The sequence below is a fragment of the Aegilops tauschii genome, chromosome 2 (assembly GCF_002575655.3).
Source record: "Aegilops tauschii subsp. strangulata cultivar AL8/78 chromosome 2, Aet v6.0, whole genome shotgun sequence".
Taxonomy (NCBI): domain Eukaryota; kingdom Viridiplantae; phylum Streptophyta; class Magnoliopsida; order Poales; family Poaceae; genus Aegilops; species Aegilops tauschii.
Genome location: NC_053036.3, coordinates 607,670,299 through 607,814,477, shown reverse-complemented (window position 1 = coordinate 607,814,477; position 144,179 = coordinate 607,670,299). Strand labels below are relative to the sequence as shown.

General features: G+C 46.5%; 5 protein-coding genes, 1 long non-coding RNA gene, 1 other non-coding gene and 2 pseudogenes across 7 annotated transcripts; 6 read left to right on the top strand and 3 right to left on the bottom strand.

Annotated features, from left to right (window-relative positions):
* The first annotated feature begins 31,619 nt into the window (after window positions 1-31,619).
* On the top strand, window positions 31,620-32,940 carry LOC109786008 (uncharacterized). Its single transcript, XM_020344594.4, has one exon. It carries the CDS (start codon window positions 31,990-31,992, stop codon window positions 32,788-32,790), a length of 801 nt encoding a protein of 266 aa, XP_020200183.1. The 5' UTR covers window positions 31,620-31,989; the 3' UTR covers window positions 32,791-32,940.
* A 4,158-nt stretch (window positions 32,941-37,098) lies between these two features.
* On the top strand, window positions 37,099-38,388 carry LOC141041337 (uncharacterized; annotated as a pseudogene).
* A 22,233-nt stretch (window positions 38,389-60,621) lies between these two features.
* Window positions 60,622-68,204, top strand: LOC109786011 (crossover junction endonuclease EME1). The gene is made up of 11 exons (XM_020344595.4): window positions 60,622-61,640; window positions 62,647-62,795; window positions 62,894-62,959; window positions 63,050-63,203; window positions 63,325-63,431; window positions 64,344-64,519; window positions 65,111-65,174; window positions 65,248-65,366; window positions 66,765-66,854; window positions 67,572-67,686; window positions 67,785-68,204. Exons 1-11 carry the CDS (start codon window positions 60,716-60,718, stop codon window positions 67,935-67,937), a joined length of 2,118 nt encoding a protein of 705 aa, XP_020200184.2. The 5' UTR covers window positions 60,622-60,715; the 3' UTR covers window positions 67,938-68,204.
* A 3,867-nt stretch (window positions 68,205-72,071) lies between these two features.
* On the bottom strand, window positions 72,072-73,322 carry LOC109786018 (uncharacterized). The gene is made up of 2 exons (XM_020344603.4): window positions 72,710-73,322; window positions 72,072-72,609 (listed from the first exon to the last, which is right to left on the bottom strand). Exons 1-2 carry the CDS (start codon window positions 73,215-73,217, stop codon window positions 72,194-72,196), a joined length of 924 nt encoding a protein of 307 aa, XP_020200192.1. The 5' UTR covers window positions 73,218-73,322; the 3' UTR covers window positions 72,072-72,193.
* Window positions 73,323-79,213: 5,891 nt separating this feature from the next.
* On the top strand, window positions 79,214-85,309 carry LOC109786012 (crossover junction endonuclease EME1). The gene is made up of 11 exons (XM_020344597.4): window positions 79,214-79,920; window positions 80,730-80,890; window positions 80,985-81,050; window positions 81,143-81,296; window positions 81,413-81,516; window positions 82,466-82,632; window positions 83,074-83,137; window positions 83,210-83,328; window positions 84,099-84,188; window positions 84,762-84,876; window positions 84,974-85,309. The coding sequence occupies exons 1-11, from the start codon at window positions 79,323-79,325 to the stop codon at window positions 85,127-85,129; spliced, it is 1,794 nt and encodes a 597-aa protein (XP_020200186.1). The 5' UTR covers window positions 79,214-79,322; the 3' UTR covers window positions 85,130-85,309.
* A 2,360-nt stretch (window positions 85,310-87,669) lies between these two features.
* On the top strand, window positions 87,670-92,807 carry LOC109786019 (ras-related protein Rab-2-A-like; annotated as a pseudogene).
* A 2,411-nt stretch (window positions 92,808-95,218) lies between these two features.
* Window positions 95,219-95,378, bottom strand: LOC120975187 (U1 spliceosomal RNA). Its single transcript, XR_005771014.2, has one exon. It is a non-coding gene; the product is annotated as a U1 spliceosomal RNA (small nuclear RNA).
* Window positions 95,379-95,593: 215 nt separating this feature from the next.
* Window positions 95,594-98,111, top strand: LOC109786015 (uncharacterized). Its single transcript, XR_012203463.1, has 2 exons — window positions 95,594-96,279; window positions 96,782-98,111. It is a non-coding gene; the product is annotated as an uncharacterized lncRNA (long non-coding RNA).
* LOC109786014 (uncharacterized protein At2g39795, mitochondrial) lies at window positions 97,988-99,949 on the bottom strand. The gene is made up of 2 exons (XM_020344599.4): window positions 99,336-99,949; window positions 97,988-98,345 (listed from the first exon to the last, which is right to left on the bottom strand). The coding sequence occupies exons 1-2, from the start codon at window positions 99,848-99,850 to the stop codon at window positions 98,186-98,188; spliced, it is 675 nt and encodes a 224-aa protein (XP_020200188.1). The 5' UTR covers window positions 99,851-99,949; the 3' UTR covers window positions 97,988-98,185.
* Window positions 99,950-144,179: the final 44,230 nt, after the last annotated feature.

Sequence of the window (144,179 nt, the reverse complement as noted above, 5' to 3'; positions counted from 1 at the left end):
TGAAATTAATACTGCTTTGTTGAATCTTGTCATGAAAGATCAATTCGCCGGCCTTCCTAGTGAAGATGTCGCTACCCATCTAAATAGCTTTGTTGATTTGTGTGATATGCAAAGGAAGAAAGATGTGGACAATGATATTGTTAAATTGAAGCTATTTCCTTTTTCGCTTAGAGATCGTGCTAAAGCTTGGTTTTCGTCTTTGCCTAAAAATAGTATTGATTCATGGAATAAGTGCAAATATGCTTTTATCTCTAAGTATTTTCCTCCCGCTGAGATCATCTCTCTTAGAAACGATATTATGAATTTTAAGCAACTTGATCATGAACATGTTGCACAATCTTGGGAGAGAATGAAATTAATGATACGTAATTGCCCTACTCATGGTTTGAATTTGTGGATGATTATACAAAAATTTTATGCCGGATTGAATTTTGCTTCTAGAAATCTTTTAGATTCGGCCGCGGGAGGCACTTTTATGAAAATCACTTTAGGAGAATCTACTAAACTCCTAGATAATATTATGGTTAATTATTCTCAATGGCACACCGAAAGATCTACTAATAAAAAAGTGCATGCTATAGAAGAAATTAATGTTTTGAGTGGAAAGATGGATGAACTTATGAAATTATTTGCTACTAATAGTGTTTCTTCTGATCCTAATGATATGCCTTTGTCTACTTTGATTGAGAATAATAATGAATCTATGGATGTGAATTTTGTTGGTAGGAATAATTTTGGTAACAACGCGTATAGAGGAAACTTTAATCCTAGGCCGTTCCCTAGTAATTCCTCTAATAATTATGGTAATTCCTACAACAATTCTTACGGAAATTTTAATAAGATGCCTTTTGAATTTGAGACTAGTGTTAAGGAGTTTATGAATCCGCAAAAGAATTTTAATGCTTTGCTTGAAGAAAAATTGCTTAAAGTTGATGAATTGGCTAGGAACGTTGATAGAATTTCGCTTGATGTTGATTCTTTGAAACTTAGATCTATTCCACCTAAGCATGATATCAATGAGTCTCTCAAAGCCATGAGAATTTCCATTGATAAGTGCAAAGAAAGAACCGCTAGGATGCGTGCTAAGAAAGATTGCTTTGTGAAAGCGTGTTCTTCTAATTTTTAAGAGAATAAAGATGAAGATCTAAAAGTTATTGATGTGTCTCCTATCAAATCTTTGTTTTGCAATATGAATCTTGATAATGATGGGACTGAATATGAGCCACCTTTACCTAGAAGGCATTCCAAAAATTCGGAGTTTTTAGATCTTGATGCTAAAATTGGTAAAAGTGGGATTGAAGAGGTCAAAACTTTAGAAATCAATGAACCCACTATTTTGGATTTCAAGGAATTTAATTATGATAATTGCTCTTTGATAGATTGTATTTCCTTGTTGCAATCCGTGCTAAATTCTTCTCATGCTTATAGTCAACATAAAGCTTTTACTAAACATATCGTTGATGCTTTAATACAATCTTATGAAGAAAAACTTGAGTTGGAAGTTTCTATCCCTAGAAAACTTTGTGATGAGTGGGAACCTACTATTAAAATTAAAATTAAAGATCATGAATGCTATGCTTTGTGTGATTTGGGTGCTAGTGTTTCCACGATTCCAAAAACTTTGTGTGATTTGTTAGGTTTCCGCGAATTTGATGATTGCTCTTTAAACTTACACCTTGAGGATTCCACTATCAAGAAACCTATGGGAAGAATTAATGATGTTCTTATTGTTGCAAATAGGAATTATGTGCCCGTAGATTTTATTGTTCTTAATATAGATTGCAATCCTTCATGTCCTATTATTCTTGGTAGACCTTTCCTTAGAACGATTGGTGCAATCATTGATATGAAGGAAGGAAATATGAGATTCCAATTTCCGTCAAGAAAGGCATGGAACACTTCCCTAGAAAGAAAATAAAATTGCCTTATGAATCTATTATGAGAGCTACTTATGGATTGCCTACCAAAGATGGCAATACCTAGATCTACCCTTGCTTTTATGCCTAGCTAGGGGCGTTAAACGATAGCGCTTGTTGGGAGGCAACCCAATTTTATTTTTAGTTTTTTGCTTTTTGCTTCTGTTTAGGAATAAATCTTTGATCTAGCCTCTGGTTAGATTTTTTATATGTTTTAATTAGTGTTTGTGGGAAGTTAAACCTATAGGAACTTCTTGGATGATAGTTATTTGATCTTGCTGAAAATTCCAGAAACTTTCTGTTCACGAAAACAATTGTTAAAAATTACCATAACGTGATCTAATATTGATTCCAATTGCAGCAGATCAATAAAAAAAATTTTAGGTAGTCCTATTTTGTCTGGATTGTTAGAGTTCCAGAAGTTCGCGTTAGTTACAGATTACTACAGACTGTTCTGTTTTTGACAGATTCTGTTTTTCGTGTGTTGTTTGCTTATTTTGATGAATCTATGGCTAGTAAAAGAGTTTATAAACCATAGAGAAGTTGGAATACAGTAGGTTTAACACCAATATAAATAAAGAATGAGTTCATTACAGTACCTTGAAGTGGTGTTTTGTTTTCTTTCGCTAACGGAGCTCATGAGATTTTCTGTTAAGTTTTGTGTTGTGAAGTTTTCAAGTTTTGGGTAAAAGATTTGATGGATTATGGAACAAGGAGTGGCAAGATCCTAAGCTTTGGGATGCCCATGGCACCCCAAGATAATCTAAGGACACCCAAAAGCCAAAGCTTGGGGATGCCCCGGAAGGCATCCCCTCTTTTGTCTTCATCCATCGGTAACTTTACTTGGAGCTATATTTTTATTCACCACATGATATGTGTTTTGCTTGGAACGTCTTGTATGATTTGAGTCTTTATTTTTTAGTTTGCCACAATCATCCTTGCTGTACACACATTTTGAGAGAGACACACTTGATTCGGAATTTATTAGAATACTCTATGTGCTTCACTTATATCTTTTGAGCAATATAGTTTTTGCTCTAGTGCTTCACTTATATCTTTTAGAGCACGGTGGTGGATTTGTTTTATAGAAACTATTGTTCTCTAATGCTTCACTTATATTATTTTGAGAGTCCTACAAAACAGCGTGGTAATTTGCTTTAATTATGATAGGCATTCAAGATTAGTAAAAAAAAATCTTATGAGTGTGTTGAATACTATGAGAAGTTTGATGCTTGATAATTGTTTTGAGATATGAAGATGGTAATATTAGAGTCATGCTAGTTGAGTAGTTGTGCATTTGAGAAATACTTGTGTTAAAGTTTGTGATTCCCGTAGCATGCACGTATGGTGAACCGTTATGTGATGAAGTCGGAGCATGATTTATTTATTGATTGTCTTCCTTATGAGTGGCGGTCAGGGACGAGCGATGGTCTTTTCCTACCAATCTATCCCCTAGCATGCGTGTAATACTTCGCTTTGATAACTTGTAGATTTTTGTAACAAGTATATGAGTTTTATGACTAATATTGAGTCCATGGATTATACGCACTCTCATCCTTCCACCATTGCTAGCCTCTCTATTACCGCGCACTTTTCGCCGGTATCATACACCCACCATATACCTTCCTCAAAACAGCCACCATACCTAGCTATCATGGCATTTCCATAGCCATTCCGAGATATATTGCCATGCAACTTACCACCGTTCCGTTTACTATGACACGCTCCATCATTGTCATATTGCTTTGCATGATCATGTAGTTGACATCGTACTTGTGGCAAAGCCACCATTCATAATTCTTTCATACATGTCACTCTTGATTCATTGCATATCCCGGTACTCTGCCGGAGGCATCCACATAGAGTTATATTTTGTTCTAAGTATTGAGTTGTAATTCTTGAGTTGTAAAGAAAATAAAAGTGTGATGATCATCATTATTAGAGCATTGTCCCAAGTGAGGAAAGGATGATGGAGACTATGATTCCCCCATAAGTCGGGATGAGACTCCGGACTAATAAAAAAAGGCCTAAAAATAGAGAGAAAAGGCCAATGAAAAAAACATGAGAGAAAAAGAGAGAAGGGACAATGCTACTATCGTTTTACCACACTTGTGCTTCAAAGTAGCACCATGATCTTCATGATAGAGAGTCTCTTATGTTGTCACTTTCATATACTAGTGGGAAATTTTCATTATAGAACTTGGCTTGTATATTCCAATGATGGGCTTCCTCAAAATGCCCTAGGTCTTCGTGAGCAAGCGAGTTGGATGCACACCCACTTAGTTTCTTTTATTGAGCTTTCATATACTTATAGCTCTAGTGCATCCGTTGCATGGCAATCCCTACTCACTCACATTGATATCTATTGATGGGCATCTTCATAGCCCGTTGATACGCCTAGTTGATGTGAGACTATCTTCTCCTTTTTTGTCTTCTCCACAACCACCATTCTATTCCACATATAGTGCTATATCCATGGCTCACGCTCATGCATTGCGTGAAGATTGAAAAGTTTGAGAACACCAAAAGTATGAAACAATTGCTTGGCTTGTCATCGGGGTTGTGCATGATTAAATACTTTGTGTGATGAAGATAGAGCATAGCCATACTATATGATTTTGTAGGGATAACTTTCTTTGGCCATGTTCTTTTGAGAAGACATAATTGCTTAGTTAGTATGCTTGAAGTATTATTATTTTTATGTCAATATTAAACTTTTGTCTTGAATCTTTCAGATCTGAACATTCATACCACAATTAAGAGAATTACATTGAAAATTATCCCAAGTAGCATTCCACATAAAAAATTCTGTTTTTATCATTTACCTACTCGAGGACGAGCAGGAATTAAGCTTGGGGATGCTTGATACGTCTCCAACGTTTCTATAATTTTTTTTATTCCATGCTATATTATATTCTGTTTTGGATGTTTAATGGGCTTTATTATACACTTTTATATTATTTTTGGGACTAACCTATTAACCGGAGGCCCGGCCCAAATTGTTGTTTTTTGCCTATTTCAGTGTTTTGCGGAAAAAGAATATCAAACGGAGTCCAAACGGAATGAAACCTTTGGGAACGTGATTTTCAGAACAAACGTGATCCAGAGGACTTGGAGTCTACGTCAAGCAATCAACGAGGAGAGCACGAGGCAGGGGGCGCGCCTACCCCCCCTCCCCAGGCGCGCCCTCCACCCTCGTGGGGACCATGTTGCTCCACCAACGTAATTCTTCCTCCTATATATACCTACGTACCCCCAAACCATCAGAGGCATCCACGAAAACCTAATTCCACCGCCACAACCTTCTGTACCCGTGAGATCCCATCTTGGGGCCTTTTCCGGCGTTCTGCCGGAGGGGGCATTGATCACGGAGGGCTTCTACATCAACACCATAGCCTCTCCGATGATGTGTGAGTAGTTTACCTCAGACCTTCGGGTCCATAGTTATTAGCTAGATGGCTTCTTCTCTCTCTTTGGATCTCAATACAAAGTTCTCCTCGATTCTCTTGGAGATCTATTCGATGTAATCTTCTTTTGCGGTGTGTTTGTCGGGACCGATGAATTGTGGGTTTATGGTCAAGTTTATCTATGAACAATATTTGAATCTTCTCTGAATTATTTTATGTATGATTGGTTATCTTTGCAAGTCTCCTCGAATTATCAGTTTGGTTTGGCCTACTAGATTGATCTTTCTTGCAATGGGATAAGTGCTTAGCTTTGGGTTCAATCTTGCGGTGTCCTTTCCCAGTGACAGCAGGGGCAGCAAGGCACGTATTGTATTGTTGCCATCGAGGATAACAAGATGGGGTTTATATCATATTGCATGAGTTTATCCCTCTACATCATGTCATCTTGCTTAAAGCGTTACTCCGTTCTTATGAACTTAATACTCTAGATGCATGCTGGATAGCGGTCGATGTGTGGAGTAATAGTAGTATGTGCAGGCAGGAGTCGGTCTACTTGTCACGGACGTGATGCCTATATACATGATCATACCTAGATATTCTCATAACTATGCTCAATTCTATCAATTGCTCGACAGTAATTTGTTCACCCATCGTAATACTTATGGTCTTGAGAGAAGCCACTAGTGAAACCTATGGCCCCGGGGTCTATTCTCCATCATATTAATCTTCCAATACTCAGTTATTTTTATTGCCTTTTATTTTACTTTGCATCTTTATCATAAAAATACCAAAAATATTATCTTATCATATCTATCAGATCTCACTCTCGTAAGTGACAGTGAAGGGATTGACAACCCCTTTATCGCGTTGGTTGCGAGGTTCTTATTTGTGTGTGTAGGTGCGAGGGACTTGAGCGTGGTCTCCTACTGGATTGATACCTTGGTTCTCAAAAACTGAGGGAAATACTTACGCTACTTTACTGCATCACCCTTTCCTCTTCAAGGGAAAACCAACGCAGTGCTCAAGAGGTAGCAAGAAGGATTTCAGGCGCCGTTGCCGGGGAGTCTACGCAAAAGTCAACATACCAAGTACCCAACACAAACTCTTATCCCTCGCATTACATTATTTGCCATTTGCCTCTCGTTTTCCTCTCCCCCACTTCACCCTTGTCGTTTTATTCGCCCTCTCTTTTCCGTTCGCTCTCTTTTTCGCTCGCTTCTTGTTTGCTCGTGTGTTGGATTGCTTGCTTGTCACTATGGCTCAAGACAATACTAAATTGTGTGCCTTTACCAATACCAACAACAATGATTTTCTTAGCACTCCGATTGCTCCTCTTACCGATACTGAATCTTGTGAAATTAATACTGCTTTGTTGAATCTTGTCATGAAAGATCAATTCGCCGGCCTTCCTAGTGAAGATGTCGCTACCCATCTAAATAGCTTTGTTGATTTGTGTGATATGCAAAGGAAGAAAGATGTGGACAATGATATTGTTAAATTGAAGCTATTTCCTTTTTCGCTTAGAGATCGTGCTAAAGCTTGGTTTTCGTCTTTGCCTAAAAATAGTATTGATTCATGGAATAAGTGCAAATATGCTTTTATCTCTAAGTATTTTCCTCCCGCTGAGATCATCTCTCTTAGAAACGATATTATGAATTTTAAGCAACTTGATCATGAACATGTTGCACAATCTTGGGAGAGAATGAAATTAATGATACGTAATTGCCCTACTCATGGTTTGAATTTGTGGATGATTATACAAAAATTTTATGCCGGATTGAATTTTGCTTCTAGAAATCTTTTAGATTCGGCCGCGGGAGGCACTTTTATGAAAATCACTTTAGGAGAATCTACTAAACTCCTAGATAATATTATGGTTAATTATTCTCAATGGCACACCGAAAGATCTACTAATAAAAAAGTGCATGCTATAGAAGAAATTAATGTTTTGAGTGGAAAGATGGATGAACTTATGAAATTATTTGCTACTAATAGTGTTTCTTCTGATCCTAATGATATGCCTTTGTCTACTTTGATTGAGAATAATAATGAATCTATGGATGTGAATTTTGTTGGTAGGAATAATTTTGGTAACAACGCGTATAGAGGAAACTTTAATCCTAGGCCGTTCCCTAGTAATTCCTCTAATAATTATGGTAATTCCTACAACAATTCTTACGGAAATTTTAATAAGATGCCTTTTGAATTTGAGACTAGTGTTAAGGAGTTTATGAATCCGCAAAAGAATTTTAATGCTTTGCTTGAAGAAAAATTGCTTAAAGTTGATGAATTGGCTAGGAACGTTGATAGAATTTCGCTTGATGTTGATTCTTTGAAACTTAGATCTATTCCACCTAAGCATGATATCAATGAGTCTCTCAAAGCCATGAGAATTTCCATTGATAAGTGCAAAGAAAGAACCGCTAGGATGCGTGCTAAGAAAGATTGCTTTGTGAAAGCGTGTTCTTCTAATTTTTAAGAGAATAAAGATGAAGATCTAAAAGTTATTGATGTGTCTCCTATCAAATCTTTGTTTTGCAATATGAATCTTGATAATGATGGGACTGAATATGAGCCACCTTTACCTAGAAGGCATTCCAAAAATTCGGAGTTTTTAGATCTTGATGCTAAAATTGGTAAAAGTGGGATTGAAGAGGTCAAAACTTTAGAAATCAATGAACCCACTATTTTGGATTTCAAGGAATTTAATTATGATAATTGCTCTTTGATAGATTGTATTTCCTTGTTGCAATCCGTGCTAAATTCTTCTCATGCTTATAGTCAACATAAAGCTTTTACTAAACATATCGTTGATGCTTTAATACAATCTTATGAAGAAAAACTTGAGTTGGAAGTTTCTATCCCTAGAAAACTTTGTGATGAGTGGGAACCTACTATTAAAATTAAAATTAAAGATCATGAATGCTATGCTTTGTGTGATTTGGGTGCTAGTGTTTCCACGATTCCAAAAACTTTGTGTGATTTGTTAGGTTTCCGCGAATTTGATGATTGCTCTTTAAACTTACACCTTGAGGATTCCACTATCAAGAAACCTATGGGAAGAATTAATGATGTTCTTATTGTTGCAAATAGGAATTATGTGCCCGTAGATTTTATTGTTCTTAATATAGATTGCAATCCTTCATGTCCTATTATTCTTGGTAGACCTTTCCTTAGAACGATTGGTGCAATCATTGATATGAAGGAAGGAAATATGAGATTCCAATTTCCGTCAAGAAAGGCATGGAACACTTCCCTAGAAAGAAAATAAAATTGCCTTATGAATCTATTATGAGAGCTACTTATGGATTGCCTACCAAAGATGGCAATACCTAGATCTACCCTTGCTTTTATGCCTAGCTAGGGGCGTTAAACGATAGCGCTTGTTGGGAGGCAACCCAATTTTATTTTTAGTTTTTTGCTTTTTGCTTCTGTTTAGGAATAAATCTTTGATCTAGCCTCTGGTTAGATTTTTTATATGTTTTAATTAGTGTTTGTGGGAAGTTAAACCTATAGGAACTTCTTGGATGATAGTTATTTGATCTTGCTGAAAATTCCAGAAACTTTCTGTTCACGAAAACAATTGTTAAAAATTACCATAACGTGATCTAATATTGATTCCAATTGCAGCAGATCAATAAAAAAATTTTTAGGTAGTCCTATTTTGTCTGGATTGTTAGAGTTCCAGAAGTTCGCGTTAGTTACAGATTACTACAGACTGTTCTGTTTTTGACAGATTCTGTTTTTCGTGTGTTGTTTGCTTATTTTGATGAATCTATGGCTAGTAAAAGAGTTTATAAACCATAGAGAAGTTGGAATACAGTAGGTTTAACACCAATATAAATAAAGAATGAGTTCATTACAGTACCTTGAAGTGGTGTTTTGTTTTCTTTCGCTAACGGAGCTCATGAGATTTTCTGTTAAGTTTTGTGTTGTGAAGTTTTCAAGTTTTGGGTAAAAGATTTGATGGATTATGGAACAAGGAGTGGCAAGATCCTAAGCTTTGGGATGCCCATGGCACCCCAAGATAATCTAAGGACACCCAAAAGCCAAAGCTTGGGGATGCCCCGGAAGGCATCCCCTCTTTTGTCTTCATCCATCGGTAACTTTACTTGGAGCTATATTTTTATTCACCACATGATATGTGTTTTGCTTGGAACGTCTTGTATGATTTGAGTCTTTATTTTTTAGTTTGCCACAATCATCCTTGCTGTACACACATTTTGAGAGAGACACACTTGATTCGGAATTTATTAGAATACTCTATGTGCTTCACTTATATCTTTTGAGCAATATAGTTTTTGCTCTAGTGCTTCACTTATATCTTTTAGAGCACGGTGGTGGATTTGTTTTATAGAAACTATTGTTCTCTAATGCTTCACTTATATTATTTTGAGAGTCCTACAAAACAGCGTGGTAATTTGCTTTAATTATGATAGGCATTCAAGATTAGTAAAAAAAAATCTTATGAGTGTGTTGAATACTATGAGAAGTTTGATGCTTGATAATTGTTTTGAGATATGAAGATGGTAATATTAGAGTCATGCTAGTTGAGTAGTTGTGCATTTGAGAAATACTTGTGTTAAAGTTTGTGATTCCCGTAGCATGCACGTATGGTGAACCGTTATGTGATGAAGTCGGAGCATGATTTATTTATTGATTGTCTTCCTTATGAGTGGCGGTCAGGGACGAGCGATGGTCTTTTCCTACCAATCTATCCCCTAGCATGCGTGTAATACTTCGCTTTGATAACTTGTAGATTTTTGTAACAAGTATATGAGTTTTATGACTAATATTGAGTCCATGGATTATACGCACTCTCATCCTTCCACCATTGCTAGCCTCTCTATTACCGCGCACTTTTCGCCGGTATCATACACCCACCATATACCTTCCTCAAAACAGCCACCATACCTAGCTATCATGGCATTTCCATAGCCATTCCGAGATATATTGCCATGCAACTTACCACCGTTCCGTTTACTATGACACGCTCCATCATTGTCATATTGCTTTGCATGATCATGTAGTTGACATCGTACTTGTGGCAAAGCCACCATTCATAATTCTTTCATACATGTCACTCTTGATTCATTGCATATCCCGGTACTCTGCCGGAGGCATCCACATAGAGTTATATTTTGTTCTAAGTATTGAGTTGTAATTCTTGAGTTGTAAAGAAAATAAAAGTGTGATGATCATCATTATTAGAGCATTGTCCCAAGTGAGGAAAGGATGATGGAGACTATGATTCCCCCATAAGTCGGGATGAGACTCCGGACTAATAAAAAAAGGCCTAAAAATAGAGAGAAAAGGCCAATGAAAAAAACATGAGAGAAAAAGAGAGAAGGGACAATGCTACTATCGTTTTACCACACTTGTGCTTCAAAGTAGCACCATGATCTTCATGATAGAGAGTCTCTTATGTTGTCACTTTCATATACTAGTGGGAAATTTTCATTATAGAACTTGGCTTGTATATTCCAATGATGGGCTTCCTCAAAATGCCCTAGGTCTTCGTGAGCAAGCGAGTTGGATGCACACCCACTTAGTTTCTTTTATTGAGCTTTCATATACTTATAGCTCTAGTGCATCCGTTGCATGGCAATCCCTACTCACTCACATTGATATCTATTGATGGGCATCTTCATAGCCCGTTGATACGCCTAGTTGATGTGAGACTATCTTCTCCTTTTTTGTCTTCTCCACAACCACCATTCTATTCCACATATAGTGCTATATCCATGGCTCACGCTCATGCATTGCGTGAAGATTGAAAAGTTTGAGAACACCAAAAGTATGAAACAATTGCTTGGCTTGTCATCGGGGTTGTGCATGATTAAATACTTTGTGTGATGAAGATAGAGCATAGCCATACTATATGATTTTGTAGGGATAACTTTCTTTGGCCATGTTCTTTTGAGAAGACATAATTGCTTAGTTAGTATGCTTGAAGTATTATTATTTTTATGTCAATATTAAACTTTTGTCTTGAATCTTTCAGATCTGAACATTCATACCACAATTAAGAGAATTACATTGAAAATTATCCCAAGTAGCATTCCACATAAAAAATTCTGTTTTTATCATTTACCTACTCGAGGACGAGCAGGAATTAAGCTTGGGGATGCTTGATACGTCTCCAACGTTTCTATAATTTTTTTATTCCATGCTATATTATATTCTGTTTTGGATGTTTAATGGGCTTTATTATACACTTTTATATTATTTTTGGGACTAACCTATTAACCGGAGGCCCGGCCCAAATTGTTGTTTTTTGCCTATTTCAGTGTTTTGCGGAAAAAGAATATCAAACGGAGTCCAAACGGAATGAAACCTTTGGGAACGTGATTTTCAGAACAAACGTGATCCAGAGGACTTGGAGTCTACGTCAAGCAATCAACAAGGAGAGCACGAGGCAGGGGGCGCGCCTACCCCCCCTCCCCAGGCGTGCCCTCCACCCTCGTGGGGACCATGTTGCTCCACCAACGTAATTCTTCCTCCTATATATACCTACGTACCCCCAAACCATCAGAGGCATCCACGAAAACCTAATTCCACCGCCACAACCTTCTGTACCCGTGAGATCCCATCTTGGGGCCTTTTCCGGCGTTCTGCCGGAGGGGGCATTGATCACGGAGGGCTTCTACATCAACACCATAGCCTCTCCGATGATGTGTGAGTAGTTTACCTCAGACCTTCGGGTCCATAGTTATTAGCTAGATGGCTTCTTCTCTCTCTTTGGATCTCAATACAAAGTTCTCCTCGATTCTCTTGGAGATCTATTCGATGTAATCTTCTTTTGCGGTGTGTTTGTCGGGACCGATGAATTGTGGGTTTATGGTCAAGTTTATCTATGAACAATATTTGAATCTTCTCTGAATTATTTTATGTATGATTGGTTATCTTTGCAAGTCTCCTCGAATTATCAGTTTGGTTTGGCCTACTAGATTGATCTTTCTTGCAATGGGATAAGTGCTTAGCTTTGGGTTCAATCTTGCGGTGTCCTTTCCCAGTGACAGCAGGGGCAGCAAGGCACGTATTGTATTGTTGCCATCGAGGATAACAAGATGGGGTTTATATCATATTGCATGAGTTTATCCCTCTACATCATGTCATCTTGCTTAAAGCGTTACTCCGTTCTTATGAACTTAATACTCTAGATGCATGCTGGATAGCGGTCGATGTGTGGAGTAATAGTAGTATGTGCAGGCAGGAGTCGGTCTACTTGTCACGGACGTGATGCCTATATACATGATCATACCTAGATATTCTCATAACTATGCTCAATTCTATCAATTGCTCGACAGTAATTTGTTCACCCATCGTAATACTTATGGTCTTGAGAGAAGCCACTAGTGAAACCTATGGCCCCGGGGTCTATTCTCCATCATATTAATCTTCCAATACTCAGTTATTTTTATTGCCTTTTATTTTACTTTGCATCTTTATCATAAAAATACCAAAAATATTATCTTATCATATCTATCAGATCTCACTCTCGTAAGTGACAGTGAAGGGATTGACAACCCCTTTATCGCGTTGGTTGCGAGGTTCTTATTTGTGTGTGTAGGTGCGAGGGACTTGAGCGTGGTCTCCTACTGGATTGATACCTTGGTTCTCAAAAACTGAGGGAAATACTTACGCTACTTTACTGCATCACCCTTTCCTCTTCAAGGGAAAACCAACGCAGTGCTCAAGAGGTAGCAAGAAGGATTTCAGGCGCCGTTGCCGGGGAGTCTACGCAAAAGTCAACATACCAAGTACCCAACACAAACTCTTATCCCTCGCATTACATTATTTGCCATTTGCCTCTCGTTTTCCTCTCCCCCACTTCACCCTTGTCGTTTTATTCGCCCTCTCTTTTCCGTTCGCTCTCTTTTTCGCTCGCTTCTTGTTTGCTCGTGTGTTGGATTGCTTGCTTGTCACTATGGCTCAAGACAATACTAAATTGTGTGCCTTTACCAATACCAACAACAATGATTTTCTTAGCACTCCGATTGCTCCTCTTACCGATACTGAATCTTGTGAAATTAATACTGCTTTGTTGAATCTTGTCATGAAAGATCAATTCGCCGGCCTTCCTAGTGAAGATGTCGCTACCCATCTAAATAGCTTTGTTGATTTGTGTGATATGCAAAGGAAGAAAGATGTGGACAATGATATTGTTAAATTGAAGCTATTTCCTTTTTCGCTTAGAGATCGTGCTAAAGCTTGGTTTTCGTCTTTGCCTAAAAATAGTATTGATTCATGGAATAAGTGCAAATATGCTTTTATCTCTAAGTATTTTCCTCCCGCTGAGATCATCTCTCTTAGAAACGATATTATGAATTTTAAGCAACTTGATCATGAACATGTTGCACAATCTTGGGAGAGAATGAAATTAATGATACGTAATTGCCCTACTCATGGTTTGAATTTGTGGATGATTATACAAAAATTTTATGCCGGATTGAATTTTGCTTCTAGAAATCTTTTAGATTCGGCCGCGGGAGGCACTTTTATGAAAATCACTTTAGGAGAATCTACTAAACTCCTAGATAATATTATGGTTAATTATTCTCAATGGCACACCGAAAGATCTACTAATAAAAAAGTGCATGCTATAGAAGAAATTAATGTTTTGAGTGGAAAGATGGATGAACTTATGAAATTATTTGCTACTAATAGTGTTTCTTCTGATCCTAATGATATGCCTTTGTCTACTTTGATTGAGAATAATAATGAATCTATGGATGTGAATTTTGTTGGTAGGAATAATTTTGGTAACAACGCGTATAGAGGAAACTTTAATCCTAGGCCGTTCCCTAGTAATTCCTCTAATAATTATGGTAATTCCTACAACAATTCTTACGGAAATTTTAATAAGATGCCTTTTGAATTTGAGACTAGTGTTAAGGAGTTTATGAATCCGCAAAAGAATTTTAATGCTTTGCTTGAAGAAAAATTGCTTAAAGTTGATGAATTGGCTAGGAACGTTGATAGAATTTCGCTTGATGTTGATTCTTTGAAACTTAGATCTATTCCACCTAAGCATGATATCAATGAGTCTCTCAAAGCCATGAGAATTTCCATTGATAAGTGCAAAGAAAGAACCGCTAGGATGCGTGCTAAGAAAGATTGCTTTGTGAAAGCGTGTTCTTCTAATTTTTAAGAGAATAAAGATGAAGATCTAAAAGTTATTGATGTGTCTCCTATCAAATCTTTGTTTTGCAATATGAATCTTGATAATGATGGGACTGAATATGAGCCACCTTTACCTAGAAGGCATTCCAAAAATTCGGAGTTTTTAGATCTTGATGCTAAAATTGGTAAAAGTGGGATTGAAGAGGTCAAAACTTTAGAAATCAATGAACCCACTATTTTGGATTTCAAGGAATTTAATTATGATAATTGCTCTTTGATAGATTGTATTTCCTTGTTGCAATCCGTGCTAAATTCTTCTCATGCTTATAGTCAACATAAAGCTTTTACTAAACATATCGTTGATGCTTTAATACAATCTTATGAAGAAAAACTTGAGTTGGAAGTTTCTATCCCTAGAAAACTTTGTGATGAGTGGGAACCTACTATTAAAATTAAAATTAAAGATCATGAATGCTATGCTTTGTGTGATTTGGGTGCTAGTGTTTCCACGATTCCAAAAACTTTGTGTGATTTGTTAGGTTTCCGCGAATTTGATGATTGCTCTTTAAACTTACACCTTGAGGATTCCACTATCAAGAAACCTATGGGAAGAATTAATGATGTTCTTATTGTTGCAAATAGGAATTATGTGCCCGTAGATTTTATTGTTCTTAATATAGATTGCAATCCTTCATGTCCTATTATTCTTGGTAGACCTTTCCTTAGAACGATTGGTGCAATCATTGATATGAAGGAAGGAAATATGAGATTCCAATTTCCGTCAAGAAAGGCATGGAACACTTCCCTAGAAAGAAAATAAAATTGCCTTATGAATCTATTATGAGAGCTACTTATGGATTGCCTACCAAAGATGGCAATACCTAGATCTACCCTTGCTTTTATGCCTAGCTAGGGGCGTTAAACGATAGCGCTTGTTGGGAGGCAACCCAATTTTATTTTTAGTTTTTTGCTTTTTGCTTCTGTTTAGGAATAAATCTTTGATCTAGCCTCTGGTTAGATTTTTTATATGTTTTAATTAGTGTTTGTGGGAAGTTAAACCTATAGGAACTTCTTGGATGATAGTTATTTGATCTTGCTGAAAATTCCAGAAACTTTCTGTTCACGAAAACAATTGTTAAAAATTACCATAACGTGATCTAATATTGATTCCAATTGCAGCAGATCAATAAAAAAAATTTTAGGTAGTCCTATTTTGTCTGGATTGTTAGAGTTCCAGAAGTTCGCGTTAGTTACAGATTACTACAGACTGTTCTGTTTTTGACAGATTCTGTTTTTCGTGTGTTGTTTGCTTATTTTGATGAATCTATGGCTAGTAAAAGAGTTTATAAACCATAGAGAAGTTGGAATACAGTAGGTTTAACACCAATATAAATAAAGAATGAGTTCATTACAGTACCTTGAAGTGGTGTTTTGTTTTCTTTCGCTAACGGAGCTCATGAGATTTTCTGTTAAGTTTTGTGTTGTGAAGTTTTCAAGTTTTGGGTAAAAGATTTGATGGATTATGGAACAAGGAGTGGCAAGATCCTAAGCTTTGGGATGCCCATGGCACCCCAAGATAATCTAAGGACACCCAAAAGCCAAAGCTTGGGGATGCCCCGGAAGGCATCCCCTCTTTTGTCTTCATCCATCGGTAACTTTACTTGGAGCTATATTTTTATTCACCACATGATATGTGTTTTGCTTGGAACGTCTTGTATGATTTGAGTCTTTATTTTTTAGTTTGCCACAATCATCCTTGCTGTACACACATTTTGAGAGAGACACACTTGATTCGGAATTTATTAGAATACTCTATGTGCTTCACTTATATCTTTTGAGCAATATAGTTTTTGCTCTAGTGCTTCACTTATATCTTTTAGAGCACGGTGGTGGATTTGTTTTATAGAAACTATTGTTCTCTAATGCTTCACTTATATTATTTTGAGAGTCCTACAAAACAGCGTGGTAATTTGCTTTAATTATGATAGGCATTCAAGATTAGTAAAAAAAATCTTATGAGTGTGTTGAATACTATGAGAAGTTTGATGCTTGATAATTGTTTTGAGATATGAAGATGGTAATATTAGAGTCATGCTAGTTGAGTAGTTGTGCATTTGAGAAATACTTGTGTTAAAGTTTGTGATTCCCGTAGCATGCACGTATGGTGAACCGTTATGTGATGAAGTCGGAGCATGATTTATTTATTGATTGTCTTCCTTATGAGTGGCGGTCAGGGACGAGCGATGGTCTTTTCCTACCAATCTATCCCCTAGCATGCGTGTAATACTTCGCTTTGATAACTTGTAGATTTTTGTAACAAGTATATGAGTTTTATGACTAATATTGAGTCCATGGATTATACGCACTCTCATCCTTCCACCATTGCTAGCCTCTCTATTACCGCGCACTTTTCGCCGGTATCATACACCCACCATATACCTTCCTCAAAACAGCCACCATACCTAGCTATCATGGCATTTCCATAGCCATTCCGAGATATATTGCCATGCAACTTACCACCGTTCCGTTTACTATGACACGCTCCATCATTGTCATATTGCTTTGCATGATCATGTAGTTGACATCGTACTTGTGGCAAAGCCACCATTCATAATTCTTTCATACATGTCACTCTTGATTCATTGCATATCCCGGTACTCTGCCGGAGGCATCCAGATAGAGTTATATTTTGTTCTAAGTATTGAGTTGTAATTCTTGAGTTGTAAAGAAAATAAAAGTGTGATGATCATCATTATTAGAGCATTGTCCCAAGTGAGGAAAGGATGATGGAGACTATGATTCCCCCATAAGTCGGGATGAGACTCCGGACTAATAAAAAAAGGCCTAAAAATAGAGAGAAAAGGCCAATGAAAAAAACATGAGAGAAAAAGAGAGAAGGGACAATGCTACTATCGTTTTACCACACTTGTGCTTCAAAGTAGCACCATGATCTTCATGATAGAGAGTCTCTTATGTTGTCACTTTCATATACTAGTGGGAAATTTTCATTATAGAACTTGGCTTGTATATTCCAATGATGGGCTTCCTCAAAATGCCCTAGGTCTTCGTGAGCAAGCGAGTTGGATGCACACCCACTTAGTTTCTTTTATTGAGCTTTCATATACTTATAGCTCTAGTGCATCCGTTGCATGGCAATCCCTACTCACTCACATTGATATCTATTGATGGGCATCTTCATAGCCCGTTGATACGCCTAGTTGATGTGAGACTATCTTCTCCTTTTTTGTCTTCTCCACAACCACCATTCTATTCCACATATAGTGCTATATCCATGGCTCACGCTCATGCATTGCGTGAAGATTGAAAAGTTTGAGAACACCAAAAGTATGAAACAATTGCTTGGCTTGTCATCGGGGTTGTGCATGATTAAATACTTTGTGTGATGAAGATAGAGCATAGCCATACTATATGATTTTGTAGGGATAACTTTCTTTGGCCATGTTCTTTTGAGAAGACATAATTGCTTAGTTAGTATGCTTGAAGTATTATTATTTTTATGTCAATATTAAACTTTTGTCTTGAATCTTTCAGATCTGAACATTCATACCACAATTAAGAGAATTACATTGAAAATTATCCCAAGTAGCATTCCACATAAAAAATTCTGTTTTTATCATTTACCTACTCGAGGACGAGCAGGAATTAAGCTTGGGGATGCTTGATACGTCTCCAACGTTTCTATAATTTTTTTTATTCCATGCTATATTATATTCTGTTTTGGATGTTTAATGGGCTTTATTATACACTTTTATATTATTTTTGGGACTAACCTATTAACCGGAGGCCCGGCCCAAATTGTTGTTTTTTGCCTATTTCAGTGTTTTGCGGAAAAAGAATATCAAACGGAGTCCAAACGGAATGAAACCTTTGGGAACGTGATTTTCAGAACAAACGTGATCCAGAGGACTTGGAGTCTACGTCAAGCAATCAACGAGGAGAGCACGAGGCAGGGGGCGCGCCTACCCCCCCTCCCCAGGCGCGCCCTCCACCCTCGTGGGGACCATGTTGCTCCACCAACGTAATTCTTCCTCCTATATATACCTACGTACCCCCAAACCATCAGAGGCATCCACGAAAACCTAATTCCACCGCCACAACCTTCTGTACCCGTGAGATCCCATCTTGGGGCCTTTTCCGGCGTTCTGCCGGAGGGGGCATTGATCACGGAGGGCTTCTACATCAACACCATAGCCTCTCCGATGATGTGTGAGTAGTTTACCTCAGACCTTCGGGTCCATAGTTATTAGCTAGATGGCTTCTTCTCTCTCTTTGGATCTCAATACAAAGTTCTCCTCGATTCTCTTGGAGATCTATTCGATGTAATCTTCTTTTGCGGTGTGTTTGTCGGGACCGATGAATTGTGGGTTTATGGTAAAGTTTATCTATGAACAATATTTGAATCTTCTCTGAATTATTTTATGTATGATTGGTTATCTTTGCAAGTCTCCTCGAATTATCAGTTTGGTTTGGCCTACTAGATTGATCTTTCTTGCAATGGGATAAGTGCTTAGCTTTGGGTTCAATCTTGCGGTGTCCTTTCCCAGTGACAGCAGGGGCAGCAAGGCACGTATTGTATTGTTGCCATCGAGGATAACAAGATGGGGTTTATATCATATTGCATGAGTTTATCCCTCTACATCATGTCATCTTGCTTAAAGCGTTACTCCGTTCTTATGAACTTAATACTCTAGATGCATGCTGGATAGCGGTCGATGTGTGGAGTAATAGTAGTATGTGCAGGCAGGAGTCGGTCTACTTGTCACGGACATGATGCCTATATACATGATCATACCTAGATATTCTCATAACTATGCTCAATTCTATCAATTGCTCGACAGTAATTTGTTCACCCAATGTAATACTTATGGTCTTGAGAGAAGCCACTAGTGAAACCTATGGCCCCCGGGTCTATTCTCCATCATATTAATCTTCCAATACTTAGTTATTTTTATTGCCTTTTATTTTACTTTGCATCTTTATCATAAAAATACCAAAATATTATCTTATCATATCTATCAGATCTCACTCTCGTAAGTGACCATGAAGGTATTGACAACCCCTTTATCGCGTTGGTTGCGATGTTCTTATTTGTTTGTGTAGGTGCGAGGGACTTGAGCATGGTCTCCTACTAGATTGATACTTTGGTTCTCAAAAACCGAGGGAAATACTTACGCTACTTTACTGCATCACCCTTTCCTCTTCAAGGGAAAACCAATGCAGTGCTCAAGAGGTAGCAATCTTCTCTGGGTTCGCCTCAATGTCGCGCTCCGAGACGAGGAAGCCGAGTAGCTTTCCGGCCGGGACGCCGAAAACGCATTTCTCCGGGTTGAGCTTGACCTTGTACTCACGCAGGTTGGCGAAGGTTTCCTTTAAATCGTCGAGGAGCGTGAGGTGTTGCTTGGTCTTCACCACGATGTCGTCCACGTAGACGTGAATGTTGCGGCCAAGTTGCGGCAGCAAGCATTTATGCATGCAGCGCTGGAAAGTGGCGCTGGCGTTCTTCAAGCCGAATGACATGGTGATGTAGCAATACGCCCCGAAGGGCGTGATGAAGGACGTCTTTAGGGTGTCGGCCGGGTCCAGCTTGATCTGATGATAGCCGGAGTAAGCATCCAGGAATGACAGGAGCTCGCACCCAGCGGTGGAGTCGATCACTTGGTCGATCCGCGGGAGGGCGAACGGGTCTTTGGGGCAGGCCTTGTTCAGACTGGTGTAGTCGGTACACATGCGCCAGGTCTTGTTCTTCTTCAGGACAAGGACTGGGTTTGCCTGCCACTCGGGGTGAAACACTTACATGATGAAGCCGGCCGCCAAGAGCTTGGCGACATCTTCACCGATGGTCCTTCTCTTCTCTTCGGAAAAACGTCGTAGGGGTTGACGGACAGGCTTGGCGTCCTTGTGGACGTGGAGTTTGTGCTCGGTGTACTTCCTCGGGATACCCGGCATGTCCTTGGGGGTCCATGTAAAAATATCCCGATTCTCACGGAGGAAGTCGACGAGCTCGCCTTCCTATTTGCTGTCGAGGCGGGTGCCCACGACAACGTACTTGCTGCAGCTGGGGTCTTCCGGGTTCAGTTTCACGTTCTTGGTCTCCTTGGAGGGCTTGAACGCGGCCTCATCGGCCGGCTCCTCAGTCGGGATCTGAGTGGCCGACGCCTCCTGGGCCAAGGCGACGATCCGGTCGAGTTGGCGCTGCTCCTCGGCTACGACCAGCGACTCGGCTAGCTTGGCGCCATCTCAGGCGCACTTCAGGGACTTGCGGTAGTCGCCGATGATGATGATGAGGCCCTTCGAACCCGGCAACTTCATCTTCAGGTAGGCGTAGTGGGGGACTGCCATGAACTTGGCGAGCGCGGGCTGGCCCAGCAGCGCGTGGTGCGCGCTGGACAGGTCCATCACCTCGAACCAGATCGGCTCGCGTCGGAAGTGGCTGCTGTCGCCGAACAGGATGTCGATCCGGATCCGGCCGATCGGGGAGCAGGAGAGGCCAGGAACGATGTCGTGGAAGATCGTTCGGGTCGGCTCCAGGTCCATGGCCTCGAGGCCGAGCTTGGTCATGGTGTCGCGGTAGAGGATGTTGATGCTGCTGCCGCCGTCGACGAGAACCCGGGAGAATTTGCACGTGCGCCGGGGTGCGACGATGGTGGGGTCGAGGACGAGGGCGTAACCACCCGGGTTCGGCATGACGGCCGGGTGGTCCTCCCGGGTCCAGGTGACCGGGCGCTCCGACCAATGCATGTACTCCGTCTTGGCCGGGATGACGGTGTTCACCTCCTGCCGAAGGAGGCGCTTGCTGCGCTTGTCGCCGCCGAGGCTGGTGAAGACGACGTAGGTCGCGTTCTGGGCCGGGTAGGGGTCGTCGCGCATCGCGCCGCCGGCTGGAGGTGGTGGCGGAGGCGGAGGCGGCTGCCCTGCTCCCGGAGCCGGAGCCGGAAGCGGTGGGATGTCGCCCCTAGCGATGCGCTTGGTGATGGCGCACTGTCGGAGCGTGTGCGTGGACGGCCTCGCGCCGCTGTGGTGCTTGCAGGGAGCGTCGAGCATCTCCTCGAAACTCATGGCGGGCTGCCATGCCGTTTTGCCGGTGTTCCGGCGCTTGGCGGCCGCGACGAGCCGGTTGTCGTAGCGCTGAGCCGGTTGATCGGCTTTGCGCTTGTTGTTCTGCTAGTTGTGCTGCTGCCGGCTTCCCTCGCCGGCCGGCTTCGGAGGTGGCACCGGCTAGGCATTGCCGGCTTCATCCAGTGCCACCTGGATCTTCATGGCGGAGTCGGCGTTGGCGTATTTGTCCGCCGTCACCATGAGCGCGGCAATGGTGGCCGGCTCGGAGCGCAAGAGCTTGTGCTTGAGGAGGGTGCCGTCTTGGCACCCGTTGATGAAGTACTGGATCGCTTGGACTTCGTGGATGCCCTCGCAGCTGTTCCGGAGCTCGGTCCAGCGTGCGAGGTATTCGCGGCCGGTTTCTGTCGGCCCCTGCACGCACATAGCAAGCTGACTGGGGCGGCCGGTGAAATTGCGCACGAAGGCCTGCTCGAAGTCGACCCACGCGTTGATGCTGCCAGCCGGCAGACTGTTCAACCAGGTGCGGGCCGACCCCTGGAGCATGAGGCGCATAGCGCACGGCGAGGCGGTGGTTGCCACCGACGATGCCGATGGTGGTGGTGTAGTCCGTGAGGCAGTCCTCTGGCTTCACGGTGCCGTTGTACTTGGGGGTGTCGCGGGGGAGCGTAAACCCTTTGGTGAAGGGCTCGCCCCGGATGCGTGGCCCGAAGCATGCCGGTCCGACGGGGCCGGTCTCCTCCAGCTCCTGGGAGAGGGCGAGTCGGTCGAGGCGGTGGCGAGCGTCGGTGTCGTCGATGGCGCGCGGGCCCAGCCGGTCGGCGACCGCGCCGCAGGGGGCCGGGTCGCCTGCAGCTGGACGCCGACCGGGTTGGAGCAGGGGGTCGAGGCGGCGCCGAGCCTCCGAGGCCGGCTCGTCCGCCAGGCCGCCAGCGACCGTCGGGGCCGGGTTGCGCCGGGTCCGGGTGTGGCCGGAGTGTGCCTTGCCGGGTGGAGAAGACGTCGTGTGCTGGTTGTCACCGGGTCCGGCGACTCGGACGGAGCCGGATCCGGCCGACCTGGCGAGCTGGTTGAGGCGGTCCTGCTGTGCGTTCGCCGCGACGAGCAGGTCGTTCACCCTCTTGAGGCGATCCTGCAGCTCCTCGCCCGCGAGCTGATCCAGGCCGACCGCGGCCGCCTGGGCAGCACGCATGTTCTTCACGGGAGTCTCGTAGACGGGAGGGAGGGCGCCGAAAGTGCGCCCGATCGCGCCACCCCGGGCTCGCAGATCGGCGACCCGGCTTGGCTCGGGGACGGTAGGCGTGAAACCGTAGGCGGCGGCGCGCTCCAGCTGGGCGGAGTCGAGGCGACGCTACGTGGCGGCGAGTGTCTCGGTGAGGTCCAGCAGGCGCTGGCGATCCTCATTGAGGCGAGTCCGGGCCTCGGCGATGTTGGAGGCGTCGACGTCGGTGCCGATGGGGACGCGGAGGCTCTGCATCGTGGCGCGCAGCGGGTTGGGCGAGTCAACCCTAACCGTCGCGGCCTTAGCTTCGGCGGCCTTCCTCGCCGCGCTCGACGAGGAGGAGGCGTCGATGTCGGTGACGAAGACTTCCACGCAGAGGTCCATCGCTCTGGCGGGAGCGCCATCGTTGATGGAGAGCGGGGAGTCGGAAAAGCTAAGTACCTCGCGGGGGTACTCGTCGTCCGTAGGCGCGTCGGAGATGCGCAGCGTGGCGAAGGAGGCGGCGAGCGCGTCGATGACGTCGTCCGCCAGCGTGACGGGCTCATCAGAGTCGGAGAAGATCCCCGTCTGAAGCATGCTCCCGGCTAGGACCTCGAGTTGCCCCACGGTGGGCGCCAACTGTCGTGGTGGGCGCACGGCAGATGCCATGGGATGGCTAAAGATAGGAGGAGGCTCGAGGGCACTGGTGGGCTCCAGAGGCGAGGCCAGCATGGTTCGGGGCTCTCCGGAGAGATAACACCCCTAGTCCTGCCGAGCGTGGTTTATATGTAACAGTACAGAGTTGCTCCTAGAGTTGTATGGAGAAAGGAGGAAGGCTGGCCAGGGCTTAGGCAGCTCCCTCTCCTCGGGTGTTGCTTGCTAGGTGTGTGTGTGCGTGTGTGTGATTGCCTGTGCGGATGAAGGAGTTGCCCGTATGCATGAGGGCTCCTAGAGGGTTTTATAGGTCAACCCCCCAGGGGTACAATGGTAATGTTACAAGGCCGTAGGGCCGGGTCGTCAGTGTCCAGGAACCCGGTGCTGGGACCCGCCGGGTGCCAGGGCTCGCCGGGTTCGCCGGGCGCGGGCCCCATGCGCCTAGGGGGCACTATGTGCCGTCTTGTCGATCGTCAGGGCGAGGCCGAGTCGAGTCGGCTACAGTGGCGCTCCGTCAGGTCGCCGCTTTGCCGGCGTCATGGGTGACATCGGGTGCACTGTTGCCACGCCAGCCCTGGTCACCGGGTAGGTGGAGGGCACTGTTGCCTCGCCCGGCTGACCAAAGGCATGGGCGGGGCACTGTGGCTTCGGTCATCAGTTGGTGGAGACTCGTCCCATCGTACGGCTGGGATGGGACGGCCGCTGACCCTTGACCGGGTTTGGAGAACACGCCAAGGGCGGTGCTAGCTTGTTGTAGAAGCCTTGAGCTTGGTTGTTGGGGCCGAGTCGAGGAGGTTGGCCGGGTTGCAGATCCTGGCCGGGTCGCAGGGCCTGGCCGGGTCGAGCGACCCGGCCAAGTGCGGGCCGGATCGAGGGGCGATGCTGGCCCCGTTGTTTTTGAAAAGGATCCGGGTTCCGTTGCCTGCCTGGGGTTCATCCCCCCGACAGGGATGCTGATACGTCTCCAACGTATCTATAATTTTTGATTGTTCCATGCTGTTTTATTATCAATCACGGATGTTTTATAATCATTTTTTGGTACTAACCTATTGACATAGTGCCAAGTGCCAGTTGCTGTTTTTTCCATATTTTTTACATCGCGGAAAATCAATATCAGAAGGAGTCCAAATGCAACGAAACTTCACGGAGATTTTTTTGGACCAAAAGGAAGAAGTTGGGCCCTGGTTGCACCTGGGGGGAATCCCGAGGAAGGGACAACCCACCAGGGCGCGCCAGGAGGCCCAGGCGCCATTGGAACTGAGAGATCCCCGCTGTTCAACCTACTCAAGTAGGCTTTCTATTGAATATCCACCCGTGGTAATTGCTTGACTGGTAGAAGCACCAAGCTTTGGTACTATAGTCGTACTCGAGACCCTATTGAGCTGCTTAGTCTTCTCCTTTCTTTGATGATTTTTCAACACATCTATTTGAATTCCCTGCGAGTGAAGGATTTCTCGTATGGAGAAAAACCTCTTGAGCGCTATCTGATCTTATGCCCTGGTGGGTTGTGCCCACCTCGGGTGCCTCCCGGACCGCCTCTTTGCTCTATAAATACCCCAATATTCCAGAAACCCTAAAAGCATCGATGAAATATTCATCCAGCCGCCGCAGAGTCCAGAACCACAAGATCCAATCTAGACACCATCACGGAGGGGTTCACCACTTTCATTGGTTCCTCTCCGATGATGCGTGAGTAGTTCTTTGTAGACCTTCGAGTCCGTAGTTAGTAGCTAGATGGCTTCCCCTCTCTCTCTTTTGATTCTCAATACAATGGTCTTTTGGAAATCCATATGATGTAAGTCTTTTTGCGATGTGTTTGTTGGGATCTGATGAACTTCGAGTTTATGATCAGTTATATCTATGACATCATTAGTGACTTTCACAATCTCAATGCTTCGCCACTTGTTCCTTCATACGTCTCCCAAAGGGGAGCCGACTTCCATTACATTTCATAACCAAGCAATAACCCAAAGTACAAACAAAAAGGCGAAAAGACAGCCAAAAGGAAGAAACATCAGAGAAACCACTAGACCTTAACTGCCCAAACATGTACCATCAATCAAATGTACCCAAATCCAAGGGAGGCAGGCAACATGGTTTCCAACATCTATTAAACCAAAGAAGAACAAACACATCCCAGTCACTTTTTTCGACATTAAACCATGACCTTGAACCCTGGTTATTCTCCTTTTTAGAGTATAGAAATATCGATCACATTATAAGTACATCGGAGATAAACACATAGCCATATATAAACTAAATAGTACTTTGTCCGTTTCATATTAATTGTTGTTGATTCTATGCAAATTTAGTATAAAATTATATTAAATCAACGACAACTAATATGGAACAGAGAGACTACATCTTGACCATCATAAACAGATGGATAACTGCATAACAGCGAGCTCCATCAGGAGACATGCAGTAACATGAGCAACAGAGTGCCATCACTCGGACTGTCTAACCGTAGTATGAGGAGAAGAGATCGACCAATCTAGGAGCTCGACTGCGGCCCAAACACTAGCCATGACCTTGACTGTCCTGTAAAGTTCCTGCTCAACTCCTGGGATGATCTTCTCGTTGTACTCCCACACACGTGCCAGAACTTCATCGGCTTCCTTAGAGCAACTCTAGCAGACCCCACATTTTGCCGAAACCCGTAAAATATGTTTGCAGGTCGCACGGGTGCGATTATGCAGGCCGAAAATTGCGGCGGCAGACTAGAAACCGCAAACGGACCCCTAAATTTCAAAAAAAGTTGTTTCGCGCGAGAAATTTAAACAACAGCTCGCCGGAGCTCGCTCGCATACATGTTTCTTCTTCGCAAATAAGTTCATACACGCCACATACATACATAGAGGTTAGATATGCTAGACAGGGCCTACGCTACCGCATCACTGCAACAAAATTGAGCTCAGCGGAGCTCCTGCGGTAGCTGCCCACCGGCGGCGATCAGTCGGAGTCGGAGGAGTCGGAGCCGAGGTCGACGAAGAGCTTCATCTGCTCCTCCTTCATCACGCGCAGGTCGGCCTCCTTCGATGCCTGCGCCTGTGATGTCGTGAGGCCCGAATCGAGGAAGAGCTGCTCGTACTCGAGCTCGCGCCGGATGCGCTCTTCCATCTCCTGCAGCTCCCTCGCCGATCGCTCAAGGACGACGCGCTCGAGGAGCTCCTCCTGCCCCGGTGGGAGGTAGTCCTCCGGTCCGATGACGCCTCGGCGCGGCGGCGCATCGGGCACGGCCTCCTCCGGCTCCCTCTTCACCGGAACGAGTCGCGAGCTCGATGCGCCCGCGGATGAGCTCCACGCGGACCAGTGGCCGGATGAGCTCCCCGTGGACCAGTTGCCGAAGGAGGCGCGGCGGCCACGGGCGCGCTCGAGCTCGAACTCGTCGAGCTCGCGCCGGTCGAATGCCGGCGGCGGCCGGGCACCCTGGTTGAGCCACCGACGCGCCCCCCGCTTGCGCGCGGCGTCAGATCTGGCGCGGCGGCGGCGCTCCGCCCCATCCCCCGAGTCGGCCATGGTGGTTCAAGGCTCGCTGGCGGCGAGAAATCGAGCGGCGCGGTGGGGAATTAGAGGGGAACGCGGCGGCGGGAGGATAGGGTTTCGACCCGCATCTGCCCCGCAAACCCGCAGTTATAGTGGCTGGGGGGTTGCGTTTGCGGGCTACGGCAAAAAAAATTACGGGCCGGACACCGATGCGGGCTCTGGTCCGACCAAAAAAATGGACCGAGCCCGTATAATCACCGGAATTATGCGGGTTTGCGCCGGATGCGGGGTCTGCTAGAGTTGCTCTTAGGTAGCAATTCTGACTCGCGGATGAAATCCTCTCTGGTGGCTGATTCAAGATCTAGAATTCTTCTGCCGTGCTGTCGGGCGGGTGCAGAGAAGGGCCGAGAGCGCGCTGCCGGAGACACAACGCCGGGCGCCGGCGGCGAAGTCCGGGGAGCAGCGGCGGCCGCGGGCCGCATCCTCGTAGTCAGGTAACGCAGGGCCATGAGATGAGAAGCCCGAGATCGATCGTTTGGGATTGGTGGCGGCTAGGCAAGGGTTTGGTTTCTTCTCTCTCTCGAAGATTCTTCCTACTGTATTAGTCTTTTTGAAAGTTTTTTATTGGGTAAGGAGAAAAATGGCTATATGATTGTTCTTTTTCTTTAAAGGGAAGCTATATGATTCTTCTAAGTCAAACTTTTTTATGTCTGTCCAAATCTATAGGAAAATCAACTAAGATTTACAATATCAAAATATTTAACGTGGAACAGTGTTTCATAATGAGTCTAATGAAACATTTTTTTGTTGTAGGTGTTGACATTTTTTCATATATAATTGGTCAAACTTAATTAAGTTTGACTTAGAATGAACCTGAAAAATTCAATTATTTCGATGAGACAGTACAAAAGTAACCAACCTGTTTCGTTGGCATTGTAGAAAATCATCCATAACCAAACTTTAATCTTTATATAAGATTTTAGCTTTTCCGAGGGACTTGAATGATATGTAGAAAACGAGTGAATAGCTAAAAAACTATCACAATTGGGATGGTCCTTGAAAAAACTACAAAGCATTTATATAAGTAGTGATGAAATCACTCTTATATCGTATATACCTAAGAGATCCACCCCTACTATCCTATTTATCTAAACATGCAAGCTATCCACATCACCAGTCAAGCCACGTCATCATTTGCTACTACAGAAGGGGCCCACCACTGCCACATTAGCGTTCAGTTACCACTAGGAGGTCTACCATAGGCTGACCAGGCACGTAATTCTCTTTCACATGCCGACCATTGCGTTCGTCTCGCTCGATTCAGCTGCCCGTGCAACCCCCATCATCCAACGCACACTTACGATTTGCCTGCATGTTTCCTTTCCACTGGTCCAAGTGGAGTAGAAAAGGGAAGGCGTAAACGAATAAAAAAGCGGAAAGGCTTAGACTACCCACAGTGGGAGTAATATAGGTAGTAACATCCACATATCTACATTAAATAGATGATGTGGCATACAATAAATGAAGAAAGAGATGAAAGTGGTAACATAGCTAGTTACTACTAGTATGAGTAACAGCACACATATCAAGGCAAGATGTGTCTATAGCCTAATAAATGAAGTGCTCCATGTTACCACACATATGTTACTCCCCACTGTAGAGGTAGTAACATGATTACTACCCATTGTGGCTAGTCTTAGAACTTGCAGATTTTCCTCGGTGATTCCGTTGCTCTGATCTTCTATTTTTTCTATCCCGTGTCCATTCACATCCACTCCCAAACCTATCAGAGAGAGAGAGAGAGATCGGCTTCCTATCCTGTCGTTTGCTGTAACTGACGAGTCAATCTAGCGATTTCCTCTTCCGTCAATATATTACTCCCCTGACTCCCCCCCCCCAGGCCGCACGCTGCGGGCTGCCTCGCGGAGCACCAGGCCTCCGCTCTCTCACATCCTTTTGCCGCCCCCGTGCGCCTTGCCGCAGGTCACCGATTCCATTGATCTACCGCTCAGAAATTGCATGTTGCAGACTTTCCTTTTCTTCACCCTCTCCTTCCTCCCCCCGTTGTCCATCTACCTCCCGCATCTTGGCCTTGCCGCAATCACCGAGCTATCATGAAGCCAATGTCGTCGTGCCCTTCACCCCAATTCTAATGGCACTGGCCTGTCATGAACTTATGATGCATGGATAGAGGCAGCGTGACTAACTATTTTATTTTTGGATTTTATCACTGAATTGATCTTCCCCAGCAGACAATTGGCAGGGTAACCGATGGTGGAGTCGTTCCTCACAACAACAAGGCCTACTGGCGGGCGGCCACCCCACCTCAGGCTTCCCTGGTGCAGGCTCCCCGGCCCTGGAAGCAGAGCGCCTCGTGGAGGATGTCGATGTGCCTACGTCGGCCCTGGCCACTCTGCGATTATCTTGCAGTCGTGCAAGATTTGGTAGACTACAATTTTTCCCTGGGTGTTATCTTTTGGTTTTAGATGTGGACCAAGATTTAACCAAACTTAAATTTGTGATGTATTACCAATCAGTACAACATGTATTCATTTTTTGGACTATATCAACTGATTTTTCCTGGGATATTTTATAGAAGTCTCAACTTTACATGTATTTGTTATTTTCCTTTATTTGATTATTATACAAAGATTATTGATATAAGAATTACAATTTTGTTATTCTAAGTTCTGAAAAATATGGTCCTATATAGTAATGAGATCTCCTTGCATTGTTTGGTTCAATCTAGCTCGCATCTCTCTAATTTGACATATGTAGAATTAATTCTTGATATCCTCCATATGTTCATTCTTTCCATATTCATGCAGATTTCAATAGATGCCCTTTTCTGTTGCAGATTAAGAAGGAAGAAACCATTTTCACAAAGAATATTGTGTACGCTTGAGTGCTGGTAGATCCATTGTAATGGATCTTTGTGCACGTATTTTACCATTGTGTAATGGAATGGCACAAATAAGTTGCTCCCAAGGGTACGATTTTGTTCTTCTTGGTTTATCACTAACGAAAATTCAAGAGCAATATGATCTTCAAATTTCTTCAATTAATTTAGAAGTAAGGCATATGTTGTCAGTAAGCACTTCAGTTATCACATGATGTTTCAATTGGCTTTGCATCAATTGAGAAGCATAAAGTCCCGCTGCAAGCGCGGGTTCAAATTATACATATGCATGTACATAATATCGACAGATGTAACATACTCATTTTGTTGTTATTTAATGGAGAAAACATGTAAATGTGTTGTATTTAAATGTGGTCTAGATTGTAACAACATATGTGAATATCTAAACAAATGATGATATGAAATTGAAACCTCTCAGCCTAATAGCGACATGAAAGTCTAATTGTTTATATTCACACAATCAAATCTTATTAAAACAAATGGTTTACATAGTTTCGCCGCTAATTGTTGTGTGCGTGTGGTATTCTTAGTCTGTGTTGTACGTACAGTACTCCCTCCGATCCATAGTTAGTTTCGTAATGTCCGGAGCATTTTTACCATCCAACCGGAATCTGTGTATATGTCCACTTAGAGCATCTTCAAGGTGGACCCACAATCCGTCCGCATCGTTCGGACTGTGGAAGCCATCCAACGCGGTCCTATATCGGTCCGCGGCGCGGTTTGGATGCGTTTTCTCCCGTAAACCGGAGACAAACGTGGGGAGGTTTGCGGGAGTTTGCATCGATCCCAAGCCCGCTTTCATGCCAATGTAGAGCGCGCCGCTCCACATTGAAGGAGGCTTGGGGCGGACGCGACCTTTCACTGCATTCGCTATTGAAGCGGTGTGCTGACCGAGGAGGCTCGGGACTGGTCCCCCTGTCCGTGGACGGATGAGGGAGGAACTTAGCGGGTTGCCATTGGAGATGCCCTTAGCAGTCCAGACGTATGGATTCCGGTATCCAAGAGACAAATGTGGGGGGAGTTTTGCCAGGCATGCACTTGACCAATCAAATGCATTGTCCCTCTGTTCTCTCTCCTCCCAACCGCACATGAATGGAATCCCTCTCCTCTCTCTCTCCTCCCAACAGTACAATAAACCACAAATATTCTACCACATGCATGGTCCCTACTTGCCTTTTTTCGTCCTGACCGGATACTTTGTGATTAGTATTGGATGACTCATCATGTATCATGTCCGCGGACCACGTCCGGACATAAAATGGGATATATACCAAAGACATTTGCGGGTCAGCATTAGAGATGCTCTAAGCTAGTTCAACCTCGTTCAAAACTGCGAAACTTATTATGATGCATAGTGCTAGTACTAGTATTTGCCCCTTTTTTTTCCTAAAACAAAAACTCTCGTCACTTTATTTGCGCGGGGACTGAATGTACTGGCCCGCCAGAAAGTTTGAAGCAAAGCTGCAAGTTTGAAGAATGAGCACGAGCACGACCAAGGCTACGACTTTCAGACTTTACCAAATGCCAGTCATGCGGTAGGGGCACGTCGACGGTCAATGGCCACGGCCCCTCTAATGATGCACACACGACCCGTGCAGCCTCGTGTGGTCAGAGGGCAGAAAACCGCAGAATCTTTGGATCCGCACCTGCACCAGGCAGACCGGCGACCTCCCTCTCCCGCCAAAACCACCCCCGTCCGTCTCCTCCCTCCTTTTCTCCACACGACCGTCTCCTTTCTCCTTTGCGCTGCTCAGTGCTCACCCCGCAGAACCCCCTCTGCCCTCCATGACAACTCTGCCCTACGCCGCGCACGGGACCCGCCGCCACCGAAAGGCAAAGGGCTCGGCCACGCCGTGGTACCTCGTGGCAGGCCTGTGCAGACCATTAAGAACGCCCTAATCCATGTCGCTAAGCGCACTAGGCCCTAGCTTTTGGAAGGGCTAACCCTCCTCGGCGACGCCGACGGCAGTTGATCGTTACGAGACAAACAGTGCATTAGATTAGGCAACTTTGATTAGACAATGAGATAGCCGCTCTAACCGAGAGACTAGTCCTCTATTTTGTTGCCACCAGAGCTTGACTCGCCAGTGAGCAGAGCACTACACTCGTTGCAAGTACAGCACACTCACTCACACTCGCCGGTCGCCACTCTAGCAGCTGACCACTGAGCGCGGCGGGAGGGCGGGCTGAGAGGCGGAGGCCGGGATGGCGACCGACGGCGTGTCGAGGCTGAGCGTGGGGGTGAGCGTCATGGTGGCGCTCAGCCTGGCCGTCTTCCTCACCATCGTCATCCTCCTCCTCGCCGACCTCTTCTGCTCCCACCTCCGCCGCCGCCGCCTCCGCGAGGACGCGATGGAGGCGCCGCCGCACAAGTGGCCGAAGCACGGCGGCCCGGCGTCGCTGTCCCCGCCGCACGCCGCTGGCACGGCCGACGACGCGTCCGTGGCCACCACGGCGACGACGGCCACCACCACGGCGCGCGAGGCGCTCACCAGCACCCCGCCCTTCTACTACGCGCACGGCGTCATGTGCGCGCCCAGCCGCAAGGACCTGCTCCTCGCCATCCCCAGGCTGGAGGCCGCCGTGTGGCGGTGGTCGCCCGCGCGCCGCTCCTCGCCGTCGCCCTCGCCGCCGCGGTCGGACGAGCCCACCGCGCGCGGCTCCTCCTCCTCCTCCGCGCACAGCGACGGCCTCATGTACATCTCCAACCCGGTGTACGAGCGGGGCGCCCCCGCCGGGCACGAGCACGACACGCCGTTCGAGACGCCGGACGCCTCGCCGTCGCGGTACGGGATCACAGAAGAGGAGCCGGGGGACGGGGCGTTCTCGCCGCCGCTGCCCGTGATGAGGAAGCTGCCGCCGCTGGGCGTGCTGGCGTGCCCCCCGCCGGCGGTGGGCTTCTTCGATGGCCGGCCGCCGGTGACGCTGTGGCCTGGGACGGTCGCCGACGCCAACAGGGCCTCCTCGTCGTCGTCCAACTTCGCCGCGCGCTTCTTCTCTTCGTAGATCTTGATTCGGTTCACTGTTTTTGCTCTGGCTCCTGAGACCTCAGTTGTATGACTCGTTGGATTTGCTAGCTCTTGCACTTAGTTTTTCCGGGACAGTGTAACCCACTTGATCTATGGCTGGATGATGCGTCAGTTTCTGGTTGCAAAACCGAATTCTGTTCCATGTTTGTTTGATCTACACAAAACTGTGTGCTCTCACTCCGGGCCAAAATGCTAAAAAAACAAGCTCTTTCTCTCTCTGTTTCTTGGCAGAGGAGACCAAGTTGTGAATCAGAGCATCGAGTTGCGAAACGAGGCTTTGATGATGCCAATGATCAGTACTACTCATATTTCTTTCTTTTTTCTTGGTTAAAGAAAGATAACAACTCTCCAATGCACTGATATACATGAAGATTAAGCGAGCGTTCTCCGGTTTGCACTGTTCTTCAGAGCTCAATAGTACTGTAGCTTTTGTTCTGAGCTGGTGTCAGAGAGAGTCCGAGGACTGATACAGTAGGAGCCGTTGTGGTGGTCAAACTCGACCAGAGTGGCTGTTGCTTTGTCAGCGGGGTTTGGTATCCAATCCAGCGGAGTAAAACTGTTCCCTGACCGGGGGCAGTGTAAGCTTTCCTCTGTGGAGCAAGGCTCTGAATAATGCCTTGGTGAAAAACAGGACTTACAATTCTCAAAATGTTCAGAGCAACTTCAACGCGCCTACCCAGACGGACGGCGCATTTGTCCGCTTTTTGTCCGTTTGGGTCGGCCGCCCGCCCGGCGCTGCCTAGTTTTACATTTGGGTCGGCAGTGCGCCCAACGCGCCGACCCGCATTCAACTTTTAAATAAAAAGGGCCCGCGGCCGATCATGCCAGCGGTCATGTCTCATGCCGGCACCGTGCCAGCGCCGGCATACAATGCCGACTTCAGACAATATCACCACAGTTCATGCTGGCGCACTCGCCAGCTGGCCGGCACACATGCCAGCACACAAAAAAGGATGGGACTTGAGTTCGACCACGCCATCGCGGTTCCCGTGGTCATGCCGGCATACAAAAAAGATGGCCCTCGCTGACATAGATCACTCGTCGTCGAACTTGAGCATGTCGGCTTGCATCTTCTCGAACCACGGCCTCTTCCTTGGCGACACGGTGTTGAGATCCACCTTCATGATCTCCACCCCGGTCATCATGCTCGCAAGAGCCACTTCTTTCGCCTTGGTCTTGGCGTTAGCAGCCTCGAGCTCGAACATCTTGGCTTGCTTCTCGGCGTCAAGATTAAGTCTCCTCCTTTGGATCTCCATGAAAGCATCCATCTGCTCCGCCTTGAAACGCCGGCGCTCCTCCTCCCTTGAGTCCTTCTTATTCATCATGCCGTCCACGCTTGCGATCAAGGCGTTGGTGGCCGCATCTCGCTTGTCCTCGTTTTTGGAGTTGGTCTTCCCCCGCGGCCGTGCCGGCTCGCCCTCCCCAACATCCTCCACGGCTTTCTTTGCCCCACGTGCCTTGAGTGCGGTATAATGTGCCTTGAACTTCTCTTCGTCCTTGATGACCCGATAGCAATGGGAGAGGTTGAAGCACTTGCCATTGTGTTGAACCTTGAATGCCTCCAAAGCTTGAAATGCCTACAAAATGTTTCCATGCAAGCATATGGGCAAGTGATAGCAAATGAAGACGTAAAAGGATGATCTTGATGACACAAAAGAGGGCGGCTTGCTTGCTATCATATCATGTCTTGCATGCCGATGCCGCTCACGGGGCGGGCCTTGACGCTCTCAAGGGTGGTGCAAAACATGTTGCACTCTTGTTGGATCACCCTCCACCGCTTGGAAATGGAGACCCACCCGTGCGTGCTCACAAATTGGTAAGGTGGAAACTTCTTGCGCTCATGAAACTCTCGGTGCACACGAGTCCAAAAGGTCGAATACTTTTGCTCGGCGCCCGTCTTTGGGCCTTGTCCAATGTCTCGCCAACACTCGCAAAGAAGCTTGTCCTCGGCAGCTGTGTACGCCTTCATGCGCTTGCTCTTGCGCTTCGGCTTAGGACCGGCGGCTTGGTTGGCGAACTCGTCCTCGAACAAAGGCTCCATTTCGATGTCGCACTCGTCCTCTTCCTCTAGCCCATAGTCGTCCGGGAACTTGTGGTCGAGGGGGAAGCCGTCCAGGTCGATGCCGACCTGATCACGCATGAAGGCCGCCTGATCGGGATCATAGCCAGCGGCCGGCGTGAACGCACCGCGGCCGTCCTGGCTTTGTGTCTCATCGGGATCGTAGCCAGCGCCCGGCGCACCACCCTCGAAGTGAGGTTTTGCATGTAGTCCTCGTCGACGGCGGACGACATTTCCTCGAACAGGTTACGGGCGTCCGGGAGCCCGCCGGCCGGCGTCTGCCGCGCGCATTTCCTCGTGCCGCCGGACGACGAGCCACCGACCACCGGGGTGGCGTTGGGGTCGATGGGCGCGGGCGCGGGCGTGGAAGGCGCGACCACGCTCACGTCGGGTGAGCACTGCCCGGAGAGGCGGGAGGCCTGCGGGTAGACGTGGAAGCCGGGGACCGGGTTGCAAGCCGACGCGCGGGGTGAGTCGGGTAGCACCATCCGAGGAAACGCCGACGAGCCGGTGCTGGCCGCGGCGACGGCGGCTTGGACGAGGCTGTGCTGGCTAGGGTTTACCCCTAGCATGTAGAGCGCCTCCCTCGTTGCCGCTGCGACGCGGGCGTTGGTGAACTCCTGCTGCGCGGCGGCGACGGCGGCGGCCTCATCCCTCGCGTCCGCGGCGTGCCTCCGGCCCTTCCTCTTGGCCGACTCCCTTGCCCGTTGTTCGGGCGTCAGCACCTTCTTCGGCTTGGTCGCGGCGGCGGCCTTGCGTGGGGCACGAGGCTTGCCTTTCCCGGATGGGGCGACGGCGTCGGACGAGGCGAGGGAGGCGGCAGCATCGAGGTCGAGGTCGATGGCGTCCTCCATGGCTGGTTGGGGGGGAGGCGCGGGCGGGAGTGTTTTTTGGGGAAAATGGGGGGAAATGATGATGGCTGTCACCGACCGGCGGGCCCGGAGAGAGGAGTAGGCGCGCGCGTCCGTCTATGTCCGCGCTGACGCAAATCCGGCTCAAAATTGCACCGGGAATGGATCGCCCGCGGACGAAAAACGGACGCGCGTCCGTTTAGGTCGGCGCGTTGGGCCGCCTTTTTTGTCCGTGCCGACTCAAACAGACACCGGCGGGCGACTCACCCTCTGTCGATCAAACGACAATGCTCCACTGCACTTATCCCATTGGCCATTGGTCTCCCTGGAGTTTTCCACGGAAACCACGCACTGCGCAGTGCGTGCCCGTCGGCATGGCATATCTCGGGCTCTCGGAAAGGAGGGGTCGATTCAGGCGTAGACCACCATGGTGGCGTCCATCGGCGAGCGAGCGAGAGCTGTGGAAAGCCGTGAGGTACAATTATTTAGCCGCACGAAAAGCCTGGGCGGACGTGCATGCATGCTACACCTACGCCTTTGGCATTTTGGGGTTTGGCTTTCTTCCACTTCCACTGATCCACGTCCACAGGCGCTCGCACGCAGGCGCCACGGGCACGCACGCCCCACGCTTTGGCGAGGCCCGTGGCTCTTGACCCCAAAAGTTGTTGCTGGCGCTTTACTGTGCGTTGCTGCGTAGAGGCAGGTACGTGGCTTGGCACCTTCTCTCTGACCGACTTCTGTTCTGTTGCTTGCCTGCACCGCTTACGTTGTCAGTGGCTCAGTGCCACTGCCTATGTGCTCTTTATAGTATTAAGGCCAACTCCACCGCGCAACCCTATCTTGTCCGGGTGCGTCAATGGACAAATGTTCGGATTCCGTCCATTTTCGACCCATCCCCGTCCCAAACTTGCGCTCGGTTTGGGGTGAAACGGACGCGCGCAGACGGCCTCGACGCACGCCCTTGGTCCCCCGTGGCCTGCCTGTCGGGGACACTAGCAGTCCCTCCGCTCCCAACGCTTCGCCCTCTCTCCCCGCCCCGCCCCGCCGCCGGCGCCGCCGCTATTCTCCGGCCGCCTCCTCACCGCGCAGCCCCCGGCCGTCCATACCAAACCACGTCTCGACATGGCCGCCACCACGCCCGCGCTTTCGCCGTAGTTTTGGCCGTCGATCGGAGGAGGTTTGGCCGTCGCCGTCTTTGCCGGTGGCAGAGGGGACACGACTGCCGGCGACGTACCACGGCGGCCGAGGCAGATTCCGACGAGAGCTCCAGAGCGGCCAATAGCCGGCCGGCAACCACCCCTGCTGCGTTGAGGTGATCATCGTGGCCTCTTCACCACCACGACCGCAAGGTGTTCGACATTTTGCCAACAAAGGTATGGACAGTGGAGACGAGTTTTTCTTCCATCACTTCCTTTGTTCATCGGACGATTCGTCGTCGGATGATGAAGATCTTGTGGTGGCTGCACTGGTCGTTCACGACCATATTCAACGGCAGCTTCCTCGGTACAGGGGGTCACTCCCTGGACGTGCTCCCAACCTGAACCGCAACAGGGAGAGAGGTCACGCCCTGCTCTATGCCGATTACTTTGCCAACACCCTGCTCTTCAAGCCGGATAAATTTCGTCGCCGTTTTCGTATGGCAAGGCATGTGTTCAATCTTATCCGAGAGGGAGTGGTTGCTCATGACCCATACTTCGAGTGCAAGACAGATGCCCTTGGCAAGCTTGGATTCTCCTCTTACCAGAAATGCACCGCGGCCATCCGCATGCTTGCATATGGAATTCCAGGCGATCTGGTGGATGAGTATGTGCGTATGAGTGAGACAACATGTCTGATGTCAATGTACAAGTTTTGCCAGGCTGTGATCGCGGTGTTTGGCCCAGAGTACTTGAGGCAGCCAACTGTCGCTGATACAGAGAGATTGTTGGCGACCAACGCAGCTAGAGGCTTTCCAGGCATGCTAGGAAGCATAGATTGTATGCACTGGGAGTGGAAGAACTGTCCATTTGCTTGGCAGGGCCAGTACAAGGGGCATGTCAACGCGTGCACTGTCATATTAGAAGTGGTGGCTTCGTAGGATCTTTGGATATGGCATTCTTTCTTCGGCATGGCAGGTTCTCACAATGATATCAACGTGCTGCAGCGTTCTCCAGTCTTCGCAAGGCTTGCAGAAGGCCACTCCCCACCTGTCAACTTTGAGATCAACGGCCACCAGTACAACAAGGGATACTATCTAGCTGATGGTATATATCCTCAGTGGTCAACTTTTGTGAAGACAATCTCGAAACCCCAAGGTGAGAAGAGAAAGAAATTTGCCCAAATGCAAGAGAGTGCTAGAAAGGATGTGGAACGTGCTTTCGGTGTGCTTCAATCCCGGTGGGGTATCGTTCGAAACCCTGCACTGTCATGGGATGAAAGGAAGCTTTAGGAGGTGATGACTGCTTGTGTGATCATGCACAACATGATCGTCGAGGACGAGCGTGATGAGAGTATCTTCGACCAAGGATTTGATTATCAAGGTGAAGATATTGAGCCCCTGCACCAAGACCCGGCCACATTTGAACAATTTGTGCAATTCCACCGTGAGATGCGTGATTGGCACAGTCATTTGAATCTTCAAAATGACTTGGTTGAGCACATGTGGGATCACATTGGCAACCAATAGATGTATTGGTTCATTTTATGTTCAGTCAAGACAATTTCGATTTGGTTGTAAAACTATTTTATTAAGGACAATTTCAATTTGGTTGTAAAACTATTTTAATTTTCAGACAAATATTTGGACGTGCAAACTAGTTTTGATGAGAATATGGGCATTTTTGGCCCTGACGGACAGGATAGGGCAAACGGATGCGGCCGCGCGCTGGGCGCACGGCCACCGCATCCCAGGACACGCCCGGACACGACCCCAAATCCCTACCCAAACAAACAGAATCCGGACAAAACGGATGTCCATTTGGGGTCGCGCGGTGGAGATGGCCTAATGGAGCCGTGCGTGCTGACCGCGACGCCGCGCCAGGGGAACTTGGGCGTTGCTGGCACGGTTTGCGTGAGACGACGTGTAGACGACGGTATTTGCAAGAGTAATGCTAGAGATACATAGAGTTACATGGGATTTATAAACTGGTGAGTTTTGATTGGAGATTAAGTGGAGGAGATGTCCACCCCATGAAAACCAGAGGGAAGTGGTTAGTTAGAAAGAAAGAATCCTAGTCAGCGTGTAATTATGTGTACCTCTTTGTACGTTTAGCATTATTGATATTGTCAACCTGCGAGGTGCTCCTCTACGCGTGCCCAGCGACAAAGAAAATTGGAGGGGAAGGGAGGGCGTTTGGTATGGTAGACCTTATATATCTCAGCCAGGTCCATGGATCTAGTTTTAGGCCGTTTGGATGTCTGTTCAGCATGGAGATCTTGACCCGTAAGGAACTTAAAGCACCTCTGGGTCTGACTCTAAAGGAACGTTCTCCGAATGACGTTTTTTCAGAGCCAGACCCGAGCGATGCAACTTGAGGCACGTGGTGGAGGTGGTTGCACGTGCAAGGACACGCGAGAGACGATGTGTTGTTTCCCAAAGCAGTGTCATAGAATCCCTCACCCTCTCTCACCGCTCACTCTCCCCTCCCTCCACTCTCACACCGGCGGCGGCAAGCATGAGATCGGGACAGCGAGCATCAGCGGCGAGCATCGGAGCTAAGATCTGGACGGCGAGCACCGATGTCCAACACCTCCTTCATCACCCCTTAGCCACGCGTTCGTCAATGGCGGTAAGCCCTCTGTCCCCGATGGCATCGATTATACCGTCTGCGCACACAATGTAGGCATCGATTTTAGTTCTAGGCTTCGATCTCGGACCGAACAAAGCATATCCGATTAGAGTTTTCAATGGTTTGAATGGGACTACGTAGGATTTTTCACTAACAGGCCGGGGGGCTAAACTAAGCACAATCCACTTACATCCATTCAGATCCAATGAAACCCAATAAGCAGTAGAGCCTAGACGGGGCGAGCCTTGAGGCGCTTGGAGCGAAGGTAGCCTTAAGCCTTGTAATCGTCAACATTCATGGGCATTGTAGAGCAGTCTGGCTCAGCAACCTTGACCACCATCATGCCAGCAATCCACCATCTCCTCCTGGCCATCGCCCTTTAGAACGATGGTGTCCGAAGCCATCGTGACGCCTGCCTGGTCAACAAGAGTTGCGACAGACCTGTACTTGGCCCATCTAGCTATCTGGCCTGGATCGGCAGACTCGGCCTCCTCCATCACCCACGGCAGTATGTCCACTGACATAAACACCTTTGGCTAGGTCAAGCATCTGTGTCTTTGACTCCGTCTTTATCGCCTTTGACGACACAACCTCTGCCTCTTTCAACATCTCGCCCACGTTCTTGAACCGAGAGCATACCTCCATAGACTTCACGAACTTCACGTGGTCACTGACCAAGCACCCAAGGATGAATGTCGTCCATCCAGGGCCTATGGGAAGGGGTTCATGGCGATGGAGCGGTGGTGAGAAGGAGAGGGAGTTGTGGAAGAGGATACGGTAGAAGATGTTGGGGAACGTAGCAATAATTCAAAATTTTCCTACGTGTCACCAAGATCGATCTAGGAGATGCTAGCAACGAGAGAGAGGGAGTGCATCTTCATACCCTTGAAGATCTCTAAGCGGAAGCGTTACAAGAACGCGGTTGATGGAGTCGTACTCGCGGCGATTCAAATCGCGAAAGATCCGATCTAGCGCCGAACGGACAGCGCCTCCGCGTTCAACACACGTACAGCCCGGGGACGTCTCCCACGCCTTGATCCAGCAAGGAGGAGGGAGAGGTTGAGGAAGAAGGCTCCAACAGCAGCACGACGGCGTGGTGGTGGTGGAGTGACAGTTCTTCGGTAGGGCTTCGCCAAGCACACGCGGAGGAGGAGAGGTGTTGGGGAGGGGAGGGGCTGCGCCTTGGGAAAGGTATGGCTGCCCTCCCACCCCTCCACTATATATAGGGGCAAGGGAGAGGGGGGCCGGCCCCCTCAGATCCCATCTGGTGGGAGGGGCGGCGGCCAGGGGAGGTGGCTTGCCCCCCAAGCAAGGGGGGGCGCCCCCCTTTAGGGTTTCCCCCAAACCCTAGGCGCATAGGCCCTAGGGGGGTTGGCGCCCAGCCCAGTAAGGGCTGGTTCCCTTCCACCTACAGCCCATAAGGCCCTCCGGGGCAGGTGGACCCTCCCGGTGGACCCCCGGAACCCCTCCGGTGGTCCCGGTACAATACCGGTATACCCCCGAATATTTCCGGTGACCGTATGGTGACTTCCCATATATAAATATTTACCTCCGGACCATTCCGGAACTCCTCGTGACGTCCGGGATCTCATCCGGGACTTCAAACAACATTCGGTAATCACATACAAACCTTCCTTATAACCCTAGCGTCATCGAACCTTAAGTGTGTAGACCCTACGGGTTCGGGAATCATGCAGACATGACCGAGACACCTCTCTAGCCAATAACCAACAGCGGGATCTGGATACCCATGTTGGCTCCCACATGTTCCACGATGATCTCATCGGATGAACCACGATGTCGGGGATTCAATCAATCCCGTATACAATTCCCTTTGTCTATCGGTATGTTACTTGCCCGAGATTCAATCGTCGGTATCCCAATACCTCGTTCAATCTCGTTACCGTCAAGTCACTTTACTCGTTCTGTAACGCATGATCCCGTGGCTAACTCATTAGTCACATTGAGCTCATTATGATGATGCATTACCGAGTGGGCCCAGAGATACCTCTCCGTCATACGGAGTGACAAATCCCAGTCTCGATTCGTGCCAACCCAACAGACACTTTCGGAGATACCTGTAGTGCACCTTTATAGCCACCCAGTTACGTTGTGACGTTTGGTACACCCAAAGCATTCCTACGGTATCCGGGAGTTGCACAATCTCATGGTCTAAGGAAATGATACTTGACATTAGAAAAGCTCTTAGCAAACGAACTACAGGATCTTGTGCTATGCTTAGGATTGGGTCTTGTCCATCACATCATTCTCCTAATGATGTGATCCCGTTATCAATGACATCCAATGTCCATGGTCAGGAAACCATAACCATCTATTGATCAACGAGCTAGTCAACTAGAGGCTTACTAGGGACATGTTGTGGTCTATGTATTCACACATGTATTACGGTTTCCAGTTAATACAATTATAGCATGAACAATAGACAATTATCATGAACAAGGAAATACAATAATAACCATTTTATTATTGCCTCTAGGGCATATTTCCAACAGTCTCCCACTTGCACTAGAGTCAATAATCTAGTTCACATCACTATGTGATTGTAATGAATCCAACACCCATGGGGTTTGTTCATATCTCGCTTGTGAGAGAGGTTTTTAGTCAACGGGTCTGAACCTTCCAGATCCGTGTGTGCTTTACAAATCTCTATGTCATCTTGTAGATGCAGCTACCACGCGCTACTTGGAGCTATTCCAAATAACTGCTCTACTATACGAATCCGGTTTACTACTCAGAGTCATCCGGATTAGTGTCAAAGTTTGCATCGACGTAACCCTTTACGACGAACTCTTTACCACCTCCATAATCGAGAAAATTCCTTAGTCCACTAGTTACTAAGGATAAGTTCGATCGTTGTCATGTGATCCATTCCTGGATCACTCTTGTACCCCTTGACTGACTCATGGCAAGGCACACTTCAGGTGCGGTACACAGCATAGCATACTGTAGAGCCTACGTCTAAAGCATAGGGGACGACCTTCGTCCTTTCTCTCTCTTCTGCCGTGGTCAGGCCTTGAGTCTTACTCAATACTCACACCTTGTAACACAGCCAAGAACTCCTTCTTTGCTGATCTAGTTTGAACTCCTTCAAAATCTTGTCACGGTATGTATTCATTTGAAAGTACTATTAAGCTTTTTTATCTATCCTTATAGATCTTGGTGCTCAATGTTCAAGTAGCTTAATCCAGGTTTTCCATTGAAAAACACTTTTCAAATAACCTTGTATGCTTTCCAGAAATTCTACATCATTTTTGATCAACAATATGTTAACAACATATACTCATCAAAAATTCTATAGTGCTCCCACTCACTTCTTTGGAATTACAAGTTTCTCATAAACTTTGTATAAACCCAAAATCTTTGATCATCTCATCAAAGCGTACATTCCAACTCCGAGATGCTTACTCCAGTCCTTAGAAGGATTGCTGGAGCTTTGCATACTTGTTAGCATCTTTCAGGATTGACAAAACCTTCTGGTTGTATCACATACAACCTTTCCTCAAGAAAATCGTCGAGGAAACAATATTTTGACATCCTATCTGCAGATTTCATAAATAATGCAGTACCTACTAATATAATTCCAACAGACTCTTAGCATCGCTACGAGTGAGAAAGTCTCATCGTAGTCAACTCCTTGAACTTGTTGGAAAACATCTTAACGACAAGTCGAGCTTTCTTAATGGTGACACTTACCATCATTGTCCGTCTTCCTTTTAAAATTCATCTGCACCCAACAGCCTTACGACCATCAAGTAGTTCTTCCAAAGTCTATACTTTGTTTTTATACATGGATCCTCTCTCGGATTTTATGGCCTCGAGCCATTCGTCGGAATCTGGGCCTACCATCGTTTCTCCATAGCTCGTAGGTTCATTGTTGTCTAGCAACATGACTTCCAAGACAAGATTACGTACCACTCTGAAGTAGTACGCATCCTTGTCGTCCTACGAGATTTGGTAGTGACTTGATCCGAAGTTTCATGATCACTATCATAAGCTTCCACTTCAATTGGTGTAGGTGCCACAGGAACAACTTCTTGTGCCCTGCTACACACTAGTTGAAGTGACAGTTCAATAACCTCATCAAGTCTCCACCATCCTCCCACTCAATTCTTTCGAGAGAAACTTTTCCTCGAGAAAGGACCCGTTTCTAGAAACAATCACTTTTGCTTCCAGATCTGAAATAGGAGGTATACCCAACTGTTTTGGGTATTCTATGAAGATGCATTTATCCGTTTTGGGTTCGAGCTTATCAGCCTGAAACTTTTCCACATAAGCGTCGCAGCCCCAAACTTTTAAGAAACAACAACTTAGGTTTCTCTAAACCATAGTTCATACGGTGTCGTCTCAACGGAATTGCGTGGTGCCCTATTTAAAGTGAACGCGGTTGTCTCTAATGCCTAACCCATAAACGATAGCGGTAATTCGATAAGAGACATCATGGTATGCACCATATCCAATAGGGTGCAGTTATGATGTTCGGACACACCATCACACTATGGTGTTCCAGGCGGTATTAGTTGTGAACAATTTCCACAATGTCTTAATTGTGTGCCAAACTCGTAAGTCAGATATCTCTATGATCATATCATAGACATTTTATCCTCTTGTCACGACGATCTTCAACTTCACTCTGAAATTACTTGAACCTTTCAATAATTCAGATTTGTGTTTCATCAAGTAAATATACTCAGCATCTACTCAAATCATCTGTGAAGTAAGAACATAACGATATCCACAGCGTGCCTCAGCACTCATTGGACTGCACACATCAAAATGTATTACATCCAACAAGTTGCTTTCTTGTTCCATCTTACTGAAAACGAGGCCTTTCAGTCATCTTGCCCATGTGGTATGATTTGCATGTCCCAAGTGATTCAAAATCAAGTGAGTCCAAATGATCCATCTGTATGGAGTTTCTTCATGCATATCTACCAATAGACATGGTTCACATGTCTCAATCTTTTCAAAAATGAGTGAGTCCAAAGATCCATCAACATGGAGCTTCTTCATGCGTTTTATACCAATATGACTCAAGTGGCAGTGCCAAGTATGTGGTACTATCATTACTATCTTATATCTTTTGGCATGAACATGTATATCACTACGATCGAGATTCAATAAACCATTCATTTTAGGTGCAAGACCATTTGAAGGTATTATTCAAATAGACAGAGTAACCATTATTCTCCTTAAATGAATAACCGTATTGCGATAAACATAATCCAATCATGTCTATGCTGAGACGCCCCCGATTTGACGTACACTAATCATGCACGCAAATGTGTACGATCAAGATCAGGGACTCACGGGAAGATATCACAACACAACTCTAAAACATAAATAAGTCATACAAGCATTATAATACAAGCCAGGGGCCTCGAGGGCTCGAATACAAGTGCTCGATCATAGACGAGTCAGCGGAAGCAGCAATATCTGAGTACAGACATAAGTTAAACAAGTTTGCCTTAAGAAGGCTAGCACAAAAGTAGCAACGATCGAAAAGGCAAGGCCTCCTGCCTGGGACCTCCTAACTACTCCTCGAAGCCGAACTCCATGTAGAATCATCCTCGGGATCTCTAGCTCCTGGAACTCCAGCATCTGGTTGCGACAATCAGGTATAGGAAGGGGAAAATAGGGAGAAAAGCAACCGTGAGTACTCATCCAAAGTACTCGCAAGCAAGGAGCTACACTACATATGCATGGGTATATGTGTAAAGGGGCATATCAGTGGACTGAACTGCAGAAAGCCAGAATAAAAGGGGGATAGCTAGTCCTGTCGAAGACTACGCTTCTGGTCATCTCCATCTTGCAGCATGTAGAAGAGAGTAGATTGAAGTCCTCCAAGTAGCATCGCATAGCATAATCCTACCCGGCGATCCCCTCCTCGTCGCCCTGTTAGAGAGCGATCACCGGGTTGTATCTGGCACTTGGAAGGGTGTATTTTATTCAGTATCCAGTTCTAGTTGTCATAAGGTCAAGGTACAACTCCGGGTCGTCCTTTTACCGAGGGACACGGCTATTCGAATAGATAAACTTCCCTGCAGGGGTGCACCACATAACCCAACACGCTCGATCCCATTTGGCCGGACACACTTTCCTGGGTCATGCCCGGCCTCGTAAGATCAACGCGTCGCAGCCCCACCTAAGCACAACAGAGAGGTCAGCACGCCGGTCTAACCCTATGCGCGCAGGGGTCTGGGCCCATCGCCCTATGCACACCTGCACGTTGCGTATGCGGGCGGAAGCAGACCTAGCCTAGTGGCGTTCCAGTCCAATCCGGCGCGCGCCACTCAGTCGCTGACGTCAAGAAGGCTTCGGCTGATACCACGACGCCGGGATACCCATAACTACTCCCGCGTAGATGGTTAGTGCGTATAGACCAAATGGCCAGACTCAGATCAAATACCAAGATCTCGTTAAGTGTGTTAAGTATCCGCGAACGCCGACCAGGGCCAGGCCCACCTCTCTCCTAGGTGGTCTCAACCTGCCCTGTCGCTCCGCCATAAAGTAACAGTCGGGGGCCGTCGGGAACCCAGGCCCACCTCTACCGGGGTGGAGCCACCTGTCCTTTCAGCCCCCTCATCAGAATCACTTGCGGGTACTCAACGAGCCGACCCGACTTTAGTCACCACATGTGTCATGTATAAAGTATATAAGTATATACCCGTGATCACCTCCCGAAGTGATCACAGCCCGGTAGTATAGCATGGCAGACGGACAAGAATGTAGGGCCTCTGATGGAACACTAGCATCCTATACTAAGCAGTAGGATAGCAGGTAAGGGTAACAACTGTAGCAACAATGACAGGCTATGCATCAGGATAGGATTAACGGAAAGCAGTAACATGCTACACTACTCTAATGCAAGCAGTATAGAGAAGAATAGGCGATATCTGGTGATCAAGGGGGGGGGCTTGCCTGGTTGCTCTGGCAAGTAGGAGGGGTCGTCAACTCCGTAGTCGAACTGGGCAGCAGCAGTGTCGGTCTCGTAGTCTACCGGAGAGAAGAGGGGGGGGGAAGAAACAGTAAATACAATGCAAACATAAGCATGACGATGCGTGACATGACAATGAGCGGTGCTAGGTATGCCCTAACGCGGTAGTAAGCGATACCGGCGAAAGGGGGAAACATCCGGGAAAATATCCCCGGTGTTTCTCGTTTTCGGACAGATGAACCGGAGGTGAAATGTTGCAGGTTCACTATGCTAGGGACGTGTGGCTGACAAACGGACTACGTATTCGGATTCGTCTCGTCGTTCTGAGCAGCTTTCATATACAAAGTTTTTCCATTCGAGCTACGGATTATTTTATATTAATTTTTAAAGATTTAAATCATTTTAGGATTTATTTAATTAATTTATTCAACATTATCCAGAACAGTAAAATATGACGTCAGCATGACATCATACTGACGTTAGCAGTCAACTGTGCATTTGACTGGGTCAACTACGGGTGGGTCCCGCATGTCATACACTTCTTAGCTTAATTAGGGTTTAGCTAAATAATTACTGTTTAATTAACTATCTAATTAATTAGATTAATTTAATTAGGATTAACTAACTTAATTAATTAATTAACTAATTAATAATTTTATTAATTACATTTTTATTAATTAATTTATTATTATTATTATTTATTATTTATTACATTTTTAATTACTTATTATTTATTTATTTTTAATTCTTCTTTTTTTTTAACGTTCAGGGGCGTGGGCCCCTTGTGTCATTGGCCCAAAGGCCATAGCAGGCATGGGCGCTAACGGGCATAGCCCCGAACGGGCACTGGCCCGCGGGGGCGCACCCGACGGGGCGGCTGGCGGGCGCGGGCGCCGGTGTGCCGGCGAGCTGGGCGCGCGGGGCGGCGAATGGCGGGAGCTCCGGTGGAGCAGCGGCAGGGCTCGTCCCCGACCGAGGTGCAGGGAGCGAGCGGAGCGCCGGAGTGCGCGGGGTGAGCGCGTGCTGCCTAGAGCGCGAGCTCCGGCAGGCGGGCGCGTGTGCACGCGGTGGCGCACCGAGGGAGGCGCGGACGGCGCGGGGACAGGGGAAGGAGGAGGGCGGAGGCCGTGGCCTCACCGGAATTTGTAGGGACGGGGGCAGCGGGGGGGCGAGGAGGTAGTCGGGGACGACGGTGACGAAGAGGGGGCAGGCCGGCGAGGTGGAGTCGGCGAGGCGCGACGAGGCGGAGGAGCTCCGGTCGTGGAGGAGGACGAAGACGGGCGGCGAGACGCGGGGAGGTCCGGCGAGGGAGAGGCGTTGGGAGGTCCGACGACGGTGGTGGGTGTCGAGGCGCCGTGGACGGAGTGCGCGCGGAGCTCGGGGAAGACGACGCGGTGAACGAGGGAGAGGAAGGAGGCCGGGAGGTGCGACGCCGGCGAGGTGGCGCCGCGGTGGAGGACCGAGGCGCGGTGGGGCGGCGATGCACGTCGAGGCGATGGGGGTCGGGGCGCCGTTTTCCCGATCCAGATCGGGGACAGAGGGAGGAGTGAGCGGGGTTCGTGGGGGAGGAAGTGGGTGCGGGGAGGGGTTAGGGTTTCGGGGCGTGGGGGGTATGGGGGTGGCCGGCTGGGCCTCGACTTAGTTGGGCCGGTGGCCAGCTGGGCCACTTGGCCCGGGGGGGGTTCTTCCTTCTTCCTTTTTTTTTTGCTTTGTTTTATTTCTACTTTTTCTTTTCTGCTTTCTTTTATCTATTTAGTAAATTACAGTTTTACAAAAGTAAAACCCGTACCTAAAATAGAGTTACAACTCCAACTACTTTCACAGAAAGTTTTACCCCTGATCAAAATAGTTTAGCAATTTATAATATTCAAAAGGTATTTATTTAATAGTTTTACCTACTGTTTTAATCATTTAAGTGTATTTAAACCTTTTATAAACATGTGGTTTCTCCACAATAATTACCTATGCATTATTTGGCAACACCCCAACATTTTAGTTATATTTGAAAATCTTTACCGTTTGACTTTATTTTTAGTTTGCATTTCGAATCGATTTTGAACTAACAAAAGATTAACAACAGTAAACGTGGTGACATGGCATCATTAACGCGGGATTACTGTAGTCTAATTATCCGGGCGTCACATATGCTCAACGCAAAAACCAAATAACAATTATTTAGGTTTAACACCAATCTCGATGGTAGAGGGAGCATGCGATGCTTGATCACATCAACCTTAGAAACACTTCCAACACATATCGTCATCTCACTTTTAGCTAGTCTCCGTTTATTCTGCAGCTTTTATTTCGAGTTACTAACACTTAGCAACCGAACCGGTATCTAATACCCTGGTGCTACTAGGAGTACTAGTAAAGTACACATTAATATAATGTATATCCAATATACTTCTGTCGACCTTACCAGCCTTCTCATCTACGAAGTATCTAGGGTAGTTCTGCTTCAGTGACCGTTCCCCTCATCTCAGAAGCACTTAGTCTCGGGTTTGGGTTCAACCTTGGCTTTCTTCACTAGAGCTGCAACTGATTTGCCGTTTCATGAAGTATCCCTTGTTGCCCGTGCCCTTCTTGAAACTAGTGGTTTTACTAACCATCAACAATTGATGCTCCTACTTGATTTCTACTTTCGCGGTGTCAAACATCACGAGTTGCTCAAAGATCATCATGTCTATCCCTGATATGTTATAGTTCATCACGAAGCTCTAATAGCTTGGTGGCAGTGACTATGGAGAACCATCACTATCTCATCTGGAAGATTAACTCCCACTCGATTCAAGCGATTGTAGTACTTAGACAATCTGAGCACATGCTCAATGATTGAGCTTTTCTCCCTTAGTTTGCAGGCTTAAGAAACTTGTCAGAGGTCTCATACCTCTTGACGTGGGCACTAGTCTGAAATCCCAATTTCAGTCTTTGGAACATCTCACATGTTCTGCGACGCTTCAAAAACGTCTTCGGTGCCTCAATTCTATACCGTTTTAACATTACGCACTGAACTATCACGTAGTCATCAAAACGTGTATGTCAGATGTTCGCAACATCCACAAACGACGCTCGAGGTTCAGCACACCGAGCGGTGCATTAAGGACATAAGCCTTCTGTGCAGCAATGAGGACAATCCTCAGTTTACGGACCCAGTCCGCATAATTGCTACTATCAACTTTCAACTAAATTTTCTCTAGGAACATATCTTAGTAGAACTAAAGCGTAAGCTACGACATAATTTGCAAAGACCTTTTGACTATGTTCATGATAATTAAGTTCATCTAATCAAATTTTTAATGAACTCCCACTCAGATAGACATCCCTCTAGTCATCTAAGTGATACATGATCCGAGTCAACTAGGCCGTGTCCGATCATCACGTGAGACGGACTAGTCATCATCGGTGAACATCTTCATGTTGATCGTATCTGCTATACGACTCATGTTCGACCTTTCGGTCTTCCGTGTTCCGAGGCCATGTCTGTACATGCTAGGCTCGTCAAGTCAACCTAAGTGTTTCGTATGTGTAAATCTGGCTTACACCCGTTGTATGCGAACGTTAGAATCTATCACACCCGATCATCACGTGGTGCTTCGAAACAACGATCCTTCGCAACGGTGCACAGTTAGGGGGAACACATTCTTGAAATTTTAGAGAGGGATCATCTTATTTATGCTACCGTCGTTCTAAGCAAATAAGATGTAAACATGACAGACATCACATGCAAATCATAAAGTGACATGATATGGCCAATATCATCTTGCGCCTTTGATCTCCATCTTCGAGGCGCGGCATGATCACCTTCGTCACCGGCATGTCACCATGATCTCCATCATCGTGTCTTCATGAAGTTGTCTTGCCAACTATTACTTCTACTACTATGGCTAACGGTTAGCAATAAAGTAAAGTAATTACATGGCGTTTTTCATTGACACGCAGGTCATACAATAAATTAAGACAACTCCTATGGCTCCTGCCGGTTGTCATAATCATCGACATGCAAGTCGTGATTCCTATTACAAGAACACGATCAATCTCATACATCACATATATATAATTCATCACATCCTTTTGGCCATATCACATCACATAGCATACCCTGCAAAAACAAGTTAGACGTCCTCTAATTGTTGTTGCATGTTACGTGGCTGCTATGGGTTTCTAGCAAGAACGTTTCTTACCTACGCAAAAGCCACAACGGTGATATGCCAATTGCTATTTACCCTTCATAAGGACCCTCTTCATCGAATCCGATCCGACTAAAGTGGGAGAGACAGACACCCGCTAGCCACCTTATGCATCAAGTGCATGTCAGTCGGTGGAACCTGTCTCACGTAAGAGTACGTGTAAGGTCGGTCCGGGCCGCTTCATCCCACAATGCCGCCGAATCAAGATAAGACTAGTAACGGTAAGCAAATTGAACAAATCATCGCCCACAACCACTTTGTGTTCTACTCGTGCATAGAATCTACGCATAGACCTAGCTCATGATGCCACTGTTGGGGAACGTAGCAATAATTCAAAATTTTCCTACGTGTCACCAAGATCGATCTAGGAGATGCTAGCAACGAGAGAGAGGGAGTGCATCTTCATACCCTTGAAGATCTCTAAGCGGAAGCGTTACAAGAACGCGGTTGATGGAGTCGTACTCGCGGCGATTCAAATCGCGGAAGATCCGATCTAGCGCCGAACGGACAGCGCCTCCGCGTTCAACACACGTACAGCCCGGGGACGTCTCCCACGCCTTGATCCAGCAAGGAGGAGGGAGAGGTTGAGGAAGAAGGCTCCAACATCAGCACGACGGCGTGGTGGTGGTGGAGTGACAGTTCTTCGGTAGGGCTTCGCCAAGCACACGCGGAGGAGGAGAGGTGTTGGGGAGGGGAGGGGCTGCGCCTTGGGAAAGGTATGGCTGCCCTCCCACCCCTCCACTATATATAGGGGCAAGGGAGAGGGGGGCCGGCCCCCTCAGATCCCATCTGGTGGGAGGGGCGGCGGCCAGGGGAGGTGGCTTGCCCCCCAAGCAAGGGGGGCGCCCCCCTTTAGGGTTTCCCCCAAACCCTAGGCGCATAGGCCCTAGGGGGGTTGGCGCCCAGCCCAGTAAGGGCTGGTTCCCTTCCACCTACAGCCCATAAGGCCCTCCGGGGCAGGTGGACCCTCCCGGTGGACCCCCGGAACCCCTCCGGTGGTCCCGGTACAATACCGGTATACCCCCGAATATTTCCGGTGACCGTATGGTGACTTCCCATATATAAATATTTACCTCCGGACCATTCCGGAACTCCTCGTGACGTCCGGGATCTCATCCGGGACTTCAAACAACATTCGGTAATCACATACAAACCTTCCTTATAACCCTAGCGTCATCGAACCTTAAGTGTGTAGACCCTACGGGTTCGGGAATCATGCAGACATGACCGAGACACCTCTCTAGCCAATAACCAACAGCGGGATCTGGATACCCATGTTGGCTCCCACATGTTCCACGATGATCTCATCGGATGAACCACGATGTCGGGGATTCAATCAATCCCGTATACAATTCCCTTTGTCTATCGGTATGTTACTTGCCCGAGATTCGATCGTCGGTATCCCAATACCTCGTTCAATCTCGTTACCATCAAGTCACTTTACTCGTTCTGTAACGCATGATCCCGTGGCTAACTCATTAGTCACATTGAGCTCATTATGATGATGCATTACCGAGTGGGCCCAGAGATACCTCTCCGTCATACGGAGTGACAAATCCCAGTCTCGATTCGTGCCAACCCAACAGACACTTTCGGAGATACCTGTAGTGCACCTTTATAGCCACCCAGTTACGTTGTGACGTTTGGTACACCCAAAGCATTCCTACGGTATCCGGGAGTTGCACAATCTCATGGTCTAAGGAAATGATACTTGACATTAGAAAAGCTCTTAGCAAACGAACTCAGGATCTTGTGCTATGCTTAGGATTGGGTCTTGTCCATCACATCATTCTCCTAATGATGTGATCCCGTTATCAATGACATCCAATGTCCATGGTCAGGAAACCATAACCATCTATTGATCAACGAGCTAGTCAACTAGAGGCTTACTAGGGACATGTTGTGGTCTATGTATTCACACATGTATTACGGTTTCCAGTTAATACAATTATAGCATGAACAATAGACAATTATCATGAACAAGGAAATACAATAATAACCATTTTATTATTGCCTCTAGGGCATATTTCCAACAGAAGATAGAGAGTGAGATGGGTGGAAGATATTAGTGGGGTGTGGTGGTAGATAAATATGAGCTTTGGAGGTTCAAGTGGTAGGTGGGTGGGATGAATGAATGCTGAAGTTTGGTCGGGAGTTGTGATAAGTGTGGTCAAACAATGCATAGCCATGGGGATGAATGAATGCTGAAGTTTGTCTTCAAGCCTCCATTGATCTTGTTCATATGTGTATTAAATTGTGTACCTTCATTGACCCCATGTTCATGTGTTTAATGCAGATCGACAAATGCTACTTCGCGGAACTCCCTCCAAGGGCAAGGAGGTTGTGTTGGACAAGAAAGGGCAAGACAGTGGTGAAGCTCCGCAGTGCCTGGAAGAGGCCTAACAACTACGATCATTTCCATGAGGACGTCAACAGAAATCACTTCCGCAAGGCCTTGCACACGAGTTGGAGTGCCTACCAACACCCCTTGACTTCACCAAGCACTTGACCAACGTCCCACCAGAATTTGTGCGGAAGACGATCACCGGTTGCGCCTGGTGGTTGCGATCCCGATGATGAACAAGGGGCTCACCGTAGATAAGTGTTTGTCCCCCTTCGTTGTTGCTCACCGGATCAAGATCGGGTACCCGTCACCTGCAAGTTGGCGACTCCCGACACCGGATTTTCTTCAACAATACAACGTTGATGTGGTGGCCAAGTGCAAGGAGCATCACGAGGCATTTGCCATGGATCATTTGGGTGTTACCTCTATCTAAGACTTTGCGGTGGATGTTTAGTTTAAGACTTTGTCGCAACTGTTTGTCAGTTTAACTGCAAGCGAGTAAGACTGGTTTATGCCATGCATGTTATTAATTGCCTATGTTGTGCATGTGTGTGTGCTCATAACCTCACCACTCTAAGAAGAGGTTACAAGATCACAAGTCTTGCATGTAACCAAACAAAACTTTGCATCTACTTAGAACAAGCCTGCAACCAGACACCATTATGTGTGTTTCTGCTCAACCAGACCGGAAGGGACGTAGGCAGACAAACTATGTAGAGAACATGATTTTTTGCCAGTTTTCATTCAGCCTGTCTGAGTCGGGCCATAGATGCAAAGGCCCCAAAATCCATATAGTCTACCAAATGCATCCTTAGTCATTGCCTCGTTCCCCCAACATCAGCATGGATCCAGATCCTCTAACTTTGGGAGGGAAGTTAGGGATGCCCTGTCTTCTCTTGGCTTGATTTCCATAACCCGCGTTCTAATACGATGATTTATAAACATAGTTATCTATAGTGATCTATAAATAATAATGAGTCTATAGCTATTCATGTCGCACTGACTTGCCTTCCCCGTTTTATACAGAGAGTTAATTGTAGACTGACTTGCCTCCTCCAAGTCAGAGGATCCGGTTCCCATCTGCTTACGACTTGGTGCTCTCTAGGATGAATGTCAAGTTTTTTTTATGCAAAGAATGTGCATGTGATGGTCTTGTAAATTGATTGTGATTCCTTAAATGAAATTTATGCTGAGCCTCCTTCCGCTCAAGAAAAAAATGGAAGGGACAAAAGTGACAATACATTTTTTATCTTCTTTCTTTCTTTTTTTAGGAGTATATATTTCTATTTTTTATCATTTGGAAATCCTTTTATCTTTTTGAAATATTATGGAAAAAGTTGTGACATTTGGATTTGGAAGACTTCAATGCATCCGTGACCAATGCACAATGTAATATGACAATGGCATTTTTATGCAACCACATTTTTAGATGGATGTCGATTTGCAAGTTCTAGCTTACAATACGATTTATATACAAGAAATTCATAGTTTCAAGAATTCCGAGGTGCCTCAAGATGAAACCTGAGGAGTTGGGGGATACTTTTGTTGTTTTGCATGGTGGCCCCGCGTTGTCCCAGGAGATAGTTCCGATTATTGATGTTTTATTCCAATTCGAAAGGGCCTGACCTAATCCAGTGCTAATAGTTAGCACACCGTGGCCCCGAAACCCGGTTTACTGTATCTTCCCTGGAATCCAATGCCAATAGTGAGCACGCCGTGGCTGAGAAACCTAATTTTAAACACTTTTTTTTGGCGAGAAGATTTTTAAACTCGCAATGACCTACAAACAACCTCATTCACTGAAATGTTTAAGTTGCCACCACCGGGTAAGCGAAGGGCTGCCTAGTTAATTTGAGGTGTCAAAACACCAATGTCTCTATATAAAAAGTATCCATCATATAAAGATTAAAAGAAGATAGAGACAAATATTACAGACTTTAATTCCCATTAATACCGTAACCATTTGAATGCTGACAATCAAAACAAAAAATATGTTGCGAGTGCGCACTGCACAGGAAACAACGGGCTAGAATGGCCAAACTACCATATTGTGCAATGCATCCATTACCCGCTGCGGCAAATAGGAGAGCAACACTTGAAATATTTTTCGGTGGGTTGGCCAAATACGTTTTACATTTATGTCGGTTTCCGGTTTTTGTTTTATATTTATGAATTTCTCCTTTCCTTTTTGTTTTTAAATTTTACATTTTATTATTTCATTCTAATTATTTTCCTTCCCTTTATTCATTCTTAAAATATATGATATATTTTTCAAAATACATAAACAATTAAATGTATGAATATATTTTCTCATATGCTTGAATATTATATCTATTGTACACGCGAACTATATTTATTATCATTAATATTTTTGCTTAGTTATTATTTGCGTTAATAATTTTCATTTTTGTAAATATATGAATATTTTATTAGCATGTCACAATTGTTTTTCAAATATATGAACATAATTTTTGGTTACACGTGGACATTTTCTCCTTTATACATATATTTTTGGGATACGTACATTTTCTATTATTAAACTTTCGTTTATAGGAGATATACTCCTATTAGAAATTCCATTTCCCCTTTTCTTTTTTTAGTCGAAACACACACCCAGAAATTCCATTTTTTCTTAAAAAACAAGTAAAAAGTGTGCCAGTTAAATGAGAAGAAAGAAGAAGTTGGTCCCCTTGATCCAGAAACATATGAGAAAAGGACTTCCTTGTGTGCTGAGCTAAATGAGATCCTTGCAGACGAGGAGCTATTTTGGTTGCAACACTCAAATGAACGATGGCTCCTAAAAGGGGATCAAAATACAGCTTATTTTCATCGCATTGCTAATGGCAGAAAAAGGAAAAACACTATCCACTCCCTAGCTGATGGAGAAACTACTATAGAAGGAACACAAAACCTCCTAGATCATGCCACAGATTTCTACAAAGATCTCTTTGGTCCTGCGAGGGGGAACCTGTTCCATCTGTCTCCTGATACTTGGTCTAGTGATGAGAAGCTCACTGTTGATGATAATATTATCCTTACCGGTGCATTTACGGAGGAGGTGAAAAAAGCACTGTTTAGTATGGAAAGTAATAGAGCCCCTGGGCCGGATAACATACCAGCAGAATTTTATAAGCATTGCTGGGATTTTGTTAAAAAATGACATTATGCGGCTGTTTGAAGCATTCCACAACAATACATTAGATGTTGCTCGTTTGAATTATGAGACAATTACCTTGATCCCAAAAGTAAATGGGGCGAAAAAATACAGCAATATCGCCCCATTTGCCTTCTGAGGTGTCCTTATAAATTGATCACCAAGGTTCTGGATAATAGAGTTGTTGTGTTTGCGGACAAGCTGATTAGTAGATACCAAAATGCTTTCATCAAGCACAAAAACATTATGGATGGGATCCTCACCCTTCATGAGTTGTTGCATCATACTCATCATAATAAGAAAGTTGGGATTGTGCTAAAGTTGGATTTCGAAAAGGCATATGATAAGATAAACTGGGATTTCCTTCTTGAGTGTCATTGTAACCGTGGCTTCGGGCCGACCTGGTGTGGATGGGTAGAAAATATCCTACACAATGGCACCTTGAGCATCAAGCTCAACAATGAGACAAGTCCTTATTTCCAAAGCCACAAAGGGGTTCGTCAAGGCGACCCCTACTCTCCTTTTTTGTTTAATCTTGCTGTGGAAACCCTCACGAATATGGTTACTAATGCTCAAAAAGAAAAAGAAATGATAACTGGTCTTGCGCCAGACTTGATCGAGGGGGGGGGGGTAGCTATCTTACAGTATGCCGATGACACGGTGATTTGCTTTGAACATGACAAGGATGCGGCTGTCAACTTGAAAATTTTGCTCTATTTGTTTGAACTTATGTCAGGTTTGAAGATCAACTTCATGAAAAGCGAGATCCTTTGCGTGGGGGGAGATGATGATACCATTTCCTTTTATGTTGATCTCTTCAATTGTAGCATCGGTCACTTCCCAATGAAATACCTGGGGGTGCCAGTCAGCTTCTCGAATCTCCGTTACCTAGATTGGGAGTTTGTGGACGAAAGATTTCTTAAATGCCGCGAGTCCTGGATTGGTAATGTAGCCTCCTCGGGGGGGGGGGGGGGGGGGGCGTCTCATCCTACTTACTCATCACTTACCAGTATCGTGTACTACTACATGTCTATGTTCCTACATCCAAAAGGGGTGATTGTTAAACTTGATAAGCACCGTAAATGCTTTTTCTGGCAAGAACATGATGTGGACATGGCCTTTACGGATACGACCAAAAATATAATCCTCATATACAATAATCAGGTGATTTCTATTAATAATTATTATATAAATTATTATTTTGTTACTCCGAATAGAAATATGACACTTACTTTTATTATATGCAGGATTACAGAAGACATGTACAAACCTCGCGTGAAGATGCGAGGACTAATTGAGCGATGTTCATGGGAATCAAACAACACCAATAGACATGCATATGTTTTCAAGTTTCAACATCCAGGAGATGCTCATGTCAACCAACAGCAGTATCATAAGTCGTTGCATGCATGGCTTCTACCACAACAACCAGCCCATCCATCATGCATCCTACACGTGCACCTAGACAAAGGCACAAGGGCCAGACAAGTTGGTTTTTACTTCATGGAGCAAGAGAAGCAACGTGATGGGCCTAAGGATTTTTTTATTGATACGCTAGTAGTATAACTATGGGCTGACCCATATGTTTGGCCTCTGTACGGCCGTGTACAATTCTATTTTTTGTACGTCCAAAGTAGCCACGGCGTTCGGGGGATCAACAGATAAGGCAGCGGCCGTACTTAATAAATAGCTATCCTAGATTTGGGTTTTATTGTATTGTCTAGTCATCGCTACAATTTTGCATCTACAAGACGTGTAGGACTACCGCCTTGTCAGATCCACAGTGGATCCCCAACTTCTGATCTAGTTCGTGTGCTCAATTTTTCATCCGCAATTTCAGATTGCAATTCACCTTTGTTCTTGCCGGTTCTTCGATTGCTTGCAGGAACTCGAACCTCGTTGTTCAGGTTGATCGTGCCTACGGTAAGGTCAATAACCATCAGAGATTGGTTTAGCGATTGTCGAGGCGTATCGTCGGGTACGGTATAGCCGAATCGTCAAGGTCAAAATCCACCAAATCGATAGTTATCCCCACTCTTATAGGAAGATCGAGCCGCCGTCACATCAGAACACGAGGGGCGCAAACAGTATCATTTGGTTAAACGGGCCAGAATTTGTCGATCTAAAGAGAAAGGGGGCCTGGGGGTGAAAGATCTGCACAAGCAAAACATTAGCTTACTCACCAAGTGGTGGTGGAAGTTGGAAACACAGCAAGGGCTGTGGCAGGAGGTGATCCGGGCAAAATACTTCAAAAAGGACACGGTGACATATGTTAAGACCAGATTTGGTGATTCCCCGATTTGGAAGGCCATTATGAAAGTTAAAGAGCATTACCTTGTTGGCAGAAAAGTGGTTTTGAACTCTGGGAACCTTGCCAGGGTGTGGATGGACCCTTATGGGGATGAGCTGCCTCTTTGTGCCCAATTTCCTGTTCTTTAGAAGGTTTGTAATGATCAAGATATTACTATTGCTAAGTTTAGAGAGAATGTGGATGGTAACTTCTTTAGAAGACGTTTACATCCCCCACTACTTGAACAATGGAGAGAGGTCCAAGCCAGAGTGGGGGCATGGCCTCTCTCTAGTGATCCTGACCAAGTCATCTGGACCTTGGGAAAAAAAGAAAGTTTACCACTAAATCTGTCTATGACTACTTGGAGAGGAACTTAGCTGGGTGTAATTACAAGTGGATTTGGAGAGCGAATATTCCTCTTAAAATCCAAATTTTTCTCTGGCAGCTATTCTAGGATTCTGTTCTGGCCAGAGATGTCATGAGTAGGCGTGGATGGCTGGGGGAGACATGCTTGCTCCTTTTGTGATGACAGAGAAACTTCTCAACACCTTTTCTTTACTTGTCCTGTTGCTAGAGTCATGTGGAGGACAGTGGGTGTGTGCTGGGCACGGATTGATGCCCTAACACCACCCTAGCATCTGCCAGCAACATGGATTACAATGATTTTTATGATATGTTTCATTTGCCTATGTCCTCCATTGCTGTTCAACAGAGTAACAACCTTAGAGAGTTGATCAATAGTAGAGATAATCAGACCCTATCAGATACATGGAAATTTTATTGGGGTGGCTCAAAATACTCTAATAAAAGAGTTTATCTGGAATACATGGGAAATCCTGCTGATGCACCCAAACCTTTTCAATGGACATGGAAGTCATGTACTCTACCCAAACAGAAATTCTTTTTCTGGCTTCTACTACAAGACAGATTGAACACAAGAGACCTCCTTAACAGGAAGAATTTCTATATTGAGACAAGCAAATGTGTGTTATGTGATGATGAGCCTAATGAACATCTAATGCATCTATTCTTTAGTTGTGATTTCAGCCAAACTTCTGGATGAGCATTGGTTATCAATGGGACACTGATTATAACCTCACAGAAATGCTCTTGGAGGGTAAGAAGCAGAATACCACATGATGTTTCAAGGAATGCCTGATAGCTAGATGTTGGAGCCTATGGAAGCACAGAAACAACATCATATTTGATCACAAGACTAAGAATATGGCATTCTGCCTAACCACATTCAAGGAACACTTCAGCATGATCATAAAAAAACAAAACCTGGATTGAAGGAGGGCATGCAAAGCTGGCTGGATTATTTGTAGATGTTTTATTTTTCATACTTTGATTCCATCATGTATATCCTTATGTAACACTCCACCATATTAATGAAAATCAGAGTTACAGTGGGGGCCTTCCCCACTGTTTTTGCTAAAAAAAACAATGTTTGGCAGTACTTTGCTTGATGTTATACCTTCCTTCCAGATGGGGAGAGATTTTATACCTTTGGCCTAGCTGCTCTTTGCTGGGCAATGTGGAATAGTCGTAAAAGAAAAACCTTTGAGTTCAAAAACTTGAGATCTCCCTTTGATGTGGTCTATTCTGCATGTGGCTATCTTACTTATTGGTCAGGACTGCTGAAAGGCGACGATCGAGAGGCAATGGGGCGTGGATCCAAGTTGCTGAGGATCAACGCCTCGAGCGTGATGAGGATTTGCGCGGCGCCAGGTGATGCGATGAAGGGCTGAAGAAAAGATGGTTCGAATGCAGCGGGGAGCGGATCCGAGCCTCAGAGACTTTGTTAATTCCTTTATGGCTTTCCTTTTGGTTACATGTCGTATGCTGTTGATCTAAAACTGGAGGGCGGTTGTCGGGGTCTCGCTCCTGTGTGAGCTTTTGGTGTGGCCTAACTGATTAGGCTTGTAATGGCTGGATTGCTGAACTGTTTAGGTCATCGTAGTTGTTCTGGTGTCACTGGGTTTTCGCCCCATGGTGGACTGCTCCATGACGGATGTTCATCAAGGGTTTCCCAGTGGTGCGTTGAACTCGCTTTTCTCTTTCTAGGTTTCCTGGGTGCTAAGATGAACTGATGTATTTCCGTTATGAAAGTAATGGAAAGGGGTTATGCCCGGTTAAAAAAAAAGTGTGGCAGTTGACGGGCCGCGCTAAATGCAGCCCATGAGAAACACCTTCAGGCGACGCGGCATTCCCGTTGCGGCAAACCCCAAAACCGAAACCCTCGCCCGCCTCCGGCGGAAACCCTCGATTCCCCACCCCACTCCCCACTCCGAAATGAGTTCGCTGGAGGACGCCCTGGGAGACAGCGCCATGGCGCCGACCATGGCCTCGCGGGTCTCCGCCGCCCGCATCGCCGTCGTCGAGCTCGAGGACGACGACGACGACACCGCCGCCTCCACCCCGGCCCCCCGCTCCCGCGCCTCCCGGGGCCTCCTCGACGCCTCCTCCTCCTCCCCGGCCTTCACCAAGCGGCGGCTGCCGATGTCCCCCATCTTCATCGACGACGACACCCCTCCGCCCCCGCCGAAGCGGCGGGAGCCCGGATCCGCCGCGCCCGGGACCGGGACCCCCCCGTGGTTCGTCCCGTGCTCGCTCGCCCCCCGCCCCCGCGCCGCCGCTCCCGGTTCTTTCCTCCCGAGCCCGTTCCGCTTCGGGTTCGGCGGTGCCGCTTTGGAGATCCCTGGGCCGTCTGCCCCCGGATCTATCGACCCGGACATTGTTGTCCTGGAGACGCCGGGCTACACCCCGGTGCGCCGGGTCGGGGCCTCCCCGGGGCTCGTCCCGTGCTCGCTCAGCCCCCGCTCCGGCGGCGATGGTCCCCGCACGCCTGATTCCGTTCTCCGGCGCAATATCGACTTCGAAGATGCCGCTGATCTGGAGATCCCCGGGTCGGCTTCCCCCGGCTCTGCCGACCCCGACGTTCTTGTCCTGGAGACCCCGGGCTTCACCGCCTCGCGCCCGGCCGGGCCTTCCAGCGTCCCAATCGGGACTCCCCCGTCGTTCGTTCCGTGCTCACTCGCCCCCCAATCCCGTGGTGCTGCTGTTCCTAATACGCCTGTTCTACCGCGCTCGTTCGACTTTGATGCTGCTGATTTGGGGATCCCTGGGCCGGCTTTCCCCGGATCTGTCGCCCCCAACGCCGAGACACGTTTCTTCACCAACTCGTGCTTGGATGTGGCAGGCCCCTCCACTTTTCGAGGTTTCTCTTCTGCTGCCCCTGCAAATACTTTCTTTGTTGAAGTTCTTACAGTACTAGGCTTGTAGCTGCCTTTTGTTTTAGGCTTGAGGGCTGAACAATGGTTATCTTGCCAAGAAGTGAGCACTGTGTACACTGGGTTCATCTATGAAATTTGCTCCATGGCAAGAAGATAGATGGGTATTGGTTTTGGTCATGCTTAGGTTGCAAGGCATTTAGCTCTCCTTATGTTTGTGTCAAGCAAGGTGAAGTAGGTGTTGTTTCTTGAAAAAGATTGACATAGGTGTTATGCGCAAATTGTTACTTGATACTCCCTCCGTCCGGAATTACTTGTCACAGAAATGGATGTATCTAGACATATTTTTAGTTCTAGATACATCCATTTCTATACATTTCTGCGACAAGTAATTCGGGATGGAGGGAGTATTTGTTTTAGCGTCTGTTGTAGATGCAGGCCAAGTGCAAATTCCTTTGCTGACTTAAATGATCAAGAACATTTGGGATTGTGAACTGCAAAGCAAAATGCAACTTTTATTTATTGAGAACGGAATCTTTCAGCTCGTGTAGAACAAATGACTTCTCTACCGCTCAAGTTCATCTCAACTACTATTTTGGATAACACTTTCACTGTATATCGAGCCTGAACTAATGTACTTCCTCTGTCCGAAAAAACTTGTCCCAAGCTTGTTCCTCAAATGGATGTATCTAGTACTAACTTGGTGCTAGATACATCCATTTGAGGGACAAGCTTTTTCGGACGGAGGGAGTATTGTTTATGTTAGATTTCTTCAGAGATGAGCTTTTATTAACACGAAAATCTAGAACTTCAGCTCTTGCGTCTTAGAGAGGTTTAGTTTTTAGTTTTATATATTCTCTGTTTCTTATGTGGAGGCGACCTATGCCGCCCCATTAATGACTATTTACTAGACGGGGGCATGTTCTGGAATCATTATAACTTGGGTTCTCTTAGGTAGGAGTAACTGAGTAACTCTAATTTGTGCCTTTTCAGGAGCTTCTTCCCCGATATCTTTGGACAGTGATGATGAGCTGGATGGCTTTGGGTACAAAGAGCCATCGGACAATTTGATTTTACCCTGTGAAGAGCCCATGCAGGAAGAGGAGCGAAACGACAACACAGAAGAAGGAAACACAAAGCAGGTCTGGCTGAGTAGCAAAGCCTGACAATAAACAAACTTCTCAATTCAAGTTTCACAATAGATGCAACTTCAGCAATAAACCTCTCTTTCATTATATAGGAAAGGATGCGACTAATAAAGGAAGGGAAAGCGAAAATGGTTGAAGAAAAGAAACGACAGCGGGAGGTCTGTCTCGTTAAGCATTTTACAAACCAATGTTTACCGTGTTGCCTGATAGAGAGTACAGAATATAAGAGGGTGCTGCTTACTTCGCAGGAAAATAAGCTCATGAAAGAGGCTATTAAAGCTCAAAAGGCAGAGCAGAAGAAGTATGCGAAAGAAAAAGACGAGTGGGAATCAGGAAAACATGCTTTAAGATCTATTGTGGCTGAGATCGACTCAACAATCATTGAAACTGGCTCAGTTGGAGGTATAAAATTTAAAGCCCAGCCAATTAATTAGTTGCATCAAATTATCAATTTGGTCTCAATTATCGTGATTTTGTCTCTCATCTTTCTCTATTGCTGAGATATTTGGACCTTTGCAAACAGGTACTCTTCTAACACGGTTTGCAGAGAAGGGCCTTAAGTATCGAGTTCAGGTTAATCCAATCAGAGGATCGATTTTGTGGAAGATGGAGGTTCCTCAAATTGGCCAGGTGCTTGTTGGTCATAACTATATCTGTCATATTTACGATGAATGCTTCCTCTCTTTTGGTCTAGCCTTTAAAAATTGTAATCCTCCAATTTTCCTCCGAATTCTTCTGTTCCAAAAGGGGCCTTTACTAGATTGCATTCAATTACAATTTTTTATGTGAGACAACTTGAATTCCTGTAACAACACTGATGATAAAGGGGAACAATTGATTAAGCAACCAGTGGCGGAGCTAGAAGGGGATGTTTGGGGGGGCCAAAAGGATAAAACACCAATTTTCAGGGGCAAAAATACCCTATGTTTTGAATCTCAGCAATCCCCAAAAAAAATTCTTCACAAACTAGTCAAAGCTGGGGGGGCTGTGGCACCTCCAGCATTGTACATAGCTCCGCCACTGTAAGCAACTACTTTGGGTAAAGGAAATATCTATATACTCCCTCAGTCCGGGTTTATTAGGCCCACTCGTATTATGGGTCAAACTTTGACAATCTTTAACAAAATATAAAGTATATGATACAAAGAGCATATTGTTTGATTTGTATTCTAAAGAGGTTTCCAATGGTATAATTTCTGTGACATATAGTTCACATTTTATTAGTTAAATATATGGTCAAATTTTAGCCCAAAATAAGAGGGGCCGTAGTAAACCTAGATGGAGGGAGTACATTCCAAGCCATGGAGAAGTAGGATGTAAGTTAAAGTGCTTTCCTGATGTGTCATTTCTGTTAAGCTTCCAGGAATTGAAAAAGTATCTTTATGACACAAAGTTACTGTAAAGATATAGATCCAAGGTTTGTGACATACATTTAGTCTGGAACCACATAAAAAATATCCTTGAGTAGTTAAGTGGCATATCTTTCTGCATAACCAGCACCATGTCTTTGTCATATATCCTAAGTGACATTATTGTGTGCAGGACCCAGCTTCAGTGTCAGAAGTGCCATATATTCTCTTTGTGCTTCAAGCTGAGGAATTCTGTGATCTTATCAACAGTGGGTCCTTCTGGGATCATGTTCACCTTGTTCAAGATCGCTATCCAACATTCACTGTTTGCTTTGTCACTAATAAATTGATGAACTACATAAACAAATGGTTGGTTCTACAAAGTCTGAATTACCTTGTTCTATGGTTTTCTGTTTATCTTTATGTCTTATGTTCACTGTTTCCGAAGCCCCTTTTGTTCTTTGAACTATGCTAAGTAGCCGACAACATCATCTATAGCTTTGGCATGCTATTTTTTTCCTACTGTTCGTTGTTGTTCACCTAATTGTCCAGTGCAGAGTTTCCGACTGCTGTTACATCCCACTCATTGCTACATTGTGATTAGGGATGTAAATAGCGCGATAAACGGTGCTGCAAGGCCTGTTTAGTTAGCTTGATAGTTCATTTTCCCGGGAAAAAAAACTTTCTTGAACTGTTAGACCTATAAGTGGGCTTAGACGGGCTTAAATGGCGCGCTGTTTACATCCCTAATTGTGATGTCCTGTTTATTGTGTAAGCCGGAACCAACACACAAACACACTCAAGCCTGGAACATTATGCGAGAAAATCTGACTTGTGTGGTAGTTCTGGATAATATTTTAAATTCTTCTGTAATGTTACAACTTGTAAGTAATAGGAAATGTATCCATCTTTTGTATTTGAAGTATGCTAAAATGTCCTTTCTTTTTTCTGGTGTGTTAGCGAGCGGGCTCAGTATAGGAATGCACCCAATTTTAATAGCTGGAAACGCCCACCAGTGGAAGAGGTCTGTTTTCAACCTTATCAAAATTTTCCTGAACTATCGTTTTATAGAATGTGTAATGGATTTGTTTTTTCAGGTTTTATGCAAATTAGCAACACACCATGTTAAAGTTCACTCAAGGCAATGCGCAGATGAAGCTGAAGTAGCCGATCATATTGTTGGCTTGACATCTAGTCTTGCAAATTGCAGATTCAGGTAAGCCAGATTTGTTAGATCAGAATGACTTCACCAATGGTCGTCTGTGCTTTCTTTTTGGTGCTTTTTCTGTTCTTCTTTCTGGTTCTATTCCACTGTACGCTAATTGCTTTGTGCAGTCATTATACTGAATTCGGACTGAAGTTGAACAGTAGCCTATAACATTGATCATCGCTATAGGAAGCAAAAAATACTCCCCCAGTCACAACAAAAGCCCCCCCCCCCCCCCCCCCCCCCTAGAAATCCGAGCTCAATTTTGACCATGAGTTTAGTAATCAACTTATAAAATAGTATGAGTGATATGTGCTACAAAAATAATACTCCGTCCGTTCACAGTTATAAGTTGTTTTGGATATTTGAATATGGACTACATACGAACTGAATGAGTGAACAAGGACACTAAAATGCGTCTATGTACATCCGAATCAGAAAAACGTTATAAGATATTCTAACGTTTTTAATGTCCAAAACATCTTATAACTGTGAACGGAGGGAGTATCATTGTTCTTTCGAATACGAATTCATTGATATAATTTTTTAATGTCGTATGACTTACATTTTATTAGTCAAAGTTAGGCTAATTTCAACGTGGCCTTTTATATGTGGATGGAGGGAGTATGAATTGCATAGATATAAGCACCTTTTTTATACAGCTGGTGTGCATATTATGCTAGATGGACATACTTGATTTGACTTCAGCGCATCGAACTCAGTTCACATGTTACTCTTCTAGTGGGTATTGTATTAGTCTTGCAGTTGTCTTTCACACTCACCAAACCAGGGGAAAATGTGTCAAGGTTCCTATATACACTGAAATCACAGCTCTAATACTGTAAACTTTCTGTCGAAAGACAAAAAATCACATTACCTTGGACCTCTGTTACTCTTCCATTATGGCACTGATGTTTCATATAGCAGCCAGTTTGTATTCAATGCTGTTGTACCCCAAGGTATAATTATGTTGTATCTACCTCCTAATGCCTAATATGGTACTCCCTCCATCCGGAAATACTTGTCCAAGGAATGGATGTATCTAGATGTATTTTAGCTCTAGATACACCCATTTGTATCCATTTCTAGGACAAGTATTTCCGGACGGAGGGAGTATGAAATAGTTGTCATGTAGTTCTATTCAATGATATTTATATTTTTAGCGTCACTGGGGATATTTCCCAACTGAATATGAGCGCACCGTGGAAGGCAAAGACTTGACCGGAGGTGTGCTTGTTGGTCTCAACGCGAGTTTGCCACCTGAGCTAGGCTTGTTCCTGAATGACCATCATTATTAATGTTGCACATATTCAGTGATATGATTTTGTATTTTGTTGCCCATTTTGTCTTACTGAATCGGGAAGCAGCTCCATGTTCCATTAATGTTTACCCCATGGACTTGTGCAGGAAACCACTGTCATGGTTATCTGTGCATGCTAATGGTGCAGTGATCCCTAAAAATTTCATTGATAAAGATCTGGCTAAGAAAGATACCTGGTAAGTTGAACATATACTGAATCAGATCTCCATTCGGTTTTCTCCTCCTGATTATTCTACCAAACTGGAAATTGAACCTGTTTTTGCATATACCGTAAGCTGTGCATTTCCAGTATTCTTCTTTTTGTGCAAGGCTACTTGCACTAAGTTTGGTTGTTGCCTTATTTTTCCTTGTGCAGAATTTTCATTAGAGTCGTAGAGTAATAAGTAAAAAGAGTTGCTTGTTCCTACACCAACGAGTCTCCTTCTCTGCTGTCTAGCCTAGTCTGTCTCGGTACCAGAGTTCTAAACTCTATTAGTATTACGGCCTAGTTCTCCCCATCAAAATTAGCATGAAATGAAAAAACAACAACAAAATTCTATATGTGGGTGGGGTGGTTTCAACTCGTACATGTAAGCCAGTCTTGCACCTCTTGGTTGGACTGGCTTGATTTTGATTTTCATGCTAACTGTTATACTAAAGAAACCGCGTTATAAATTGTCATGCTGTATAACCAAATCTGAGCAACAGGATTGTAATATCGCAACTGCTCTTTAGATGAAACTGTTGGCCATGCTGATGGTAATTCCATATTATAATGTTTCTAGTCAAGTCATTCAGTTTTAGCATCCAACTAGGCATCCATGCGTAGAACAATATTTTTAAATTCCAGCTTTCAAATCAGAGTTGCATTCCCTTAATCCTATCCAACTTTTCACATAAATTATCCATGACAGGATGAAGGCTCTAATAGCCATCCCAAAGGTCCAGCCAAGGTTTGCCCTTGCGATATGGAAGAAGTACAGTACCATGAGATCCCTTCTGAAAGTATATATGGATTCCACCAAAACTGTGAGTGCTGCCCTTTTACCACTCATGAAAGTAGTGCAATAGCCTGACGGACGGGTTCGTCCTTGTGCACTCTCAAGTCTTAACCCGTGCATGAACAGGTTCGCGAGAAGGAGCTTCTGCTCCAGGACCTGAAGTGCGAGGACCGCGTAGGCGACGAAAGCCGAAGGCTGGGACCAGTATGCTCTAGAAGGGTTTACAGGACTCTCATGGCAGAAGATGGAGCAGTGGAAGCGGATGCTGCTGCCGAGTAACCCTAACGGTAGATCGCGTGATCCTTTCGGACCTGCTAGGTACTTGGTGCATATGTATTGGGTGTTGCACCACCAAAGCTAAAACTAAAACTCCACGCAGCTATTGTAATGAAGCCATTACGTGCTGTGCTGCACGGTGGCGCTTATTATGTTCCGCGAGACTTGTTCGAAAGCGGAACTAGAAGGATCGTATGCTTAGGGGATTGACGTATCGAATGCTATGCTAATATATACTGTATGTATGTAAGATGAGTCGTGTGTTGTGAAGCTGTGTGGTCATATTCTATGATGAAGGACGGACATTGTTGACTACAGTCAGGAGCTCTTACGATACATAAATGTTTAGGACATCTCCAAAGCAGACCCTTAAGGGTGTGTTTAGTTGCTGTCACCGGGTAGAATGTCACGGGTCCGACCCGTTCCCACAGCCCATTCTCGTGTTCGGTTAGTCGAAGGAACCAGAACCCACCCGTCCCGAGGAACGGAATATTCGCTCATTATGCGGAACGGAGGCATACCTCCAAATCGAGCGGACGACAGGGAACGAGCCCTCTTCCCCTCTCGCACGCGCCTCTTCCCTCGTGACTCCCCTGTCTCAGCGCCGCCACCCTCCCGCGTCTCCCTCCCTCTCGATCCGCCACCTCCGTTCCTCTCCGGCGCCGGCTTCACTCTCCTCCCCTCCGTCTCTCTTCCGTGATGGCGCGCAGCAGCAACTTGGCGGCGACCTAGCGGCGGGTGGAGATCAGGCAGCGGCGGGGCGGGAACGACGCAGCGGGGCGGTGAGAGGCCATGGCGCGGGGACCTGCCGACGGTGGTGCGGCGCACGGGGCGGCGCGGTGGAGCGACTGGAGGCAGTGCCCGCCGTGGCACGCCAACTCGCTGGAGAACGCCGTGCTGGAGAACCTGCCCCGGCCGTCCGCGCGCCGGAGATACAACGCGCGGCGTAGGGGCCGCCGACAAGGCGTATGCTCCAGCGCCCGCGGCGTCGCCCGACGCCGTGCTCCCGTTCGTGGCGCTCCACTCCGGCTCTGGCATGGGCTGCTTCCCCCTCTAAAGCTATGTGGTGTAAATTGTTATTAAGTGGGTGATTAGACTAGCTGATTAATTAGCTTAGCTTCTAGAAGAAATAAGCTCTCATATTGGTAAGAGCTTGGAGTACATACGACCAACATATTGTTTTATCTGTGATGATATTCTTCCGTGTATTTCAATTCATTGCTCGAAAAGAGCTACTAGTAGTTAATCATTATTTCTCTGGCTTATTATTGGCCACATGAACGACGCAGCAAAGAAGTCAATATTTCGATATTGTTGTATGACTGAGTACGATGACTTGGCATGTATAGATGTAGTGCACTTGGTTGCTTTTGGGTGTGATGGATGAAGTTGGTACCTTCTGTTGAAATTTGTGTTTGATTGATGTCATATATGTGTGATTCTTGTCAATATATATACTGTTATGTTGTTTTTCTTTGAAATACAAATGAAATGTTGCCAAAATTTTGAATTTTATGTGGTTTCATTTTTCATTCCATCTCTCTAACCAAACACAAGAACGGAACCGACCCGTTTCACTTTTCTGTTTGTACCAAACACAGGACCTGTTCCAGTGGAATGGAACCATTCCATTCCGTTCCACTTGGTTCCTCAACCAAACACACCCTAAACCTCCTGCAAGTGTTTGAACGCGTCTGCATCCAACGCAGTGTTGTAAATCATAAACATTTAGGACATCTTCAAAACGGACCCTTAAACCTCCTGCAAGTGTTTGGACGCTTCTGCCATCCAACGCAATTCCCGTATGTGCTGGGTGCATCATCTAGCGGAATGTTACTATGTGCATGGAGCATGGATGGCGGAAGGTGCACGTGATGCTTATGCGATGGCGGAAGCTGGGCTGCACGGCGGAGGAAAATTATTGTTTTGAAGTATAGGATTTGGATGGCCGGCTTCAGTATCAATGCCCGGTCCGGACCAATTTACGGTCTGGCTGATTTGCAGAAATAGGAAAACACATGATTGAAATATCATGCTCGTTTGAATCCTATAGAGTCTGAGTTTGTTTGATTGTGTGATAGGAGAAAAACATATTGATTTAGGAGATTGGGAGAAGGGAAGGAGGAATAGGGAGGTGAGAAGGAGCAGGGGATTATTGTTTGATGGGAGTCTTCCATCCACGGGCACATGAAAGAGATGGAAAGTATCAAAGTGGCGCGAAAGGGATCACGTCCAATGATCTAACGAAACATCTAGTGGTCTAAGCCACGTACGGGAGCTAGTTTAGCAGCTCCTCCGTCCCTCTCGACAGCCGGCCGGCCTGATCGCGGAGAGCGACGGAGGACGCTTCACTGGTCGAAGACAGGAGAGTTTGGTTTCCTTGCTTGCTGTTGATAAATCGCGGCCGGGCAATAAGTGATGAGCAGTACTCCTCGGGTGCGCCCAGCTCATGGTACACCCCGTACGCTACTTCTCGTGGACGGAGCGTGGAGCGGAGCAGTGCGCCCGTATGTGGCTTCTTCCTTCGAGCCAAAGGTTCGAACGTGCGCTGACGGCCGTACACGGCAAGTTGTAGAATTTATAAAACAAGAATATAGTGTCACGCGGAGTACTATAGATTTGCATGATTGTATGTTAGATATCACCAAGGAGGAGTTTTGTTATCTCCATGAGAATGCCACCCCATTTGCTCAGGCGTGTAGAAAAGCGGAACTTCATTCCTCTTTAGATGGTTTTAGGCCAACTCCAATGCACGACCCCGAACGGACGTCCGTTTTGTATGGATTTTTGTCCGTTTGGGTAGGTCAAAGGAGCGGCGTCCGTCCGGTTTTCTGGATGCGCTGGCCGTGCGCCCAACGCGCAGACGCATCTCGTCTGCCACGGCTAGCTGGTGCCCTATATGCACATTGTAAAAATAGTCTCAAAACCATATAAATCAAACATTGCAAATAGTCTTACAAACAAATAGTCCCACGTAAAAAACACACAATCAAATAGTTTTTACAACCCAATCAAAATTGTCTTGAATAGATTGAAAGAAAATGAACCGATACATCTACTGGTTGCCAATGTGACTCCATGTGTGCTCAACCAGGGCATTTCACGATGGAATTGGGTGAACAATTCAAACGTTGTCGGTTCTTGGTGTTCAGGCTCAACATTTTCACCATGAAAATCAAACCCTTGATCGCAGATGTTGTCATCACGCTCATCCTCCATGATCATGTTGTGCATGATCACGCAAATAGTCATCACCTCCCAAAGCTTCTCGGTGCTCCATGTCAGTGCAGGGTTTCGAACGGTACCCCATCGAGATTGAAGCACTCTTCCATGTGAGTGCAGGGAAGAGCACCTCGGGCTCCCCTCACAGGCAGCAGGCAAGGTTGGCATTGCAGGTCGGCGGCTATGCAACGCCTGCCGGAGAAGGTGTTGGGGTCGATGGGCATCGCCGGCGGCCGTAGCTTCCCTGGTACCGTATGAGGCGATAAAGAGCCACAAACGCCAGCGAAAACTCCTCCGAAACTCCAGCGTGGGGTGGCTATGGCGAGGGGTGGTCATGGTTTGGGCGGGCGGGCTGGAAAGCGAGGAGGCGGACGGAAAAATGGGTTGCGACGGCGATCGCAAGGGGTGAAGGGAGGGCAAGGGAAGAGAAAAAGAGGGGTTGTGTCCCCGATGGGCGGGCCAGGGGAGGATAGGGGTGCGTCCCGCCGGTCCACGCGTTGTCCGCTTCAACACAAACGCGATCCAAATTTGGGCCGGGAATGAGTCAAAAGCGGACAAAAAACGAATGTTTGTTCGTTTGCTCCCGCGCGTTGAGCCGCGATTTCTATCCGTTTAGCCTTAAATGGACGCGGCCGGACCATTTGGGGTCGTGTGTTGGAGTTGGCCTTACGTCGCCATTCTTGTTTGTGAAGAATTACTTATCTGATGTTTCCCTAAGCAGGTCAACTTTTGTCGATTTGAAGAGGGGTGCTTTGATGATCTTGAGCCTTATTCCCCAATGCACTATCGCAAAGGTGAATCGCGTCGGCGATAGAGTGGCCCTTGAGATTGCCATGGTTTTCTTGATCAACATACCGGTGATTTTCAGAAAATTAGCAACATTTTTTCTTAGTTTAATCCACACACAGTTGACTCTATTAAAAACCAGTTAGCGAATCTTTATTTACAGTAATATTAGCAAGTACAATACTATAGTGTTAAACATCATAATCAGAACACCAACATCAAGGCATATAATGGACAATATATCCACAACATCAGCAGTTCGGTAGCAACCAACACTGCTTCACGTCGATGGTATTGGCATCTTCATGGTGGACCATCCCCATCAGCTCCACCACCACCTCCTCCGTCAGCTCTTCGAGCACAGCAACCGCTAGCTCGGCACCGACGTCCCACCGCCCCAGCCCAGCATCCCCCCTCTCGCCGGGCATGTCCAACGGTACGAGGTCGTGCTCCTTGGCCTCAAACATCTGGTTCAAATGTGCTACGCTGGTAGCACGGTCGGTCCTCGCGGGCGCCGGTGCGGGGGGCGGCGCCGGCGTCGTCGTCGTCGTTGTTGAAGTCTCCATGAGGACATCGCCGGACTTGCTGCTTTCTATGGCAACTTTCCGCTGGAGCAACGCGGGCTTGCGTGCCGCGTCCAGGAGCTCCCTCAAGACGACGATGGCCTCTGCGATGGTCGCAAGTATTGCTGCGTGAGCTCAGTGCGACAGTGCACGATGGACGACCAATGGCGCGGGGTAAGACATGGGGGCTGCGTGCTTGCTTACTCTCGGCGTACGCCCGCGGCGGCTTCTCGAATGGCCGGCGCTCCAAGACGGACACAGGGCTCAGCTGCTTTGACGAGTCGTCGTCGTCGTCGTCGTAGCTTTCTCCCTCGTCGTCCTTTGCTTCAGCCCTGCGTGCCTCGACGGCGTTCTTTCTTTTGCTCGCCGTCTTCTCGCCTTCGACGGAGCACGGGCCAATGGCGGCCGACCGCAGTTTCTTCTTTCTTTTCGTGGATGCAGGCGCCGCCGTGCCGTGGAGGAACTTGGAGAGGAGGCCGCTGGCGGGCGTTCTCTTGCTGACCGTCACCCGCCTCGGCGCCGGGGAGGTGCCTCTGCTCCTCGGCCAGCAAGGTAAGGACGCAACGCCGCAGCCTCCGGCCGGGTCCAGGGTGGTGGGGGAGCAGCCCTTCTCGAGGAGGTAGAGGTGAAGGGAGAAGGGCTCTTGCTGTTCCTCCAGGAGCTCCGACAGACGGCGGCTGCTGCCGGACGGCGACGGTGAGGGGCCGACCATGGCTCGGGTGATCCGGTGGTTTGGTGGAGTGGACAGGGCAGGGCCGGATGGCAGAGACGTATGGAAGGCAGGGGAGCTTATAAAAAAAGACGCGAGGGAAGGGAAGATGGTGTGTGAGGGTGGGAGAAGAGGCACATCACAACTTTCTTTCAAGTAGTTGCACAAAAGAGGTAGACAAAGGGGGTGACTCACATGAATCCTAAAATGCAAGAGTTATAATACACTAGCAAACGTTTCCGTTGCAAAATAAAATAAAAATCATCCGTCATACACACATTTGACGACATCAGCAAATCTCTTGAAATATTTCGCGATGTCGTACGAGAAACAGCATGATAAGTGATGTTGTGCAAAAACATAAAGGCTAGACGATTTTTTCTGTGTACTGAAGGTGTGTCCAATTTATTAGACAACAAAAAAATAACTATCTAGGTTTTGGTATCAATTCAAGCCTTTGCTGGTGTTCCTCCTCGGTAATGCCCAAAAGATAGCGCATTAGTATAAATGTAGAAGTACATTTTAATTCTCAATCATAGCATGTGCATAAGAGCACATATTAGACATCTCCACCAAAAATAATCAATCCCTAAAGACATGCATAATGAATTTTCAAGGTTGCATATCAACATTGATATCTCTACTACTTAAAAAGAACGTAAGATTCCTATTTTACCTTTCTTCTCACCACCCCTTCGTCCAACCTTCCTTAGAGCATCTACAGGCGGATCCCTCAAACCATCTCTCATATGCCTACGGACGCGCCCGGTCAGTGACCGGACATGAGAGAGAAGGAAAAAAGTGACCCAACCGGACCCCTCATATCTTCTCTATATGTCCGGGCTGTCCGCGAACCCTCATATGCATCTCAAATATGGGGAGGATATGAGGGCTCGCGGACACGCCCGGTCAATCCGCCACATAAGACACGGCCCCACCCCGGACCACCTTTTCTCTTTCTTTAGTCATTCTTTTCTTTCTCTCTCTTCATCTCCACCAATCACGTGCAAGTGACCGGACATGTGAGGAAGAAAATGAGAATTGTGGCTGCGCGGATGGATAAATAGGGGCTCAAAACGGACACACCCGGTCACTGACCATGCGCATCCGCGGGCGTTTGAGGGGTCGAATTAGAGGTACGTGGCTGAAGATGCTCTTATATGATAATAAATCAACTTAATTTACTTACCTTCTAAACCAGTTCCACTTTAGTTTACTTACCAAACTTCAGATCAAAATATAAGATAATTCATGGGCAGAATTTGATGATCATCTATTTACGCAATCGCACTATTATAGACAGGTAAATCACAAGCCAACGTACTAGAAGATTTATATTCCATTGCAACACACAGGCATTATTCTAGTTCTTAAAAAGTTCTTTATGGGCACAATTTTAAATAATATGAAAATCAGTATTAAGCCATTGGTTTACATAAAGCTCATATTAGTAGTCTAGTGTACGTCATCGTATATGGGTTGGTTATTGTGCACTGAGCGAAATAGAGAGAATGATTATGTGCATGTTGTAACCTTTAGCATATAATCCCTCTGTTCCAGATTATAAGATGTTTTAGTTATTTCAATATGGACTATGTACCTACTGAAATGAGTGAACAAACATAGTAAAATGCGTCTATATACATTTGATTCAAACAAAGTTTAACATCTTATAATTCAAAGCAGAGGGAGTACATCGCCTATGGTGCAAATAAAAGCTTTTTCGAGAGCATCAAACTATCCTATCTAGTCGATTTAAATGGGTCGAAATCATATGTAGTAGGCATTTTCAAAATACATCGTAAAAAGAAAAATATATTAATTAAGGTTGCATCCTAAGCATAATTTTAGAAATAATTAATATGCAGGATAATAGCATATTTGGAATCTACATATTTTTCTGGGCGATTTCCATATACAACATGTTTAATTTGGAGTTAGTGTTCAAAAGATATGAATATTTTGAAAACTACTTGAATCTGCCAAGGAAAGAAGGTTAAACAGAGAGTAACCGAGGAGTATATGGGATTGGAACTCAGGTCTCCCAGATGGAGGAGTGGGGCTCTACCCACTTGATCGACTGTGTGCATTTCTTTTGTAAGGGGATAGCTATACATGAACCAAAAGTCGATGCCCAACGACTTAAGCAAAAAATGAATCTTTTTGTTCTTTTTGTTCACTTATCGGTGTCATTGGATGTCATTTGTGGCAACTACCGGGGCAACTTCACGAAGAACGGGCAGAAACGTTTCTCCCTTTAATAGTAGGTATAGATATAGACAACAGTCGACTATTTTCCAATCGAGTTTCAGTCAAAATCTGTCCAACGGTGAGTGTGTAACAAGTGTACATGGTCGCTAATTGCTTCTTCGTGATTCTGCATTTTTTTCTCTGAGGAAATTGCACAAACACAACATTTTGGGCTGAGGTAACAAAAAACTACAACTCTAAGAGACTTTAACAAAAAACGACAAACTACATGACTAATCAATAACAAAAAACACAAATTGATTTGATTAGTCACTTAACGAGAAATATCGTGTGGGTCCCATGTGTTAAGTGACTAGAAGGAGGGCTTGCTTGAGTTGAGCCGAGCTGAATTCTCTGAAAAAATTATAGTATTCAAATATCAAAAAATCTAAAAAATGAGAAAATGGGACAAATCTGATTTTTTTTAAAAAATTTTGGAAAGGATTCAAGTGATTTAATCCATCTTCACTAATCAAACTCGGTTTGTTTAGCCTATTTTGCTTAGCCATTTTAAAGTTTGGACAGTTTTTGTAGATCAACTCATTCACGTACATACAAAAATTGTCCAAAATTTAAAACGACTAAATAAAATTGGGTGAAAATTCCCCGGATTGATAACCAAGATGGACTAAATTACTACAATTTTTTTCAGTTTATTTATTTATTAACATTTAAAAAAAATCAACTTTAGTTACTTTGATTGTAATCTTTTAGAGAGCTGAGCTCGGCTCAGCTTGGCTCAAGCCAAACTGTCCCTCTAGTCACTTAACACACGGGGTGCGCACTTCATATTTTTCATTAAGTGATTAGTTAGAGTAATTTGTGTTTTTTATTACTGATTAGTCCTAGATTTTTGTTTTTTTGTTAAAATCCCCTAGAGTTGTAGTTTTTTGTTACCTCAGCGCCAAATGTTTGTGTATTTGTGCAATTTTCTCTCTTTTTTCCCTTTTAGTCCACCTATGTTTGGTCATTGTTGGTCGCTTCCTAGAGCGCTCAGGGTTCAAATGATTGTAGCCGGGTATTTTGTGCCTAGTGGGTGAAGTTTTCACACCAAGGAGTAAAGTTCAAGGTCACCTTCACTATGCTCATGTGAAGACCAACTCCAGTGCCAGCTAGATGAAAGGTTCAAGTCCAGAAGGCCACCTTTGCCGAAAATACCTAAGGTTACAAGGGGGGAAGGATGCGGTGTCCACTACAGAACTAAGCGGGACAGTGCGGCTGATGCGGGAGTCGAGTCACACCATAAAGTGGAGATATTTCTTGAAGATCCCGCCCTCAAATATCAGCAAGATGAACTAATCATATACTCCCTCCATTTCAAAATATAGTGCGTCCGCGTTTTCCGAGGTTCAACTTTGACCATAAATTAACCAACGAGACCGATTTTTGCGGGAGCAAAAATTATATAATCTAAAGGTTGTCCTTTCTTCCGCCCCCCCTTCGTCTTCGTGAACTAAGGTAAGGTAGGCGCGCGCAGAAGTAGAAGGTGTGGTCTGCTCACACCACTGTCGCCAACGATGTGGTTCGTGCTGAACGGTGGCAGCAGTACTGACGCCATCGTATTGCCGGAAGCTGCCTTTACTTTTAGGAGACGGCACCGAGGAGTAATCTTACTGCCACCCATGGACATAGCCACAAGAGAGCTCCTGGCATGCACCATGGGAGGGAATCGTTGATGCTTAAACGGCTACCACCGGTGTTACGCACTCGACTATTGGCGGCTGGCCCTCGTACGTAACCATCGTCCGTCGGCAGGTCGCCGATCGCCGCATCAGTCAGCCTGCAGGTGCACCGACGGCGCCGCACAATTGGCGCACATAGCCGCGCAGCAATGCCGCTGCCATTTCTATGCACCAGGATGATGCCACGCATGGCACAAGGCGACGAGGCCGAACAAGAAAACGATCAACACTCGTGTCCGCCGTGCCATCCATGTCTCATGCCTAGACGCGCCCCCGCGGAGTCCATCACGCTGGCTGCTGCCGGCGCTGGCCGTGATAAAGGAGGACGAGGCACGCACAGGACTAGCATCCGCCTCGTGTCGCCCGGCTCGTACCGGGGGTGGCCGGCACGAAGGACTCCAGCGATACTCCAACACCGGACTCTTTTAGCTCATGAAGCGGTCGTTTGCATCGCGCATGGCGTGCACGAAGAGGAGCATGTCGGCTGGCCGGAGCGGCATGAACACAAGGGACTTAGCTCGGCGCCAGCCTCAGCGTGCACTCCAAAAAAAGGCTCAATACGGAGACGAAGGGGGGAGAAAGGACAACCTTTAGATTAGAATGGACCGCGGATCAAGTTAGCTACAGTACCGGTACCGTAATAACCTTACTGCAGAGGAGCCGAACCCGGGAGGGGGGGGGGGGGGGGGGGGGGGCATTGGCCCCACCCGACAAGATGGCACGCTCCATGATACATTGTTTATATTTCACATATTATATATGTTCGCACTCATACATTATTTGCACCGCGGTCACCTCATGAACCACCACTGTAGATGTAGGTGTGCCACTAAATGTTCGTGGCACGTTGTTTGCTTCTTATGATAAGTGGAGAAATCTATCGAAATGACCATCTTGCATTTTTCAAACTCTTCTATGAGTGTTTAAGTTTAATTATGATGTGTTCCCCCGGCCCTTTTCACTGTAATTGGCGTTCATGCTAGGAACCTTCTTTTCCAAATACATGTCCATTGCATGAATCAAGATATGAATTATGTAATACTCTGGCTCTAAAGTTGACTAGATGATATCGCGCGTGTTGCCATGGAAATTGCTTGACATATATTTCAACGAGATTTGGTTATATTTAGATGAATATTTGAATTAATAGTATAAAAGAACAAAACTATAAATACACATGATTATTGTATAATTATAACTATTTATTGAATCTAAAGAACATAACATGATGAAAACATTTAGGCCTTCTTTGGAAATGAAAGCTCACACACGAATTAGATAGAAATGCATGTGTAAAAACACGTGACTAAAAAACTTATGGATTTTGCGGATTTGGATGCTCGGTTCATAGGAATAGGGAAAACACAAGAATCCTAATAAATAGAATCGAATAAACGTCAGACCACGTGGAAAGATAACTAGCATGTGTTCTTCTCGCATATGAATTTGAAAGAGAGGTCCAAACGGATTGTAAATTTATGAGTTTTTTTTCTGTAACGGGGACCAAAGGAAAGTATAATCCATTTTTTTTGGGTACACTCCCTTGAACCAAAGGTTCGAAGTGTGCTACTATATGAAAATTTCTGTTCCTCCACTTTTTTTTAAAGGGGGTCTTAAGCTTTTTTGCATGCATGATTGCATTTTACGGCGAGCCTTTTCTGATGCATAGTTACATATTGAAATGACATATAGTTGCATGTTAAGGTAAATACATTAGCGAGATCAACTACATTTTAATTATATACGATGCACTGACAATGTTGAGACGGAAGATGTGGGACATGCTGAACCAAAAGTCAATTTCAACCATGATCTTCGCAAAAATATTAAAAAAATTCAACCATGACACTGGGATAGGTTCGTATATTTTTTTGAGGGAAAGCCATCATAGCTAGCTTTATTGAATCATAAAACACACACATCGTCCACGAGTGTACTGACATTGGGATAGGTTCGTACATTGATCACCAACAAAGCAACAAGTGATTTGCTCTGTCAGTCTGTCTCAGAGAGCCTTGTTTATTTTATTTCTTTTCCTTCCAAAGTGCCCGCCGCCGTCTCAGAGAAGCCACCGACCCGCGAAACCCCCAAAATCGAAAAGCCCGCCCGCCGTCTCGGCAGAAACCGCCCCAGAATCCCCAAATCCAACCGCGAGCGCGGAACCCCGGCAGCGACGATGGCGCCCCAGGCCCCGGTCGTGGAGATCATCGACGACGACGACGACGACGACGACGACGGCGTCGGCGTGGCCGCCTCCCCTCCCGCGCTCCTCTCGGGCAGGCGGTGCCGCGCCACTCCCCCGACCGCGGCAGCCGGCGACTCCCCGGACTTCCTCGGGGCCTTCTCCCCCTCCCCGCCGGCCCCGAAGCGGCGCGCCACTCCCTCGACCGCGGCGGCCCTCGACTCCCCGGACTGGCTCGGGGCCTTCTCCCCCTCCCCGCCCGCCCCGAAGAGGCGCGCCGCTCCCTCGCCCGCGGCGGCCCTCGACTCTCTCGACTTCCTCGACGCCTTCACCCCCTCCCCGACCGTCCCGAAGCGGCGCGCCCCCGCGTCCGCGACCCCGATCGTCCTCGACGACGACACCCCTCCCCCGCCGGGGCGGCATCCGTCCCCGACGCCGATCCTGCTCCTCGACGACACGCCTCCCTCGCCGTTCGTTCCGGAGATCCCGGACATTGCTGTCGCGGGGACACCGCCATCCTACAGCACCCCGCGCTCGTCTGGGCCTTCCAGTGTCCCAGGATCCTCTTCGACTGGCCGCGCGCATGATTCTGGTGAAGTTTCTCGACTTAAGCTTTTATATAGTCGTTTTCCCTTTTAGATCTGAGAACCGAGTGTCGATCACTATGAATTAAGAACACCTGGTTTATTTATGGAAGTTGCTGTGTGGCAAAATAGTTGGAAATTAGTTCTAGTCATGCGTTAGGATGCAAGTCATTTAGCTCCCCTTATCAAGAGAGGCGGTCATTTAAAGAATTCAATGATATACCGCTTGAAATGTTTAGTATATCAAACTACGCTGGCGATTTTGTGGAAGTTAATACTTGTACAGTTGTACTGACGCCGGTAATTTCTACACCAGATAGACAAGATATCTGTTGTTCGCTGCACTGCGCAGTTTGAGCTGATTTATTGGTCCACATTTGTTTCAACATCTGTCACATGCAGGACAAACAGCAGCAATTTCCTTCGATGACTTAACTGACCAAGGAAACATGAAATTGCTAATCCTGTATTGAGTTCATGGAGAATAAATGGGCCTTTTGACCACTCAAGTTCATATTTGGCTTCTGGATAACATGTTGGTTCATTGATAAGTGATAACACTTACACCGTATATCCACTTACCCAGCTGCCCACTTATAGTACTATTTATTGTTAGATACCCATATCCCATTTACACCAAAACCAAGAATTTCAACTCTAGCTCTTAGAGAGTTTTTTTTTTTCATTTCTTATGTGGGAGACACTCTATCCCTACTCATGAATTACTTGATGAAGGCATGAAATGGTGTCTGGACTCATCATTATTTGTGTACAGTTCTGTAGGAGTAACCAAGTAACTCTTATTTGTGCCTTACAGGAGCTTCTTGTCCAATATCTCTGGACAGTGATGATGAGTTGGATGACTTTGGGACCATTGAGCCATTGGCCAAGTTGATTTTACCCTGTGGAAATTCTTCTCTGCAAGATGAGGATGACGGCAACATGGAAGAGAATGCTCCACCGATCAAAGAAAGAAAGGTAAAACAGGTCTGGCTAATTGAGCATGTAACTTATTAGTTCAGTTTCACAAAAGATGCAACTTAAATAAGAGGCTTTTGTGTATTATATATAGGGACGGAAGAGACTAAATAAAGAAGAGAAAGATAAAATGATTGAAGAGAAAAAACGACAGCGAGAGGTTTGGCTTGTAAAGTATTTTACAGAGGAACATGTTTGTTGTGGCGCTTGACAGTGAATAGAGAATACTGAGGGGGTGCTATATATTTGCAGGAAAAAAGGTTGCAGAAAGAAGCTAATAAAATTCAACAAGCAGAGAAAAAGAAGTCGGCCAAAGAAAAAGCAGAATGGGGTTCAGGCAAACGTGCTTTAGAATTCATTGTCGCCAAGATCGACTCAAAGGTCATAGAAACTGGCTCAATCGGAGGTATACTAAACCATGACAAATCAAGCTAGTCATATGAAAATGCCATTCCAGTATCTATTATCATGCATTGTCTTTATCTTTCTCTACTGCTGAGATTACTGGACCTTTGCAAACAGGTGCTCTCCTGACAATGTTTTCAGAAAAGAATCTTAACTTTCAAATGGAGAGTAATCCAATCAGGGGATCAATTTTGTGGAAGATGGTTTCTCAAAGTGATCAGGTCCTTATCAGCCATGTGGTAGCTGTCATATTTTGATGCATGCTTCCTTTGGTCAAGTTTGGTTTATAAGGATTTCTTACTCAAATTTTCTTTTTAGTGTTGGCTCAGTGACCTATTTTTTTCTTCTGGGCTATAACTTAGTTGATGCTATACAACATGCCTTTCTAAACTTATTCTTGGGAAACATACTGTTTGCTTTTTTGGGGGTCAAATTTTATGTATGCTTAGCAAGTGATTAGATGCATCCTTACAAACCTCTGACATAAACGTGCTTATGATTTAAGAGTAGTGCTAGTCATGTCGCTAAGTAGTCAATTCTGCTAGTCCATGCCCAATTCATATTTTCAGTCCCATCAATATTTCAATACACAAAGTATGAATTGATCATGTTGAACTTTATATTTGTGTCCTTGTAGGAGTGTTTTCCAATACTTGCATGGGTGCTCACTATTGAATTACTAGATTGTGAACCATTCAACCATAACTTTTTATGTGAGACAAATTGAATTCTGATAAAAGGGGGAAATTGTTTTAGCAACTAATGTAAGCATCCTGTGTAAGTATTATGCTACAGGACCAAGCCCTGGAAAATCTACAAAAAAACATGCACAAAATATGTAGTTGTCAGGAAAATTCTGGGCTTAGGTAGTCAACTCATTTGCCATGCCAGTTGGATTATCCAATGTTCAAGTTATAAGGGAAGCATGTCATAATATAAATGATTTATTTTACGAGCACCTCTCTAAGCACATTGCATTGTACATGGTCTTATGGCGCAAAATTGCAACAAGACATAGAGCCAAGGCAACATGGAATGGAAAAGCTAGTATTATTGTAACCTCGTCATGAATGTTCTGAAGTAGTAAACTGGTATATCTTTGTGCAACTGCCAGCACCATGACCTCATCATGCTTGTATATATCCTAAGAATGACATGTGTTCTATGCAGGAGCCATCTTTGGAGCCATATATCCTATTTGTGCTCCAAGCTGAGGAATTCTGCGATCTTATAAGCAGCGGAAAGTTCTTCAATCATGTTCTTGAAGCTCGAAGTCACTATCCAACATTCACTATTTGCTATGTCACTCATAAATTGACGAAATACATATATGATAGGTTGGTTCTTCTAAGTCTGAATTACCATGCCAACTGTTTTTTGTTTTATCTGTACGGTCCTTTTTTCTTTACCAATGACCCATAGTCCTTAGTGCACAGCAGAAAGTAGCCGACAACTTTATTATAGCTTCGGCATGCTATATTTCTTCGCCATTGGTGTGTGTTCACCTGAACTATACATTAGGGGGTTTCCCCATTGCTGCTTCCTTGCTGCTGATAGCTTGGTTGTAATCCTTTTGTCCTATCTATTCTATAAACCATAACCAACATCATGCATGCATAAAAATGACTTGGAAGGGAAAAGAACTGACTTGCATGGTTGTTTTGCATGATATTAGTCAATATTTTCTGTAATGTTATAACTTTTAGGTACAGAAAATATAACAGTTTTCCGTAGTTTAATCTTGCTAAAATGCCTTATCTTTTATTTTGGCACTTCAGAGAGCAAAGCCAGTATAACAATTCTGACAGTTCTAATAGATGGAAACGTCCACCTGTGGAACAGGTTAGTTTTTCAACTGTATTAGATTTTTCCGGAACTTTTCTTCCTAGAATTTGTAATGGATTTATTTTGTAGGTTTTGAGCAAATTAGTAACACACTACGATAGAGTTCACTCCAAGGATTGCACAAATGAAGTTCAGGTGGCAGAGCATGTTGTTGGCTTGACAACTAGTCTTGCAAAATGCAAATTCAGGCAAGTTGCATTTTTTAGATAAGAATGTTTAACTTCAGATGGTCTTTGCTCTTTCTTGCAATTTATTAATCTTGTTTTTACTTCCCTATACCTTAATTGCTTTCTGTGGTTGCTTCTATTTAGACATTTCTATATCAGACCAATTCAATCATAGTAAGTGTATACCTGTATACATATGCTTTAACTTGTGGCACCATGTACTGGATTCTGGTATTATTGGTATAGTGAAGTTAAAATTAGTAATAACTGCTTATAAGGCAGTCATTTTATTTCTGCAGCTGGCATGTACCTGATTTTTTATTGTAGATGGATGTACCTAATATTAGAACTTGTTTGGTACCTTTTTTTTTACTTCAGCCTCGCTAATTTCAGTTCACATGCTACTTTGCGATTCGCTGGTCCTTCATTTGACAAAATCAGGGGATAAATATGTCAAGGTTCATGTAGACACTTAAGTCATGCCTCTATCACTGTAAACTTTCTGCAGAAAGACAGCAAAACACATTGCCTCCATCTCTGACCTCTGTTATAGCTCCTCCATTGTGACCTTGATGGTCCATGTAGCAGCCAGTTTGTGTCGACTAATGTTGCTCTCCACCCAAAGTAAAAAATTATGAAACATATACCTCCTAATGCCCACAAATGTGTAATGCAATATAAACTACTTTCAGGTAGTTCAATTCAAATATAACTTTCATCCCCATTAGGCGCAGGTTTGTTTGTAGCAGTTCCATGTTTTTTTATTAATGTTCCCTTTGATTGTTCCACAGGAAACCATTGTCATGGTTATCCGTGAATGCTAATGGTGTGACAATCCCAAAGGGTTTTGTGGATAAAGGTCAGCTTAAGAAAAATGCTTGGTAAGTTGTGCTTAGAAAGTTAGAAGTATATACTGAATTACATTCCCATTGAACCTTATGTATTATTTTTTCCTTTTCTATTAAGTTGAAAACTGTTCCTGTTTTTGATCTATTGTAAGTAGAACATTTCCACTACTCTCACTTTCTGCATTAGTTCACCTGCAGTTTGGTCCTTGCCTTTGTTTTCATGTTGTGAAATGGAATTCTGATTGAAGTTCTAAACTAATATGATAAATGATTTAAACTTATGTACAACAAATGGTAATGGAATAAATAATAAATCTTCAGTCATATGGTGGAGCTTTTTACTCCCTCCATTCACTTTTGTAAGGAGTACAGTAAATGGTAATGAACAAGGGTTTTGGTGGTTGGCGTAATTTGCTTAAGGTTACTTGTGGCCATATTAAGCATGAACAAAACTTGTCTTAGCTTCCAACTATCCATCCAACCGCAGTTTGATATCCTAGTGTCAAATTATGAGACAGAGGGAATAGTTGTTAACTCGTCTACTTCCAACTTTTGGACCAGAGTAACATGTTTGTAGTGTATGCTAATTCTTCTTATCTGCGACAGGTTTATGTCCTTACTAGCTATCCCCAAAGTCCAGCCAAGGTTCGCCCTTGCAATCTGGAAGAAGTACAGTACCATGAGGTCTCTTCTGAAAGTATATATGGATCCCAATAAAAGTGTGAGTGCCAGCCTTTTACCATGTTCTAAAGTACAGTGCAACAGTTTCAGTTTGACTGTAATGCCTCCATGTGCTCATAACTCAGTTTATGTAACAGAATCGCGAGAAGGAGCTTTTGCTTCAAGACCTGAAGTGCGAAGATTGCCTCGGCGAGGAAAGCAGAAAGGTGGGACCAGTGTGTTCTAGGAGGGTGTACAGAATGCTCATGGCAGAAAATGGGGAGATGGAAGCAGAAGAAGCTGTGAAATCTTAAGTTTATGCAGTAGGATCCTTTTATCTTTTGGACTTGTTAACTTAGCGTGTGTATGTATTAGGTGTCGCACTACCTAAGATGAAATCCAAATTTCATGCTTGTGCATTTGTAATGAAGCCGTTAGCTGCTTGTGTTATGCGAAATCTCTGAAGCGGAACAATCATAAGATATCTGCATGTACCCGTCTCTGAGACTACAGGGTTGTACAGTACGGAACTTCATCAATCCTGCTTGCACAAATGGTCAAGCTTCTACTCCCTCCGTTTCTAATATAAGACTTTTTCGAGATTTCAATAAGACTACTCCCTCCGTCTCCGTCTGATAATATAAGAGTGTTTTTGACAGTAGCGTAGTCTAAAAAATACTCTTATATTATGGGACAAAGGGAGTACATATGAGTGTGTATATTAGTATTTTAGGGTATACATTCGATCATTTTACTTTGTATGTGGTCCGTATTGAAATCTCTTAAAAAGGTTTATATTTAGAAACAGAGGGAGTATATGACAAGCTGCATGTATCGTATTCTGAGAGAAAACAGGATTGATGGTGCAGCTGCACAGTAGCCCCTTTGTATGTGTGTTGGCACAACATTGAGCATAAGAGAGCTCCATTGGTTCAAAGGAATTCCACCTTAGGGATTTTCCTATGGTTATCGTTTAATTTGCAGGATTAAAGCACTCGGGACATCTCCGACCCTAGTCCCCAAACGGAGATAGTATTTATCTTTGGACGTGTCTCTGGACATTGATATCGAGCCGACCATCCAACGCTTGCCCTAAACCTTTGCTTGCAATACAAGTGGACGCGTCTTTGGGCATTGATATCGAGCCGGCCATCTAATGCTTGCCCTAAACCTTTGCTTGCAATACAAACAAAATTTAAACCCGACGACAAATATCATGCAAACAAGACGAAATTCATGCAAACATACATAAATTCAATATAATTTACATAAAACTGGATGATATTTTGTCCGTTCAACTAAAACTTAAAAAACCTAAACTAATTTGTAATGGACGGTGACCTTGTATGCCTGGCGGGCTGCACCTCCGTTGCTGTCCGTGCCATCATCGTCACGGGAGTCGTCCTTCCAGCGGCGGAAGGCGCGCCGGGGAGGGACGTCCGATTTGGATGCCGCAGTTTCGCCGGGGGAGGGAGGCTCGTGCTTGACGTGCCGGCGGCTCCACCTTGACACGGCGGAGAGGGGACGACGGACCACGGTCCCTGAGCGACTGCTCGAGGAGGAGCGTCAGGTACTCTTTCGCCGCGGCAGCCTCCGCAAGGAGGGGCGACTGTTGTTGTGTCTCTTGCTTCTCGGAGGAGTCGGGTGCCATGGAGGACGATGGCATCGGAAAGTGATGACGGCGCCACGGTCCAAACCCCGAAGAAAATCCAGAGCCTCCTGTTGTTGCGGAGAACCAAGGTTTCGGTATCGTCACGGAGAAGAGAGGAGGGTCGACGACGGTGAGCGGAGAGGAAAGGCGAGGAGGAAACGTGGCATGGAAAACACCCGGGCCGTGCTTAAATATCCGCTCCCTGGCGAAACGTGCGGGCAGTCGGCTTCAACGCGACACCCCGACTGGAGGATGCTTCTCGATCGCCGCATCAGCATTTAAGCGGCGCCGTCCGCTCGTTCAGTCGCATCGCTCTGACCGTCATCAAGTCGTTGAGTTACTTCCGCTTTGGAGCGGCTTGACCGACATGAATCCGCGGCAACCGTTTCGCGCAAAGAGGGTTTTTGGCACAAAAAGGATTTTGGGTGGGACCGACCGGTGAGGCGCGTACGTGGCATACGTCCGGACTCCCGCAAACCTCACATGGTTTTCGTCTGGTTTACGGGAATTCAGACATGCAGACGCGTCTGTGGACCGATGTGGGCACCGTGTTGGATGGTTTATGTCATCCGGACATGTCGATACGGATGTTTGCGGGTGTTTTGGGGGTCCCACGTTGGAGATGCCCCTTTTTTTTTCCTCCATATGATTCACTTGTACCATATTTTGGAAGAAATTTTTTGTTCACTCAAACCTCTTGGAAATATTTCTTTGTTTTTACCGTGCTATCATACATAGTACTTCTTATCAAAATTCCTGAAGTTTGGTAATCTGTAGGATACAGGAGGACACAACACTACATCCTCACATATTTTTCCATTTCTGTGTTGTAAAAATTATGCAAATCAAAGAGGCCCCTAAACGACAATGGCTAACACTTGTATGGCCTTTAATTATCTTGAATTTGTTGCTTTGTTGTTTGTGTGTTCAGTTTGACCAATATGCAAATCAAAGAGGCCCTAAACGATAATGGCTAACACTTGTATGGCCTTGATTATCTTGATTTTGTTGCTTTCTTGCTTGGGTGTTCATTCTGATGATCTGACCAATATGGTCAGCAACAATTATATCCATGAATGTTGATATCTCTGAATACGGAAAATGCTAGACCTACGGATTAAATCTACAGAAATCTTACGGACCCTCCCAGTCAATAATAATATTTTTTTGCATGACATGTGGACCCCGAGAGATGTATCGTCGTACTACTGCTCCAGCAAGGGCGGCAGTCCCCCGAGTTTCGCCGCGCCGCCACCCATCTCTGTCTCTCCCCATTCTCTTCTTTCTTTTCCCCCTTCCCCATCCGACGAGCGCCGCCGCAAGGGCCGAAGCCCACCGGCCACGCCCACGTATTTCCCACCGCTCTCTGGAGCAGGGCACACGGCCGGGGGGCACAGCCGCACAGGAGGACCACGGGCCGCGCGCGGCGGAGGAGGGCGCCGTCAACGGTCGGCAAGCTGCGAGTACCGGACTGGAGGAGTCCACGGTGAGTTGCTCCTCCCTTCACACCTGCATCGATCTGATATTAGTGCTAACTAACCGAGGACATTTTATCCTGATCTGACGCGATTGATAGAATAAGTGCATTTGTGGTACATTTCAGATAGTAATATCAGTAGCCTTCATTTTTGTATCGATCTGATTCCTCTGCTACGAAGCCAATGTACGCTAATTATGTTTCTGTATGTTTTTCTTCTTCTGATTTTTAGGTCTGAGATTCCTATTCGTACTAGCATCACTTACTAGTTCTTGCTTTCTTGGTAGGGTTGTTATCTGAGAGCAAGTTTGCATGGCATCTTCTGAAAATAGCGCAGCGCGGAGCTCGGATAAGGCTGGACATTCAACAACTCCAGTTGCTACGCCGGGCACTAGTGCCGAAGCATCGCAGGGTGCTGCTGCTGATGGGCCTGTCAGAGTTGGCAATAAGAGAAAGCTTCCATCATTTATATGGAGTGATTTCGAGAAACTGTTTGTCGACGGGGAATGGAAAGCCGAGTGCATCTATTGCAGCGAAATTCTTCCTGCAGCAGAAGATGCCGGTGGCACTTCACACCTGGAGGACCACCTGATGTCGTGTGCTGATTGGCAGGCACTGGCAGCCCCACAAGAATCAAGGTTGTCAAAGGCTTTTGACGACGGGGAAGCCGATTGGGAGGATGCTCTGTTTGATCAAGCTGTTGCCAGGAAGCAGCTTGCGATGATGATCTGTGCCCATGATTACCCTCTGTCTATCGTCAATCATGCGGGTTTTCAGAAACTGTGTTACGCATTACAACCAATGTTTCAGATGGTATCAAGGAATGACATTAGAAAAGATATTTTGGGTATGTATGCAGCCGAGAAGGATAAGATGGTGAAGTATTTTGCAGACTTTAAAGGTCGAGTTGCCATCACTACGGACATGTGGACTGCAGAACATCAGAAGAGAGGTTACTGCAGAACATGGTAGTCACTGCACATTTCCTCGATGAATCTTGGCAACTCAAGAGTTTTATGTTGAGGTAAAAACCATTCTTTTTCTAATCCTTATAAGTCTGAAATGCTTGTGTAATCATCGCAATCTGAGACGTTGCTTTAATTAGTGTAAAACTATCTTATCAATCTGAAATGTTTGCTTTGCTCTTGTCTTAGGTTTGTTTATGTGCCTGTCCCACATAATGCTGCAGTCATATGCCAAGCACTGCATGAGTCCCTTGTTGAGTGGCATCTCGAGAGAAAGATATCGATAAGTTGGATTTGAAATCTCTTCTATTGGAGGGTAAATATCTGCATATGCGCTGTGGTGCGCATATGCTTAATCTGATTGTGAAAGATGGCATGGATCTCATGGAGAAGGGTATAGAGCGGGTTCGTGATGGTGTTGCATATTGGTCAGCTACTCATGGGAGACATGAGAAATTTGAAAAAATGGCGCACACTCTGAACATTGAATACAAGGAAAGGTTGTTTCTTGATTGTAAAACCAGATAGAATTCAACCTACAGAATGCTAACTATTGCATTAGAATACATAGAGATTTTTGAAACACTAAAGGCACGTGAGAAATTATTTAGTTGTTGTCCAACCAAAGATGATTGGAAGTTTGCCAAGGAACTTTGTGATAGGCTTAAAATTTTCTATGATGTCAGCGAGTCATTTTCAGGCACTAAATATGTTACTGCAAATATGTTCTTTCGTAAAATATGTTGCATTCAGTTGGCAATACGGAAGTGGGCTGCCAGTGACAATGAGCTTGTGCAAACAATGTCTGAGGAAATGAAGCGGAAATTTGACAAATATTGGAAAGATGTACTTGATCTTATGTCTGTCGCAACTGTTCTTGATCCAAGGTACAAGCTTCATATGTTGCAAGCTATTTTTGGTTCTCTCTATGGAATGGAACATGCAGCTGTGGAAGTTGCCAGAATAAGGAATTTAATGGCTAATTTGCTGAAACAATATCAAGAAGCTGATGGGGTTGTGGCTACATCAGAGGCTGTTAGCAGTGCTGCTTCAGGAGCTGGTGGAGAAGATGACATAATGGACATATTTGATCGATATATGTCCTCACGGCCTACTATCGGTGCTTCTCCAGTGCAGACAGAATTGGACTTGTACTTGGAAGAGGAAATTATCCGTAGAATACCAGACGAAGACATCATGACTTGGTGGAAGTATGGGGGTGAGAATTGCTCGTGATATATTGCCTATCCCTGCATCAGCTGTGATATCAGAATCAGCCTTTAATACGAAGGGCAGGCTGCTTAGTCCACATCGTGGCCAACTTGCGCCAAGCATGGTAGAAGCTATTATGTGTATGAAGGCTTGGTCCCGTGCTGACATGATTGGTAATTGATCCTCTTGAATTTCGATCATTTGTTTACTTCACATTTCACAACAGCTATTTGTTCCTGAATCACTTGTATCTTTGCATTAGGGGACGGCAATTCGACCCTCTGTGCAGTGTTTCAGAGTGTTCTTGATGATGAAGAAGAAATGATGGTAACATATTACACTCCTTACACTGGATTTTTATATGCTGCAATGTTTGTTATTTTTATTTCCCTGATTTTAATTTTTGTGCTTTTGATCTGTTCACTTCAAGGATGACTCTGAATCTATGGTAACGGAAGACTAGTCTGCCAAGAGGCGAAGAACCGAAGATGATGCCTAGAAGCTACTGTCGTCCTTCTATTTATAAATGAGAATTGCGATGCACTTATGTTTGTCTCGCGGCTGTACTTGTGCTTATTTGATGGCGTGCGATGTCATTTTGTGAGAAACCGAGACTGAGAATTTATGTGTTTGCCACTTGTGCTTATTTGCTATTACCTGAAGTGCTAAATATTAGAATTGATATGCTTTTTTCTTTTCTCTTCTTTTGTTTCTTGAGGTATTATGTATACGTGTTGAGAGGACCCGATGGATCAGGCATGGACATGGGCACAATTATTTGCCCATGGGTTTTTCTTCCGTGGACGGGCAGAGAATGCCTTCATGGATTTGGGTATGAATGCTGGTAGGGCCTTCCACTCCATTAGTTGGAAGCAGCAACTGATGCCACCATGGCCGACTGCATCAGGTGTTTGTCGGAAGCTGGCCCTGATCCAAACGTTTTGGGCGTAGGTTTTGGCCCCTGTCTCTAGCGCTGGTTCGGGTTCGCCGGATGGTGCCCGTCGGCGTTTGCTGGCCGTGGCCGGGCCTCCCTTGCGCCGCCCAACCTCTCGTGGTTGCTCGTAGAACGTAGATGCTCCTGACTGGAGTTGGCATCTGGGGCGGAGCAGCTGCGGGATGCCGAACAACTTCACCGCACATGACGGCGGTTTTGGCGCACCGCACCCGACCCTGTTCGGCAATGGCCGCATCCATCCGTTGGAGATGCCCTGACACAACCTAGCCCCCAACCAGTCAGATCAACTCTCGAATCCCACTAAACAGAGGATCGCCGTCGCTCGTCGCGACCGAAGATGCAATACGATCACCTCTTCTCGTACACCGTCATCGGCGACCCAGGTCGATCGTCCTTCCCCCCCGTCCTTAATCCGGCACCCGCCGCTCCGACCCCTACCGCCGTTCCGCATGCATGATCGGCCAACAGGGCTCGCTCGCTCGTTCCACGTCTGAATCGCGGGGTGCTGACTGGTGGTGATATATCCACTGTTGCAGGCGTCGGGAAGTCGTGCCTGGAGCAGCAGTTCACGGCCAGGGCGTTCCCGGAGGCGCACGAGCCCACCATCGGCCTCGAGTTCAGCACGCGCACCATCACCGTCCACGGCAAGCGCATCAAGCTTCACATCTGGGACACGGTGAGAGGAAGAAGATTTCTGCCCTGATGCCACGGTTGATCCCTCCCTTTGTATCTGTAATAATGTACTCACTTCTTGCTTATTCAAATTGTAAAGGTTCAGTTGCCAAACTGTTTAGTTAAAAACACAATTAAATTATGCTTTTTCATGCCTTTTCATGGCGTCTTTCTACGTACCATGCTTGTTGAATTTGCTCTTCTGAAGCATATTCATCTCGTATTATCATGTCTTGGCTTTGCAGGCTGGCCACGAATCATTCGTATCTGCTGTTGACCAATGCTGCTTGTATCATTTTGGTTTATGATATCACAAGGTACCTCTCAATGGGCTGTCAAATATATCTGCTGCGGCGTTTGCTTCGTGCATCCGATGGTCCTTACGCTGCACTGACCTTACTTCAGGAGGGAGACTTTTGATCATATTGCTGTATGGCTATCAAGAGCAAGAAAGCTATCGAGAGCCGGCGTGACATTGGTTCTGATCGGAAACAAATGCGATCTGTCTCACATGCGTGCTGTCGGCTACGAGGAAGGGCGAAAGTTCGCCAAGAGGCACAATCTGGTGTTCATGGAGGCCTCTGCAAAAACCGCACAAAATGTCGAGGAGGTAATGGTTTATCCCTTGTACATTGGGTACAATTACACTGTCTTTTCTCTTCGAGATTATTTTACGTCGTTATGTAATGTAGGCATTCGTTGTGACCGCCGAAACAGTATACAAGAAAGTCGAAGATGGTGTCATTGACTTGTCTGAAAAGGTCAGTTTAAGTGCTTGCCTTCTTGTTTTTCAAAGTGTTAGGTTATGTTGGCGTTCATCAAAGATACTCGGAGGTACGGGACAATGCCCCAACCCCATAAATTTCTAATCAAGGCTTAAGAGTTTGGTGTTCACAACTGTAGCAAACCTTCCAGCTTCAATTGGACACACACACAACATTAAGCAGGGCCGCCAATGCGCTTTGCTGACACTGATAAGATAATGAGAAAAGAAACCAAAATGGTATCTTGCCCCTCATCTGAGAACATCAACAGAGAAGAGGATGTGTTCAGCCACTAGTCTTGTCTGCCTTCAAACGCCATGAGGAGAAGATCTTCAGTTGCCTTGTAATCTCTGGTAACTCCATATTCCCCAAGCGTCTGAGGACTGGTCCATCCTAGGAAACACGGTAACCCTGAATAATTCCTACCACATCTTGAGGAGCCCAGTAATCCTTGTCCATGCCACTACCAGTCTTCAAATGTACTCCCTCCGTCTGAGAAGTCAAAAAAACGTCTTACATTATAAGACGGAGGGAGTACTTATGAACAATAAGATCATTATAGTGCTTCCACAGCCCCGACAGTAGAGCGGCATTGACTGAGCTCATCACAGTATTTCCGACATAGTTCCATTTCTCCCATGTTGTGACCAAATAACAGGGTAATTTAGGTAAGATTTGTTTGGTCGCCACAGAGTCAACGAACAACAGGCTGTTCTTTCAGCAAACATGGCATGTGGGTCGTGAAAATTGGAGGAGCAGAAACCTTGATGCAGTGTACCGTAGCCAAGGAGCCGCAGCCTCAGTCGTCTCCATGGCGTTTGAATGGTAGAACTTAGGTGGATATGAAGTGTAATTTTGCAGCCGTTTCGGCAAAATGTGTGTAGTGTGTCACTCTAAGTATATACTACGTACTATTATATCGTCGTGCGGTTTCATGAAAATGATTCTTTCTTAATTTTATGCATTTTATGTTTGACAATACATAATCTTGTTATCCATAACTGTTGCAGTTTGTTGGATTCCTTCATCGGCGTGAGAACATTGCACCAAGCGAATCAGGATGCTTGGTTTGGTGCCGAAAATTGGCTTGCCAATACGTAGGCAAGGCAAAAAATTGGCTGCCAATTGGTTGGCAACCAACTTACTTCGCTAACCTCTCGAAACTTGGCAATTTTTGGCAAGCTTTGGAGTTGCCGAATGTTGGCATGCCAATATGCTGGCCAGCCAATTTTTGGCTGTCAGCCAAGCATGCTCTGAACTCATGGCGCAAAAATGGGGCGTCGGTAGCTGATGAAGCTGAGAAACCGAATGATCGGTGTATGTGCTAACTTTGGTGTGTATGTGTATATTAGGTTGCGGTACCAAGACGAGATTCCAAGTTCATGCAGGGCTTTTGCTATGAACCCATTAGTTACTCATGTTCTGCTGAACCTCCGAAAACGGAACAATCGTATGCAGGAATGTTAATGCTAGATCTCTGTATGGTACCTTATCCTGTGAGACAACAGGGTTGGTTCCGTAAGGAACTCCATCAATCCTGCTTCCAGGGAGGGTCCCTGCATTTTGTGCGTGTCGACAGTGCAATATAAGTTCCCCTTAGGTGCAGCCGTGCAATCTACTACTTGCTCACACAAATAAATCCACCGAAAAGAGCACTGGTGGCTAGGCTCGCAGTAACTTGGTTCGTCAGAATATATGCAGCCGTGATAGCACAACACTTTCAATGACTGGAAACTCCATCGACGGCCACTGTTTCAAAGAGGGTCACACTGTCCACGTTGCATCTGGAAGAGGAAGGATTTTATGATGCCGTGACAACATCCCAATTTGTTTGTGTTAACTTTAATTTGCAAAGAGCTTATATTACATAAAACCACAACTTCAGGGCAACTTATTACAACTTACCACAACTTTTGGGTACACAACTTCGGTGCTAATCTCTAACGCAAACCCCAAATCTGGCTGTTTAGTTGTTTTTGACATCAAATCAAATCTAACAAGGTTTTTTTTTGGGGTTGACCCGCGTTGGAGATGCCCTTAAGTCCGCATTTGGGAGTCTGTATCGGTTTTCCGTAAATTAACCGAGCAACTCTCTTCTTTTTAATTAATCGATGAGGCAAATATTTTTGCCTCCGTTTTGAAAAAAAACAGTTGTTGGTTCGTGTGCATCAGATCAACGCACAAACTCCTAAGAAGAGGAGACTTTGTATCCTGAATATGTTTATATTGGTTTGCTACAAACTGCAAGATCAAATCCAACAAACCTAGCCCCGAAGCAGTCCGTGATTCTACAATCGACACATCAGACAGCCGACGCTCGCCGCGATCGAATCCGCGTCTGAAGATGCAATCCGCCCACCGATTCTCGTACACCATCGTCGGCGACGGAGGTTGACCTCGACCGTCTCCCAGCTCTTGCTGCTTCAAGAGCATAGGCATAGCAGACCCCAGCACGCTACTCCAGACCACATTTGCAAGCAATCCTATAATCCACTATTAGCAACCACACAACCAACTCATATGAACATCACGCATCAGATAAACTCTAGCATTACGATGACAGTCTAGAAGAGTTGTCATATGATGCCCACTGAAAGGTTGGGTAATTTGAAACATGCTGACCAGAAGGCCAAGTTGATGCAACTGAAACTGAACATAAACTTAGCAGAAAGCCTGTCAAGGACCAAAATTTAATTTAGAGAATTGGCAGGGGCCGCGCGAACGCATACCCCCTCTACCACAAATTACGACGTCCATTCTTCCACTTGGGAAGATGGTAGGCCAACGCATCCACCAAGTGCAATGTGGACCACTAGCCTAGGCCACGGCTCTTCTTGATCAGCCGTCGACCCCGTCCAGGTAAGTATGTTGTAAGGGTGCACCGAGGGCTCATTATATAGCCTGCTCTTCCTCGCAAGCCTCCTCCCCTGGGCGAGGTGGTACTAAACGAAACTAGAGCGAGCCCCGTGGTGTTGCAACGGTGGTGTGCGGAGTTTACGGGCCGGATTCTGGTGGAGTTTTGGTGCTCAGGCCCAGTTCTTTGAGAAAACGGTTATCGGCAGAAGAGAAAGAGCGTGTGTGATCTTCTCCAAAAAAAACTAAATAAGTACTACTACTTGCTCACACAAATAAATCGACTGAAAAGAGTAGTGGTGACTAGGCTCACAGTAACTTTGTTCGTCAGAACATATGCACCCGTGATGATACAGCGCTTTGAGTAACTGGAAATTCCGTCGACGGCCACGGTTACAAAGAGGATCCACCCTGGAGATGCCCAAAACCAATTGTTGATTTATGCGCATCCGATCAACGCACAAATCGTGACAAGAGGAGACTGTCTCCTCTTTATGTATCTCTTGGGTTGGTAAAACGGCGAGAACAGACCTAGCCCCGAAGCAGTCGGCTCAAGTCGAGTCCGTGCTCAAGACCCGCCAAACAGCCGTCGGGACGCTCGCCGCGACCGAAGATGCAATCCGCTCGTCGCTTCACGTACACCATCGTCGGCGACGGAGGTCGGCCGTCTCCCCCCTTCCCTAACCCGGAGCCCGCTGCTTCGACCCCGGGCATGCTCGCTCGTTCCACGTCCGAATCCTGGGGTGCTGATGCTGACCTCTGACGATTGTTGCAGGTGTCGGGAAGACGTGCCTGGAGCGGCAGTTCACGGCCAAGAAGTTCCTGGAGGTGCACGATCTCACCATCGGCGTTGAGTTCAGCAGCCGCACCATCAACGTGGACGGCAAGCGCATCAAGCTTGACATCTGGGACACGGTGCGTACAGGCTATTTAGAGCCTGTTCGGCAGTCATCCAGCACCTCAAAATACAGGAGCCGACAGAGCGCCACTTTGACGGCTCCAGAAAAATAGGCTACGGTGCCGCTCCACTCCGGCCGCTCCAGGAGCTGAGCCGTGGAGCGGAGAGTTGCCAAACAGGGCCTTAGATTTACCCTTCCTTTCTACGTTGTCTGGCTTCTGTTGCTTGCCACTAGGTGTCATAATCTGGCAAAAACATCTTATATTTTGGTACAGAGGTAGTACTATTATTTAGTACTTCCTCTGTAAACTAATATGAGAGCATTTAGATTACTATTTTAGTGATCTAAATGCTTTTATATTAGTTTACGGAGGGAGTAATTTACACTACAACACAGTAAATATATTGTTTATTCGAATTGCAAAGACTAGTTGTGAAACTGTTTAATTAAAGCACAATGCTTTGACGTTCTTAAGCAGCATAATATCCATCTCATATTTTTGTATCTTGACTTTGCAGGCTGGCCACGAAGCATTCGTACCTATTACTAGACAATTCTACTGCAGAGCTGCTTGCATCATTTTGGTTTATGATATCACAAGGTACCTCAATGGGGTTCCACTTTCAGTACATCTGCCTATGGTGTTAACTTTGTGCATCTATGGTTCCTACGCTTCATCACTAACCTTGCTTCAGGAGGGAGACTTTTGATCATATTGCTACATTGCTTGAAAGAGCAAGAGAGCTATCGAGAGCCGGCGTAACATTGGCGCTGATCGGAAACAAATGCGATCTGTCTCACATGCGTGCGGTCAGCTACGAGGAAGGGCGAGAGTTCGCCGAGAGGCACGATCTCGTGTTTATGGAGGCCTCTGCAAAAACCACACAAAATGTTGATGAGGTAATTTTGATTTGATCCCCTGTACATCGGGTACAATTACGCTTCCTTTAGGATAATTTTGCATCATTATGTAATGTAGGCATTCATTCTGACCGCTGAAAGAGTACACAAGAAAGTCCAAGATGGCGTCCTTGACTTACCTGAAAAGGTCAGTTTAAGTGCTTGCCTTGTCCAATATGCAGGCAAGGCAAAAGATTGGCTATCAATTGGTTGGCAACCAACTTACTTTGCCAATCTCTCGAAACTTGGCAATCTTTGGCAAGCTTTGGAGTCGTCAAATCTTGGCATGCCAATATGCTGGATAGCCAATTTTTGGCACAAAATGGGTCAATGGAAGTAGATGAAGCCGAGAAATCCTAATGAACGGTTTGTGCAGAAGGATCCTTTTGAACTTGCTAACTTAGTGTATGTATACAACTATAACTATACTGTACCAAGATGAAATTCAAGTTGCGTGCATTGCTTTTGCTATGAATCCATCAGTTGCTTGTGTTACCTAAACCTCTGAAAGGGCTGAAGGCATGAATTTTAATGCTCGATCTCTGTATGGCTAGCTGTTTGTACCGTATCCTGGGAGACAACAGGATTGGTACAGTAAGGAACTCCATCAATCCTGTTTCCAGGGACGGTTCCTGCATCTATATGACATGTACCGTATTCTACGAGATAACAGGATTGTAGAGTACAGTAAAAACTCCATCAATGCCGCCACCAAGGACGGTCCCTGCATTTGTGCAACTGTAAGTGCCCTAGGTGCAGCCGTGCATTGTACTACTGGTGGCTAGGCTCAGTATCTTGGTTCGTCAGAATATATGCTGCCGTGATGATACAACAAATTCAATACCTGGAAACTCCAACAACATCCCAATTTGATGCTGAAACACCAACATCCCAGTTCTTGTCACGTCTTCTGAAAGAGCAAGGACTTTTTGATGCTGTGGCAACATCCCAATTTGTCTGTGTTAACTTTTGTAAAACACCAAGTAATAATAATCTAACTCAAAGTGCCAAGAAGATGCTGCCTACTTCTTCAGATAGCACTCGATATTTTTAAGCCACCCTACAAGCTCCGTCTGCTCCTTGTTTTCCATGTACGTGTGCAGGAATGCAGCTAGCTCGTCATTCACCCCTCTCTGCTCCAGGTAATCACGCACTGCGGTTTGCATCTCCTCATCTAACTCCCTGTTAATTGGCGAGACCAGCATGCAAAAAAAGCATATTAACATCTCATAATGCCAGGAAAGAAGCACAACTCAAAAGAGATCATAATAATGTTAAATGCCATACTGTATGTGGTAAGTCAAAGAAACAAGTTTGGATTTTAACAAATAAAAAATAGCACCAGTAGCAAACAAGAAATGTCATTTGTATCAAAATGAATGATGAGGAGCCAGCATTGTCATTCAGCTGCTACTGTATCAGAAATTTGCAACAGCTACATTACAGCTAGTGCTAGATTACACCACTTCCTTGATACAGAAATGCATACTACTCTTTTGGTTGAATCCAAGGAGCCAGCATTGTCATTCTCCAGGGGTCTTGGTGCAATCCAACTACTGCACGAACATGCATTATTCGTCGAGAAACAAATTGATCTAATTTCCCTTATAACACGGAACTGAAATTGGAGGAAAGTTCCCTCCATACCCGCCAAGCCCGAGCATTTCATCTATCACATGATTACTTTTCCAGTCCAATAGTCACCACTAGTGTGGGTAAACAGGGAGCGTGTTTCTATATGTTTTTGCACTTCAAAATTCTTTGAAAAGATAACACATGTAAATGTCTGATGCTATGTGCATTGGATTGTGTGTGCAAAATTGTTGATTTCCATGGCCTGTGCAAGAAAGAATTAAGCTTGGTGCATAAAAAGTTGATATATTGCCCCTTTACCGTTGTGATTGATGGGCAGGACAATAAACTACAATTGTGCACAAGAGATCCGCGAGCTAGAAATCCTGGTCCAATTTCTTTAATCAATCATTGGTGCTAACTGCTAACCATTCTAAAGTAGCATCACAAGACCATGGATAAATTTTTTGACGGAAGCAAGAACAGGATTTTAACAGCAAGCATTCTATATACCCCATCGACCGTTAATATAGTGTCAATATGACTAAATATAATGCTATATATTTTCGTTAATATTCTACTAGAACAAGGTTGGATCACCTGAACTGGCGGCCCATGTATTGCTGCTCCGGCGTTGGCCCGCTGCGGCGGACGGGGAAGACCCTCTCCACGTCCATCTCCTCGGGCCAGGCAGAGCACTCGAACTTGAGCGCAAAGTCAGGCCGCGCGGGCTTGGAGACCTCGACGTGGACGCTAATGTGCATCCTGTCCTGTGGCCCGCCGTCTTCCGCGGCCACGCCCGAGCGGGTGGGCGCCACGGCGCCGTCGACCATCGAGGCATCCACCCTGACCTCCTCCTCCTGCTGCTCCCCGAACGCGCGGCGGAGGCGGACCCACTGCTCGCCGGGACGGTCGTCGAGGGCGAACGGCGCGGCGGAGGGCGGCGGCCGCGGGGCGGGCTCGGCGCGGCAGGAGGAGATCTCGGAGCGGAGGGAGCGGAGGAGGCGGTCGAGGAAGACGGAGCGGCGCATGTCGGACATGTACTGCCGCGAAGGGACGAGGCGGGGGGCGAGCGCCTGGAGGCGGGACCGGAGGTGGAGCAGACGCCGGGCCATAGGAAGTGGTGCCGCGCGTGGACGGACGGCGGCGGCCGCCGGCGTGCCTCGGGTTTTGGGAAGGGTTTCGGAGAAAGACGGCGCCCTTGGGCGAAGCCGGGGCAATGGAAGGAAAGAAAGCGAACGTGGGCCGGAGATGCGTGAGATTTTGGGCTTTTCTTTTTCCTGGCAGTGTGTAGCCCAGCTTCGCAAGAAGACGGACAATCTTTTGATGGGCCGGGTAACTGGGCTTCTCATGGTTGCTTCCCTCAACAAAAAAACTTCACATGGCTGTGTAAAAAAAAACTTATCATGGTACGCTATGCTAGAGGGAAACTTCTCATGGGAATAAGGAAGAAAAAACATGGTATCCCGTATGCTGCGAGACAGCAGGGACGGGGTACAGTAAGGAACGCCATGAATCCTGCTCCCAGGGACGGCCGGGCATCTGCACGACAAGCTGCGTGCGCCGTGTTCAACGAGACGAGCGGGGTCGTGGAGTACAGTAAGGAAGCACTCACACCAATCACTCTTCTATTGCACTGTCACTGCATTTGTGCGCGTCGACAGTGCAATAGAAGCAAGTACCCGAGCTCCAGCCGTGCAACGTAGTACGTACGACTTACGACTGGTCACGTAAATAAACCCACTGGAAGAGGCAACCGCTATTGGTAGAGTACTGGCCCGTAGGCCGTAGCTACGCTCGCAGTAACTTGCGTTGGCTCGTCAGAATATGCTTCCCTGATACTCCGCCGACGGCGTCGTTTCAAAGGGAATCGCCATAAGATCACATCGTACGTACGCGCTGCGTGCTTGCGTCTTCTGACGCTGAGAGAGCAGAGAGAGAGAGAGAGAGAGAGAGAGAGAGAGAGAGAGCGGCCTGCTGTGACAACATCCCATTTGTTCGTGTTAAATGAGCTCTGCGCTGCGCTGCACCCGTCGTTCGTGGCCGCAGGGAGAGGCGTCGTCGCGTTGCGCATTGATCAGGAGACGCTGCGGCGCCAGGGTGAGATAGGCATGGATGGATGGACTGAATACTGATCAATGGTGCATGCATGGGGAGGGGGGCGCGTGCTGTTGCACCATCAGCAAATTGACCTACCTACACGCGCCGCTGCCGCTGATTCCTGCGGCACAGGTGGGGTGGGGGCGGGGGCGGGGGCGGCTGGCACCGGAGACAGGCCCGCGTGCACGCAACGCCGCCGGCAGCGGCAGGCACCGCAGAGGCATCCGGCAGCTGCTGTTCGCGCGCGCGCTCCTCCACCCAACACGTCGCGTGCGCGCGTTTACACTCGACCAGATTCAGAGATGTGCGGCTATCCTCTTCGGTCCGAGTGTTTTTCAGAAAAAGGAGGCGCGATTCTGATGATGCATGCATAGAGCACAAGTTGACGGCCGAAAGCACGGCGGAGATAGGATGGAACTCGATGCAACCTGATCATGCACCGCCACTGCCGAGCAGAAAAGAAAACACATGCATGATCTTGCACGTCATGATGCCTACGGTAGCCCGATTCCCCTCCATCATTTGCCGGCGAGAAATAATCGTGTTGGTAAGGCGCACATGCATGTATGTCATGTCATCCTTACGCCGTCGCCGGTGCCTTGCATTTTGAAGTCGACATGTGCCTCTCATCCGAACGCCTCTGCTTGCGGTTCAGCTTCAACGTGCTCCGATGGCCGAAAGCCGCGATGGCGCCGGCTGATTATTGCCGCGCGATCGCCCGGGGAATCCACTATGATCATCGATGCGGCATGTTAGTGTTATGGTGTCTTCTCGCTTGTTTGTTAGAGAAGATATTCATGGTGTTATTGAAACCGACGGATTTGTGCTTCATATGCACGATGGCGGTTTCCGTCCAGGTATCTTGATTTGGCAACAAACTCTTGCGTGCTCATGTCCTACAAATATAAATGTCATGAACACCTCAAGACACTATATATGAACAGTATGAATTAGCAGTATAACATGGACAGATCGAACTAGCAGTACATCTTGAACACTATCTTTTTTTTTAAGGGGAAAAGCCTTTTATTACTCAAAGTCTACAGAGTGTGGGATACAAGTCTGGTCATGTGGATGGCCAAGCCACACATGACGCCTTGGAAGTAAAGACAAAGCATATTTAGCTAACTTGTGGGCTTCAACATTTGCCTCACGTTTTTCAAAAGTAAATTTACAGGTTGGTGGTGATCTAAGTCGGATTTCTCTGATTATAACGCCATATTCCCCCTGGCTTTCTGATACTATATCTTTAATCACCTGCTTGCAATCAGAAGCCACTATATAGTGGTGTTGGTTGAGATCTTCTGCCAATGCCATGGCCTCGCGACACGCTATAGCTTCGAGCGTAGGTGCGTCCCAAACTCCAGCGACCACTAGGGCTGAGCTACCCAGAAAAGCGCCTTGGTTGTCGCGGCAAATCGCCACGGCCGAGCCTCCTCGCTGTGCCCGAACACCAGCATCAACATGATTTTTTGAAAAATTTGCCAAAGGTGCCTTAGGTCGCCGGCTCACTGATGACCCCGTCGCCACCGCGATTCGTTGCTTCTTTGGCTTGCTGAGAACTTGGAGGTCTTGTATATACCTTTTGACAAAGGCTGCTATCGCATGTGGTGTCTGAAATATACCTTGGTGTATTGCCTTCCTCCGAGATGTCCACACGGCCCACGGTGTCACTGCCATGAGAGTGAATTGTTCGTGCGAGAGGGAAGCCATTAAGTTGAAAAGCCAACTCTTGGCTCGGTTCTCACTCGTAGCCACCAAGGCGCTGCCCAACTCTTCGTCAACAAGCGCCCAAGTGCACCTTGAGACGGTACATTCGAGAAGGGAATAGCGCCATGAATCCGGAGCGCTGCAAAAGCCACAAGTGCTCGTCGTCGATATCTTACGATGCGCCCTCACATCTTCGGTTGGCAGTGACTGCTTCGATAGTCTCCACAAAAACATGCGCACTTTGGATGGGACCTCCGTCTTCCAAAGGATCTTCCACGAGCTGGAATCTGTTTGTGTTGTTGAGGATCCCGAGGGACCCTCCAGCCAGGCTTCTCTCCTGTGCCTCGTCGCCACAAGCATATTGTATGCCGATCACACCGTAAATTGTCCTGTCCGTTCATGTGCCCAACTCCAGAAGTCCTCCATGGGTGTTGTGCTCAGCGGTATGGTAAGAATCACTTTGGCATCAAACGCAAAGAAAGTGGCGTCGATCTTAGGTTTGTTCCAAGTTGCGCTTGTATGATCTATCAACTTCGATACTGTGGTCGGGGGTGTGTTGGCAATGCACCCATATGGTCTCATCATTTCCTGCCTAGGGAGCCAGTTGTCCATCCAAATATCAGTGCTTTCTCCATTGCCAATGCGCCTGATTAGACCGAGCTTCAAAGTGTCCCGACCCTCCACTAGGGCTCTCCATATCTGACTGGGGTGGCTCCCAAGTGAAGCATCCAGGATGGTGGTGTTCGGGTGATTGATGCTCTTCACAATACGCGCACAGAGAGAGGTAGGGTCCTGAAGCATGCGTCATACCTGTCTAGCAAGCATAGCTAGGTTAAAGAGCTCAAAGTCTTTGAAGCCCAGGCATCCCATGCTCTTGGGCTGAGTCATCGCCTTCCACGAGACCCAATGTGGTTTGCACTGCCCGTTCTTGCCTCCCCACCAAAATTTTCTAATCAACATGTTCAAGTGCTCACATAGTCCTCTTGGCAGTTTGAAACAAGACATCGAAAAGACTGGAATTGCTTGTGCCACAGCTTTAACCAACACCTCCTTCCCTGCAGAGGACATCATCCTTTCAATCCAACCCTGGATCTTATTCCACAGTCTGTCCTTCAAATATTTGAACGATCCATTTTTGAGGCCCCCACGTCGGTGGGCATACCTAAACATTTCTCATTCAAAGTTTCATTCGGGACGTTCAAGATGTCTTTTATATCGTTGCGGACAGACTCAGGGACACCTTTGCTGAAAAATATGGATGATTTCTCAAAATTTATCCGCTGACCTGTTGCATTGCAATATATATCCAGCACTTGGTTCACCTCGGTAGCCCCAACACTGTTTGCCTTGAAGAACAGCAGGCTGTCATCAGCGAATAGTAGATGGTTAACCAGTGGCGCCGAGGGAGCCACTTGAAGCCCATCCAAGTTGGATGACTCTCTTTGTGATTTTAACAGGCACGACAGGCCCTCTGCTGCTAACAAGAACAAGTATGAAGATATCGGGTCCCCTTGCCGAATACCACGTGAAGGACAGAACTCCTCAAGTTTCTTTCCATTGAACATAACTGAAAATTTGACGGTTGATACCATGCTCATAACAATATCAACCCACCGAGTGGTAAAACCCAGCTTGAGCATTATAGCTCGAAGGTAGGTCCATTCAACTCTATCATAGGCCTTCATCATGTCTAGCTTGAGGGCGCATGACTGATGTTTTTTAGCCTTGTTCCTCTTCATGAAATGCAAACACTCATAAGCTGTTATAATATTATCTGTGATTAATCTGCCAGGAACAAAAGCTGACTGCTCTGGTGAGATGATATCTGGAAGTATTTGCTTTAGCCTATTGGATATTACCTTGGACGCAATTTTGTAGAGCACGTTGCATAAGCTGATTGGCCTGAACTGTTTGAGAAGTGTGGGGGGTTTTTACCTTGGGAATGAGGACCAATATCGTGTTGTTGATGCAAGCTGCTGACCCCGTCCCCTCAACAATTTTGAGGACCACAGTTGTGACCTCATCTCCGCACAACTCCCAGTGACGCTAAAAAAAGTGAGCAGGATATCCATCCGGGCCAGGCGCTTTGATTGGAAACATTTGAAATAAGGCACACTTTACCTCCTCTTGGGAATATGGCGCGTTCAGAAGGTTGTTCATATCAGGTGTTACCTTGGTTGGCACGTGTCTGAGCACTTCCTGTTCGGGATCGTTGCAGAAATTAAAAAATTCTACGCATCACCAAGATCAATCTATGGAGTTTACTAGCAACGAGAGGGGAGTGCATCTTCATACCTTTGAAGATCGCGAGACGGAAGCGTTGCAAGAACGCGAATGAGGGAGTCGTACTCGTAGCGATTCAGATCGCGGTGGATTCCGATCCTAGCGCCGAACAACGGCACCTCCGCGTTCAACACACGTGCAGCCCGGTGACGTCTCCCGCACCTTGATCCAGCAAGGAGGAGGGAGAGGTTGAGGAAGAGGGCTCCAACAGCAGCACGACGGCGTGGTGGTGATGGAGTGGCAGTTCTCCGGCAGGGCTTCGCCAAGCTCACGCGGAGGAGGAGAGGTGTTGGGGAGGGGAGGGGCTGCGCCTTGGATGTGGTCCTGCAGCCCTCCCTCCACCCCTCTATTTATAGGGAGAAGGGGGAAGGGGGCCGACCCCTCTAGACGAGATCTAGAGGGGGGCGGCGGCCAAGGGGGGAGGGGGCTTGCCCCCCAAGCAAGGGGGGCGCCCCCTTTAGGGTTCCCCCCAACCCTAGGCGCATGGGCCCTAAGGGGGGATGGTGCCCAGCCCACTTAGGGGCTGGTTCCCTTCCACCTACAGCCATAAGGCCCTCCGGGGCAGGTGGACCCTCCCGGTGGACCCCCGGAACCCCTTCGGTGGTCCCGGTACAATACCGGTATACCCTCGAATATTTCCGGTGACCGTATGATGACTTCCCATATATAAATCTTCACCTCCGGACCATTCCGGAACTCCTCGTGACGTCCGGGATCTCATCTGGGACTCCGAACAACATTCGGTAACCACATACAAATCTTCCTTATAACCCTAGCGTCATCGAACCTTAAGTGTGTAGACCCTACGGGTTCGGGAATCATGCAGACATGACCGAGACCGCTCTCTAGCCAATAACCAACAGCGGGATCTGGATACCCATGTTGGCTCCCACATGTTCCACGATGATCTCATCGGATGAACCACGATGTCGAGGATTCAAGCAATCCCGTATACAATTCCCTTTGTCAATCGGTACGTTACTTGCCCGAGATTCGATCGTCGGTATCCCAATACCTCGTTCAATCTCGTTACCGGCAAGTCACTTTACTCGTTCCGTAATGCATGATCCCGTGACTAACTACTTAGTCACATTGAGCTCATTATGATGATGCATTACCGAGTGGGCCCAGAGATACCTTTCCGTCATACGGAGTGACAAATCCCAGTCTCGATCCGTGCCAACCCAACAGACACTTTCGGAGATACCTGCAGTGCACCTTTATAGCCACCCAATTACGTTGTGACGTTTGGTACACCCAAAGCATTCCTACGGTATCCGGGAGTTGCACGATCTCATGGTCTAAGGAAATGATACTTGACATTAGAAAAGCTTTAGCAAACGAACTACACGATCTAGTGCTATGCTTAGGATTGGGTCTTGTCCATCACATCATTCTCCTAATGATGTGATCCCGTTTATCAATGACATCCAATGTCCATGGTCAAGAAACCGTAACCATCTATTGATCAACGAGCTAGTCAACTAGTGGCTCACTAGGGACATATTATGGTCTATGTGTTCACACATGTATTACGATTACCGGATAACACAATTATAGCATGAACAATAGACAATTATCATGAACAAGGAAATATAATAATAACCATTTTATTATTGCCTCTAGGGCATATTTCCAACAGTCTCCCACTTGCACTAGAGTCAATAATCTAGTTACATTGTGATGAATCGTACACCCATAGAGTTCTGGTGTTGATCATGTTTCGCCCGTGGAAGAGGTTTAGTCAAAGGATCTGCGACATTCAAATCCGTATGCACTTTACAAATATCTATGTCTCCATTTTGAACATTTTCACGAATGGAGTTGAAGCGACGCTTGATGTGCTTGGTCTTCTTGTGAAACCTGGGCTCCTTGGCAAGGGCAATAGCTCCAGTGTTGTCACAGAAGAGAGTCATCGGCCCCGATGCATTAGGAATAACTCCTAGGTCGGCAATGAACTCCATCATCCAGATTGCTTCATGTGCTGCCTCCGAGGCTGCCATGTACTCCGCTTCACATGTAGATTCCGCCACGACGCTTTGCTTGCAACTGCACCAGCTGACTGCCCCACCATTCAAAATATACACGTATCCGGTTTGTGACTTAGAGTCATCCAGATCTGTGTCGAAGCTAGCATCGACGTAACCCTTTACGACGAGCTCTTCGTCACCTCCATAAACGAGAAACATATCCTTAGTCCTTTTCAGGTACTTCAGGATGTTCTTGACCGCTGTCCAGTGTTCCATGCCGGGATTACTTTGGTACCTTCCTACCAAACTTACGACAAGGTTTACATCAGGTCTGGTACACATCATGGCATACATAATAGACCCTATGGCCGAGGCATAGGGGATGACACTCATCTTTTCTCTATCTTCTGCCGTGGTCGGGCATTGAGCCGTGCTCAATCTCACACCTTGCAATACAGGCAAGAACCCCTTCTTGGACTGATCCATATTGAACTTCTTCAATATCTTGTCAAGGTATGTGCTTTGTGAAAGACCTATGAGGCGTCTTGATCTATCTCTATACATCTTGATGCCTAATATGTAAGCAGCTTCTCCAAGGTCCTTCATTGAAAAACACTTATTCAAGTAGGCCTTTATGCTTTCCAAGAACTCTATATCATTTCCCATCAATAGTATGTCATCCACATATAATATGAGAAATGCTACGGAGCTCCCACTCACTTTCTTGTAAACACATGCTTCTTCATAAGTCTGTGTAAACCCAAACGCTTTGATCATCTCATCAAAGCGAATGTTCCAATTCCGAGATGCCTGCACCAGCCCATAGATTGAGCGCTGGAGCTTGCATACCTTGTCAGCATTCTTAGGATCGACAAAGCCTTCCGGCTGCATCTTATACAATTCTTCCTTCAGGAAGCCGTTAAGGAATGCCGTTTTGACGTCCATTTGCCATATTTCATAATCATAGAATGCGGCAATTGCTAACATGATTCGGATGGACTTCAGCTTCGCTACGGGTGAGAAGGTCTCATCGTAGTCAACTCCTTGAACTTGTCGATAACCCTTAGCGACAAGTCGAGCTTTATAGATGGTAACATTTCCATCCGCGTCCGTCTTCTTCTTAAAGATCCATTTATTTTCTACCGCTCGCCGATCATCGGGCAAGTCTGTCAAAGTCCATACTTTGTTTTCATACATGGATCCTATCTCGGATTGCATGGCTTCAAGCCATTTGTTGTAATCTGGGCCCGCCATTGCTTCTTCATAGTTCGAAGGTTCACCGTTGTCTAACAACATGATTTCTAGGACAGGGTTGCCGTACCACTCTGGTGCGGAACGTGTCCTTGTGGACCTACGAAGTTCAGTGGTAACTTGATCATGATTGTCATCATTAACTTCCTCTCTAGTCGGTGCAGGCACCACAGAAACATTTTCTTGTGCTGCGCTACTTTCTGGTTCGAGAGGGGTCATCTCATCAAGTTCCACTTTCCTCCCACTTACTTCTTTTGAGAGAAACTCTTTCTCCAGAAAGGACCCGTTCTTAGTAACGAAGATCTTGCCTTCGGATCTGAGGTAGAAGGTATACCCAATGGTTTCCTTAGGGTATCCTATGAAGACACATTTTTCCAACTTGGGTTCGAGCTTTTCAGGTTGAAGTTTCTTGACATAAGCATCGCATCCCCAAACTTTAAGAAACGACAGCTTAGGTTTCTTTCCAAACCATAATTCATACGGTGTCGTCTCAACGGATTTCGACGGAGCCCTATTTAAAGTGAATGCGGCAGTCTCTAAAGCATAACCCCAAAATGATAGCGGTAGATCGGTAAGAGACATCATAGAACGCACCATATCCAATAGAGTGCGATTACGACGTTCGGACACACCATTACGCTGAGGTGTTCCAGGCGGCGTGAGTTGTGAAACTATTCCACATTTTCTTAAGTGTGTGCCAAATTCGTGACTCAAATATTCCCCTCCACGATCTGATCGTAAGAACTTTATTTTCCTGTCACGTTGATTCTCAACCTCACTCTGAAATTCCTTGAACTTTTCAAAGGTCTCAGACTTGTGTTTCATTAAGTAGACATGCCCATATCTACTTAAGTCATCAGTGAGGGTGAGAACATAACGATAGCCACCGCGAGCCTCAACGCTCATTGGACCGCACACATCAGTATGTATGATTTCCAATAAGTTGGTTGCTCGCTCCATTGTTCTTGAGAATGGAGTCTTTGGTCATTTTGCCCATGAGGCATGGTTCACACGTGTCAAATGATTCATAATCAAGAGACTCCAAAAGTTCATCTGCATGGAGTTTCTTCATGCGTTTGACACCAATGTGACCAAGGCGGCAGTGCCACAAGTATGTGGGAATATCATTATCAACCTTACATTTCTTGGCATTCACACTACGAATATGTGTAACATCACGTTCGAGATTCATTAAGATTAAACCATTGACCAGCGGGGCATGACCATAAAACATATCTCTCATATAAATAGAACAACCATTATTCTCGGATTTAAATGAGTAGCCATCTCGCATCAAACGAGATCCAGATACAATGTTCATGCTCAAAGCTGGCACTAAATAACAATTATTGAGGTTTAAAACTAATCTCATAGGTAAATGTAGAGGTAGCGTGCTGACGGCGATCACATCGACCTTGGAACCATTCCCGACGCGCATCGTCACCTCGTCCTTCGCTAGTCTCCGCTTATTCCGCAGCTCCTGCTTTGAGTTACAAATATGAGCAACCGCACCGGTATCAAATACCCAGGAGCTACTACGAGTGCTGGTTAGGTACACATCAATAACATGTATATCACATATACCTTTGGTATTGCCGGCCTTCTTATCCGCTAAGTACTTGGGGCAGTTCCGCTTCCAGTGACCGTTTCCCTTGCAATAAAAGCACTCAGTCTCAGGCTTGGGTCCATTCTTTGTCTTCTTCCCGGCAGCTTGCTTACCGGGCGCGGCAACTCCCTTGCCGTCTTTCTTGAAGTTCTTCTGACCCTTGCCTTTCTTGAACTTAGTGGCTTTATTCACCATCAACACTTGATGTTCCTTTTTGATCTCCACCTCCGCTGATTTCAGCATTGAATATACCTCAGGAATGGTCTTTTCCATCCCCTGCATATTGAAGTTCATCGCAAAGCTCTTGTAGCTAGGTGGGAGCGACTGAAGGATTCTGTCAACGACCGCATCATCCGGGAGATTAACTCCCAGCTGAGATAAGCGGTTGTGCAACCTAGACATTTTGAGTATGTGTTCGCTGACAGAACTATTCTCCTCCATCTTACAACTGTAGAACTTGTCGGAGACTTCATATCTCTCGACCCGGGCATGAGATTGGAAAACCATTTTCAGCTCTTGGAACATCTTATATGCTCCGTGCTGCTCGAAACGCTTTTGGAGGCCCGGTTCTAAGCTGTAAAGCATGCCGCACTGAACCAGGGAGTAATCAGCAACACGTGTTTGCCAAGCGTTCATAACGTCTTGGTTTGCTGGGACGGGTGCTTCACCTAGCGGTGCTTCAAGGACATATGCTTTCTTGGCAGCTATGAGGATGATCCTCAAGTTCCGGACCCAGTCCGTATAGTTGCTACCATCGTCTTTCAGCTTGGTTTTCTCTAGGAACGCGTTGAAGTTGAGGTTGACATTAGCGTGGGCCATTTGATCTACAAGACATATTGTAAAGATTTTAGACTAAGTTCATGATAATTAAGTTCATCTAATCAAATTATTAATGAACTCCCACTCAGATAGACATCCCTCTAGTCATCTAAGTGATACATGATCTGAGTCAACTAGGCCGTGCCCGATCATCACGTGAGACGGACTAGTCATCATCGGTGAACATCTTCATGTTGATCGTATCTGCTATACGACTCATGTTCGACCTTTCGGTCTCTTGTGTTTCGAGGCCATGTCTGTACATGCTAGGCTCGTCAAGTCAACCTAAGTGTATTGCGTGTGTAAATCTGGCATACACCCGTTGTATGCGAACGTTAGAACCTGTCACACCCGATCATCACGTGGTGCTTCGAAACAACGAATCTTTGCAACGGTGCACAGTTAGGGGGAACACTTTCTTGAAATTTTAGCGAGGGATCATCTTATTTATGCTACCGTCGTTCTAAGCAAATAAGATGTAAAACATGATAAACATCACATGCAATCAAATAGTGACATGATATGGCCAATATCATTTTGCTCCTTTTGATCTCCATCTTCGGGGCACTATGTTCATCATCGTCACCGTCATGACACCATGATCTCCATCATCGTGTCTTCATGAAGTTGTCTCGCCAACCATTACTTCTACTACTATGGCTAACGGTTAGCAATAAACTAAAGTAATTACATGACGTTTCAGTTGACACGTAGGTCATAAATAAATTAAGACAACTATTATGGCTCCTGCCGGTTGTCATACTCATCGACATGCAAGTCGTGATTCCTATTACAAGAACATGATCAATCTCATACATCACAGATATCATTCATCACATTCTTCTGGCCATATCACATCACATGACACATGCTGCAAAAACAAGTTAGACGTCCTCTAATTGTTGTTGCAAATTTTTACGTGGCTGCTATAGGTTTCTAGCAAGAACGTTTCTTACCTACGCCAAAACCACAACGGGATATGCCAATTTCTATTTACCCTTCATAAGGACCCTTTTCATCGAATCCGATCTGACTAAAGTGGGAGAGACAGACACCCGCTAGCCACCTTATGCAACTAGTGCATGTCAGTCGGTGGAACCTGTCTCACGTAAGCGTACGTGTAAGGTCGGTCCGGGCCGCTTCATCCCACGATGCCGCCGAATCAAGATAAGACTAGTAACGGCAAGTAAATTGACAAAATCGACGCCCACAACAACTTGTGTTCTACTCGTGCATAGAAACTACCCATAGACCTAGCTCATGATGCCACTGTTGGGGATCGTTGCAGAAATTAAATTTTTTTCTACGCATCACCAAGATCAATCTATGGAGTTTACTAGCAACGAGAGGGGAGTGCATCTTCATACCTTTGAAGATCGCGAGATGGAAGCGTTGCAAGAACGCGGATGAGGGAGTCGTACTCGTAGCGATTCAGATCGCGGTGGATTCCGATCCTAGCGCCGAACAACGGCACCTCTGCGTTCAACACACGTGCAGCCCGGTGACGTCTCCCGCACCTTGATCCAGCAAGGAGGAGGGAGAGGTTGAGGAAGAGGGCTCCAACAGCAGCACGACGGCGTGGTGGTGATGGAGTGGCAGTTCTCCGGTAGGGCTTCGCCAAGCTCACGCGGAGGAGGAGAGGTGTTGGGGAGGGGAGGGGCTGCGCCTTGGATGTGGTCCTGCAGCCCTCCCGCCACCCCTCTATTTATAGGGAGAAGGGGGAAGGGGGCCGGCCCCTCTAGATGAGATCTAGAGGGGGGCGGCGGCCAAGGGGGGAGGGGGCTTGCCCCCCCAAGCAAGGGGGGCACCCCCTTTAGGGTTCCCCCCCAACCCTAGGCGCATGGGCCCTAAGGGGGGATGGCGCCCAGTCCACTTAGGGGCTGGTTCCCTTCCACCTACAGCCCATAAGGCCCCCCGGGGCAGGTGGACCCTCCCGGTGGACCCCCGGAACCCCTCCGGTGGTCCCGGTACAATACCGGTATACCCCCGAATATTTCCGGTGACCGTATGCTGACTTCCCATATATAAATCTTCACCTCCGGAACTCCTCGTGACGTCCGGGATCTCATCCGGGACTCCGAACAACATTCGGTAACCACATACAAATCTTCCTTATAACCCTAGCGTCATCGAACCTTAAGTGTGTAGACCCTACGGGTTCGGGAATCATGCAGACATGACCGAGACCGCTCTCTAGCCAATAACCAACAGCGGGATCTGGATACCCATGTTGGCTCCCACATGTTCCACGATGATCTCATCGGATGAACCACGATGTCGAGGATTCAAGCAATCCCGTATACAATTCCCTTTGTCAATCGGTACGTTACTTGCCCGAGATTCGATCGTCGGTATCCCAATACCTCGTTCAATCTCGTTACCGGCAAGTCACTTTACTCGTTCCGTAATGCATGATCCCGTGACTAACTACTTAGTCACATTGAGCTCATTATGATGATGCATTACCGAGTGGGCCCAGAGATACCTCTCCGTCATACGGAGTGACAAATCCCAGTCTCGATCCATGCCAACCAAACAGACACTTTCGGAGATACCTGCAGTGCACCTTTATAGCCACCCAGTTACGTTGTGATGTTTGGTACACCCAAAGCATTCCTACGGTATCCGGGAGTTGCACGATCTCATGGTCTAAGGAAATGATACTTGACATTAGAAAAGCTTTAGCAATCGAACTACACGATCTAGTGCTATGCTTAGGATTGGGTCTTGTCCATCACATCATTCTCCTAATGATGTGATCCCGTTATCAATGACATCCAATGTCCATGGTCAGGAAACCGTAACCATCTATTGATCAACGAGCTAGTCAACTAGTGGCTCACTAGGGACATGTTATGGTCTATGTGTTCACACATGTATTACGATTTTCGGATAACACAATTATAGCATGAACAATAGACAATTATCATGAACAAGGAAATATAATAATAACCATTTTATTATTGCCTCTAGGGCATATTTCCAACACTTCCTCCATGTCATGCACCCCTTCTGACATGTACAAGTTTTTCTAGTACGTCGTTGTCATCTCCTCCATCCCAATTGGATCCTCTATGACCTGGCCCTGTTCATCTTGCAGTGATTTTATTTGATTTTTGCGGCGCCTTTTACTTGCCCTCAGATTGAAAAATAGGTGTTTTTGTCACCATGAACTAGCCACTCCAGGCGCGCCCGTTGGCACCAGAGCATTTCCTCACGGTGGAACAGCTCAACCAATCGATCGGTGATCTTTGTCTCTTCTCGGGTGGGGCCGGATCTTCCTGGGCTGGCACGCAAGTCCTGTAGCTGGATTTTTAATTGAGCAATCTCTTTCCGCACTGATCCAAAGCTGTTTCGATCCCAGGCCAACAGATCTCCAGCCAGGTCCCCTAGCTTTGCGTGCAATGATTGCACTGTCCCCCCTTCCTGCATGCTCCAGCGGTTCGCCACTGCCGCGAAGAGAGATTCCTCTCTCCCACATGGTCTCATATTTAAATGCCCTGGGGCCTGCCCTGCAGGCATGCAAATCACGTAGTGTGAGGAGGATCGGTACGTGATCGGAACTCGCTGCCGTCTTGTGGTGTAAGGTAGACTCTGGCAATGCGACCAGCCACTCTGGGTTCGCCAAGCATCTGTCCAAACGGACTCGGGTGACGGTGCCGCCAGCAACCCTTTTTTCAAACGTCCAGCTTGTACCCGTGTGCCCTATATCTAACAAACCGCATGTATCGACAGCCTCCCGGAACCCATCAATCTGAGCTTGGCTCCAACATCCAACTCCATCATGTTCGCTGAGATTCAGTACCTCGTTGAAATCGCCAATGACCGCCCACGGCCTTATCTGTGACTCAGCTATATTCTTCAGAGTATTCCAGGTATTTTGCCTGTCCAGAACTTGAGCCTCTCCGTAAACAAAGGTTACTCTAACCTGCACGTCCACCATATTATCTACTAATGCATCAATATGGTACCTTGAATAACCAATAACTTCCACTTTTATTTCATCGTTCCAAAAGATACAAAGACCACCACTCCGTCCAGAACTACTCACTGCATAACTTTTCTTGAAACCTAAACCTTCTGCCAGATTCTCTACCCTCGTACCCTCTATCTGTGTTTCTAGAATGCAAAGAATAGAGGGGGCAAACTGCCTCGCCATATCGCGAAGCTCCCGAACTGTCGCGGGTTTGCCAATTCCGCGGCAGTTCCAGCAAAGTAGACTCATTGCGCTAGGCAAACCCCTCCTTGGGGGCTCGCCAAACGTGCATTAGGGGTCTTGCTAGGAGTTGCACTCTTTGTTGTGTTTGTCACGGCGGTTGAGGGGCTCGGTTTGTTCCTCTCCGTCTCCTGCTTCGAGGTAGGGCTTGGAGGGATCGCTGGTGGAAGCATGAGACTGTTTTTGTTCGACTGAACCTGCTGCTTCGGATGTGTGCCTTTTGGTTCAAGAGCGCTTCTCTTTCTGTTTCGCTCAAGTTCTTCCATGGTGACAAAGCTTTGTTGGTGTGAACCCTAGCGATCTCCATCCAGCGGGTCGCCTCCTGCGGTAGCTCGCCATCTTCCACCACCACGTCCTGCAGATCGTCTTCTTTGAGTCCCAATTCCTCCATCAGCGCTTCAAGGTCAGACGTGGCCGTCCCCGATGCCGATGCGTTCGAAGCCATGATCCTCTCGCTCGGGGTTTGGTTCCGCGAGCGGTATTGACCCAAAAGTATGTTGGAAATATGCCCTAGAGGCAATAATAAAATGGTTATTATTATATTTCCTTGTTCATGATAATTATCTATTGTTCATGCTATAATTGTGTTATCTTGAAATCGTAATACATGTGTGAATACATAGACCACAACATGTCCCTAGTGAGCCTCTAGTTGACTAGCTCGTTGATCAATAGATGGTTACGGTTTCCTGACCATGGACATTGGATGTCATTGATAACGGGATCACATCATTAGGAGAATGATGTGATGGACAAGACCCAATCCTAAGCATAGCACAAGATCGTGTAGTTCGTCTGCTAAAGCTTTTCTAATGTCAAGTATCATTTCCTTAGACCATGAGATTGTGCAACTCCCAGATACCGTAGGAATGCTTTGGGTGTGCCAAAGGTGACAACGTAACTGGGTGGCTATAAAGGTGCACTACGGGTATCTCCGAAAGTGTCTGTTGGGTTGGCACGAATCGAGACTGGGACACTCCGTGTGACGGAGAGGTATCTCTGGGCCCACTCGGTAGGACATCATCAGAATGAGCTCAATGTGACCAAGGAGTTGATCACGGGATGATGTGTTACGAACGAGTAAAGAGACTTGCCGGTAATGAGATTGAACAAGGTATAGGGATACCGACGATCGAATCTCGGGCAAGTATCATACCGGTAGACAAAGGGAATTGTGTACGGGATTGATTGAATCCCCGACATCGTGGTTCATCCGATGAGATCATCGTGGAGCATGTGGGAGCCAACATGGGTACCCAGATCCCACTGTTGGTTATTGGCCGGAGAGATGTCTCGGTCATGTCTACATGCCTCCCGAACCCGTAGGGTCTACACACTTAAGGTTCGATGACGCTAGGGTTATAGGGAAAGTTTGTTCATGGTTACCGAATGTTGTTCGGAGTCCCGGATGAGATCCCGGACGTCACGAGGAGTTCCGGAATGGTCCGGAGGTAAAGATTTATATATGGGAAGTCCTTATTTGGTTGTCGGAAGTGTTCGGGGGTTTATCGGTATTGTACCGGGACCGCCGAAAGGGTTCCGGGGGTCCACCGGGAGGGTCTACCTGCCCCGGAGGGCCCTATGGGCTGAATATGGAGGGGAACCAGCCCCTAGGTGGGCTGGGCGCCAAACCCCCCTAGGGCCCATGCGCCTAGGGTTGGGGGAAACCCTAAAGGGGGCGCCCCTTGGCTTGGGGGGCAAGCCTCCCCCTTGCCCGCCCTCTAGATCCATCTGGAGGGGGCCGGCCCCCCTCTCCCTTGCCCCTATAAATAGAGGGGAGGTGGGAGGGCAGCCGCACCACATCCAAGGCGCAGCCCTCCCCCTCTCCAACACCTCCTCCTCCTTCCGCGGTGCTTGGCGAAGCCCTGCCGGAGTACCATGCTGCTCCAACACCACCACGCCGTCGTGTTGCTGCTGGAGTTGTCTTTCCCAACCTCTCCCTCCTCCTTGCTGGATCAAGGCGCGGGAGACGTCACCGGGCTGCACGTGTGTTGAACGCGGAGGCGCTGTTGTTCGGCGCTTAGATCGGAATCAACCGCGGTCTGAATCGCTATGAGTACGACTCCTTCATACGCGTTCTTGTAACGCTTCCGCATCACGATCTTCAAGGGTATGAAGATGCACTCCCCTCTCTCTCATTGCTAGTCTCTCCATAGATAGATCTTGGTGATGCGTAGAAATTTTTTAATTTCTGCAACGATCCCCAGCAAAGTCCGCCCCTCTGCGCGGCCACCACGTCTCGCGACGCAGCAGGCCACCGTCTCCCGAGAGGAGAGAGAAATCCTAGCGAGAGGGGAAGAAGGAGAGTACGCGTGTAGAGTAGTCAGATGGACTCTTGGACACTATCTAGCAGTACAACATGGATAGATTGAACTAGCAGTACATCCAGGGGCGGAGGCGGAGCTACAGGGTGGACAGGGTGGGCCGCGGCCCACCCTGGAATTTTGGTCCAGCCTGTATACATATACAATAAGAGATGGGCCACAGAAAAAAAAAAGCCCGATAACACTTGACCCAACTAGCAGAACGCACGCATATGATGGGTGCAGCCACCTCTGTACCAGATCGAGCCTCCACACGGTTTCCGTCCACGACGCCCGGCCGCCTCCGTCCCCGCCTGGCTCGCCGCTCCCCGCGACCCCGGAAGCACAGGAGCCTCCTCGTATCTCCTGCTCCTTCGTCTAGCCAGCCGCGCCCACCGCGCGTCCGCGCCCCATGCGGGCTGCGTCCTTGCCCCCGGCGCCCGGAGCTCCGAGCAAGAAACCGCCCGCCACCCAGACACCTAGTGCGCACCCAGGTTCTCCAGCACTCCGGTTGGTCGCCTGATTTGAGGTACCAGCTCGGAGCTCACCCACTGCCCAATCCCCAATTGATTTAGGTTTGTTATTTGTTGTGCTATATCCACTGTCCAATACACGAGCCGATAAACACATACAAATATTTTTGCACATCCTTTGTGTTCAGTCCAGTTATGTCATTATGATTGATAAAAGGAAGTTATTGTTGCAAAATTATTGAAAAATGAAGAGGACTGTGGACATTGCTTCTTCTTTTTAGACATGCTACTAGTAAGTGTGCCCGTGCTACGCTACGGAATCAAAAAAATTAGGTGTACTTAAGTTATAGTCGAGCGCATGTACATTGTATAAAGTATCAATACATCCATCAAAGCGATGTTATTTGTTAGTGCGTACACATCAAGCACAATCAAACATGGTTCCTTACAGAACCTGGAAATTTCCAAAGTGGATGGACATTAATTTATCTTGAGTCCTTGAGTAATTTATCTTCGGTCCTAATGATACACTCATTTAATGACAGGTATACGCAACCCTTTCAAAAAAAATACAAATATTCAAAACATAATCAAACGATGGAAGAAAAACTAATGTACACATGTAAATTTGTTTTTTTGCGAATATGGACCTCTAATCCATGACCAGGGTGTTCAAACGTTTTTTTCAAGGGCTAAGGAGCAAAAGCTAGGAGAGAATTTTCATGGATGTTTGTATCCTTTAGATGTCCCAACTTATAATCCATTAAAATCTAAGCATAACTTAAGTAATAGTGGGATAAATAAAGTAACTTTAATCCTGTTTTGCCTAATTGAGTAATAGTGGGATAAATACAAAAACTTTCATTCTTGTTTTGCCTAATTGCATAAAGTAGTAGTCAGATCTGAAAATCAAGCATCAACTCCTTTGCCATGTAAGCATAACGCAGATGCACAAGGAAGCTGCTAGATTGTTGACAAGCTATCAGACTTTGAGACTGAATGACGCTTAACGCTCAATACTCGTCAATTAATTTGTAGAAGAAACAATTTCCTTTATGCAGTAAGAAAAATTGCAAGTTCGTACTCCCTCCGTTCGGAATTACTTGTCACAAAAATGGATAAAAATGGATGTATCTATAACTAAAATACATCTAGATACATTCATTTCTTGGACGAGTAATTCCGAACGAAGGGAGTACTTAGCTCTGCAGAAAAAGGCGCCCAGGGCATCTAGAGCGTGGACATCTAGAGCTTTGCATATGCACCCTGCCTAGATAGATTAACGATGAGAGCAATAACAGATTGCATAGAGCACCTGACCACCGTCAAACACTTGAACCCCTCATCGGCGCCCTTCTTCTCCCGATCCCGCGTGTCATCTCGGACCCCAACCGCCGTTGCTACTTCGAGAAAATCCCAAGCCGGAGCCCCCGGCTCTGGTTCAGACTTTGCCGCCCTCCTGCCAGAGCTCCTCCATCCGGTGATGTCTGCGATTGGCATCACTGACGTCTTGCACGCCAGCCGTGCGTGCCACCACGCGCTATAGGGGTAGGGGGAGGAGACGGCGGTGAGGAGGAAGAGGTGTTGGGCGGCGGATCTGTTGCATCAGTGGAGTTGGCAGGAGAGGCCTTGCAGACTCGGCACACGTACGGTGTCGGCGGCGTCGTAGGAGACGGGTTAGGGGGGGGGGACACGACGGGGAGGAGGAGAGGCGGAAGTGGAGGTGGGCGGTGAGGCTGCTGCGGTAGAGAGGAGTTGGGAGCGAACGACGCCGGCGGCGTGCAGAGTGCCGTGGCCGCTGCCACTTCGGTTCCAATTTTTTTTCCAAAAGGATCTTTTGCTGGGCTGATTGGATAAGGTGGTACTAGATGGAGATGGACGAAGAGAATGAGGGGTTTCTTTGCAAATGTGAAGTGGGGTTGCTCTCATGCGTCGGATGCAGATCAGACGGCCAAGATCGATGGATGGCAGGCACATCATCACCACCAATTATGATTTTTATAGGAGTAGAGATATGAAGATATGGAAGAAGACTATGCCGGATGTGGCCGAAGAGTTTACCGGATAACTTGTGTGTATGCCGACAGGCTTCTTTATGCAAAACTGAGACTTTTGTCAAAAAAAAAATCTAGGAGGACCACCCTGACTTTAAATCCTAGCTCCGCCACTGTGTACATCTTGGACAGATCGAACTAGCAGTAGATCTTAGACAGATCGAACTAGCATTACATCATGGACAGATCGAACTAGCATTACATCATGGACAGATCAAACTAGCAGTAACACATGCACAACCATACTACAGCTAAAGCATACCACAACATAACAGAGCATAAATCATCCCACCGATTCATCCATGACCACTAACTACCAACACTTGCCCACATCGAAACAACCTCTAGCATGCTCCAAATACATCACAACTAGCTACTACAACATCACAGTCAAACAGATCGGACGACCTAACCTTAGCACATGGACAGATCTAGCTAGAACTAGAAAAGAGGAGGTGGTGATTGAACTTACAGAGGCCATCAGAACGGCCGCGGAGGAGGTGCCTGGCATGTCGGAGAGGAGGAGGAGTCGACCCGCCGCCGCAGTCAACCGATCGCCGGAATAGATGCGCCGCTTACCTCGTCGTCGAAGTGGATCCGTGCCTGAGGGAAAGCTCGAGAGGGGGGAAATGGTGACGGGAGTTTTGCTGCCGCGGTGACCCTCGATATATAGGGCGACCGAATCAGCGTGCGCTGAATCAAATTTGTCCCACCGCTTTTTCGGAGATGCGCCATTGCTCCCGCCATCTCCCTCCCTTGCGCGGTGCGGCGCGGCGTTCCCTCCCCTGCATCGCTCGAGCCTGGCTTGCTGGAAACGGTCGAGTCGGCCGTTCCTAGCAGGCCAGGCTGATGGGTGCTTTGAGGTTCATGCTATGCGGGCGAAACAGTAAACACATGCATTCAAACAGCAATTTTTATCCCGCGTGGGCTTGGTTGGGCCTAATGTAGGCTACCAAACGCGTCCTATCAGGATCGTGGAGTACAGTACAGTAAGGAAGAACTCGCATCAATCCTGCTTCCAGGGACGGTCCCTGCATTTGTGCGTGTCGACAGTGCCATACAAGTAATAAGTAGCCGAGCTCCAGCCGTGCACCGTACTACGTACGACTTACGACTAGTCACGTAAATAAACTCACTGAAAGAGGCAACCGCTCCTGGTAGAGTACTGTCCCGCCCGTAGCTATGCTTGCTCGCAGTAACTTGCGTTGGCTCGTCAAAATATGCTTCCGTGAATCCGTGATACTCCATAGAGAGGCGTCGTCGTGTTGCGCATTGATCAGGAGACGCTGCGGTGCCAGGGTGAGATGGATGCTGATCGATCAATGGTGCATGCATCCATGGGGAGGGAGGGGAGCGCGTGCTGTGGCGGCATCAGCAATTAGACGCACGTACACGCGCCGCTGCCGCTTGCAGATGAAGTGGGGTGGGGTGGGGATGACACCGGAGACAGGCGCGCGTGCACGCGACGCCGCCGGCAGGCAGAGGCATCCGGCAGATGCTGTTCGCGCGCGCGCTCCTCCACCAAAAGACGTCGCGTGCGCGCGTTTACACTCGACCTGATTCAGAGATGTGCGGTCATCCTCTTCGGTCCGAGTTTTTTCAGAAAAAGGAGGCGCGATTCTGATGATGCATGCACAGAGCACAAGTTGACGACCGAAAGGGAGCGGTTCTCTTTTTCTTCTTCTTCTTTAGCATGGATGAAACGCCCAAAGCACGGCGGAGATAGGATGGAACTCGATGCAAACCGATGATGCATCGCCGCTGTCGAGAAGAAAAGAAAAGCATGCATGATCTCGCACGTCATGATGCCAATGGAAGCCGACGTGGTGCTAGAAATAATCGCGTTGATAATGCACGCATGGATGTCATCTTTACGCCGCCGCCGCCGGTGCCTTGCATTGGAAGCCGACGTGTGCATTCCACCAGGCCTCTCTTCCGAACACCTCTGCATGCGGTTAAGTTTCAACGCGCTCCAAAGGCCGAAAGCTGCGTGTTGGGTTATATGATGATTGCTCCACCAATAGATCATCTATAAGTTCCAAACAGAATGCTATGTGTAATCAGATTGGAGGTGTAGAACATGCAGTGTTAGAGCAACTCCAACACGGCGACCCATTTCGTCTGCACGCGTCCGTTTAGGTCGGCGCGGACAGAAAAATCGGCCCAACGCGCCGACCCAAACGGACGTGGGTCCGCTTTTCGTCCGCTTGCCGACCCAATCCCGGCCCATTTTTGAGCCGGAATTGCGTCGGTGCGGACACGAGACGGACGCGCGCGCGCCTGCCTACTCCTCCACCCTGGCCCGCTGGTCGATGGCACATTGGCCATCCTCTCTCATTCCAACAACAAACCCTCGCCCGCCTCCTTCGCCGCCGCCGCCGCCCATTTTTTCGGTGACTCCTCAAGCTGCCGGCGACGAAACACCCCCTCTGCAACGCCGCCACCTCCCACGTCACCCGCCACCGCCGTCTTGCCGCCGGGGAACCGAAAGCTTCCAACCCCCGCTCCCCCAACACAGCCGCGACCGCGACCAAGAAGCCGCCTCGCCGCCCCGTCTAGATCCTCAACACCACGCTCGTCGGACGCCGCCAGGGCAGCTAGCTGGTCCAAGGGTGCGCGACTTCCTTGGCCGGCCGTCTCGTTCGTCGACGCTCGCAAGTTGTTCGACAGTTTGCCAACGTACAAAATGGACTCCGCAACGAGTTCTTTTTCCATAATTTCCTTTGCGACTCCGACGATTCCTTGTCCGATGATGAGGAGGAGATATTGGCTGCCGTGTTGGTCCATCACCACCTCAATACAGCGCCCGGCGTTCCGTGGCTCCATTCGGGCCACCTTCCGGCGTTGAATCGCAACCGAGAGAGCGGGCATTTCCTTCTTTGGAAGGACTACTTTGACACAACAAACCCGTTGTTCAAACATCAGAAATTCCACCGCCGTTCTCGTATGAGTAGGCATCTTTTCAACCATATTAGAGAGGGGGTGGTCGGCTATGATGACTATTTCGAGTGCAAAGAGGATGTCGTTGGAAAGATTGATTTCTCCTCTTGTAAAAAATGCACCGTCGCCATCCGAATGCTTGCATACGGAGTGCCCGGTGATCTCATTGACGAGTACGTCCGTATGAGTGAGTCTACATGCCTAGACTCCCTGTATAAGTTCTGCAAGGCTGTTATTGCCGTGTTTGGCCCTGAGTACTTGAGAGAGCCGACTCCTGAAGATACAACCCGTTTGTTGGCGATGAATGCCAGCAGGGGCTTCCCAGGGATGCTTGGCAGCATAGACTGCATGCACTGGGAGTGGAAGAACTGCCCTTCTGCCTGGCAAGGGCAGTACAAGGGGCATGTCAGGGCTTGCACTGTCATACTTGAGGCCGTGGCGTCTCAAGATCTCTGGATCTGACACTCTTTCTTTGGCATGGCCGGATCACACAATGATATCAACGTGCTTCAGCACTTGCCGGTGTTTGCTAGGCTTGCCGAAGGCAACAGCCCACCGGTGAACTTTACTATCAACGGCCACAACTACGAGAAAGGATACTACCTGGGTGACGGTATCTATCCTCAGTGCACCACTATTGTGAAGACAATCCCCGACCCTGTCGGGGAGAAGAGGAGAAGATTTGCCCAAGAGCAAGAGAGTGCTAGGAAGGACGTCGAGAGTGCCTTTGGTGTTTTGCAATCTCGATGGGGCATCGTTCGGTATCCTGCTAATACTTGGAGCATCAAGAAACTATGGGAGGTGATTACTGCTTGTGTGATCATGCATAATATGATCGTAGCAGAGGAGTGCTCGCAACGTCTGTACGATTAAGGGTTTCAGTTTCAGGGTGAGAATGTTGTGCCTCAGCATGGAGGAGCGACAACGTTTGAACAATTCACCCAATTTCATCATGACATGCGTGATTGGGAAACTCACATGCAACTGCAAAATGATTTGGTTGAGCATATGTGGGCTCATGTTGGCAACCAATAGATGTATCTTTTTTATTTGGCTTGCAAAACTATGTGAGACATTTTTTCTTTTATTCGGCTTGTAAAACTATGCTATTTATTTGGTTGAAACTATGCTATTTAGTTGGTTGTGGACTATATGTTTGCTTGTGAAACAATTCAAAAGTTATGTGTGAAATAATGCAAATTTTGTGCTATATGATAAAAAGGGCGGCCAGCCGGCCACGCCGGCACATATGGATTGACGCGTTGGGCGCACTGCCGACCTAAATCTCAAATGGCGCGGACGCCCGACCCAAACGGACAAAAGACGGACAAAAGCACCGTCCGTTTGGGTCGGCGCGTTGGAGTTGCTCCTACAGCTAGGAAAACAGTTATCTCCTATGAACACTGTGTTGGTGTCACTAGTCCCAAAAACTGCAGAGCAAAGGGAGCCAGTTGCAGGAACAAGTACCAACAACCTAGTGAAATCTTCAACCCTAGCTCAACTAGAAGTGAGAGCTTGAGAAAACATAAATGAATATCCGAGGAAATAATTGGAAGCAGAAAGGCAATTGACAATTTTTTTGAAGAAGCTCAGTTAAAGAACTTTCCTCATGTCAGAGTTGATAGACCTAAGAGCATCTCCACTCATGCCCCCAAGAAGCTCCCCAAAGCCACTTTTTGGGCGCTGGCGGGCAAAAAACGCCCCACTCGTGCCCCCAAAGTCTCAGTTTTCGCCGGATCTCGCTAAAATTAGAGCCGGCGCTCCCAGGTCAAACCCAGCCCATCGGGGGGCAGTTGGGGGAAGAGAGAGAAGGATTTGCATGTCGTTTGGCCCAAAGTCAGCCTCCCACTTCCTCTCTCCACCCTTTTTCTTCGGGCCCACCCATATGCACCCTCTCTCTTTTTCTTTTCTCCCTCTCTCTCTCTCCCACGCGCGCCTGCTCCTCTCATCCTCGCCGCGCGCCTACCTCCCCGCTCGTGGCCCCGCGCGTCAAGCCGCCTCCCGCCACCGCTCGCCGTCCCGCGCGTCAGCCGCCCTGCGCCCCGCTTGAAGAGGTCGCCGACGAGGCCCGAGCAGCCCCGGCCGCCCTGCAGCCAGAGGAGCAGCGACATGTCGGCCAGAGGAGTGCGCGCTGGTGCACCTCCCGATGGCGGCCGCCGCACGACTCTTCGTCCCCTCGGCAGGGTTCCTCCCGTTCGACGGGCCCGACGACGTCGTATCGTCCCCAGGCGGCTCCGGCTGCGGCCACGCGGTTCACCCACGTGGGGATCCCCATCGTCGGGCCGGTCGACGACGCGCCGGCGCGGTCGCCGCTCGCGCCCAAGGAGGAGCACATGGAGTCCAGCGAGATGTACGCGGAGGAGGAGTGGCAGTTGCCCGTGTCCGTCCGGTGCGGCTACCGCAACCCAGCGTCGCATGAGACCGTGCGCGGCGCCGAGCAGCAGCTACTCCTTCCCCCGCTCCACGACCGCGGCGGGAACTCCTTCACCTCCTCGCAGCAGTGCCTGCACGACCAGTTTGTGGCGACCCACGCCGTGGCGGAGTCGCGGCGGCTGGCTGAGATCCTCATCCCCGGGTGAGCGACCTGCACGGCTTCGAGAACGCGAACGACGGCGACGATCGACGGAGCTCCGGGAGTCGCTGCGGCAGGGCGCGGTGCGGGACGAGATGAGGCGGCAGGCGCGCGCGGATGAGCTCCTCGTCAGCCGTGCCCTAGCACTAGCGCGGGGCGGACGTGGCGTCCGGCACGACGAGCGAGTAGGCGGCCAGGCGAGCGAGTGAGGCGTGGCCTGGGGGCTGAACTACTGGGAAAACTTTCACCCCCAGAGAAAAATTGCGCCGACAATTCTTCATCCGGCGCAAAAAACGTCCCTGGGGGGCAACAACGGCTGGAGATGCTTTGGAACGGGTCTGTTCCATTTCACCCCAGAGGCGTGTTTGGTTGATGAACCAAGAAGAGGGGGTATTGACATGATCAGTAATACCCACTCCTCTGAATTTGTTCCCCGGAGGAGCAAATGGGTTTTTGTTCATGTAAGGACGAAAACTATGAGGTGGTGAGACATGAAGCGAGGCTTGTAGCATAGGGGTTCACATAGAGACCCGTCATCATTTAAGATGACACATAATCTCCTGTTATGAGTGGAATAACATTCCGATATTTAATATCACTGGCAATCAATAATGAATTTGTATATCCAACTGATGGATGTTATGATTGCATAGTTATATGAGTCACTTAATTCGTATATCTCTATGATAGTTCTCGAGGGAATGAAGATTCCGAGTTTAATCGCAACATTTGTTGCGTAAAGCTTCATAAGTCAGTTATGGCTTGAAGTAGTCGGCAATGATGTGTTACAACCGACTAAGTGACTTCCTTTATTAGAAGGGTTACTCAAACACTGATGGTTGCTCATGTATGTTCATCAAGAAAACTAAAGATGGATTTTGCATCATTTATGTATATGTTGATGTTTTGAATATCAGTGCTACTACACAAGAAATACATGAGATAAGCAAATCATCTTAAGATGGAGTTTGAGATGAAACGTTTGGTTGAGACCAAACTTTGCTCAAGTTTGACACTTGAGCGTACTCCTTGTGAATACTTGTTCATCAGTCTGTATTTATCCAAAAGATTGTTGAAAGTTCAACATGGATAAGTCATATCCATCAAAGAACTATGGTGTGTAAGATCTCTTGAGTAATAGAGATAAATACCCATTTGTACCTGATGACGGTGATGAAGAGATATTAGAACTGAGTCTCCATATCACGGTGCAATTGAAGCACGAATGTATCTAGAGAACTGCACGAGGCCTGGTATATCATTTGCAGTAAATTTATCAGCCAGGTACAATACATCTCCAATGAAAGGCATTGGTTGGTGTGGAGATTTTTTTTGGATTTCTTCTATGTTTTATGATAAAATCAATATATGACCATGGTTGGATATCGTGATGCTGGGCATATATCATATCCCCATAAGCTCAGATCACACAGACTGGTTTTGTCTTTTCAAGTGAAGGTATGACCTTTTCTTGGAAGTCGAGAAGAAAAACTTTAGTGGCTGCATCCACTAATCATTCTGAATGTATGAAGCGAAATTTGAATCTGTTTGGCTTCACAGAATGATGAACTTCATTGAAAGTTCAGGCGGGTTTGAATGATAGGAATCGCCCACCATTATCTATGAAGATAATGTTGTTTGTATTACATAGATGCAGACAGGTTATAAAGAGCAATATTACAAAGTATATTACTCTGAAAGTATTTTCTTCCTCGTGAGTTGAAAAGTGGGATGATAAATATTTGGGAAGCAAAGTCATATGCGATCTTTGTGATATGTTCACAAAATCTTTACCAAGTTCTTCATTCCTGAAAGATGTTAATCATGTGGTACAAGATGACTTTTGCAAAGTTCAGGGGGAGTGCACTTCTGAACGATAACCTGTTCGAGATCCTCGGATCCTTGATATTGCACTCTTTTCCTTTATGAGTTTTTCCTATATGGTTTCTTATAGAAGGTTTTTAATGAGGCAATAGTAATACAAACATTGTTACATCATTTTCTCCTTATTTTTTTACTGGATTTTTGGAAGGAGTTTTGATGGCATATTACGTGTATCTCCTCATATTTTTTCCGCAGGATTTTTTTAGGAGACTTTAAACAAGAAGAAGTATGATAACAAGAATAGGCAGTGATTAGGGGGAGTGTTGTGAATTAATTATATTAATTAATTATGGCTTAATCCCTGCCTAATCACCAACCGACGATGGCGAACAGATGCCTGTTCATTCATGCCCTTTGGGGTTGTATAAATAGCAGGCTTCGATCAATAAATAGGAGAACGATTCCTGCCATTTTACTCCGTCTCTTATCAGTCTTCACACATTTATGGGGTAGCGGCCGGGGTGGTACTTGCACTGGGAGAGCCGTGAGATACGAGTAAAGCAGCTGCATGTACTAGTCTTTGCTGAGTCATAGCAGCATACACATATTTTCTCAGAATTGTGCAGAATTTACCCGGCCCATGATATTTTAGCCCGAATTGTGATCTCAGTATGTCCAAGATTAACAATCACCTCATTTATATTCTTATGTCTCTGCGCTGCACTGAACTAGCTAACAGTGATGTTCATCTTCCTCAAAGGAAAAAAGAGATAGAAGTGTTTGCCCTTTAGAGCATCTCTAGCAGACCCCGTATAACGCCAACCCGCAAAACGCGTATACAATTCATAGAAAAACAGCTTTGCGGGCCGGCGCGGGCGAGGGCAGAGTAAGGCCCTGCAAACGGACCTGAAAAAAAGTATATTCGCAGTACATGCTCTTTTACGGGTCGGCTACACGGCGTTTTTTCAGGCGCCGCCGCTTGGACCCGCAAACTGAAAACCCCCAATTGAGCGAATTTGACAGCAATTCCGATAAATGAGTTCAAATTCAAACAATAAAACATAGTTGGCGCACAAATAAAATCGTAGTTTTGTAGGACAAACGCAAAAGGACTTGCAAATAACCACGTCCGTCGCTCTTCACTCCGCACCACCTTCACCGAGGTCATCGCCGCCCCCGAATCCACCGTTGGCACTTGTTCCAACTGCGGCACCAAAATCACCGGCGGGCGCGCTAAATGCATGGACGATGTTGGCTCCTAATCCCGATGAGAAACCCTCGCCGGCCCTGTAACACGCATCGGCTGAAGCAAGCATCCGCCTCCTCAAGATGTCTCTCCTTGCCATATCATGCCATTCTTTGGTGATGTCGTCCATGTCAATGCGGTTCATTGTCATGATCCTATTCTCTTCCGCAAGAAGCTTGGACATGGCTTTGTTCTTGGCGGCACGTGCTCTTCTCTCCTCAATGGCCGCCTTACGCAACCCCTCGTCCTTGAGCAATTGCCACTTCTCTTGCTTCTCTCGTGCCTTCTTCTCGGCCAACTCTTTCTTTGCCTCCAAGGTCTTCGCCAACATCAACTCATTTGACTGCACCATGGCATCTATTTTGTCCCGCAAGCTCGATGCCTCGTGTTCCCTCTTGATCTTATCCTTTGTCTTCTTGTCACCATCGGGCTTGTTCAAGTTTCTTGGGCCATCATCATCTTCATCTTCATCCATGTTTGTAAGCGAACCTCTCTTCGGTGGGGATTCTTTGTCAATCAACTTCCACTTCTCGCACTCTTTGAGCATATCCCAACAATGCTCAAGTTTAAAAAATTTGCCTTCGGAAGCTTCGATGTCTTTGTATATTTGTTGGGCAATTTTGTCCTACGTATTCAAAACAAGGTCAAATGATGCAATCACTTCATATGATGCAAATGAAATGCACAACTTGGCACATGAAAACTAAGTCACATAGTCGGATTCCACGGTTCCACTTGGAGGTGCATTGCAAACTTGTTCCAAGCAAGCTGCCCAACGGCTACAAATCGGCTTGATCACGTCCCAACGACCTTGAAGCGACCGAAAGGTCCGTGGTGTCCTATTGGGATACTTGGCCATCATGCGGAAGTATTGATCTTCGATTCTTTGCCAATATCTCTTCAAGCTTCGAGACGTACCCGTGCAGGCATCAAGGGACACCGCACTCCAAGCCTTGATCAAGATTTGATCTTCCAAGATCGTGTAGTTCTTGGATCTCATGCTTTTTCTTGCTTGCGCTTGCTCAAAGCCCCCCTCATATACCTCCTCCACTTCTTCCTCACCACCGTGATCATTCACACTGATACGTCTCCAACGTATCTATAATTTTTGATTGTCCCATGATGTTATATTATCAATCTTGGATGTTTTATAATCATTTTATAGTCATTTTATATCATTTTTTGGTACTAACCTATTGACATAGTGCGAAGTGCCAGTTGCTGTTTTCTGCATGTTTTTTACATCGCATGAAATCAATACCAAACGGAGTCCAAATGCAACGAAATTTCACGGAGAATTTTTATGGACCAAAAGACACCTAATGACCAAGGCAGCGCCTGGGGGTGCTCTGAGGGGAGCACAACCCACCAGGGCGCGCTAGGAGGCTCTGGCACGCCCTGGTGGGTTGTGCCCACCTCGGGTGCCCCCGGACCGCCTCTTTGCTCTATAAATACCCCAATATTCCAGAAACCCTAGGGGAGTCGACGAAAATCAATTCCAGCCGCCGCAGAGTCCAGAACCACCAGATCCAATCTAGACACCATCACGGAGGGGTTCACCACTTCCATTGGTGCCTCTCCGATGATGCGTGAGTAGTTCTTTGTAGACCTTTGGGTCCGTAGTTAGTAGCTAGATGGCTTCCTCTCTCTTGGTGAATTCTCAATACAATGGTCTCTTGGAGATCCATATGATGTAACTCTTTTTGTGGTGTGTTTGTTGGGATCGGATGAACTTTGAGTTTATGATCAGATCTATCTTTTTATATCCATGAAAGTTATTTGAGTTTCTTTGATCTCTTATATGCATGATCTCTTATAGCCTCGTATTTCTTCTCCGATATTTGGGTTTTGTTTGGCCAACTTGGTCTATTTATCTTGCAATGGGAAGAGGTGCTTTGTAGTGGGTTCGATCCTATGGTGCTTGATCCCAGTGACAGAAGGGGAACCAACACGTATGTATCGTTGCTACTAAGGATAAAACGATGGGGTCTATCTCTACATATATAGATAGATCTTGTCTACATCATGTCATCTTTCTTATTGCATTACTCTGTTTCTCCATGAACTTAATACACTAGATGCATGCTGGATAGCGGTCGATGTGTGGAGTAATAGTAGTAGATGCAGGCAGGAGTCGGTCTACTAATCATGGATGTGTGTGACGCCCCCGATTTGACCGTACACTAATCATGCACGCAAATGTGTACGATCAAGATCAGGGACTCACGGGAAGATATCACAACACAACTCTAAAACATAAATAAGTCATACAAGCATCATAATACAAGCCAGGGGCCTCGAGGGCTCGAATACAAGTGCTCGATCACAGACGAGTCAGCGGAAGCAACAATATCTGAGTACAGACATAAGTTAAACAAGTTTGCCTTAAGAAGGCTAGCACAAACTGGGATACAGATCGAACGAGGCGCAGGCCTCCTGCCTGGGATCCTCCTAACTACTCCTGGTCATCGCCAGCGGCCTGCACGTAGTAGTAGGCACCTCCAGTGTCGTAGGAGGCGTCGTCGACGGTGGCGTCTGGCTCCTGGGCTCTAGCATCTGGTAGCGACAACCAGGTAGAAGGAAAGGGGGAAAAGAGGGAGAGAAGCAACCGTGAGTACTCATCTAAAGTACTCGCAAGCAAGGAGCTACATTACATATGCATGGGTATATGTGTAAAGGGGCATATCAGTGGACTGAACTGCAGAATGCCAGAATAAGAGGGGGATAGCTAATCCTGTCGAAGACTATGCTTCTGGCCATCTCCATCTTGCAGCATGTAGAAGAGAGTAGATTGAAGTCCTCCAAGCAGCATCGCATAGCATAATCCTACCCGGGGATCCCCTCCTCGTCGCCCTGTTAGAGAGCGATCACCGGGTTGTATCTGGCACTTGGAAGGGTGTATTTTATTCAGTATCCGGTTCTAGTTGTCATAAGGTCAAGGTACAACTCCGGGTCGTCCTTTTACCGAGGGACACGGCTATTCGAATAGATAAACTTCCCTGCAGGGGTGGACCACATAACCTAACACGCTCGATCCCATTTGGCCGGACACACTTTTCTGGGTCATGCCCGGCCTCGGAAGATCAACACGTCGCAGCCCCACCTAGGCTCAACAGAGAGGTCAACACGCCGGTCTAAATCCTATGCGCGCAGGGGTCTGGGCCCATCGCCCATTGCACACCTGCACGTTGCGAGGGCGGCCGGAAGCAGACCTAGCCTAGTGGCGTTCCAGTCCAATCCGGCGCGCGCCGCTCCGTCGCTGACGTCAAAAAGAGCTTCGGCTGATACCACGACGTCGAGTGCCCATAACTGTTCCCGCGTAGCTGGTTAGTGCGTATAGACCAAATGGCCAGACTCAGATCAAATACCAAGAACTCGTTAAGCGTGTTATGTTGAAGTAACCGCGGACGCCGTCCAGGGCCAGGCCCACCTCTCACCTAGGCGGTCTCAACCTGCCCTGTCGCTCCGCCACAAAGATCCACTTGCGGGTACTCCTACGAGCCGACCCGACTTTAGTCACCACATGTATCATGTATATCATATATAAGTATATACCCATGATCACCGCCCAAGTGATCACGGCCCGATAGTGTAGCACAGCAGACGGACAAGAATGTAGGGCCACTGATGGGAAACTATCATCCTATACTAAGCATGTAGGATTGCAGGTAAAGGTAACAACAGTAGAAGCAAGGGCAGGCTATGCATCAGTATAGGATTAACGGAAAGCAGTAACATGCTACACTACTCTAATGCAAGCAGTATAGAGAAGAATAGGCGATATCTGGTGATTAAGGGGGGGGCTTGCCTGGTTGCTCTGGCAAGTAGGAGGGGTCGTCAACTCCGTAGTCGAACTGGGCAGCAGCAGTGTCGGTCTCGTAGTCTACCGGAGAGAAGAAGGGGGAAGAAACAGTAAATACAATGCAAACATAAGCATGACGATGCGTGACAAGACAATGAGCAGTGCTAGGTGTGTCCTAACGCGACAGTAGGTGGTACCGGCGAAGGGGGGGAACATCCGGGAAGTATTCCCGATGTTTCGCGTTTTCGGACAGACGGACCGGAGGGGGAAAGTTGCGAGTTCGATAGGTTAGGGATGTGTGGTGGACGAACGGGCTGCGTATCCGGATTCGTCTCGTCGTTCTGAGCAACTTTCATGTACAAAGTTTTTCCATCCGAGCTACGGTTTATTTTATATTAAATTTTAAAGATTTAAATCATTTTTAGAATTTAATAAATTATTTTAATTCGAAATTTAATTAATGCATCAGCATGACGTCGGCAGTCAACGTTGACCGTTGACCTGGTCAACCTGACAGGTGGGTCCCACCTGTCAGGGGCTGTTAGCTAATTAACTACTGTTTAATTAAATTAACTAATAATTAGATTAATTTAAACATGATTAATTAACTTAATTAATTAATTAATTAATTAAATTTATTTTTATTATTTGTTTTATTTATATTTTTTAATTTTTTAATTCTTTTTTTCGTTCTCTGGGCGTGGGGCCCATCTGTCATAGGCCCCAGGGGGTTCGGGCCCAGGGGCAGTGGCTCAGGGGCGCGAGGCCCCACATGGCAGTGGCCCAGGGGCCACTGGCGGGCGTGGGCGCGGCGCGCGTGTGCGGCGCGGGCGAGGCCAGTGGCCAGGACGGCCTGCCGGCGGCGGGCACGGCCGCGCGTGGAGGGGGAGGGCCGTGGCCGAGCCAGAAGGGCGCGAGCGCGTGCGCGTGCGTAGAGGGTGAGCGGGGGGGGGGGGGGGGGGCGAAGGGGGCGCGGGGTGAGCAGGGGGGCGGCCACGCGCGAGGTGCGGGCGCGGCGGTGAGCGCGGCCGAGCGCGCGCGCGGGGCGCGGCGACCGCGGCGTGTGCGCTCTGGTCAGGGGGCGGTGGCCATGGCGAGTGCAGCGGCAGAGCGAGGCGTGGCTCGGGCGCGCGCGGGGGGCAGGGCGCGGGGCGCGGCCCCGAGCGGCGAGCAGGGGAGGGGACGAGCACGGGGCGAGGGAGAGAGAGGAGGGGCGCGGCTCACTGTGGCCGTAGGGGAGTGGCAGCGGGGCTCGAGGTGGGGACGGGGACGACAGCGACGTGGGAGCAGGCCGGCGGGGAGGTCCGGCGAGGACGAGCTCCGGCGTGGCGACGTCCAACGGCGGGGCAGCGTGGTCGCGGGGAGCGGGGTCGTCGGGGCGGCGTCGGGGGCGAGCGGGGCGACGGGGTCAAGCCCGATCCGATCTGGATCGGGGGAGGGAGGGGGAGAGTGGGGTGTCGGTGGGGGGTTTGCGAGGGGGGGGGGGAGTGGATAAGGGAGTGGGGGCGCGGGGGGCCGGCCGGCTGGGCCTTTGCCCAGTTGGGCTGGCCAGCTTGGCCACAGATGGCCCAGTGGGGGGGGGGGGTTCTTCCTCTTTTTTTTATGTTTTGTTTTTCTTTTTTTGTAATTTTTTTCTTTTATTTATATGCTTTTCTGTTTGATTTCAATTTAAATTATTTAGGCATTTTATAAAAATATGTTTTCTTTATTATAATTACCCTTGTAATATTCGGCACCCACCGAACATTTTTGTTTCAATTTTGAAAAACTTTTATTGTTGATATTAATTTGAATTTGAATTTTGAAACGGTTTGACCCAACGGTAGGTTAGCAACAGTAACTGTGGTGATGTGGCACCATTAGCGTGGGATTACTGTAGCTTGATTATCCGGGCGTTACAACGTGATGCCTATATAATGATGTAAGTGCATCTAGTGCCACCCCTAGTTGGTTTTGGAGTATTGACGACAAACTTGGTTGAGGGACTAATGTGTTTGTGAGAATTGCAGGATAACACAGGTAGTAGTCCCACATTGATTCGGTTTACCTACCAGAGATGACCCCTAAAAATGTGTGAAGACATTCAAGACAAAGGTGGTTTGTGAAGATATTCACAATGAAGATTATGACTTGAGAAGACATTCGTGTGAAGACTATGAAGTGCGAAGACATAGTTGTTTCGTAGTTTATTTTTCTTCTTTGTTGAGTCATAGGAACCACCGCACTGTTAAGTGGGGTCCAAGTGAACAAAGTTAGAGTGACTGGTGTGATGCTCAACCAAATCCTATGTTTTAGAGCGAAGACAATGAGAGAAAATCTTATCCAGAGCTAGATGAGTCAGCTTTACTTGTAGCCCAAGTCAATCTGCCGCGTGTGTTTGAAATCCGACCGTTGGACACGTGTCAGTTCCTTAGTGATCCAGGGTCATTTTGGACAAATTAGGTTGGGTTGCCTCCTGGCTATAAATAGCCCACCCCCTACACCATAAATTGGTGGATGCTCAGAGTTAGTGCACGGCTTTTGTCGTTTGAGAGCAACCCACCTCCGAAGCATTTGAGAGAGAGAGATCCTTGCGAGGACAAAGCCCAAAACACCCAGAGCCAAAGAGTGTTAGGCATCACTGAAGTCTTTCTGTCTGCGTGATCAGAAGACTTGTTACACTTGAGGACTATGAATCCTCCAGCCGGTTAGGCATCGCGTTCTGAGCATCCAAGAGTCATTGTGGATTGCCGGTGAACGAAGTCTGTGAAGGTTTGTAAGTCTACCTTGAAGACTTATGATGTCTACTACGCAACCTTCTTCTTGTAGACGTTGTTGGGCCTCCAAGTGCAAAGGCTTGTAGGACAGTAGCAAACTTCCCTCAAGCGTTCAGAAAAAGGGTGATCATAATCATGACAAGTTTTATAAATATAATCATCACTACTCTTTATAGCATAAGTATCATCACAATAATCATCATAGGTAGCAACTTTGTTCTCATCATAATCGATTGAAACCTCTTCCAAGATAGTGGAATCATTACTAAATAAAGTCATGACCTCTCCAAATCCACTTTCATAAATATTATAAGATTCAACACCCTCCAAAATAGTGGGATCATTACTTCCTAAAGTTGACACTCTTCCAAACCCACTTTCATCAATATAACCATCATAAATAGGAGGCATGCTATCATCATAATAAATTTGCTCATCAAAACATGGGAGGCTAAAAATATCATCTTCATTAAACATAGCATCCCCAAGCTTGGGACAAACATTAATTGTAGCAAATATATTCTCAAACATGTCATTCTCATGAAACATAGCATCCCCAAGCTTGGGCCTTTTCATATCATAAGCATAGTCACTCTCATCATTAATAGTATAGATAGTCACTCTCATCATTAATAGTATAGATAACACCAATAGTATAGCAAATATCATCGTCATAATGAGTAATAGGAGCAACATCATTTGGGAGGGATATCTTTCTACCTTTGCTTCTCCGTCTTTTCTTTTTCTTCTTCACATCATGTGTGGGTTTAACCCTCTTTTTTGAGCTCCTTATTAATGAGATTGGCTGAATAGAAAGCTCCTCGTCGTTACCTGATTCATCATAAGAAATAATAGGAGGATATTGGGAAGTCTCTTCCCTTTCATTAGTATTCTCTTCATCTTCTATTTGTTTTCTTTTCTTTATGTAATTGGCAATATAAGGATTTTCAATGCAATTCACCGCACAATACATAAAAATTTCTTCTAGATCAAAATCAAGAAATCTATCAAGATTAAATTTTGGAATACCCTCAGTTATACGTTTGATTTCTTCATACCCCAAAAGAATACTAAGCTCTTTATGATGCTCAAGGGTAATCAAGTTATCACAATTTTTGGACACGATTTGATCATGAAACAAATAGCATTGGAGCTTTAAATGACCATGTTCATTGCAAAGTTCACAAGGATGGCGATAAATATTGAATATTTCAGCACAATCATCTAGCCTTTCTTGCAACCATTTAGTTTCTAAATACTTATGCCTCTTGCAACTATCTTCCCTATTTGGTGTGTACTTGCAAACTCTATGTATTCCACAAAAGTTGACATGCTTATAAGAGACATTTTCATCATGACTAGTGCAATCATCATTAGTACTATGGATATTCAAAGAATTCATACTAACAACATTGCAATCATGCTGATCATTCAAATATTTAGTGCCAAACATCCTAATGCATTCTTCCTCTAGCAATTGAGCACAATTATCGGAGTCCTTATTTTCATAAAAGACATTAAAAAGATGAAGCATATGAGGCAACCTTAATTCCATTTTTTGTAGTTTTATTTTATAGACTAAACTAGTGATAAAACAAGAAACTAAAAGATTCGATTGCAAGATCTAAAGATATACCTTCAAGCACTCACCTCCCCGGCAACGGCGCCAGAAACTGCTTGATGTCTACTACGCAACCTTCTTCTTGTAGACGTTGTTGGGCCTCCAAGTGCAAAGGTTTGCAGGACAGTAGCAAATTTCCCTCAAGTGGATGACCTAAGGTTTGTCAATCCGTGGGAGGCGTAGGATGAAGATGGTCTCTCTCAAACAACCCTGCAACCAAATAACAAAGAGTGTCTTGTGTCCCCAACACACCCAATACTATGGTAAATTGTATAGGTTCACTAGTTCGGCGAAGAGATGGTGATACAAGTGCAATATGGATGGTAGATATTGGTTTTTGTAATATGAAAATATAAAAACATCAATGTAACTATTGATAAAAGTGAGCACAAACGGTATTGCAATGCGTTGAAACAAGACCTAGGGTTCATACTTTCACTAGTGCAAGTTCTCTCAACAATAATAACATAATTGGATCATATAACTATCCCTCAACATGCAACAAAGAGTCACTCCAAAGTCACTAATAGCGGAGAACAAACAAAGAGATTATTGTAGGTTACGAAACCACCTCAAAGTTATTCTTTCTGATCGATCTATTCAAGAGTCCGTAGTAAAATAACACGAAGCTATTCTTTCTGTTCGATCTATCCTAGAGTTCGTACTAGAATAACACCTTAAGACACAAATCAACCAAAACCCTAATGTCACCTAGATACTCCAATGTCACCTCAAGTATCCGTGGGTATGATTATACGATATGCATCACACAATCTCAGATTCATCTATTCAACCAACACAAAGAACTTCAAAGAGTGCCCCAAAGTTTCTACCGGAGAGTCAAGACGAAAACGTGTGCCAACCCCTATGCATAAGTTCACAAGGTCACTGAACCCGCAAGTTGATCACCAAAACATACATCAAGTAGATCACGTGAATATCCCATTGTCACCATAGATAAGCACATGCAAGACATACATCAAGTGTTCTTAAATCCTTAAAGACTCAATCCGATAAGATAACTTCAAAGGGAAAACTCAATCCATTACAATAGAGTAGAGGGGGAGAAACATCATAAGATCCAACTATAATAGCAAAGCTCGCGATACATCAAGATCGTGCCGAATTAAGGAAACGAGAGAGAGAGAGAGATCAAACACATAGCTACTGGTACATACCCTCGGCCCCGAGGGTGAACTACTCCCTCCTCGTCATGGAGAGCGCCAGGATGATGAAGATGGCCACCGGTGAGGGATCCCCCCTCCGGCAGGGTGCCGGAACGGGTCTAGATTGGTTTTCGGTGGCTACAGAGGCTTGCGGCGGCGGAACTCACGATCTAGGTTTCTTTCTGGAAGTTTGGGTATATATAAGAGGTGTTGGCGTCGGGAACAAGTTAGGGGGGTCCCCGAGGTGGCTACGAGGTAGGGGGTGTGCCCGGGGGGTAGGGCGCGCCCCCACCCTCGTGGTGGCCTCGGGACTCCCCTGGTCCATCTCCGATGCTCCGTGGGCTTCTTCTGGTCAAAAAATAAGCTCCGTCAAATTTCAGGTCAATTGGACTCCGTTTGGTTTTTCTTTTCTGCAATACTCAAAAAAAGGAAAAAACAGAAACTGGCACTGGGCTCTAGGTTAATAGGTTAGTCCCAAAAATGATATAAAAGAGCATATAAATGTGTATCAAACATCCTAGATGGATAATATAATAGCATGGAACAATAAAAAATTATAGATACGTTGGAGACATATCAACTTACCAGAGTGATTGGGCGAGGACTAAGTGTTCTCAGCTCAAGGGGAGTAAGGTGAAGATGCGGTCTTCTGAGTTAAATCTCAGCTTCCCTAACCAGACGTACAGTTGTCACAGCAACTGGAACTGGTCCAAAAAATCCCTGTCCTCACCAAGCAACTGGTTCTATCTCTTACCTCTCTTTACTTGCAGTATGTCTTCGTGAAGTCATTGCCTGCTTGCATGATCTGATTGGCTTTACTGTGTGAAGACTGTTGTTGTTTGGCTTCATACTATCTTCCCTCCCGATCCTTACTACCTAGCTGCTAATAGTCTTCGTGCATTCACTTCATTGCTTACTTGGCTATGGCTTGTCTAGTGTAGTCTACCTTCCGCTGAATATCAGTAGGTTCATTTCTACTATTTGTCTTCAAAGCCCCTGTGTTTTGAAGACTTTGATAAAAATCGCATATTCACCCCCCTCTAGTCGATAACTAGCACTTCCAATTGGTATCAGAGCAAGGTGCTCCCTTGTTCTATGTGATTCGGTTTAACCACCTGGAATTTTAGCTATGTCGACTGCAGGGATAATCAAAGTCTCTGCTGCGTGCCCTGTCTTCGATGGCACCGATTACCCCTACTGGAAGAATAAGATGCGTATGCATCTTGAAGCCATTGATGTCGACCTCTGGTATGTCGCCAAGAACGGCGTTCCCAAGGCCGGTGAAGGTGTCACTCCTGCTGATGTCAAGAGGTTCATTCAACTGGATTCGACTGCCAAGAACATCATCTGTGGTCATCTGACCAAAGGACAGTATGGTCGTGTGAGTGCTCTGGAAACTGCGAAGCTAGTCTGGGACTGGCTCTCCAAGGTCAACGAAGGCGTCTCAAACCAGAGAGACTCAAGGATCAGTGCTCTTCGCAACCTCTTCAACCGCTTCAAGAGAAATGACAATGAGAATGTCCAGCTTACATTTTATCGCCTCACCGATATCACAAATGAGCTTCATGCACTCGGCGCCATAGAGATCACCAAGCATGAAATCGTCAAGACACTCTTGAGATCACTTGACAGCTCATTTGATACCCTGGCACTGATGATTCAAGAACGCCTTGACTTCAAGACTCTCGATCCGTCTGACATACTTGAGAGGCTCAACACACATGAGTTCCAGTTATCTGAGAAAAGAGAAATCTATGGTCCCAACTATGGTCGTACTTGCGCTTTGAAGGCCAAGGTTGTTTCCTCATCTGAAGAAGAATCTGACTGCTGTTCTGAGGATCCTGAAGAAATTGGAAAGGATCTTGCTATGCTTGTGAAGAAGTTCCAGAAGTTCACCAAGAAGAAAGGCTTTGGAAAGTCTTCAAGATCCAGCTCTAGAAATGATGAAGCTTCCACACGTGATAACAAGAAGAGAACATGCCACAAGTGCAAGAAACCTGGTCACTACATCTCTGAGTGTCCACAGTGGGACAATGAGACCAAGAAGAAGAAGAAGAGCAAGGAATATGATTCTGATGATAAGAAGAAGAAGAAATCCTCAAAGTCTTCTTGAAAGTCTTCACCAAGGTCTTCATCACACAAGAAGAGCTCATCTGGCAAGACTCGAGCTTTTGTTGGCAAGGAGATGGATTCAGAGGAGGAGTCTGCTTCTGGGGAGGCAGAGGTGGAGTCTGAGGAGGAGTCCGATTCAGGCGTGGCTAGCTTGGCTCTGGCTACTGCCTTTGTTGCCAAGTCCATCTTCAACTCTGAAGACAATGTATTCGTCACCAACGCCGATGCTGATGATAAGGACGACTCTGCTCCCACCTACTGCTTCATGGCACACGGTGCCAAGGTAAACTCACGCGATGCTTACTTTCAAACATCAAGTGAAGATGACTCTGAATGTGAATCTAAACCTAGCTACAAAACACTTACTAAAATTGCAACTGAACAATAGAATGCCATGGAACATATTCAAAAATTGCTAGACAAAAGCGATGACCTGTTGGACGCGGAGATGACCCGATCTCAGTCCTTAATTGAAGACATAAAAAATCTTCATGTTAAGTATGAGGAACTTGAAAGTCGTCATGAAACGCTCTCAACAACTCATGAAAAGCTTTCCTACGATTATCTTCAAAGGAAGCAAGAACTTGAGAACTTGAGAGCGGCTCATCAAGCTCTTCAAAAAGAGAACGAGTCACTTCGCGCTCAACAGATCAGTTCCGCTCAGGAAGGATTTGAACCACCATGTCTAAAATGTCTTGAGCGTGATAACGCTGTCTCTATTGCTGAATGTTCAAGTGCTGCTACTGCTGCAATATCTTCAACTGCTGATGTGGTAACTAACCCCTCTACGGAGGATACCACTACGATTGCTGATGAAAATGCCAGGTTGAAGACATTGCTTGAGACAGGAATGTACAAAAGCCTCAAAGGGCATCAAACACTATGTGATGTCCTCAAAAAGTAGATTCTGAACCGAAACCCTAGGAAAGAGGGTGTTGGGTTCGAGAGGAAAATGAATGTTGATAGTTCTTACTGGAAACCTGAGCAGTATCCCAAAACCACATGGGTTGCTGCAAAGGGACCTTCAGTGGATCCATCTACCTTGTCTGGCTTCACTTGTGCTAACCCGATTATCATTGACGAATCCTTTGATGCAAACTATAAACTATTTAAGAATCAGAATGGTGAAGTGTTTGCCAAGTATATTGGTACTAACTGCAGGAATGGGCCACCTATGAAGAAGATCTGGGTGCCCAAAAGTTGTCTTGAGAATCTTCCTGTGAATGTCATCATGACACCACCTGGGAAGAAGACCAACCCGGACCAAAGGCTTCATACAGACAGAGGACTCACCAGAGTCACCCTAACGCCAATGTTTTGCAGGGAAACCATACTCAGACTTGTGAATATGAGCGTGTTTCTTCAAACCGCTATGTTCATAAGACCAAGAACTATACTGCTTATTCTTATGAGTATTATTCACCTCCTGCATGGCTATTTGCTAGGGCTCCAAAGCCGAAGTTCTCAGATGCTGCACTTAGACTCATTGCTTCTATGCCACCCCTGAAGATGTGGGTGGTTAAGAAAAATTAAATCTCTTTTGCAGGGAAAGGTCTCCAGCCGAAAATCAAAGGCGTCTGATGCTTATGCTGGGGACCTAAAACATCTTGTGGGGCGCAGGATAAAATGCCCAAATGGTCTTACTATGTATTTTGTTCCTGTATTACTTGACAGTCATCCTATCTGCCCTAACCAGGATCTGAACTTTGATAATATGCTTGTTCGTCAAATGTTTATGCTTCACATTTCCCTTGGTGAAGCCTACCCCCCTAACTGCACTATAGGATGCGATACCAAAGGATTCTGAGTGGATTATGGACAGTGGATGAACTAACCACATGATTGGTGATCGAAGTCTTCTCATGGACTCAACCTTACGTCCATCTGACAAAAGTCACATCACATTTGCTGACACTGGTAAAAGCAAGGTATTGGGTCTAGGTAGAGTTGCAATCTCAAAGGATCAGCACATGGATAAAGTGATGCTTGTTGAATCCCTTGGTTTAAACTTAATGTATGTCTCAATGCTTTGTGACTTGAACATGATTGTGATATTTGGAAAATATTGTTGCCTTGTTCTTATGGAATCTGGCAAGTCTCTAGTCTTTGAAGGGCATCGGAAAGATGATCTGTATATGGTAGATTTCTCAGCAGGACCACAGTTGGCCGTATGTCTTCTAGCAAAAGCTTTAGAGTGCTGGCTCTGGCATCGGAGGCTAGGGCATGCTGGCATGAGGAACTTGTACACACTCACAAAAAAGAAACACGTGGTAGGCATCGAGGGCGTCAAGTTCAAGAAGGATCATCTGTGTGGTGCCTGCGAAGCTGGAAAGATGACAAGGGCCAAGCATCCTTCGAAGACAATCATGAAGACATCTCGTCCCTTCGAGCTGCTTCACATGGACTTATTTGTACTCACTACTCTACTCTTACTACCACTGCTTGCCTCTATGGCTTCGTCATTGTTGATGATTATTCAAGATACACATGGGTGCATATAATCCTTTACAAGAATGAAGTGCAGGATGTCTTCAGACGATTCGCCAATCGTGCCATGACGAACTATGGCATCAAGATCAAGCACATCAAAAGTGACAACGGCACAGAGTTCAAGAACACCGGCCTCGACACTTATCTTGATACATTGGGCATCACTCATAAGTTCTTAGCTCCATACACACCTCAGCAGAATGGCATCGTGGAGCGCAAGAACATAACCCTCATTGAGATGGCTCGGACGATGCTTGATGAGTACAAGACTCCAAGGAAGTTCTGGCCTGAAGCCATCGATACTGCATGCCACGTCATCAACCGTGTTTATCTTCACAAGCTTCTAAAGAAAACATCCTATCAGCTTCTAACTGGTAAGAAGCCAAACATCAGTTACTTCAGAGTATTTGGTGCTAGGTGCTGGATCAAGGATCCACATCACACTTCAAAATTTGCACCGAAAGCACATGAAGGTTTTATGCTTGGATACGGAAAGGACTCGCACTCCTACAGAGTCTTCAACCTCTTTCACTATAAAGTGGTTGAAACTGTGGATGTGCGGTTCGATGAGACTAACAGCTCGCAAAGAGAGCACTTGCCAAATGTGCTAGATGAAGTCCCACCTAGTGAATCGATCAAGCTTATGGGTACTGGAGAAATCATACCTTCAGAGGCACAGGCTGAAGAGGAATTTATCATTTCTGCACCAAGTCAACCTGAAGATACTGCTCAGCCTGAAGCCAATGCCGAAGAAGAAGACAATGATCAGCAAGGGCAAAATCTCCGTCCAGTTCATCCTCGTGTTGCAAATGAAGTACAGATTGAGAAGATAATTGATAGCATCAATGCACCTGGTCCACTCACTCGTTCAAGAGCAACACAGCTAGCAAATTTCTGTGGGCACTTTGCGTTTGTGTCTATATCTGAACCCAAGAAAGTTGCTGAAGCCTTCATGGAATCTGAATGGATTCAATTTATGCAAGAAGAGCTTCAACAGTTCGAGCTGAACAATGTGTGGGAATTGGTTAATCGTCCTGATCCTCGCAAGCACAATATCATACGCACCAAATGGATCTATCGCAACAAACAAGATGAGCATGGTCAAGTTGTCAGAAACAAGGCTCGTCTCGTTGCTCAAGGATACACTCAAGTTGAAGGGGTTGACTTCGATGAAACATTTGCTCCGGTGGCTAGGCTTGAAGCCATTCGCATATTGCTAGCCTATGCCAACCATCACAACATCCTCCTTTACCAAATGGATGTGAAGAGTGCTTTTCTCAATGGCAAGATTGAAGAAGAAGTGTACGTTGCACAACCACTTGGCTTTGAAGATCCAAAACATCCTGATATGGTATACAAGCTCAATAAGGCACTGTATGGCCTCAAACAAGCCCCTCGCGCTTGGTATGACACACTCAAAGACTTCCTGAAGAGCAAAGGCTTCAAACCTGGTTCCCTGGATCCCACTCTCTTCACGAAGACATACGATGGTGAACTATTTGTGTGCCAGATCTATGTGGATGACATTATCTTCGGCTGCACTGACAAGAGATACAGTGATGAGTTTGGGCACATGATGCAAGAGCAATATCAGATGTCCATGATGGGTGAGCTGAAATTCTTCCTCGGTCTTCATATCCGTCAGCAGAGCAACGACATCTTCATATCTCAAGAGAAATACCTCAAAGATTGCGTGAAGAAGTTTGGAATGCAAGACTGCAAAGGGTACACGAAGCCAATGCCAACCAAAGGTCAATTGGGTCCCGACGACAATGGTAAAGAGTTCAATCAAAAGGTATACCGCTCCATGATTGGTTCTTTGCTTTATTTACGTGCATCCAGGCTAGATATAATGCTTAGCGTTTGCATGTGTGCCCGATTCCAAGTGGCACCAAAGGAATCGCATCACTTAGCTGTGAAGCGAATTCTTCGATATTTGGCTTACACCCCAACACTAGGATTATGGTATCCAAAGGGCTCAGAGTTTGATCTAGTTGGATTCTCAGATGCTGATTATGCTGGTGACAAGGTTGATCGCAAGTCCACATCATGCACATGTCACTTCTTGGACGATCTCTTGTCTGTTGGTCTTCAAAGAAGCAGAACTGTGTGTCTCTCTCCACTACTGAA

Coding starts and splice junctions, on each gene's coding strand:
- LOC109786011 (XM_020344595.4), top strand. CDS start 60,716: ATGAGTTCGCTGGAGGACGCCCTGGGAGACAGCGCCATGGCGCCGACC. Junction 63,204..63,324: donor TGAAACTGGCTCAGTTGGAG/GTATAAAATTTA, acceptor CTTTGCAAACAG/GTACTCTTCTAACACGGTTT. Junction 66,855..67,571: donor CTGGCTAAGAAAGATACCTG/GTAAGTTGAACA, acceptor TATCCATGACAG/GATGAAGGCTCTAATAGCCA.
- LOC109786008 (XM_020344594.4), top strand. CDS start 31,990: ATGGCGACCGACGGCGTGTCGAGGCTGAGCGTGGGGGTGAGCGTCATG.
- LOC109786012 (XM_020344597.4), top strand. CDS start 79,323: ATGGCGCCCCAGGCCCCGGTCGTGGAGATCATCGACGACGACGACGAC. Junction 79,921..80,729: donor TGGCCGCGCGCATGATTCTG/GTGAAGTTTCTC, acceptor TGTGCCTTACAG/GAGCTTCTTGTCCAATATCT. Junction 82,633..83,073: donor ACGAAATACATATATGATAG/GTTGGTTCTTCT, acceptor TTGGCACTTCAG/AGAGCAAAGCCAGTATAACA.
- LOC109786014 (XM_020344599.4), bottom strand. CDS start 99,850: ATGGCCCGGCGTCTGCTCCACCTCCGGTCCCGCCTCCAGGCGCTCGCC. Junction 98,346..99,335: donor TACATGGGCCGCCAGTTCAG/GTGATCCAACCT, acceptor GCCAATTAACAG/GGAGTTAGATGAGGAGATGC.
- LOC109786018 (XM_020344603.4), bottom strand. CDS start 73,217: ATGGTCGGCCCCTCACCGTCGCCGTCCGGCAGCAGCCGCCGTCTGTCG. Junction 72,610..72,709: donor GCCGCGGGCGTACGCCGAGA/GTAAGCAAGCAC, acceptor CGACCATCGCAG/AGGCCATCGTCGTCTTGAGG.